The 144,179-nt window shown below is 39.2% G+C and overlaps 1 protein-coding gene across 2 annotated transcripts; it reads left to right on the top strand.

Annotated features, from left to right (window-relative positions):
- The first annotated feature begins 56,529 nt into the window (after positions 1–56,529).
- On the top strand, positions 56,530–122,326 carry ERG (ETS transcription factor ERG). 2 transcript variants are annotated; one of them, XM_032208018.1, is made up of 10 exons: positions 56,530–56,629; positions 87,330–87,547; positions 101,447–101,598; positions 105,119–105,322; positions 106,321–106,401; positions 108,461–108,532; positions 115,558–115,626; positions 115,991–116,047; positions 117,922–117,969; positions 120,806–122,326. In XM_032208018.1, exons 1-10 carry the CDS (start codon positions 56,612–56,614, stop codon positions 121,324–121,326), a joined length of 1,440 nt encoding a protein of 479 aa, XP_032063909.1. In that variant the 5' UTR covers positions 56,530–56,611; the 3' UTR covers positions 121,327–122,326. The 2 variants fall into 2 exon arrangements, with proteins under 2 accessions (XP_032063909.1, XP_032063910.1); XM_032208019.1 differs by lacking the exon at positions 106,321–106,401.
- Positions 122,327–144,179: the final 21,853 nt, after the last annotated feature.

The following is a 144,179-nucleotide window of genomic DNA, read 5'->3' as shown; positions in this document are numbered from 1 at the left end:
TCTTCTGAAAGTTTGAATAATTTCTGGACAAAACATTTGTCAATTCTTGTTGAGCACAGTAATGGGAGGGAGACTTTGAAATGAGGAATATTTTGGACATAAACACTGCAAAAAAATGTAAGCAGTTCTTAGGCATAATGGGAGCTGCAAAAATTTGCAGTGCAGGGAAAAATGAAAGGGAATTATTTGTTGCATTAAAAAATGCTAATGGGTCTCACTTAACGCTGCATCCCTGAGGAAATAAATGTGAAGAGGTAAGTAGAAAGTACATTCTAAACTTGGACTCTACAATCAGATTTGAATCATCATAATCTCACAATTTTTAATATGTCGATTTCTCATCATTGCAGATGAGATCTGTTGTTTTGGAAGGACAAAACAAAGAAAAAAATTAGATTATAAAAATACTGAAGGAACGTTTTCTTGTGAGCTAAACAGTTTATGGTTAGATCTTTTGTTACAAGAGATCCTAACATATGTCTGAACCAAAAGAAAGAGTGGATGGCCAACCTGGGATACACACAGTCTGTGTTAAATTCCTGTGATGAAAGTCCTGTGAGACTTAGTAGGTCACCTGAGTTGTGTCTACAAGCAATTTGGTGTTGTGTGTTGACTATTAGTCTTAATGAGAAGAAATGAGTTCAGGTAGCAGAAGCAGTTTGGCTACACCAATTTACTACACTTAGATGAATTTACCTCTTAATTGCTTTCACCTAGCATGGTTGAATTTCTATAGATCTCCATATTGACAAGGTAATCTGAATGCACAGCTTCCATGTCAGCTGCCAGTCCAGTGAGCCTGATCCCTGTAGGCTCAAGTATAAAAGACACCATCCTCAACAGGCTTTTCACCAATGTAGAGCAGCCCAAGTACTTAATAATGCATTGGGACTATATTATGTTAGATATATATCTCCCTACATGTATTTCCGTTTTCTCCTTCAAGGACCATGAGCTGCTGCTAGAAGCACAGGAGCCATGTGACTACTTCAGCTGTACTGAGGATACCAGTATTGTTTGGGGGATTGTGAATGGGCCAGCTCTTAAATACCTGAGCATTACCGGTCTTGAACTTACCATTTACATAGAGGGGAGATATTATTCAGGCTTCCTGAGACAATCTGAATTTCTCCTTTATAATTACAATGTGTTTCTGCCAGTTCTAGGAACAAACTACTTCTACGGCAGCATTCTCCATTCAAAGTTGGTACTTCCTTCAGGCACAAACCCCTTCAGAAGTGGGCGAAACACATGTGTATGCCCACATAGCAGTTGGAGTCTGATTCTACATGGCTGAAATCTGTGGTAATTTTGCTGTTTACTTTAACATAAATGGGATTGGGTCCTGTGCTAGTTAAGTGCTTTTGTGAACCATCTTGATGGAAGGCATGGCAATAAATGTAATAAGATAATAAACTTTGGCCGTATTTCTATAGCAATGTATAAGCCCATCTGTATGCCTTATGTCAATAAAAACAACTAATTACAGAATAACTAAATATAAAGGGCCCCTCTGCTTAAGAAAACCCTCCTGTATTCCATTCCTAAACTTCCTATTACATCTACTGAAAGTCTGGACTGTAAGCCATATTTCTTCTGTTAAGTTCTGATTTTGAATTAATCCTAAACAAGAAGATAACTGTAGCCTTATCCTTGCAAAGGCATATTCATGTCTTTATACACTGAGAGCAGTCCCATTTGCTCTGAAAGAACCGCTTCCAAAGCGCAGAGGTGGTTGGTTGCATATGTAACTCTTTGCCATGCTGGGGCCTTCCAAAGTTCTGCTGGAAAAGCACGCAGGAGTGAGCTAAACCTTCCTTAACCCTGTGATTGCTTTTCTTCTCCAGCTGTAAGTAAAACATATTGTGATTTTTAACTTGGCCAAATGCAAAACCCCATGCACTGCTTCTGCTGCACTTTTTACCTGCTATGAAATCAGACTCAGTGAGCTAAATATATTCATCTTCACTCTGTTTTAAAATAGTGTATGAGGTGGGATATAAACATTTCCTGTGCAGTGTAGAGAAATAAACATACTAGGAGTTTTCAGCTGAGCTTAATGAATGTCTTTTCCATGTGAAATATCTTTCTTCATATTTCTGAGTCAAGCTTGTATCTTTGCTTGGTACAGGTTCCACACCATGTTGTAAATTTTATGCTATAGCTTTACACTCACTATTAGGAAATACATTTATATCTTCAAAACATTATTTTTCTAAGCACTTAACTTTAGACGTTACAATTTCACAAGTGACAAGTCGATGTTTCATCTAACAAACTACTTCAAAATCCATATGCTGAAAAAATGAGACTAAAATTATACACTCAGTCAATATTAGCTATTTATAGGCATTCTTTAAATAAATTTGAAATAAAAATAAAAACAAAGCTGTGAAGGCCATAAATAAAAACATTATTAAAGATGATATACCCTTTGAAGGTACTTTCTTACTAAGGATATATAATATTTCCATTTTTATAGTGCATTAATATTTTTATTGATAAAGCAAGATTCAAATTCAAATAGGAGTGCCAGTCTTTCGGATACATGCTTTTGAAGCACTTTTTGCAAAGCAGGTCAACACTCATTGAAAGTCGCTTTCTTTCTTAAATACCTCGTGTTTATACAGCTGTTCCAATTTTTATTTTTAATTTCCAACATCTGAAATAAAAGTTCCACAAGTAAAAAGAGAAATTAAACCAATAGGAAAAAAAAAAAAGAAAAAAAGAAAAAAAGATTTCATGCCAAGGACATATAAGAAGAGTAAAAAGCATTTAGAAACATAAAGAAAACATGGTCTGGAGAATTTCAAACACTCTGCATAGTTTTGTTCTCTAGTCTAATAACCATTTCTTCTGGAAGCTGGCATAATTTACTAATATGCTAAAGAACCATCATGGCATGTATTTGCACTTTGTCTTCTTAAGCATAGTTTAAGAAAAAAATGGTGTTGCCAGTCATGTTATTTGGATTAATGTTGTTCCCAGTGAAGCCACTTTTCCATTCTCAGGGTGGGGATTCAAAACTGTAGAAATCTTGCAGGCGATTGTCAAGAGTCATCCACACTTCTCCATCACCCTCTCTGTCATGTTTTGCTTATCCCTTTGCTGAGGATTTATCCATTCCCTCTGCTGTTGTTATCCCATAAGTTGATCCCCCTGTTTTGCTTTTACTGAGGATGTCTGTACATGGCTGTAGAAGTGAAACAGGCATGAATGTCTCTGAAAATAAAGCTATGCTGGAGAAACATGCTTTAGACACCTCATCCTACTGCTTGGTCCAGTGTTGTTTCCCTTTCAGTCCATCGCTAGGTCTGAGCTTCTTCTGGAAAATTTCCACATAGAGGGCCATTTTTCATTTTCCCTGGAACACCTTAAATCCATAAAACAATAAATTGCTTGCATGTGTTCAAATCTGTGTCATTCCATGATTCTGTGATTCTATGTGAATGTTCTCCATGATGGGGATTGACAATACTTCAGTGGCCTGCTCTTGGTTTGATTTGCTTCAGAAAAGTTCTGTCAAGCTTGATTTAGTGCTTGATACAATTTTTGCTGTTCCTCAAGGCCCAGCACTCCTCTGAGGGAATCTGTCTGGGATTTATGTCTCCCACCCACAAATGGGACAAATTCAGCACAGGGAGCATTGCAGGGAGGTGCCACAGCAGAAGGAGTGGGTGTTAGATCATGACTGGGATGTACAGGTAGGGACTGGGCAGCTACAGAAATTTATTCCCACTGATGCTCTGTGAAAGCTTCAAATAAGGTGTCCAATGGTGTTGTCTAATGGGTAAATTCCCCAGCACACAGAAGTGCCTCACCTGTTTGCATAACCCTGGACCAACAAGAGCAAGTGCATACACATAGGAAAGAACAACAAAACAGTATTGCTTATTAAAAAAGCAATACTACTCATTAGAACAAGAAATATCCCCCAGAAACCTAAGGGAAGAAAAGGGAGGACAACTTTCCAGTGCAGATTACTGAAAAATTTCTTGCATCCCCAAAGTGAATACTTTCACGCAAAAGATTCAGTGCCAGTACATTCTGTTCCTGAACAGCATATACATTTCTTGAATATGACAACTGAGGAAATTTATGGAAAACAGAGAAAGCATTAACTATTTTTTATTTCTTGCTCATATATTTCCAAGCTAAGTGGCATTACACTTTATTTCTCCCATACATCTTATTTAATATTCTTCAGATTTTAGATATTGTTTTTAACTGTAGCAATTCAGGATGATTGTAGGTTTGGCAGAACCATGTGAATAATGTGCAGCAAATAATGCACACATTTAATACTCTGTAATTATTGAAAGTGCATGGTATATGTCATTTCTCATTATGCAAATTTAGCCAAATAGCTATCCTCAAAAGCTCTGTGAGGTGTTCACAAAGTTCTCTATGACTTTGAGAAATACTGTTGTTTTCTGCTTATTATGTATATGCCATCAGTTTGTACCAAATACCTAAGTATGTTTGAAAAATTAATATGTCATCTGAACGCTGTGAGCAGTGCTGAACAGATTGATTCTTACCTAGCAATTTCCATGGGCTTATTAGAAACAGATCTTCTGTGAACAAAAGAAAAATAGAGGCATAGGTATCTGACAACTAGAAGGGAGCTAGAGCATCCAGGCTAATCTCATGTACATCATCTACCCTTCAGTTTCATACAGCTACTTCTGACCTGGAAAAGCAAGGTACCAGAATTGTATGCAGAATGCCATTGTGCTCAAATCCTTCCCCCCAAAAATACCCTTGAAATGCAAGAGGCAGAAGCCAAGGAAAGCTTGAAGGAACTGATAACGTGCACCACAAGAGATTGCTCTGTAATTTGTTCTTATTGAGCTGGATCTTGTCATTTCACTTTCTGAAGCACCCTCATTTTATCTTTTCACAGAAGATATTAGTTTTACTTAGCTTGTGACTCAGCCTCAAAATAATTTCTCATTAATTCATTTGATAACAGTGTGTATATCTTTCCACAGCTGTAATTTTAAGTGGAGCGTTGGTTGAGATGTTTGAAACAGACCTGGGTCCTAACAGTGGAATGAATGTAAATTAGAAGTTACTGTTTGTCACTATATATCTCTTTTGATGTCATCTGGCTTTTGTACAGTGCTCTATTTTTCATTGCAAAGTCGTATTTCTGTAGAGCACTAAGGTCCATAATTACAACCTGCAGACAGAAATTGTGTGGTGGTTACTTTGTGGCTATGGGTCTTGTTCATGTGAAGCTGACTTGTGGACATCTTCAGCTATGCATGGAGTTGTGTTGAGATTGAGTAGTTAAACACAAAAATCTGACAGGACAGCTCTAGCACGAAACTGAAAGGCAACAAAGTGTATCGAGCAGGAATTTGATCTGGCAACTTTTCTGGTGAACTCTGTGGTTTTCCACTTGGAGAGTATAAAGTCTTGAATTCATTTTCTGCTGTCCCCTTGGTATCCTGTGCATGTGTTTAAGTATCCTGTAACAGGATAAGCATCAGGGAGAAATCATTATCAAACACCCCTGCATAGTATTACGATAGACAGTCAAAACCTTGAGCTATGGAAAGTGGTTTATGCAGTTAAATGTGTCAGACGTGACTCAAAAGTCTCCTTCCTTTCTAAAGATATTACTTCATTCATGTTAACCACATTTGTAAGTGGCCTGGACTGAAGAGATAGTGTTTGGGGAATTCCAGACTCTTTTATACGCAGTTGGGAGTTTCAGGAATAGCTACTCTGCATTCCACTTTGATATATAATCCTCATTATGGCTTTGAATAAGAACATGGTAATTCGCCAAAAAAATAAATAAAACAAGTTATTGGTCAAAGGCGTACTATATAGGGAGTGCTAATAAAAACAAATATTTTTGGCTGTAGTCTAAAGTTCCTACTGTAAATGAGCTAATTTAGGGCTGTATCCTCCCCTGAGATCATGCGTTAAACTTAAGATAAGCAGTAGCTGTACAGATATCTTTGGGTGGTAGTGTAGAAATGTGCCTTCTCCATAGGCTCCACATTCACAGCAAAGGCATGGGGGACCATTCACTGTCTTTTCCCCATAGGTGGACTGACCTCTCCAAGAAAAAGAGCACTGTTCATTCATTATGAGAAACATAACTCCTTGTACTACCAATTCATGGTTTAACTCCTTAGGAATGTGTGCAGAAGAGCTCTGTATCCCAGAACAAAATCCATCTTCAGTTTCGATGAACTCCAAGAGAGGCAGACGTAGACATAGATGACAAAGATATGCCTTCAGATAACGCATCCATTTCCACCCACAGACGTGAAGGACCTAGAGTACAGCTATTAGTGCAGAGCTAACTGTAAACCCTGGCCATCTGGGCCCTCACAAACAGGTGGTGACACGCGATTCATTCTTCAGTTACTGACTCGCTTACGGTAATATTCAGCTTGTGGTTTCATGGTCAGCTTAACTCACTCTGAGCCCACAGCTGCTGATGACAGGCACGGGTCTCCCCTCCTTGCCACTTGCAACCCCAGGGTCTCCAAGGGTGCCACAATTCACTGGACCAGGGAGCTGGCGATGCCAAAAGAAATCCTATTTGCTTTCAAGTCAACCAGTACCAAGGCCTATCTGAGGGAAATAGCATTAGTGGGTGCAATCCTGCAAAGGCAAGATGAGTACAAAAAGTTTTAGTTAAGTATAGAAATTTGTAGAAATGCAGATGGGCACATCTTTTCCTATTTTCATATTTTAGTTATCTTGTCCTTTACTGCCTTTTTTTTTTTCTTTTCCTTTTATTTTTTTTATTTTTTTTTTGGTTCATAGTATCCACCCACAGTCATGAAGTCTTATCCTAACAGAAAAGATGTACTGACTGTAGATGAATTGCCTTGACAGTAGCATTTCTTGAATGTAGCAGTATCTTTCCACAGGGTTTTATTGTTGAGGTTGTTAGAATGCAGAGAGGTCACAACAAATGAAGCAACAAAAATAAACTGAAGTGGTTATACTCAACCACAAGCTAAACACAAAAGCTTTAAGCCTATGTTATACAGCTCTGCTGTGTAATAGCATAGTGTCAATATCGTCCCTGGGTTGGAAGAGTTGTATTTCACACATTCTGCCCTGGTTTACAACTGCTGAATTATAAACATCCTGTGATTTCAGTTCTAGGCTTTTCTTCGGTAGATATGACTGGGTTTTGCTCCTCATGCCTTTTCCCTCTCCACATGCCTGTATTAATCTTCTGCTTCTGAGTTTTGCATATACAAACTGAATGGGGTAAAATTCTGGCCTGCCTTAGACAGTCACAAAAGTACAGTTTATTTCAGTGAATGAGGATTTCACCTCTTCTCTTCATACTAGTATTAAGAGTGACTTCACACTGGTTTTCAGTTTCTGGTCCTTGGAGCTCCTTGGATCTGTTCACTGTTTCTAAAGTGTAACAAGCCTAAATTTGCCTCAGATTTGCTCTACAAGAGCTCACGATATTACTGTGACAACTTTAGGTGTCCACAAAAGCTGAAAAGCACACATATGTCAGTCACCTACCTAAGTAGGGAAGCTTTAACGTAAGGCAGTAGTAACTTGCATTATTCCTAAACACCATGAGGAGATATGCAGATTTACATGCCTTTTGGATATCCCAGTCTTTCTCTCTTTTACATGCTATCTCACCAGTGCTGGTAGGATCTAGATGCCCAGAGAGAGATTTCCTGAAAAAACAATCCAGGAATGGATAGAGTTGCACATTGCAAAAATTCTCAAACAGCTGAAAAACATCAGTTCTTATAAAGTATGTGACAAGCACAGCTTGCATGACAGTGGGGGGGAGGGTATGAAAGTCCTGCTGGCACTCACTCAGGATAGTCTGCATAGCTGTTGACGGATTCACCTCCTGTGAGTAATGGTAAACATCCTAAAGTCATGCCGGTAGAAATTCTCTGCAATGCCACTCGGTACTATTCATCATGCCGGCACGTGTGTGTGTGTGTGCGTGCAAATTTCCAGTGTTGTGCGCTGTGCATAACCTTTCCCTCTGTCTTATACTCACACAAGTGTAAATTGTAAAGTGCAGGTCCTTACCACCTCAAAAGCATGGGTACAGGGATCTTGTCAGACAGACACTGTCCCCCAAGTGGCGCTTTGGCTCTGCTCTCTCTTGTGCAGCCTGTGCTGGGGTAACCATTTAGTATCATCCTTGCTTTCATGACACTGTGAATCTTGCCCAGCATTCTGGTTGTGCTGTTTGTTGTTGATGAAACAGTCCTTTGATACCCAGTGCTGTACACACTCTTTGGCTTTATTTTTGAGCATTACATCTTTCACAGAGAAGCATTTTGGGCCAGGTTAACCTAACCTGCTTTTTATTTTTATTTTTATTTTTATTTTTATTTTTATTTTTATTTTTATTTTTATTTTTATTTTTATTTTTATTATTTATTTATTTATTTATTTTTGTGAGTATTGTTAGGAAAAGGACCTGCATTCCCATCTGCAAGCAGGGAAGTACCTGTCAGGAGGTGGGGTAACCCCGGCATGGAGATCCAGGAGAGAGGGTTGTATGCTGCTCCCCAGACAGAGAGGACATTCAGCCTCTCAGTACTTTGGCAGTATATTGTACATTAAAAAGTCTAATCCTTTCGATATGACTATAAAGAGGAAAAACAGTGTAATCACATCTGGCAAACTCTAGAGCTGTACATAATTCTGCACCCCTTTGATGTATTAACATCACTCCAAAACTACAAGTTGCATGTGCAGAAAGGCAGCAGACCTGACAGCCTCGCTGTTCCCTCCTGCTTGGGGTGCAATGGGAACACCAGCACATCGATCTCTAGTTCTTTCCTACCTTACCATGGCTGATGCTGTGAGGCCTTCCTCCATTTCTGTCATGGGATGTACACCTCCAGAGGAGAGTAAATGACAACAATTTGTGATGCCAGAGTCTGCTGGAAAACATTCTCTTTGGCTATGAATATCCTTCCTAGGCTAAGCCCTAATGCAAGAAAGCTCTCAAACAAGTGCTTAGCTTTCAGTTTATGTTATGATTTCCCTGTTTTAGTCCCCTGGAAAGAGATGTCTCCCTAAAACAAGGTTTGGTGTCATTTGAACTCTTAAAATTAGAGCCATGCTAGCCGGGGGATGCAGAGCAAAATCTGCCGCCACGTGCAAGCCCTGTGACAGACTGTCAAGCACAAACATGACCAGCATGAAATTTGGGGTGGGGGTGGAGAAGGTTCTGGCAATAAATACCATCTGGTTCAGAAAGTTAGTACCAGATGTCTGGAAGTGTCCAATTCCAGCCAGTAAAGGTGGAGCTGAAGTAATTAAAATGATATTTCTGTTTGGAAAAAGGAAGGAATACTGTCACGGCTTTTTAAACAATGATTTGCAAAAGCAAGAAGGCAGAAGTCACGCCTTTTGCAAAATATGTCCCCCTATAGGGTAGGCATGAATGAAAGTCCAGGAGAGAAACAAGAATACACTGCCAAAGATTGAGCTTAAAGCAGAATTCCCCCTTTTGGGGATCACCGCTGCACAGCAGGATGGGGAAAAAAGTCAAATGGCCAGAACAGTTGCATAAGCATCTTTCCAACTCATGGTGGCTAAATTTTGCTCATCTTTGATTCCCATACCGTGTGGTGCAGAGTTGGCAACTGTTTTGCAAATGCTCTCTGTCATCTCCTCTCCTATAAAGAAGCCATCTTTCTGGGGGAAAAGTGGGATATGCATAAACCTGGCATTGTTCAAGCAACTTCTCCTAATCCCCAGGCCCCTCCAAGCAAATCTGAGCTCTGAAAGAAAAGCTTGTTTCCCTCCCCAGAGTGCCACAGGGCATTTCTAGAATGGAGCCCCCATCTCTGAGTGCAACACGTGTTCCCTAAGCGCAAAACCCTGCTCTTTTTGGGCGAACCACCCAGGCAGCCAGAGCTGGGGAGAGGCAGAACTCCCTGTGGTACCCTCAGGTGTTTCCAGCCCAAATGTGCTGGGAGCTGCAAGTGGGCTGGGTGAGTGGGGTCTAGCATGCCCTGTCCTTGCCATCATGCTAGATGGCAACCAGTGAAGCAGGGCACAAGCCCCAGGGTGGGGGGTGCAGTGCTGCTGGGAGGTGGCACGTAGCCCACCGTTCTTCAGAAACCTGGGTCAGCCGAGATATGGGGTAGGGGCAAGTGGCACAGTGCTTCCTTGTAGGCTGAACAAAGGCATGAGGGACAGAAATAGACCATGGCACAATTCCTCAGAAGGCTTTGTGTTTATTCTTTGCTGGTGGTGAGGCACCTTTATGGCAATGCTGCGGTGAAAGTACAGGAACTGTGAAAACATGATCAAGTGCTGGGTGCAAAATATTTTTCTGTTCACTTTGAATGAAATTTAGGAGTTTCCACATTCCGTGTATGATGTTTTGAAAGCTTAAAATATGAATCCCATAAATCCACTGAATAACATGACAGGCATGGATTTACTAGGGAAGGGAAAAAGGGAACTGAAAGGCATGTCACCGCTGATGTATATGACTTCAGTCTGAACAACACTGCTGATGAAAGTTAGCTTTTACCAAAACAAGTATCCATTGCTTTTGAAGACATTTAAGCTCTGTGGAAAGATATATCTTCGCTGAAAGTCGTGACATCAGTATCTCATTTGATCACACACAAATACCAGAAAAAAACTGTATGAAAGGTCAATCGAAATGGGAATTTGGCATGTGCTGGGGTTTCCCTAATAGGCTGTAGAATTAAGTACTTGATTTTCATTGATTTGAAGGAGAACAAACACAGATCCTTTAAGCAGCAAGGGTGAAATTTATTAAGATCTAAATGGAGGTATCTTTAATTGCAATGTGTAACTCCATAGCTTATACATGGTTTCCTTAAATCATGAGGACACTTTCTGGGGCAAACGGCAACTCGGTGTCAGTCTCTCTATCTACCTATCTATCAGTCACTCTATCTCTATCACTTTTTTTCCTGAAAAAAATAGATAAAGCCTATCTGCAGTTTGATCTGCAAATTAGTGTAGATCTAAGAACAGATAATGAAATAAAAAAGATGATACTGATTAAGAAGAAGATTTTTTTTTTTCTTATCGTGCCTTACCACTTTAAAAGATGAAAAAAGTTCAGGATCATGGGCAAAAAGAAACCTCTTGCACGAGAAATGGGAATTTCCAGGCTTCTAGGGAAAACAGAGAAAAAGATACTACTTTAAATGACATTCATGTTCCTATATTTTTCCATATTTTTTCTAGTTTCCTGACTTATTGATCCCAATTTATTAATACTTAACTGATGTTCTAGCTACCAAGCAGTACTTTAGATTACTCAAATTATATATTTTTATTATTTTAAATTTTTTTAGTGGTTCCTCACCCCCTGCGCAAGTAGAGAAATGCCTCACGCCTGTTGTAACCCCTCTGTGCTTTATTACTGGACATGGATAAAGGATCCCAGAAGATCCATGCTCTGAAGCACTGTTAATTGAGTGGCTGGTCCAGATTTGCAGCTATTGTAAATGGGCACAACTTCAATGAAATGATGCTTGCTTATTATATCAGCCCCAGATCTGTCCCAGTCCTGCTGTATATGTTTCTAAATTGGGAAGAAGAGATAGTGGAAATCCCTGATATCTCTGATGATTAATAGGGCTGTGCAGTGCAGAGCACATCCCAGAGCTCTTATTTCAGGAAAATCCTCCATTACAGATAAAGACCAATTTTCTATGAGAATTTCAGGGCTGACTGTTTTCTCCTATCTGAAATATATCCTAGCAGACTACACAGAAATAGAACTGTCTTAGGGCTTCAGCTTGTACTGGTTTTCAAGGAAGTCTGGGGAAGGAAAGGTGCTTATCTGTCTATAAAAAGATAAGAGATTTCTGTTGAAAATAAACTTTTAAAATATAATCATATGACTTTTGTTTCTTTGGTTATGCAGCTGCCTTGGAATCTGAGCTTCTGGTAAACACGTTGGCCTGTTAAAGGACATGATTCAGACTGTCCCAGATCCAGCAGCTCACATCAAGGTTAGTTTCCTGTTTACTGTGAGTCCTCAGATGTTATGAGAGCGATAAAATTTAAAAATATGTATACGTAATGCAGGTCTTCTTGTATATTTATAAATTGTCCTACTGTACAGCACTGGCTCTTCTATTTCTTGATATTTGTATGTTATTTGTATGAGTCAGTCATGCATTCTTTGTTGCTGACACCTGTTCTGATGTGTGTGGATATTTTGAGGGTAAATCTTTCTATGACTAAAAGCCCTTGATCATCCCCTAATATTTGTTATGCTTGACAAAAAAACACGTACTTGGAAAATACTGAATATATATATCTCCAGTTCTGCACCATGAAAACCAGTGGCAAACATTTGCTGAAGAAGAAAAATAAACATAATGCAAAAATTCAAAGCCAAACAAACATTCCTTTGAAAAGACTCAGTGCCTAGTTTTGTGTAAATCAAAGGACACTGGATTGTGCTATAGTCTTAAAAACAGCATTGTTTTGCTACATTTCAGAAGACATTGTATTTGTTTTCACTCCTTTTTTACTATTATTAGTATTACTATTGTTCTATGTTCTTTTTATCCTTCTGTCACGGAAGAATAGGAACCTGCTAGACATAGCAGTTGGTGTACTGCTATGAATAAGACATATCTGAGTATTGCCTGTAAACAGCACCTGAGCCTCAGAAACTGGCTGGTTATTGGGATGCTCCAGCTCTGCTTTAGTATTTTATTGTCTAGAGGTTTTGTTTGGAAATGGTTGGCTGACTGCTTCTAGAGTCGAACAGCAATTCTTTTCCAGAAGTAAAAAGACACTCATATAGCAGTGTCTTAGGTGGGAAAATCCAGCTGACCCTTATTTTTATACATATAAAAATGCGATGAAACTGCACATTTATCATTCACATGGCTCTGCCATGTCAAAGTACTGCTGGTGTAATGAGATTGCTGTAATCAAAGGGATAGATCAGCCATTCTAATCAAGCTGAGAGTGAAAAGGTTTCTTTTATTCTTTCTATCTGCCTTTCTGTTTCTCTGTCTGTCTTTCCTTGAAGCTACTTTTTCTGCAGCTTCTTTTATGGAGTTTCTTCTCAGTTAGCCACTATCCACCAGTCAGCAGCTTTCTATAGAAAAGCTTCATTTTTCAACTTATTTTTAACTGAATAAAAATGAAATATTATTTTAAATAGCTCACTTTTCCTGTAGAAGGGTATTGAATGAAAGAGCCTCTCTATATAACTCCCTACAGCATTTCTGGATTGTGCTCAGATACTAGGGTGACAGACAGTGGTAGGAGAGCTCATCCCTTCCCTGTCTCCAAATTTTCCAAAACCCAACATATTCACTGTCTTCTGGCACTGGACTGTTTTTATGGAAAGAGCAGGAAAAACCCCCACCACAAGCAGTCTCTCCCCTTAGCATGTCTTGTCACCTGGATTTCAGATTTTGACCAGTAAGAATTCAGAAATTTTATGGGGATTTAGTACCTCTTCATGCTTTCTAAGTTTCCACAGTGCCAGAAATAACATTAAGAAGAACTCAGTTTCTTGCTTTCTGCCAAAATCTGTATCTGAAGCATTTTTATTTTATTTTATTTTTTTCTACCATGGGAGTTAGAATCTGAGTGAACAAGGCTGGATATGTATGCTTCTTTTTATGGCAAGTAAAAGAGAGCTGCACAGAAATCTCTGTAATGATTCTGTGTTCAAGGGAACCTGCAGCAGTCTATTTTCAGCAGAATAGCACACACAAGTAGTTGCTATGCTGAGAAGGGGTGAGAGGAAGGCACTTACTTTAATATTGTGTTTGGGAGAGGACAACTAGCCAAATAAACCTTAAATCCTTCACATTTCTGTTTATGTAATTAGGGTCTGCTTTGGTCCAAACACATTCTTCAGAAAGCTGCCATGGATGCTGTTCGTTTAGACTTTAAAAGTGGGTGTAAATATGTTCTTAAAAGTAAGCCATGAGAAAGTAATGTACATGAGCCATGGGAAAGACTATTTGCTGTGATGGTCTTTTCCACCTCTAATTGCTGTAGTGTTGTAGAAGGGACACACTGAGTTCATTACAGTCATCCTTGATATGGTTTTGTTTAACTATACTCCATCAGGTAAGTCATATGGTATTCTATTTTTTTTTCTTCTTGAATAAGCAGATGCAGCCTCAGCCATGCACATTTAGAGCTGTAACTTTAAAAATCACTTTTTAGGAAATGTCAGAATTATTAAGATTTGACAGATTTTAATTTTTAATTTTTCTGCCTGAACATGTGCAGAAAATGAATGTGAAATACATGTATAAATGAATATGGCAATATGAATATTCAGAGACATCTTTTTTTTTTTTTTTTTTTTTTCCAGCAAGGATGATTTCATTTGCATTATGTGAATTCTCATGTGTGCTATTTTGAAAACAGCCTTTTGCTCTACCAGAAGGAAATGCAACCAATCTCACAGCTCTCGTGCTCCGTTTCAGAATGAGAAATTACATGAACCTGATTCCAATGCCTAGGCAGAGCCTGTCCAATTTTGGGAATGTTTTGAAAATCTTAATGTGTGTCCTCATTTTGTTTGGGCAGCTTCATTCCATGGCTACTAAAGATTAAGCTTTACATTTTTCAGCTTAAATGAACCATTCATAATTGATATGGTGAGTCCATGCTCCTGCTGCTTTCTAACATGTAGTATTGCCTGGGTCACAGGCTTGTGTTTACCCAGGCATAAGGGACAGAAACATTTAATGTGGACAGGAAAAAGAATGTATATGTTCAGACCCTTAGTTCCAGTACAGCAAAATATGGGGAATTTTGACCCTGGTCTTCAAGCACATATATCTATTGCTTCTGAGTGAGCTGAAATCAGTAATACTACTTGCATTAGTAAGATGAGGATGTATTCAATGGTTTGTGGTATCAGCACCTTAGTTTAAAAAGGTTTGCTACTCCTATTGCTAAAGTCTTAAAATAGTACCATTAGTATGGATTAATGGCAAACTGTTAAGAAAACAAGGTTTTATTTTATTTAAAACAAGACAGATTCTTTCTGGTATCTGTAATCAGAATGAACAGATTGTTTTTGGAAAGTCATTTGTTCAGGTTTTTTTTTGTGTTTGAGGGGGCTTGGCTATGAGGTGTGCAGGTTTATACCAAGGTTTGTGTATTGTATCACTCTTCCAGAACACTTTTTCTCTAATGAGTCTGGAAATCGGAGAGGAGTTTGCAGAGAGGACTGTTTGCAACTAGCTCTGTCCTCACCTCTGAAATGGTCTGTCATTTTAACTGGGAGCTATAAAATGTTTGATGTTAAGCATAATCTTAAGGAAGGTTTTTGTCTGTGCTGTCAGGGGATCAAGGTCCTTCTGTCACCAATAGAAATTTTCAAACACAGCAAAAATAGGTCTCCTATGTATGCTAAGTGTCACTTCTAGAAAAAACACAATTTTTACTATCTTTCTAAATGGGGTGCTGCATGGAAGTGCTGAATACAGTTTTCACCAGGAAGTTGAGCCTTTGCTTGTCAGTCTGAACTATGTTGCTTTGGGTTAGTAATTTGGAAGCTACATAAAGATCTAGCTGCTTACACTGGCATTAAATAGAACGTCTTAACAAGAGTTATATCTCATCAAACTCAAAAGGAAGGTTAGAGATGTTTTCAAGAAGTCAGCGGCTAGATTGTCTCTTTGAATGGGCAAGACTAATTGTCCTTTACACATGCTTTTCAATGTGATTTTTTTTTCTGCTATTCATTAAATTGTAATTCTTATAACAGTAACCATAGAAACACTGTGTGAGTGCTACATTGGATTTGCATGTTTTGTTTTTAATGATGTAAGTTTTGTGAATGCTGACTCTTCGATAAAACTTTTTTGTTTGTTTTTAAGGGTTAAATTCTGCTTTCAGCAGCCTCATTTGCAAAGACCAAATGCTTATTTGGCTTTAGTTAAATTCTGACATCACTGATAGAGATTTTATTGAACTGGTCCTCACTGGGAAAGGAAGAGTCCAAGGTACTGCTATATAGGCAAGTACTGCATTTGTCAGGAACGGAGTTGACCCTGGAGCAAATGAGTGTAATTCACTGAAGCAGTGATGATTTATGCCAACAGAAGATATGGTCTGCCTATATTCATGTGGTCCAGTTTTTCCATTTCTTGCTGATCTGGGATTTTGATATTTGGGATAAAGGCAGAGACAGGTGAATGGCAACCAGAACAGAAAATGCTAGTGGATTGTATAGACTGCATTTGCTTTGTAAAACTTGAGAAAAGGGGACTGTTTATGTCCTATGTAGCTTAATCAAGGACAACATCAAACACTTGGAGCCAAATTCATCTAGACTGTATCTGCACAATCTCTCCCCCCCCTTTTTTTTTTTTTTTTTTTTTTTTTTTTGTGTGGATGTAATTAGAAGTTGTTGCCTCTGAATCTTTTAAATTGTGCTTACCAAATCTGAAAGCTGCATGTAATACTACAATGAAAAAAAATAAAATATCTGATTTCTCAGAAGAAATAAAACAATTACTTCATAACTGTTTCTGAAAATTACTCCTGAGTTTAGCACTTATGTGCCTGGGCTACAGATTAGGTGGCACATGCATATTTCCATGTACAGCAACCCGTATTGTCATTGGAAGTATTACAAAACCTAGTCCCAGAACTCCTTTATTTGCCAAAGAGCGTGTTGGATTGTAAGTTGTGGCAGTGTAGAGATGCTGCTTGATGTGCTTAATTTGTTGTGTTATGGTTAAATCAAATTTGTTTCACAGGTATTATTAATTAAGGAACATATTCTTGGTCTGATATAATCTGTTCTATTTCCTGGAATTGTGGAGTCTTTAAATAGCATCCAAGATGTTGTTATGCTGGGAGTTTTGTATGCACAATACAATTGCTGACCAAATAGGCAATGGGGACAAGAAGGGAAGGAGGATAAAATTACCATTATCCTTATTTACTGACTCATAAAGGCCAGGCTTTTTCCTCCCACCTCTCTTTGACTAAGCTAAGAGTCTAGTCTTTGTGGATTCATTACATTACTCAAGCAATTCTTTCTTTGATTATAAAATGATATTTGGGCAACTCAACCAAGGGTGAGAGCATGGAGTCTTGAGCCAAAGATACAAAGAGATTTGCCCAAAGTTGCATGTGTAGTAAGCTAATGGCAGACACATTGCAACATAACTGAGTAGGCAATGCATGTGGAATATGTCATACTACTGTATCGTGGCATGTCACCACTGGAGTCAGTTTGATAACATACTCCCACTCTTTCCAAAATAATATGGACTGATGGCTCTTGGCTAATAAGCCAAACCTCCTATAGGTATGAATCAGTGATGATCCCATGGATGAATTGCCTGCCATGGCCTCTAGCTGTAAGAAGGTGTGTTTAGCCCTAGTGTACAGAGGTGAACAGGCTACTGTGGCTTATCTGGGCTGCAAACTTGTTGCCTGACAGATGCTTCAGGATGACTGCTGCATGCAGGCTCTCATTTTGTGGGTTACAAATGTCCCTCAGTGACAGATGTGAAAAAGCATCCCTATCAGCTGTCCATGAATCTGCCATTGCTGAGTAGCTGTAAGTCCCATCCCCTTTGCTTATCCCTCACTGTGTACTTCATTCATTATTCTCATGGAACTTTAAAAGCTCTTCCAATTATTTATTTATTTATTTATCTATCTATTTATTTAATTAATTTATTTTATTTTTTAGTGGCAGGATAACAACACTTTCAATTTCACTATGATTCTTAATAATTATGCTAGCTGGATCATAGTTGTTAAATCTTGCTTGAATGATAGCCATGGCTTAATTTGGGTTTTCATAAAATAAAGCAACTGAGTTTATCATGAATGTGGGTAAGGCTCCTCTGCACCAGCACTCATTCACTGAGCCCCCAAACTGCCAGGCTTAAAGTCTAGTATGTTGTTTCCATCCTCTGTCTGCATACATCAGTTTCATGTAAGAGTGCCAGAATCACTACTGTATTTGAACACTAAAAGCAACTTGTATGAAGAAATTGTGATTTAGTTCCCAGAAATTTTGAATTCTGGACTGTAAATGAATGATTGCCATAAAGCTTGCATTGGTAAATTCTTTTTTCTTTTTCTCTTGAACTCGACCTCCTTCTTTCTGCCTGAGCAAAAACCTCCTTGCTAAAGGAAAAGAGAGATAATGGCTTCTGTGTACTGTAATTGATGAACTTTCAGCAATTCAGAGCAAATCCAAAACTGCTGCCAACAGCCAGATGGAAAACAGTGTTAATGACATGTTCAAAGAAAAGTATGTTATTTTGATAGGGGATGGTCTAGAGACTTTAATCTCTATTGTTCTGGGGACTAATGGCATGGATAATTCCTTAAGTGAGGCCATTTTTAAACAAAATTTATCTTTTTCATAAGCAGGAAAGAGCAAACTAAAGAGTACCAAATGCATTTTCAATGCAGTGTTTTACACTAACCCTTTGGTATGTGGAATCAGATGTATTCAAATCTCACTTCTACAGTCTGCCAGCCAGTTAAAAGTTTGGACATTTCTACTGCAGATGGGTAGAAATAGTAAAATGGATGGTCATAGAAACTAGGGCTAGGATGGCAAGCTGAGAGTGGGGAGAAGATATGAGAAGTGGGGAAGGATGGACCAGACAATCTGAGATAGGGACAAATAGAGACGGGCTTGGGGGAAAACAGGAGGGAAGACTGAGGCCTTTTCTGTTCCTCCCCTCTAAAGCCTGAGGCAGGACTGAGGACTCCCAGATTGCAGGCTTGTTTTGCTGCCTGTAAATCTTTTTCAAGTCCACTGTGAAGGGAGGTGTCTCTTCCTTTCCTGGCCATCCCAGCAGATTGGGCCATCAGCTCCATTAGCTCAAGTGACTGTGCTGTGTCTCATAACTCTGTAGCTAGAGAGCTGGAGGGGAGGGATGTGAGAGGGTCAGCCTTGGGGAGCTCCACCAACATCATGCTTGGGCAGCCTGGGACTCCAAAAGGCTGCCACAACAGTCTTCTTCTTCCTTGACAAGTAGTTACAGGAACCACCTGCCCAGGGCTATCCTTGCACAAATATACAGTGCAAATGCTGCAGATGATTAGAGATTATCTCTTAGCGAGTCAGAAGTTACTATTTAATGTACATTGAATTTGTGTTTTGCCTTGACCTGGCCATAAATATCACAAGCAGTGGATCATCTTTAACTTTTCTTCAGAGATTTTCTTCAGAGGCTCATTATCACGAAGTATTTCCTCATATTTAGCCACACTGATTCTTTCTTCAAACAGCCTTTGTGTATCTGCTCTGTTCAGATCCCAACTCCTTTAATTTCACACTGCTTTGACTCCTCCTCACCTTCTTGAAGAGGGAGATTTAAAGGAATGCTCAGGGGAGGTTACCAAGCATTACACAGCCTGTCTATGTTAGTTCTGGTCACAGTCTGGTTTGGGTGACAGGGGCCAGGCAGCCTTCCCCCATCACCACTGCAGCTGCATCCAGCTCTGCTTCCAGCCCTACTTGTTGCTTGGTCATGAATCACCACGTTGTTATCCTTTTGGTAACACTTCCTAGAATTGATAGGCATCCCCCAAGGGCTGTTGCTCCAGCAGCCCATGGACAGGGGCTGCTTCTGAACTCAGGGATGTGCTTCCTCTGCACACACTGCTCAGAAATTAGCCTCTTCTCTCTTTTTTTCTCCCCCTCTTCTCTCTTTCTCTTTCTCTTTGTGTTTGTCGACATTTTGGGGGATCTTATACTGAAAAACATCCTCCTTATATCTGAAATCTCATTTCTTTATTTCCTACCCCCATTCTAATCTCAATACCCTTTTAGATTATTTCACTAGTCTCAATGCTATCCCAGAGTTGACTTTAGCGTGCAATATCTTTCACTGATGTGTTGTTCAATCTCCTTCTTAAGATTATTAATACAGACATTACCTCATAAACAGTTATGGGTATTTGATTAGATACATTCCACCAACTTGCTATTTTATCGTTTGCCTTAATTCTTTGCCCATTATTCTGTATGACATTTTCGGACTCTCAGCATTCTTTCCAAAGCCTGTTCAAAGTCTCATTGTGAAAAGTATTTCTTCTCTGGCTCAAACCAGTAGCTGGTATTTGGGTACTTCTAGGTGTGTTTCCTTAGAAAGGGAAACTGATTCTCTACCTTCAGTGTATTCTTGGGGCAATTTTGTTTATTTATCAAAAATGTGTGTGCTGCCCTTCTTGCCCTAGAGGAATAGAAAGTTAGATAGGGCCAGTGTTTTCCCCTAAAATCCCACATCCATCTTGCCAGTGAACTCTGTACCCAAGAGGAACTACAGAGTGCTTCCTTTGCTACCAGATTAAGCTCAGAAATACAGCTGTAAGCTTTGGGCTGCCTCGTAGCCTGTAAAACCCAAATGTTGTCTGTAGGTAATGTGTGTGAGTTTTACCTTATATCCCTAGGCCAGTGCTTCTGTTATTTACAGTGTTTTATTTATTATTTATTTATTTATTTGACAAAAAAGAGATCACTTTCTTCTGATGCTGAGCCTTGGAAACAGAGTTTGGCATGTGCATTGTACATTTCATATTGCCAGTGATTACCTTGGATCAAAGTTAAATTTGCTGGCAGTTATCACCTCCTTGCATAATGTTTGGTAGGACACTATAATCTGCTATTTCTAATAGAGTAAAGTAGTGCTCGGAAGGAGGTAGATAAATCAGCAGTGTGCCAAGAGCCTTCTCAGATGAGCTTACATAATTATTTGTCCATACGGCCTTGGTCACATATATAGATTTTCCAGGAACCCAGAAACCTGGCAGATGTCACAGTTGTGAATAACTTGTGAGGAATCCTGCAAACGTGAGAATTCTTGTGTCCAGCACAGCCAGCTCTTGTGTTGAGCACTGAGTACGCTTCTCTGATAGGTGTTATAAAGAGCAAATGAGGGTGCATTGGCTTAAATCAATGGTAACCTGACTGCAGTAGAAATCTGAACACTAGAAATCTGAACACATCTGTGCACTAGGCTCTGTTGCTACATCCTCCAGAGAAACAGCTGGGAATGGGAGAGGGTGTTTAGTTCCCAAACTTGTAACCCTTTTAACCCGTGTGTTTTGTGTTTACTGCTTGGTCAGAGAGCCTGGCCTTGCAAATGGTACCACTTGCTTTATGCCCTGTGGGGAGGAAAAATAGAATAAGATGGGAAAACGTTGAAATGAAAAATGAGCAGGTAGAGCCTGAGGATGGACAATATGCTAGCCTAACTTAACTGATTTTGCATGGTATTTAGTTTAAGCAGGTAACCTCTTTAGAGAACAGGGAAACACCTTTGTTAGGAAGGGGTGGATTGTCGTTGGGAAGAGCCTCTGTCTTTCCCCTGTTTACACAGAGAGTAATTACATTAAGTGCAGGAGGTCTTTTAGGTAGCTCATCATTAGAGGAACTGAATCTCACCTTACGTGGCATATCCTTAATATTTAACACAGAACGAGGGGTATACTCAAACCTTTCTTAAACAGTCTAGCTCCAAATCCCAAAGCAATATAATGACATCCAGATGATATTTTACATAAATGTAGTAGCCATTTGGAAAGCAGGGAGCAGATGATGGGCTGTGCAGGAGCAGCCACGTACCAAACATTAGTATCTTTGCATGTCAGTACAGGGCTGAGATTTGTATGGCAGGACTACAGGTGTTGCCTGAAGACACTTGGGGTGCAGTCCTTGCTGCTTTGTCAGGAGGAGACAGGTTAAGCTTCTTTCCTCCCAGCCTCCAAGCTTCCTCTCAAAGGAAGCTGTTCACCTGAGCACCCACAGAACCCTCCATGGAGAAAATCTGGGGGCAAGGGCTGCAGAGCAGCGTGCTGCACGGCTGGCACCTAGCAGGCACAAGTGCCTTGGTCTGGGACAGCAGAGATTTCCTGCCCAACATTTAGACTTAGAGGCACTCAAAATGACCTCACAATGAATAAAAAAATTGAAATAAAATTAAACTTGAAGTGAAGGCCAACCGAGAGTTCAAATTCATTCAATTACAGAAACTAAGGGAAGCCGCCTACTCCTTAGTTACAGCTTCATAAAATCTTTCCAATTCCCTCTGAATTGTCCCAGAACTGCAGCCAGTCGGCTAACAGCGTGTGAGCCATTGCAGCAGACATCATTAACTCAGACAGAGGAAAATATACTTTCAGTTATTACATGCTAATAAAACACAAACTAAACAAATTTAGGTAACAGAAGCAATTATATCATTAAACATTTAACTCCAAGAATGATTTTTAAATTGCTAATAATTCAAACCAAAGCACACACACAAAGAGGAAGGGGGAGGAAGGTAATTTGAACAATTGCATCTAATCAGTGCCTCAGTTTAAAATGCATAGCTATAAATGTCAAGATATATAAGATCTGATGCAAGAACAGAAGTGGAACCAGAAAGAATAAGCATTCCTCACTTGACCAGATTCTCCTAATTGGGAGGAAGTTAAACACATGGAGTGGGGAACTTTGTGAACAGGGTTATCTCCAGAGCTCTCTTTAGATACCAGGCTATGTTCCTGAACACCTTTTTGAAGTTGTCTGGAAGCAGTGGACCAAGGCACAAGTATCAGGCTCAGGTTCATGTTTGCATGAGCTCTTCCCCATTCTGCTGCCATTGCCTGTAAAGCAATATAATCTGGATCATTACTGATTCAATGCAGGGTTATTTCTCCATGAAAGGAATGGAGAATTTTCCCTCCTCAGCTGAAAAAGAAAAAAAAAAAAAAAAAAAAGTTTTCTCTTGCTATTTGAATTCCGCTGGAAGGAAGGGAGGGACTTTTGTGGGCTGCAGCAGAAGGTGGGTTTGATGAAGATCAGTTCTTTTGGGATGAAGCAGGGTGGTACAGTCTTTTGGCGGCAGGATTGTATTTGTTTTCATAGTTTATGTCAGGGTTGCTCCCTTTGAAAAAGTATAAATCTTAATCAAATAAAACTGATGTGCTGCCATATTTACCCATATCACTGGTTGTCCTACATCATGTTTTAGCATATAGGTTACATGACAGAGTTATCCAGGGGTTGCCAGCTGACACAGAAGCAAACCCTCATGTTAAATTGCCTGCAGATGTCCTCTTCCAACTCCTGTAAGGAACTTCTACCATGTCTCTCTCCCTCCTCTCTCTCTCTCTCTTTTTTTTTTTTTTTTTTTTTTTTTTTTTTTTTTTTTTTGTTAAATAAAAGCAGCAGAAGAGGGGGAAAAACAATCTCAGTTGAATCTCTGTGCTAGTGCCTCTGTTTGCAGGACAGGAAGCCTTAAGAAGACAACAAAATTAATAAGCAAGCATAATAAAAATCCCTTTAAGGATTTCCATGAACTTTAGTGGACCAAATGAATCGTGGTTATTTTTAAAACTGGAGCTGACTGAATAATGCCAAATCTATTGCTGCCAAGGTGGGCTTTTCAGAAGATTCAGACCTGAGGAGGTGAGAAGATCTTTATGTTCTTTTGTTTTTGATTTATATGACATTAGAATCCGTGGCATAGAGTTCTGACTAGGCATCCCTTTTGTTTTGATATTGATCTAAAGAAATCAGGATTTTATATGAGGGACTTAAGTTCTTGTTCTGTTTGGCAGAAATCTCCAAGTAGATTGTGACATTCTTGAAAACATTCACTGTTTTCATTTACATAATTAGGAATTTTTGTTTTGTTTTCATTGTATGAATTTACTGAAGTTTGTGAACTTTTTGCCTGGCTATCCCCCTTGGTTGGGGAAATCACAGAATGCTGTTTCTTTTTCCTGGCTAGAGGAGTATGGGCTATTTATGCACACAGTTTTAAAATACGGTTTCTGTGAGTGTTACATGTTCCTCTTGCAATACGATATTTCTGGATGGTCAGTCTTGCCAAAAGCAATTGCAAAAGGTTAATGGAGAGCAGAGCTCCCATTTAGACACCTACATGAAGTACCAGCCCTTAGAAAGCTGTAAGTGCCAAACAACTCCCACTTGGAACAATGGAAGATGGTGACTGCTGACAGCTTCCAAAAATCTGGCCTCCAATAGCTTTGAAAGAAATTGATTAACAGTTCCAGCATTTTTTATTTTTATTTTTATTTTCCGGTGCTTGCTTAGCTCTGTGTGGAGAATATTTTCTGCACTTGAAGTGTGCACAGCAATTCCAGGTAACTCGTTAAAAGGGAAACCCCTTCTGGAAAGGTGGAGTTCAGGTCGGTAGGTAGGTAGGTGAGTAGGTAGGTAGGCAGGCGGCTTTTTCTCAGGTTTGCTTCAGGAGAGCAGTATTAGACTTGACTGGGCAGGTAGTAGGAAAGTGCTGGAGAGCTACCTCTGTAACTCCCCCATGTGGATGTTTTTTTCAGCAAGAAGACAAAAGTAGTTTTCCCAGTTGCTTTAAACTGCTTCGGAAGTGACATAAACAAAACCAGAAAAGGCCACATGTACATTGCTGAAATAGGGATGTCCAGATGGGAAATTATAGTAGTAGTATAACTCTTGCATTCTAGCTTCACGTCCTGTGTAACTTCCATGTGTGGGCAAAGTAGATAAATTTGCTCTTTGCAGCTACATACACACTTCTTTCTTTTGATTAAACATGAAATACTTTTGCATTCCCTCTTGTGATGATGGACTGGGGTCCATGAGAAAGTAGGATTAGAAATGAATATTCTGGGAGCTGTAAGTTATCTTTGTGGCTTTTTGATTTATTTTTTATTTTTTAATAATTCTATCTATCACAATTTACCAGCCATTTTCTTTTTTCAGTCAGGCAGACTTTTTAAGTACAAGAACAATAGGATTGTCCTAAAATGAAGGAAGATTAACTCTGAAAATCAAATAATGAGCTTTGGTTGCTGCTGCTTTTTAAACACGTTAAACAGGTAGGGGACCAATATGCTTGCAAATGACCTAAGTCTTCCTTTCCAGTGGTAATCCGTATTCTTTTGAAAAGCTAATAAAAGTGGTGTATGAAAGAAATTCCTGGGGCACTGCAGAACTCACCCTCCTAGGGAGAGAGCCAGATGTGCTGGTTAATAACCTAGCAAGCATTCAAAGCCAGGGCAGTAACCACTTGGTATCACCTAAGCCAGACGTTCTGCGTAGATGCAATGGAATATCACATACTGGTCACATTCACAGCAAAGAGCTGGAAGACATGTGTAGTCTTATTAAAGGGGAAAAAAAAAAAAAAAAAAAAAAAAAAAAAAAAAAAAAAAAAGAAAAGGAGGGGACACAGAGAAGGAAAAAGAGACAATGTGTCTGTCCTGAGAGGCAGCGAAGTAGCAGACACACTCCTCCACATATGCATTAGTCTGTTAGCGTGGATTCTGTTCTCCAGATGTTGGGGTGGATCCTATGGCAGGGACCATGAGGGGAAAGCTTTTAAAAGAAATCATATTTCAGTGGTGAAATTAATGTTACCAGATTTTTAAAATGCAATCACCAATGTAATTTTTCAGAACGTTTTAGTAAAATAAGTACTTGTAGCTTTAAAGCTTTTCACAGACTTCTTTGCCAGTGCCTCTTCTGAGCACAAGCGTACGTGTCTGAAGCTCATCACTTGTAGAACCACTGTGATTCCTTACAGTAAATAGCATATTCAAACTGCTCTCAAATTAGTCTTACTGGACTGAAAATCATTTGTGGAGTGGGTCTCTGAAGCCAGATGAACCTTTTTCAAGGTCCCACCCCTCAACATCAAACACCTCAACATCAAAACTCTGAAAACTTTGAGAGCTTTGGCCAGCTCATCAAAATGATGCGTATGCGTAGTAAAAGCACATATATTCGGAGGAACAATCAGAATACATCAGCATCAAATAAGATTTTTTTCTTTTAAATCCCCAAATTTACTCTCACAGGCATGGCAGAAAAATAAATTACTTATGGCATTTATGGTATATTTGTAACTTGAAACTGAAGGCTTCATGTTACTGGGCGCAACGTGTGCAGTGTATAAACAAATGCTGCACAAAAAGACGAGTCCCAGCTTTGTCTCTCTGACACTTTGCCTCTGTGACCGGGGTCCCACAAAAAAATGCCACACGTGTGTTTATGCTGAGCTGGTGTTTATATAGAGCTCAGCTCAGCCCAGCGCTGCGGCGCTGAGCCCACTCATGGCGTGAGCAGGGAGGCCGAGGAGAGAGCAGTGTGCCAGGACAGGAGGCAGAGTGCGTGCCTGTCCAGCCATGGCCATCACACAGGGAAAAGGAGGGCATCTGTGAATAAACATTTATTCAGATGCATTAAACACTGTGGTTGTTGTTCTGGTCTGTAAATTTTTCATGAGGCCTCAGGAATGCAACATTTACGTAAAAAAGACTGTGATGTTCAAATGTGACTAAACCTCAGGCTCATGACTGATAGATAAGGAATCACTGCTCTTCCAGCTATAGCAGAAAGCAAAAGATGTGGATACGTGAAAATGTGGAGAGTGGATTTATAATTAAATTGAAAATAGAAACAAGGCAATTTTTATATCAATATTAGTACAGTACACTTGGGAAGCAGTCTGGATGTTTTCATACATAATTATGGCTTCAGTAAAATTGTAAATTTATAGAGACAGCTGGTGTATCTTTTCCCATGTTGCAATATTATCATTGGAGCAGGTCTTGTGAGAAATCTTAGTTTGTAGTTTCATCAAAATCCAGACTTTCAGGTGTAGATTTCTTAGTGGCATTTCACCATTGCGTCTGATCTCGGTTCTGTAATGAATCTCGAAAGTCAATGGGTGTCTGCAGTTTGTTCTTGGTTCTGTTGTACAGAGCACATGAGAAGGTGCAGCACCACCTAACAGAGCTGAAAAACAAAATGTACACCTTTCTGATACAGCCAGGGTGTAGCTCTGAGTGCCCAGCAGAGATAACCAAGCTAGCAAATGTTCTGTACACGGCAGAGACACACTGGTGTCACATTAATGGCTTTGTACACTGTTTGGTAGCCATTCAGTGACATTCCACAGGCAAGGAAGGTGCCCTCCTGAAGAAGAAAAAGGGACCAAGCAAACATGCAGCTTCACTGAATGACTAGAGAGTGTCTGGCCAAGTTGCTAGAGGACATTCCTCTGTGACCAACAGCAAGGCTAGCATTTTGGATAACATTTCTGTTGCAGCAGCAGACCTGCTGGGCCCAGATTTGGGTTCAACAGTCGAGGAGCTGAATGTTATCTCAGATACCCATTAACCTCGCAGTCTCCCCTTGGCGCTGTACACACACGTTGGAGGGGGTTAGGCTGAGAGCTGTCAGGATGCCGTGGGCGAAAGCTTTCAAGGCAAAGCAGCCCATCATCACACACTGCAGTTTGTCAGAGTAAGAGCCTTGGAGCCAGCCGGGTGTGATTCATCCATCCCAGCAAGGTCTCTGAGGCAATTTGACATTATTCGGGCTGATATCATTAATTAATGAGGGCTGAATGTTATTCTTAGACACTGGGTTGAGTATTGGGTAGAGGAGCCTATGAAAGGGCTCTTTGATTTTGGAAAATTCCTATGACACTGTCAAATTTGCTAACAAAATTAAATCATCTGCCAACTTTCCAACTTAAGGAGTACATCCCTTCTGGAGGCCTGACTGAGTCTCGTCAGTGCCTTCTCTGGATCAAGGGATTATTTGATTTATAATAGTGCCAAATGAAAATGATAGATGGCCTCCAAAACCCGGTCATATTAAATCTTTCAGGCAGGCTTTGGAGAAAGTGTTTCTGTTTGTTTGCTTCAGCCCAGACTTGATCCACCCCCACCTTTGTTTTGCTGTTTTAGCTTAACGCGCCCAGGGCGGAAGTGAGCCAAAAACACAGTTTCGCAGAGCCTAAGGGTGGGTGGCTGGGTTTTGCCTGGCCTCTGCCCCTCCACCAGGGTCATTTTCATGCACCCGTTGCTAGCTCAGAGCCTGGGCATGAAGCCAGCAAAAATGTAGTGAGGTTTGGGTGCTGAGAAACGTCAGCATTTGCTCCAAGGTAGGGGAGAAGAGCAGCTCCTCCTGCCCTGCTGCTGCCACCCTGAGGGCTGTGCTGCTCCCTTCCCTCCACTGCTCACCTCACAGCCCCCTCTGTGAGCTATAGTGGTAGATACATAAATATAGCTCCATCATGCTTTTACAGACCCATCCCTGGAAAGGCCAGGGGTTCAGAAAGCACAGCACACACATAGATCTTATTGCGATGCTAATAGTGCTGTGGGAGGAGCAGGGCGAGGGGGCCACCGGGAGGCTACCCCCCATCCATCCAGGATGCTCTTTGGGTAAAGCAGAAGGTGCCTGAGTGCAGCTGGGTCCTGAGGACATTTGCTCTTGTTGCCTTGGTCTTCAGGCAAGGAGGTGGTACATATGGCCAGCTGGTCAGCCTGGGCCACCAGACCTTGTTGGGTAACTGCTGCACCAAGCCCAAGGCTTTGTAGTTGAACCAGTGTGAATGGTACCTGAAGTAGGAGCTTTTGGGATGATACCTGTATGGTGATGGTAGTTGTGCAACCAAGTGCTCATCTGAGGTGCAGGGCAGGTTCATCTTCCAGCTACATCACCTTGTGCTCAGGGCAGCAGCTGCACACATGCACGTGCACAGGTAAAAGCAGACCATCACTCACCTTACCTGAATACAACACATATAGGCTTACCATAGGGGGAAAAAAAAAAAAGGTTCTATTTTGTGGTGATTACAAGGGGTTTGACGGGGTGCCATACATGGTGCCATACGTTCAACAGCAGAAAGAGCTCAATTGAATCCCCAGTTTGGTTTCATATGGCTTGTGTCCATGAGCCAGTCTGTGTCTGTAATTCTGGCTGAAGGAATGGGGATTTTTTTTTCAGGGATATGCATGTGACTTGTTTTAGTTATCTACTCCAGAGGCGCCCTTAAAGCATTTTATTTCCATTGCCAGAATCAACAGGCGAGGTGCTGGAACAAACTGATAAATTAAATAGTAACAAGTTACCCAGACCTGATGGGATTAATCCAGGAGCTGTGGAAGGCCTGAAGAATGAAGTGCCTAAGCTGCTAGCAACAAAAAATGTAGGCACTCAAGGAAAGCAGAGAACTTGGGAGTGACCATCTTTGTATGCTCTTTTTAAAACAAACACTGACGCAACTCTGGGAAGCACCTCTGAGCCTTACTGCAGGGCAAAAATAACACCTAAGCAGTTGCAAGAATAAACAATGGTGAAGTTATAAATAGACCTCCTACATCAATTACAAGAACCCAAACTGGATGTATTTTCTAAAGGAAAATTTGAAGTCTTTGTTGTACCAGAATTTTTAGAATGCACACACACACCCAATTGGATGAACAGTGGTTTGTTTTTTTGTTTGCTTTTTTTTGTTTGTTTGTTTCTTTGTTTGTTTTTGTTGTTGTTTTTTAAGCTCAAGGCTCCTTGTCATAGAAAAAAAAAAATAAATAAAATGTGACATTCAGCCACCCATTCAAAATGGATAGGAAAGAGAAAATAACAAGATAATGGTAAACATTCAGTTTTCAGTTTGGCACCCAGGATAAGCAGCAGGATGTCTCAAATTTCATCCTAAATCTGGCATTGTTTAATACATATTTTTATTAATGAGCTGGAAAACAGGAAGCGAGGCCCCCATAAGACTGAGGCTAATATACATGTTTATGTATTTTTTGGGATATTCAAGACAAGCTGAAGGAAACACAATGTTTCACCAAGACAAGTAGAAAGCATCATTCTATGACAAATGAATATGAAAATGTTTATGAAAGAATAATGTTGGTAGGAAAAAATGTGCCATTGAATAACTATCACTGGGTTTAAATATACTGAATACTTTTGAAGTATGCTGCATTAATGCTGAAAACTGGTCTCCTTATCTTATCAGTTTCTAATTTATGACATAATGTAAACCTGCATCCCATGACAACTAATCCTCTTTAATAACTTAAAGTTATTCTGCAGAAAGTATTGAGCTTCAGGTCCGCTTGTATTCCAGCTGGACCAACTAGTGATCTTCTTGGTGCAGTTGCTGACAAATGACAGTGATGGTAATTTCTACCACAACCTGCCATTGTTGCTACTGTGATGGGTCTCTGTGCTTGTGACTGTGTTTGGTGACTGAGATAGATATGTGTCTTCTCCAAGGAACCATTGTTAGTACTGCTACTCCTGTTGGTTTTAATACAGAGTTTAGTATCAGTGTATTTTTTGAGATACCTTCATAAAATATTTTTAGTTGGTTTACATTTACTATCTCTCACACTACAAAAATCATAGAAAAATCATAGAATCCTCTAATCATTTAGATTGGAGAAGACCAATATCATCAAGTCCAACCATCAGCATAATTTACTGAGTCCCATAATTAAACCATGTTGCTTGGGGCCACAAATGTTCATCTCATATAAAGAAGTGAGAGAAGTTCAGTGTTTTCAGGAGTAGGGAAACAGAGCATGAAAAAAGATTTGGTGCTCAGTGACATACAGAAATCCACTCTAAAACAGATCTAGTCAAGGAAATCTCATTTTTTTTCCAAAACTATAACACATAAGGTATCTGACCACATTGTCAAGAGGTGTGAAAAAAGATTTTAGTGAACTTTAGGGTTATCTTTAGCCCCTGCAATGTGTTTTAGTATTCTGCAAAGTTTCTACTTGGGCTTGACATCTGTATTCACATATGGATTGAGAAGGGGAAGGAATTGCAGGCCTTGAGGACTGTCAATACCTTTTGCTGAGGACAATGATACTAAACAGGAGAAAGCTGGGTGAACATCCTCCTTGATACACCAGCACCATCAGGCATGGCCTTGAAAACTCACTTGCAAGATGAGAGAATAGCTTGGTCTCTGTCCCTCTAGGAAGCCATCTCCTTCCAGAGGAGACTGCCAACATCTTCTGTGGGTGTTACCTGAGGTGTGGTCAATGTGTTTTTTTTGGGACATGAACTAAAACCATCACTAAATAACCACCTGTCTGCTGGGCACAGATTCTAGTTGTTCCCCAGCTGAGCTGGATTTAAAATAGTAATGTGGATGACCCAATTCCTATTTACAGTTTCCTCAGCTCTTCCATGCTCCCAGATATATCTTCAATTGGGAAACTACAGAAGGCAGTTGCCACACATTTCTTTCAGAGTTTCCATTAGTTTCAGTTCATGCAGATGGTGCCAAGTCCAGTTCTCACTTATGTTACTGAAATCCCTGTGCTCTTTGAATTCACTCAAAACAGGGAGCTCATGTGGCCAGCACTTACTGCCCAGCAGCATTCATTTTGTAGGAAGTGTTTTATGCCTTACCATCTCCCATGACGTCTGACTGCCTGACGTCCTGTAGATAAGGTCAGTAAAACCCTCTCCAACTTAAATGCCATTTCTTCATTACTTTATGTCACTGAGGTTTCAATTAATCTCACCCAACTTTGGTTGTCTGAGATCTAAGCCTATCTTTAGACTTTACGGAAAGAGAGGCATACCCAGAAAGTTTTTAATCCCACTTTAGAGTAGATTTCAAATGAACCTAGGAGAGAATTTTAGCCTAGATATCTAACTTCCAGGCAGCTAAATTAAGGTAAGGATAATCTCACTAAAGGATTTGCATACATTGCTGCTTCTTGATTGTGTAGTAAAAAGATGCACTCAGGGGCTTGAAAAGTTTCTTTAGAAAAGAAAAATTGCATGCCAACTTTATAACACTGGATCAGATGGAAAAACAAACAAACAAACAACAAACAAACAAACAAACAAACAAATATGTTTCAAACTGCTGTGTTGGGTATTTTTAGCAGCCAGCTAAAAGTATGAGATCCAGGGATTGTATCCCTGCAATCCACAGTAATGTGGATTTACAAATTAGCAAATTAATTTTTTATGGTTTATGGAAGTGTGGGAGGGAAAAAAGCAGTTTATAGCCTCATGGGACTGTGAGTTTTTAAAGTTCCATGACTCAGTTTTGTATGCTATTTTTCTTTCGTCAACACTTGTAGGACTACAGGTAATTTAAAAAGTATTTTTAAACCCATATGTTTGGGGATTTGTTGTAATATTTTGCTTTCATGCTTGGTCTTTTTTTGGCTTTGCCTAAAAATTAAATACACACTAATCTTTACTCTTTCTCTGCCCCAGAATGAGGTCCTTTTAAATGTGTTCAAATTTACAGGCCTATTACCTAAGTTGATGGTATCATTCCTAGCTAGGATTCATGTGCCTCTTGCAGATTTTGCTTTTTGCTGACAAAGAGGCATAACATTCTTGGCTATTTGCACCATATGGTGAATAACTTAAACTTATACTGCAGTTTTTATCGTGAAGGAATCCCTGAGTGCTTTTCAAACTATTTTTATAGGAGTCACTTCACTCGTCACTGAAATGGAGCCAGTTCTAGGGTAAATCATGGCAACCATTCAGTGGTAATTGGAGCCTGCAGCACTTCTGAAAAACTGGGACAGTTTTGAAAAATGTCAATATTTTTGATGACATTGGTCATGGGAGGCAAGGTCCTCAGTATGAATAAATTAACATTTTGGCTTTGCTGGTGTCTATAGAGTTGCTGTTTTCTCTGCCCGTAGCAAAATGTGCTCTGTCTGGGTATTTTTCACTCTCTGAAGCTTTGCTGATATGCAAACCTCTTTCATCTGATTTCCCACTTGTAAATCTTGAAGCTGCTGTCAGAGGAAGTGTCTAATGTTGTCCAGAGGGAACACCAGCACTGTCCTTCCATGTTCCTTGTCTCAGCTGCTCACTGATCTCCCCAAACCTTCTGCAAACCAATAAACCGTACTTGGTGCAGGTCCTGCACCCTTCTCTCTTCAAGATGACAGGAAGAAAAACAGTCTTGTCCTTGGCTTATCCTTATATTCAAGACTGGGCAGAGGTAATAACCCAGGTGGTCTCTGTTTATTTATCTTCAAATAGATGCAGCATCTTATGCTAGGTGCCAGGACATCGGATCCTGCCTTGGAGAGCAGGCAGCCTGCACATAGCTGTCTGCCTCATGACCAAGTGCCTGTGCCTGTGGGCATGGCATCAAGTTCCCAGCTGTGAAGTGGGGAAACAGCATCTCGCTGGCAACAAGGGGAGCAACAGTATTTTCCTACTTCATGTGAATGTGGTGAGGGTAAACTCATGAAGTAATACAGACAAAGAGCTGCAAGGTAGATGAATAAATTAAAAACAAATAAATGTTGGGTAAAAAATGAGGGGTGAAGAATCCAAGGCCATCTTGGATGCCTAAAGCTAAAAATCACAGCTTTCTGCCGTTGCTTAAGGACAGATAAAATTAAAGTTTACTCCTGTGTTTTTTAAAGGAAACTCCCTTCTCATGCAATCAAATGTCCCTCTAAAAATCTTGGAGTGTTTGCTTGAGTCAGAACCATAGGATCTGGCCCACTGTGCATCACTGTTGCAAACACAGCTCTCTTTGTCAGAGGGAAATTTCACACTGAAAAAATGGAACAGCAGCTAAAAAGTAACACTTTTTGTCTTTAAGACATGCAAATTTTCATTATCTTGTAAGTACATGTTTTAACTAGAAAATTTCTAAGACAGGTTTAATGCGAACTCTGGGACCTGCTGATGCAGAATGTCCCACAATATCAACTGGGCTTTTCTGAGAAAGTGTGCTGAAAAATACACTAAAAATGAGGACCATGACATAATGGGTGGAGTTGTGTGGAAGAGTGTGTGTGTCTGACAGCATTTTTTCCAGGAAACTGGACAGTGTGCTTGTGATTTCAGATGCTTTATTAGATATTTCTGGTGATTTTGATGAGCAAAGCAGGCTGCCTTTCTGGTGGGTGAGGTTCAGATAATGTCTAGCCCCTCTGTTACATACTTTCATGTGGTTTACATATATAATATTTATATTGTTTTGAATGAGATTGATTTTAATGAGAAGTCAATTCTGAAAGTGCTGGCTATAACAGCAGCACAGTTAATATTACTGGTTTTGGCATGGCAGACACAGGAAAAGTCTATCTAGAGCCAAAAATCTGTCAGGCTTGACTGGGGGTAGCATCTTTTCTCTGTCTCACTCTGTAAGTGACTTTTAACTTCAAACCTTTATTTCCTCTCTGACAGACAAACAATTTTGGCTCACACTGTACTTGGATATGGGAGACAAAGATCAGCTTCACACATGTGCATGTTTAAACCTATTGCGTATTGTCCTCCTCCCTCTTATAGAGAAAAGTTCTGAGAGGGTTTCCTGGAATATTTCAATGATATAAGCATGGGGAAAAAATGTGAAGAGTAGGGCTTAAAAAGAGGAAGAGAGACTGTAATTATATAACTTTCATTTATGCCAGCATCCATTTTTATTGATTTTCATTTTCAGGTAGCAAACGAGCAATCCATTTTTAAATACTCTGTTGGCTGGGGTACTCTGACTTTCAGATGCGTGAAAGGCATGATATTGCTTCTGTATGCAATCTATATATTTACATTTGAAAACAAAACTCCATAACAGGTATTTGTGGGTCGTTTTCAACTCACAATTATTAATATCCACTTGGTAATGCATCACAGGAAAAGACAGTCAAATGCAATCTGCTGATATACTTCCAGTCTGCTTTCTCATGTACTAGCTAATCTTCATGCTTTCTGGATGCAACCACAAAATAGCAAAAAGACAGAGCAGGCAGTCTACTGGAGAGGTTGTCCCTCTGCCTGTCCTAGATGAGAAGCAGCAGAGATCAGATATGTCCCAAATCATCCACGCACCAGCAAAGGAGCTCAGCACCAGTGCAGCACAGGGCCCGGTGCATGAGCAGTTTGGGGGGAAAATCCCAAGGCTGCTTCTGACCAATACTCTTAACTCATTCCTGGATGTCACATTCCTGGAGGTCACATTTCTGGATGCAAACACCTGATGTGAAGATGTGGGGTTGGGCAGGCAATGGTCCCTTTGCAGGGCAGTAGGGGAACATTAAGCAGTGCTGGGGGAACCCCACACCAGAGCATAGGCCCCATGGCCCAGGCTGGTCACAAGTAAAAATGTTTCTTCTGGGAGAAATGGCCTACCTTTAAACAATTCCTCATTTCTTGTATCATGTACGGGTGAGAAAAACATTCTCCCAGCAAATCTGGATGGCTCACCCTTCTTTAACATCAGGGCATTTAAACACATATCTGACTCTCCCCAGGAAATTGTTTAAACGACAGGGTCACAGAAAATCTTAGTATATGGTGGAAAGCAAGGAAGGGTGGAAGGAAAAACACTTTCCCTCCTTTCAAGATTGATCCACTGTCTCATACAAGGTATATGGAGCCAGAAGCCTAGATTTAATGACTCTTAGTACAGCTTTCAGAAATTATTAACATCAATAGGTACTGAGTCCCAAAGATGAAATTTTGCAGTAATTTCTACACAAACAGACCATTGCGGATGTAACTGCAACACCGGAATTTTGCAATAAAGTTTCAGCCACTAAGAAATGAGGAAAAAGTTTGTATTTCATTGTGTAAATTTTTCTTCAGTGTAATGTAAGACTTTTTTTTTTTTTTTTTTTTTTTTTTTTTTACCCTATGTGAAACTATATCTTAAGCCTATATATAGTCATATAAACGGAAATAACTATTTTCAGAGTGAAAGTTGGTTAGGTAGGCTGGTGGCCTCTGTCCTTTCTTGAAATTAGGCAGCCTGAATTTTGCATCTTAGCAGATGACTCCATAGGGAGCACAGGGAGCAGAGGGTAGCGTTGTCTTCAGGGGGAACCAGTGTGATTAGTTTAAAGTTTTCAAATGGCTAGCACAAGCAGAAATGTATTCTCTGCTTAAAGTAAGATTTAACCTTGCAGGCCAAAAATTTCAAAACTGCCAAAAGAAGTTTGCTTTCAACATTTAGGATGCTTTTCAAATCTTGCCCCCTCACACACACTTGCATTTTGGCTGCTATTTATCATTTTAAATTGTTCCCTATCAAATGTGAAAAGGGTTGTGAGTAGTTAGGAGGAAGTGCAGGCTCTGAAGAAAATGATGACAAAACTCCCCTGGCTTCAATGGACTCAGGATTTAACCCTCACTATCATTTTCTAACTATGTGTATGTTCTTTTATTGGTTATGAATTGTATCACTAGTGGCCATTTTATGTTGTCACAGTTTACTACTAGATAATAGTATATATTTTTAATTTAAGGGGCTAGTTTCATAAAAGGAAATTAAATAATCATTTTTAAGCGTAAATAGTCTGTTGAAAAAAAATGTCCTTATTAAGTTGTTAAAGACAGGAGACTGTAGAGCCATCCAGAGGGAGATATCAAGATAAACTGGTAAGCTGGGTTCTTCACAATAAGGCAAACAGCTTGAATAGCTTTTACCAGGTTATTCAAACTTTAAGTACTGTCTTTTTCATCTGTATTTGTACATGAACATAGAGTTTATATTTTCTACACATTTATATGCTCTTTGAGGTAATTCACACATTGAATCAATGCATTGAGGCAGTCTTGCTCACAAACTGTGAACTCACTATATTAAATTATACATTTATATTCAAACTGTATGACCAGTCTGCTCCCTTAATTTCCTGTAGTATATTTTCTGAATGGACAATCAAAGCTCCTTAAGCTACAGGGCCAGAAACAAATCTGGCATGCTCAATTGTCTCAGTGAAGTGATCCTTTAGTACAGAACTTCCACAAATAAAGACACCGTGGAAAAGCACTTGTATCCTTAGTTTCTAAAGCACTACAGTGCTGCTATAATTTTATGTCAGTGACTTCAAAATGGAAAACTAAAAATATGCACATTTAATAAAAAAAAGTAAAATGTGTTGATTAACAGTAATTATTTCTGAAGGGTGATGTAACACACAGCTTTTACGGGTAATTCCTTTTCTGTATTGAGTTGCAATTACAGTAACTAGTGGTGCAACTTTTTAAGGCAGTTTGTGGAAAATCCTACTGAATTTTAACTAGCAGTGGGTATTGAAAATAATGACCTACATAAGTGATTAAAAATGAGCTTGTGGAGTGTCAGAATGCTGAGCAGTTAACGTTATTTAAATTATGCAGATATTTACATCAATGCCTGCATTAGTCTAGGCAATTTGTCACATAATGAAACAGCCTTAACTTGAGGCATACATTATACAACTGCGATTATCACTGAGATTCTATAACATCTTGATGACCTTCCAAAATCCAGCTGATGTAAACTTTGTTAAGCTTGTAGTAGCAATGATGTAATTTGCCTTGTAAACAGCTTGAGAGATTTGGATGAAAAACATCAACCTTGGCACTTGAGTTTTTTAAACAAGACACCAAAAAATGTATACACAGAAAAGTCACATATCTCAGCTTTTTTTTTTTTTTTTTTTTTTTTTTTTTTTAAGATTCATCTCACCTAGCTTCAGACATCTGTAATGTCTGCATTCAAGGTACTTCTCTGAAGCTCCCTTTGTATGAGCATTCTTCTCTAATGGGAGTGAAGCAGTTATTTCAAAAAGCAAAAATAATCTGAGCTGGGAATAGTCATTGGAAATTAACCAGAAAAATGCTTCATACAGAATGCAGTACTCCTAATTCCCCCCAGAAGCTGCTCTGGAAATAGTGTCCCACTGAAAAGGAGACATCTGGAAAAGGCGCAGAGGCTTTTGGGAGACGGAGGGGAGGGAAGGTTTCTCCTCCTTCTCTGTTGCTGTAGAAGTGGAGCTGTCCAGCAGCCCAGGCACAGGAAACTGAATTGTCTTTGGGGTATGGAAGCAGCACTGCCTGGCTGAGAGTAGAAACACAGATGTTGGGAAAATCTTACCTTTTCCATCCACCAGCAAGGAAACACTGTGCTTGCATGCTTTGCAGCTGCAGCCAATATCACTTTTGAAGCCTCCTTGTTTGCAGAAGCTAAGAAAGTACTGAATGTGTCTGACATCATCCACAAATGTTAAACACAAGTGGAGCTGGGTCGACAGAAGTTCTTCTTTGAAACATGTTTTTGAAACACGGCAATCTTCAAAGCTGGCTTACACACCCTGTGCTGTGATACACAGCCTTTTGTTTTGCATAAGTGTTTGTTTTAATGAGGTAGTGCAATGCAGCTCATCAGAATCAAAAACATATGATGCACCCTAGGCAAGAGAAAGGCAATAACTACACAGATTTTTGAAGAGGGCTAGTCATACCACAGGCTACCATTATAGCAGAAAAAACAACAAGAATTTTAATATAGCTGTCTGGCCAAATATATTAATTTAAATTGAATGGCTTTTTCTGATATTATAGCTGTGAGGCACAATGTTCTACTGGCAAGCATCTTCAAAACCTCTTTTAGAAGATTTGCTTCAAATTATTTCTGTGCACCAGATCTTGATGGTATGTACATTTGGGAGTCTAACCAAAGGAAAAGCTTTTGATTAAATCAATGACCTTTCTTAGAGGTTGAATGAAATGAAGTCTATAATATGAAAAGCTACGTCCTCGAAATAGTGTTTTATTCAAAATATTTACTCTAAGCTCTCTTCCATTAAGTTTGCTGTAACTTTTTCACAAATGTTCATATCCTTGTGTCAGCACAGAAATATACTTTCTCATTAGCCAATCCACTTAAATAAATTCTAGTTGTTTCCATCATCAGTTGCCCAGATATCTTGCTAACCACCAATTTCCATTCTTTGCCAGAGAAGACTGCTGGGTGCTGTTTATTCTTGGAAACTTGGTCTTTAAAGTGCTCATACTTTGTTGTGTTTCTTCAAAACTTGGGTATGCTTGTTTCCCTCAACTAATTGCATCTCTTCCCACTTGGCAAATATGGGAAATTTTCCTGCTGATGTGGGAGAAGAATGAGTGTGATAATTTCTTACAAAATATTTTATGTACAGATTTCATTTGATAAGAAATCATGTCATCTTATCCTGGCAAATAGATTTGCATATTTTTATTATTGCCATGAAGCAGAGCTCTGGGAAGCCACCAAAGCTGAGAACAATGTGTAACATCCTCCCTAGCAGTCAATGTTAATGAAAGTCAAGTCCCACAGGGAGATCAACAGCCTCTGTAATATTAGGCTGCATATTATTAGATTAGGCCTGCTACATATCAATCAGAAATTTCACCAAAAGGCACAGGCTCAATAGCAGCTACTATGCAAAGCTAGTAGAGGAAAAAGATCACTTTTCTACTTACCTGGACTGCCTCATCTTCAGGTGAATGTGGGGCAACCTAGAGGACAGCCTTTACACAGCTTGAAGTGGTCTCTGAAATTCTTCTGGTTCTGTCTGGGGTGGACATTGTTTCCTTGCAAACCAAATTGTCTTCTAAATCAAAATAAATAAAGAAATCAAATATTCAATGATCTGTTTAGGGAGAGATTTTTTTGTGCATGTCTCATAATGACTGTGCATGTCTCATACACCATAAATGACTTGATCAGGATTTGACAGTCTGGCTCTATGACACTAACACAAAATGTATTTTACTATAGAAAACAGGACTTTGCTATGCACTTTTTAGAAATGCATTCTACTGTTTTTAATTCCCAGAAGACCACTGCTTTTCCCAATGTGCTTTCCATAATTCTGGAACCATAAAAGTTGTTCAAAACAATTCCAATAAAACAATTTAAGGAAAACAACCTGCTAAAAACATGATCAGTCCTCCTGATAAATGTGCCCTTCTCCTACAAATAACCTGTAATACCTTCTCTGAAATATCTCTGTGCTACCATTCTATGCAGCTGATAGTGTGTGAGTTACAGGGAAATAATTTAGGGCAGAGAGCTTAGTAGTTACATCTTGGTTTCCAGGTTGCACCAGTTGTCTCCCTGGGAGGGTCAGGGTGGAAATGTTGCTTGTGAAGGACCACTCCTGACAGCAGCATGTCACCACCAGGTGTGGAGGTAGGATAGGGATAGTGCTAGTGGACTGATAAGTGTGTACTGTAGATCCCAGTGTGTAGATGGACGTGGGGAACACTTGTACTGTTGCAGCCCACACCCCCTAAAATGGATGATGAAATTGTTTTTGCAGTTAAGTCCATGCTTGTTTTTGAGAGAACATAGTTTCACATTGCTTAATAATAGTGCAAATTCAGTTTGCTGGGTTTGTTTATTTTGGAGGGGAGGGGTGTGTTATTTACTTCCTTTGCCTTTAGCTTTCTCCTGGACACAGGTTGCTGTTCATATTTATTTGTTCTGCACTCAGACCAAATTTCAAGATCTGTCAAGTACAAATAGGTTTTGTAACCCGTGGGATAGACTGCAGAATTGTGGTCAGTCTCCACAAAGACATAACTGCTCATTCCAATTTAACGGACTAAAAAGTTTTAATCTAGAACTAAATTATAATGTTCAGGGCTAGTGCTGTTAGCAGCTTTTGCACATGGGTAACACGGGGCCCTAATCACTTACATTCAATCATGCTTAGCTAAAAGTGTTTCAAACAGGAGCTTTTCTTCTCAAGAAGTAGAGCTGTGCTTTAGCATGATCAATATTGTTTCTTTAGCACAACTAGCTAAACAGTGATTTCCTAAGATGAAAAGTTTATTTCTTTATGATGCCAAAGTAACTTGCTGCAGGTCTAAAGACTGCTTCCACATCCAGACACATTTTGGTGAATTTGTTCACTTATCTGAATGTTTCTCTGAGTTTATGACTCTACGCTTGGTTACCAGATCTGGTATGGTTGGAATTTGGCAAAGATGTTTTTCTGTCTTACATGTGTTTGTTTACCTGATTTGCTGTTACGTAAGTACTGGACAATGTCCAAGCCTGTGTCAGATTTTGCTGTTTTCCAGCAAAACATTCTCATTTATAAGCCACACTTTTATGAAGTAGAGATGTATTTTTATTTTTCTTTTACCAAGGCCTCCAGCTGTAACTCTCCCAGGGCCAGATCTGGAGAGGGGCTGGTGCCTCAGAGCAGCCATTCCCAACACACAGTGCTGGGACTGAGCCCACAGCACGATAGCCCTTTTATCTCTGCTCAAAGGTGAAGGAGGCAATAAACTAAGCTGATTGATGGGTGTGATCTGAAATCTCCCACAAATCACCTACTGGTAACACAGTGCATCTGTTTTGTTCAGCTGATCCTTTAATGTATACATGATGTTTATGACTTTGGATAGGAGGATAGTTTCCTTCTAGTCCCATTCCCTCAGGGTTTTGTCCTAATTTTCTAGAAACTTTCTTAATCACATTTAACATTGCACTAGCTCCCAGTTGTCTTTTCTTCTAGTTTTTGCATTTACGAGCAGCAACTTATGTTTCTACTTGCACTTGACTACTGACCTTGGATTCAGGAAATTAAGTACATGCTTAACTTTGAGGATAAGTTTAAATTTTACTAATTTTAAAGGGATTTAAGCATGTGCTTAAGGTGAGATCTAAAATTAACTGTCCTTCCTGAATAAGGATGTTCTCTTGAGTCAGACCCTGCATGCAGTGCCTTAGAATAGATCTTGGCTGTCCCTTGACTATGTTAGACATGCCGGATGCTTTCAGAAGTGGTTAATCTGATGAAAGAATTCATCTCAGAGTCATAAAGAAACCACAAGTTTCCTCCACTTTCAGCCTCTTTGGTCTGCTTCTTTGATATCCTTGGTCAGCTTCTTGTGCTGCAAGAGCATTTGCCTGGCAAGTTTTGTAGTCTTACAGTCATACAGGCAAGATGCTCACTTGTAAGAATCTGCTCTGACTTTTATTTCTTAACTCTGTGCAGATAACCCCCTTTGTGAATACAGATTCAGCTTGTGTACTAACATTTCGAAAGTGGAAGTTGTCAGATGAAGACCAAAACCTCCAAGACTCAGGAAACAGACACATGATAGTAAAACACAAATACTGAAAATATAAAGAAGGCAAGAACTGCAGGGGGCACCTAGACTCCCATGACTTTCTTCTTGCTTGGACAGGCAACACGTTGAAAACTTTGAAAAAGGAAGAAATATAGTATCAAAGCACAGCATGATAACATGTACATGTAATATAAGAGATATTATGCTTATGGCACATTGTTGTAAATGATACACAGCTCTCTGAATATTTAGAAATATTTTGGTTTTAAAATGTTGCTGTAGCATGTTTTGAAATTTCCTATTTTTCTTATTTATTTATTTATTTATTTATTGATAATCCAAAACAATTCATAGAATTCATATCAAATTTACAAATAATTCTGAGGTCTCCAAATCGTATTTTATAAGGAATGTTCTATTCACTTCTCCTCAAAATAGGGAAACAGTATTCCCATGATTGTATGTTTATAATTTTCCTCAAAACAAGTTATTTCAATGAAGTCCTACCCTCTGATGATCTGCTGTACTTAGCCTAATTCACCCAGAGCATAAGGATGTTTGTCACTTTACAGTATCCTTTGCACTTCCTTAGTGTGTGCTAAATATTTTAGGAAGGGGGCTCATTCCATGTCTTAGCCAGTGAATCATCATGTAATGAATGAGATGGAAGGCTAAAATACCGTGGTGAGCAAAATAGCATGAGAGCTTCCTGGGGCAAGTTGAGTCCTGAGTTGGAGGATAATGTCTGGGGGAACAATAAACTCTCAGCTGACTCTGAACTTTTGCAGGATTTTCTGCTTCAGCTGAATGCACTTAATTTATATGGGGTCCAAAGGAATTCATCCCAGGTGAAAGAGCTGTCTGATGTTATCGCAAGACCTCTCTACATTATTTTTCAATGGTCTTGGGAATCTGGAGAGGTCTCAGTTGACAGGAACCTGGCAAATATTGTCCCAGTTTTCAAGAAAAGGAAGAAGAAAAGACCCTGGTATTTACAGATCTGTAAGTTTCACTTCAGTGTCTGGTAAAATTATGAAAAATATTTTTCTGGGAGTTATTGAAAAGCACTGAAAAGGACAATGAAGTCATCGGTAATAACCAACACAGTTTCACAAGGTGAAAGTCCTGCTTAAGGAAATTAATTTCCCTTTACAACAAGGTTAGCCATCTAGTTGATCAAGGGAAGCCAGTAGATGTGATTTTTTTTTTTAATTTTTTGATTTTTGCAAAGCTTTCAGTGCTGTCTCTCACAATATTCTACTGGGTAAAATGTCCAGCATACAGCTAGACGACTACATAATGTGATGGGTAAACAATTGGCTGATGGGTCAGGCTTAAATGGTTATAGGAAATAGGTTTACATCAAGCTGGTGAGTAGTCACTAGTGCTCCCCAGAGCTCCATTTTAGGGCTAGCTCTCTTCAATTTTTTCACTAATGATGTGGATGCAGGATTTGAATGTACACTAAGTAAATTTGCAGATGATACTAAATTAAGAAGCGCTGTTGATACCCTCAAGGATGGAGAAGCCTTGCAGACACATCCTGATAGTTTAGATTGTTGGGCAATCACTAACCTTATGGAGTTTAACAAGAGCAAGTGCCAGATTCTGCATCTGTGGAGTATCAACCCTGGATAAATGTACGGACAAGAGGCTGGAGAGCAGTCCTGCAGTAAGGAATCTGGGGTTCTGGTTGATGGCAAGTTGAATATGCATCCACAGTGTGCCCTAAGAGCTAACAATGCCAACTGTATGTTGAGGTGCATCAGGCAGGGCATTACTAGCCAGTCAAGGGAAGTGATTTTCTCACTCTGCCCTGCACTGGTGCAGCCTCACCTTGAGTACTGTGTGCAGTTCTGTGTGCCACCCTATTAGAGAGCATCCAAAGCAAGGCTATGAAGATGGTGAAGGCTCTAGAGGGCAAGATGTATGAGGAGCAGCTGAAGTCCCTTGGTTTGCTCAGCCCAGAGCAGAGCAGGCTGAGGGGAGGCCTCATGGTGGCCTGCAGCTCCCTCACAAGGGGAGTGGAGGGGCAGCTGCTGAGCTCTGCTCTCTGGGGACAGTGACGGAACCCAAGGAAACAGCATGGAGCTGGGACAGGGGAGGGTCAGGCTGGGGGTTAGGGAAAGGTGCTACACCCAGAGGGCGGTTGGGCACTGGGACAGGCTCCCCAGGGCAGTGGTCATGGCACCGAGCTGCTGGAATTCAAGAAGCGTTTGGACAATGCCCTCAGACACATGGTCTGGTTTTAGGGTGGACCTGTGTGGAGTCAGGAGTTGAATTTGATGATCTCTGTGGGTCCCTTCCAACTTGGGATATTCTGTAAGTCTATATAATTTCCATAATGTATGTTAATATGGGAGATCTGTTTTAATCTATAGGTTTTCAGGATTGAAAATGGCAGTGCAACTTAAACTAATAAATAAATAAAACAGAATAAAATTAGCCCAAAGGAGAAAATCCTTCAAAAGAAAATTCCCCTGCAGCAGCTGAATATTTGGTTAAGAGCTGAACACAATAAAATCTTCATCCAAATTAAAGAGTCAATAGTTTTGACTTCTTTTCTACAGTCTTAAAAATTAACAACATGAATTACCGTGTATGAATCTGGCTATTCATAGTGCACAAAGTTATGCTGTTTCGTACAGGAAGACTGCAAAGGTTAATCGTTTGTTTTCCAACCTTGCTTGAATTAACATGTATAATTTTATTTGTTATCCTCTTCAATTTTATTTCAAAGGACAACTTCTAGAATGGCAGCTTAGTAACATCAGACTTGCTGTAACTTTTACATTTTTGATTTTTCTAATAGATGCTCAAGCCAGAAAAATATCCCATGCCTTGGCAGTTGATTAGAATCATTTACTATAATTTTTGACACAGCAATTGTATGGTTCTGTGTCAAGTTATGCTTTCCAAAGCATTCCAAATTCTTTCCTCATGGAGAGAACTGTGGGGCTGGCAATATCTATCTGGACTTGTTTGGATCATACTTGTGATATTGGCAGATAAATAGCTTTGGTTCTGCATATGCTTGGCTTGAACAAAGCCTACACAAACATAACTTACAGAGAAATGCATTCTTTTACAACGTTATTCTTGTGCTTTATTTGTCCTCCAATGGCAAGCAAAGCTTTCCCAACCCCCACATCTGGGGCCATGATTGTCCGGATATGCAGCAAAGATATCAGACCCTGAAGGAGCTTATGGTTGAAGGTATTAGTCCAGAAAAACATCTGATTGGATATTATATTATAGTTCGTTGCTTTTAATTCTTTCTGTCACACTTAATACAGGACACAAATAGCAAATGAGATCAATTGACTTGATGAAGCTACTGTCTGACAGGTGGCAAGTCCTGTTGGTGGTGGAGAGATGTGAACTGAAGTGCTGTGCCTGAGCACATGCTGGGCTACTGTGTAAAAAGGGGGGCCTTTTCCCTCCTTGAGAAACTTCAGGAAATCTTACTTTTTGCTTCACTTTCATGACAAGTGTCCCAAAAACAAAGTGTTGAAACCACTTAAAATATCTGCTTGAGGGAATGTTCAGTGTTTACAAAACCTGCTGTCATTTTTGTTCCAGCCAAAGTTATTTGCCAAGTTTGACCTGAACGACCACATGGCTTCAGCTGTCCCAAAACCACATTCTTTGGCAAATGACTGCATTGCCAATAAATAAACACAGCTTCACTGAACTGTAATGGGAACGTTCCATATGGTAAGACGTCTTTGCAAGACTGAAACTTCAGTTTGGCCTTGGAAGGGAACAAGTTCTGTGCCTGAGTGCTACATATTAAACCACATAGTTATCTTAAATACCTGTGGCTAATTGGTGAAGCTGATATACTGCTTAACTCCTTAGAAGTACTGGCACTAATGGTAGTGTCAGCAGCTCGATGTAGATCAATCAATCTAAACAGGACTGTTTTAAAAATGGTTTTCTTTTTTTCTTTCTTTTTTTTTTTTTTTTGGTTATCCCTTAATCAAAATCATCTCTAAAAAGAAGTATTATTAACACAGAAATGAATAGTCCACATCAATTATTTCTACTCTGATTGCATCACTTCTATGCACAAAGGAGCTAATGATTAAGTCTGTTGAAGACTCTTTTTCATCTCAGACAGGAAAGTCCAATTTTTCTGGTAATTACCTACAATTTTTCATCTGTAACTTAGATCTCCTAATATTCTGAATAGCTGTTTATCCTAGTAAATCACTAGTAAATTGGCTACCCTACATTGGTCATGTAAACTGGTGGCTTCAACCATTTGTGCCTGAACTATGTGAAGGCATGAAAGGTTTAGTTCCAGCTAGAATGAAAAGTTTCAAAGTAGAAATTAAAAAAAAAAAAAAAAAAAAAGTTTTAAGCCAGCAAAACCACATCCATTATTTTTATTTTTGTTTATTTATATATAGTATTCAATTGTAGATCAATGGGACCACCCTTTGAAGGACTCTAAGTTCATGTCTATTATTGCCAAAAAAAACCCAGACGAATAAAAAGAAACCCAACAGTTATAGTTGCTAAGGGGCAACAATTCAGGTACCAGCAGTGTCCTTTATTTAACCTAAGTACTAAAAAGCTATGAAATATTAACAAAGAAAGCATAAATCTTTGTTAGTTTACAGTCTAAGGTGAATTTGTTACTTTCCCTTTTCCTTTCCCCTCCTTTTCTCCTTCCCCTTTCCCTTTTGCCTTTTCTTTTTTTCCTTTTCCTTAATGCCAGATTATTAAGAAAGTGACACTGTCACAAATAACATTTCTTAACCCCTCTCCTAATAACACATTTTGCCAATTAGAAGCCAAACAAAATTTTCAGCTTGACTCTTGAGCCTCAGTTATTAAAATAGAACTGTATTTGGGACATTGTTTACAATCACATGGGTGAATAAAAGGTTATCTCTCCATCAAGACAACCATTCAGTGTAGGGACAGATTTGACTGGAGGAATAATCTGGGACAGGATTGCCTCAAGCAGATCATGTCCAGATTTTATAAGGAAAGAGAGCTCTCTGCCCATCTAGTGAAAGGGTAGAGAGCTCACAGATAAATGAGCTTTATATGAGACTGTGTAGCTCAGCAGAGAGGTGAGGAAGAGAATTCTGAAGTCCTGTGGCCACCAAGGAAGAGTCAGGATGATCATTTTGTGTTGCATTGGGTGGATTTTGCATTGCATCTGGTTGCAGCTGCCTGGCACATAGGTGCCTGCATGGACCCAGACTGGCTGTTGTACCCTGACTACTACACAGCATCCATGGGTGATGGAAGGGAGTAGAGTCCTTTGCAGTGGGAAAGAAGGGTAAGGGGACAAAGATGCAAAGGAAACCAAACTGCCTTAATGTCACAACTCCTTTTCGAGAGATGCAGTACAGTACTTTAAGTAGCCTTAATTTAATAAGGAACTAATTCTATAAATCAGTCATGGTATGTTTTGGGAAATACTGGCCTAATTCTAGCTTAAACTTTAATCTTTCAGTTGATACAATTTTCTGATAAGATGGAGATAAAGAAGTAGGCAACCCATGGATTTAAATGCCATAAATTGGAAAAGTTTGATGTCTTCTAGGGCTGGGCCCAAAATACAGATCCTTTTAGACTAAGTGGCCCATTCTGTTGGACTAATTCTACATAAAAATTTCATTTCTGTTTTACTGGATCCCAGATAATTGGGAATGGTTGTTGGGTAAGTCACAGGCCACCAAGGTAATGTAACACACATGTTTTTAGCAAGTTTTTCACACATGTCTGGCAAGCCTTTCAGAGCAGGAGAAGGCTTTAGAGATTCTTTTGTGGGCCTTAAATGGTGCATTAAATCCTATCAGCTATTGATTCCTTCCCCATTTTGACTTCTGCTCAGTTTGGGTTATCGGACAGTACTTTTTGTGTTTTATTATAAGACCTAATTAGAGCCCTTTGACACTCAAAATTTCTAGTTTGCAGGGAACTGTAATAATGTGTAATTTTGTTTAATCCTCAGTGGGTTGAAACCTTTGTGCCACTGAGGGTAAGGGAGTTTTGCCATACATATCAGTGGAAGCAGGACATTTTCTTTATTTTTTCTTAAAACATTGAGTAACCAACAAAGTGCTTTAGACATGGGGAGTAAGATTGTGATGATGATTACAAATCCCAGATCTGTAAAAACTCTGAGTTGGAATTATCTTGGCAATTAACAATATACATTGTTGTTTTTTCTTTTAGTGTTGTTGTTTTTTCTTTTCAAAGTGGTAAGCATTTTATGCTCACAGTTTTTATCCATTAAAGTAATTGAGAACACTTTTTCACTCTTTCTTGTCAATGTATTTAGTCCCCAAGAGAAAACACGTTGTTTTATCATTGCCAAGTCCTTCAATTTCACTGTAGTACTTTTAAGATAATCATCTATTTTTCTTGTGGTTTGCTGTAAATGTCTTTTTCTTAACGCACCGAGCTTTAGAAATGTGGTCGTACAGAAATCAGATCAGGTAGGACTTTGTCAGCATGGTATTTCTTGGCTATTAGAAATACTTGGTGTTTGTCATCAAGCTTTATAGATCCAAGGTACACTGCTACTCTGTAAAAGAGGCACATTTCCTTCTGGTAGTGAAAAGATTTTTTTTTTTTTTTATAAACTGATTGAATAATGCCAAAGGTAGAGGGTTGCCAACAGGCCATTCCTGGAATCACCCAGTTTCCAAACAGAAGTCTTTTTTCTACCACCCAAGCAATCTTGCAGGATCATCACTGCAGACACAGGGTAAAGCTCCAACACATGGGGTCTAACAGAAGAGAGGAGTGAGGGTTTTCAATGCTAGAGAAATGAGTGAGCTGTTTGTAGCATATAATCATAACGTGCTCTGAGGCCTATCTTCTGCTCCTAAGAAAACCACATGAAACTAGTTTCCACAGGCAATTTTGATTGTTATTTCCTCTCAACATATTTGCTCTGCTCTTCAAAAAGGTGATAAATATTTTTATTATAATTGTACAGTTGAGATTCAAAATAGAGAGTGACTTTTTTTTTTTTTTTTTCTCATGAGGCATATGGTATTACTGAGAGACAGAAAGAGGCAAAAATATCAGACAGTTATAGAAATGTGTGTATTTTATCTTTTTTTGGACCACACATCCTAGACTTGGGAGTATTCCTGGAAGATGTGCTATCAGATTTCCTGAGTGCTTTATTTCTATTTATTTTTTTAATCAAATTGCAAGATAATTTTTGCAGCATACATCTAGTATTTAGAAACAGTAACAGGAATGATATATCCTGCTACTTCAATTTTGAATTTGTTCTTCATGATCTTAACAAAAGAAGAGTGCTCTTGGAGAACTGTAATTAGTGCATTCCTTCATCAGCTCCAACCCCATTGTTCTTCAACCTGTGGAACCAGGCTAGGGATTCTTTCTTCAGACAGAGTAGTTATTTCTGTCTTAGCATGAGATATTAGTGTGAGATGCCTGGTATGGGCACGATTAGCATGAAGATATATAAAAGGCCTGAGGTTTCTATTTGTGTCTGTCTGTCTGTCTGTTGGGGATGGTGAATATTTCTGGGTGCATGTATGTATCTCAAGGTGGTCAAAGGGTGGCAGTTTTCAGTTATTAAGAATGATCTGGGTTAGCCCCAGTCTTTCTGGGTCACTAAGTTTCAAATGCAGATATTTCACATCTGTTTCTTGTTCACAGCCACTAACAAAGAAGTACAATACCAAAAGAGTCCCAGTTTCAGAAGCGTGTCTGGTCCTTAAAGGAATTTGACTGGTTACTTAGGAAAAAAATTAAAAAATAAAATAAAAGCACAACTATACCTCCTATTCAAATTTGCAGATTAGGCAAAAACCAAAAACCCAGAGGTGAAAGGTCAAATAAAACAGTTGAAAGCATTTTCTATAGACTTCCTGGTTGAGGAGGGAAAAAAGAGCACACAGTCCTCCAAAGCACGCTATAAACACCAGAACAGTGTGAGAGACACTTTAATAGGTTCCATTCTTGATGAAAATCTCAAAACAGCCTCACTAATACGGTGTAGAAATCCAATATGCCAGACATATTTGCTGCATGCAATACCCATCAATCTGGGGATAGTAAGACCTTGAAGGACAGTGTTGTGTAATAACCAGCTCAAACTATTGTGTAGTTTGGTTAAAATTATCTAAAACAGTTGGAAAAAAGTGACGAAAAATGTTACCCTTTGCCCTAACATTTATTTCTTTTTTTCTTAGCAGAGACTTTTTCTTTTTAATTTATTTGAAGTGCTTTCTTTGTCCTGTGGTAACATTGCCACTTAACCAGCTTTAAATTAGCATCCAATATAAAACAAATAAACTTCATATTGGTGGAAGCTTTCAGACAAAAGTTTCAGCACACTTTAATTGTTAATCCATACAGCACACCTTTGGCATTCAGCGGTAAAATTCGTAACATTTCAGAGATTGGAAAATCAAGGGAGAATCAAAGGAAAGCTGGGATGTACAATTTGTAACATTTCAGAGATTGGAAAATGAAGGGAGAATCAAAGGAAAGCTGGGATGAGATTCATCTCATGTAAGCAGAATTTTCCAAAAGCTGGGTGCCTTATGCAGGTTCCCATTGTAAGCAATGGGTTCTTTAGGGGTGTGATTCATCTAACTTCGTTTAAGTAGCTGTTGTAGGTGAGACTGAATGACATGAATAAAATTGTATCGGGTGCTGCAGAAGATGTCTTGGAGAACTAGTCTGGACACCTACATTTAAGACGGCTAAAGCCTGCTGAAAGGAATCCCACTGCAGCAGACAGTGGTTCAATTCTCTGCCTGCAAATGAGTATGTCAGCACTTCACTCTCCCACTAGGCTGTTATGAACTACATATGTTGAATATTACAGATAACTCCAGTGTTTTAATAATAGTGACTGTGCCAATGTAATTCAGGCAAACAGAGCTCCCATTTCTTTCATCTCCCACTCCTGTGGTATTTGTTATGTAGAGAGTAGAGCTGGTCTCCAAAGATAATCAGAATGGACAAGGTGGTCACAAAGTGGTGAAGTTATCAAAAATATTTCGGGTACTGCAAAATTAAATATCTTGAGTCAGAGTTGCAGACTCAGAATTGGTAAGTGTACTACTTTGACTTGAAAACTTCCAGGATTTGATTTCTGTAAATATGTGTCAACTGGAAGACTTTGCTACTATTGTTCCATGAAGTAAAGTTAAAAAAAAAATAAAAATAAAGACTTTCCAAATCAGGCTTTCTCCCAACTTTTCATCTCAGACAGCAAATGAGGGCAATTCATTGCTCTGACAGTGGCGGAGGTGTAGCAAAGAGGGTGAGGAGGGCGGTAAGATGTGAAGAGACTACTTGGCTGAATGGGTTGGAGCAGCTGGGGATAGCTGAAAGGAAGGACTGAAAGGAAGCAAAGACGGGAGACTGCAAAGAAAAAGTAGAAACCAGTCCTGAGGGCAAACCCGGTGATGGGTGCCACGGCAGCAGGAAGGGACCTGTTTTACCTGCCGCCGTTAAAACATTCCTGCTGTGACAAGAAGTCAGTTCAGAGCCTGACAAGAGCTGTGCGTGCATCGTGTCGCTTTGGAGGAGCCTCTGCTCTCCTTTGCGGGGCACGGAGCACCCTCTAGTGACCGCAGCGGCAGGAGCTGGCCCGGGCTGGGATGCCCGGGGCTCCCTGCCCAAGGGGACGCTTGGGTGCTAAAACTGGCGAGGGGATGTCCCTCGCCAGTGGTGCTGAGGCTGATCGGAAGGCAAACAAGAGGCATGAAAGCTTGGAAATGATGCTGAAGGAAAGGGTGCTTTTTTTGTGGAACTCGTGCCTCATGACCCCAATGGACAGGCAGTGATATTTAGTATTAATAATGCAGCTTCATGTGGGCTTCTTGCTTTGATATAGTGACTGGAGCTTGGCAGAAGTGCTCAGATTAGCACCGTCCTCCTGGAGTTACCCTCACAGCTGTGGGTCACTGGTCAGGGATTCACCCTGGAACCATACCCCTTCTTTTTCCAGGATGGAGCTTGTCCTGCACCCTCAGTCCTGGCTGCTGCATCAAACCCCCTCGGGTATGGAAGGAAGGAGTTCCCACAGCATCCCTGGAGCTCCAGCAGCCCTGAGGATGGGGGATGACAGTTGGTCACCCCCCCCCAGAGCATTGACCAGGCTGCTGGTTCTCAGCACCTGGGGGCACGTTGTGAAACTCTGTTCTTCTCCTGGGCACCTCTGTGTGTTCCCCTGCTGGAAGACCGTTTGTGAGAGCTTTTTTTGTGGGGAGGGGAGAATTTCCCCCCTGTGAACAGATTTGCTGACATTTTCTTCAGAACCAGCTGAAAGCCATGAATTAAAGGGAGGAAGTCCCGTTGAAGCATGTGGTGAAAACTTGATAAGAGCTTATTTGGCCCTCACACAACAAGCAGAGCATGGCCAAGCTGAACAAAATATTCAGAGCTACATTTAAGCAAAATGCGATGTCTTTTTTAGAGGATTAAGACCTTTACAGATGTATTTTCACATGCCATGAAGTAGCACTAATTTCCCTAAGTTTCTTAAAATCTACTTAAAAAAAAAAAAAAAAGGCAATGCAAAGTCCTTTGTTGAAGTCAAGTTTTCCAGGTTCTGCCTAAAGTGGATTATCTTTTTTACCTGGAATATTGATAAGAGGAATGAAATTTGCTCCTTGCCTTGCCTTGCCTTTTCTTGCCTTTTCTTCCCTTGCCTTCTCTTGCCTTTTCTTGCCTTTTCTTGCCTTGCCTTTTCTTGCTTTGCATTTCTTTGCCTTGCCTAGACTTGCCTTCCCTTTTTGCCTTGCCTTTGCCTTGCCTTGCCTTGCCTTGCCTTCCCTTCTTGCCTTGCCTAGCCTACCCACAAATGCTGTATATACACACACTTAGTGTAACAGATAAGACAAATGTGTCCCCAGATCACCCTGCTGAATTTAAAGAGAATTATTTATAATATAAAGAAGTACATACAGTTAAAGGGACAAAGGCTATGTTATTAGCAGTGCTATAGCAGTTGAGAGAGTAAAAAGGAAAGAAGCTATCTGGGCAGACTGCTGAACTAGAGATGTGAAAGTAAAAGACCTAGTGGCTCCAGTGAGGATATTAGAGGTTGCTTCTAACCTTTTGGTCAGCCAGGGCTGGGAGCAACATTCTTGGTTTACCTCCCAGACAGCAAGATGGATTGCAGGGCTGTTTACATAGGGAATACTGTAATATATTTCCCACATCCTAATACTCCAGCACATATGATATAAAAAATATGAGGAATTGATTGTTTTGTAAAGTTAGTGGGATCAGTTCTAATAGCATGAAAAATGGTTGCTTGAGAAATATTTTACTAGTCGTTAGGTGAGTACAGACATACTAAACATACCTCTGCTACATCCCATAAAGGCTTCAACAAGCACAATTTTTTCTTTGGAAATTCATCTTCTTATTTTAGGACCCAATTTAATCACTTCTTTTGCATGGTCAAACTAAATTTGTCTTTGGTCTCCAGTGCATAAAACTCCTCTTTAAAGAGAGAACTCTTTAGTCCTAAAGACGGAAGGCACTCAAAGCAGTGTTTTACCCTGTCTGTATCCAGGAAAGAACTAGTGCACAGCTGTAACTTTAAAGCATGTGTAAAAATCTTGTTTTGATCAAGAAACTTAAGGACATATGTAGTGTTAAGCAGATAAGGCAGTGTTTTGTTGCTGTGGTTTCTAGGTGCAGGCTTGAATGTAAAAAAAAAAAAAAAATCAACAAAAAGTAGCCCAGACAAATTGAGATGACAAGCTTGAGGGAGAAATTATGGAGAAAAGCAGTGTTGGGTTGCTTTCTAATACTTTTTAATACTTTTTTTATGTTTTCATTCTGTTTGTTGACAGACACATTTTTTCAAACTCATACACCATTATTACAGACAATAGTGCATAGTTGCCTAACATAACAAAAGCATATTTTCTTTCTATTTAATCTTAACAAAATGCATAAAAGAGAATAATAGTAGAAGTGTTTGTACTATTTTTCTTTTGCAACTGGATGATGGTGATTTGATAACCCAATATTTTCCTTTCTTTACTATGCCAAAGCTCTGCCTCACAATTGGATCAACATAAGCGTAAGCACTCAGAAATCTGCCTGCGGGTATTAGCTTGAAAGTCAAATAAACTTCGTTGAATTCTTTGGCACAGAATGTGTGCCAGTTTAAAATGGCAAAAGCCTTACCAGGCTGTGAGCTCTGTAAAATTCAAGTAATAATAATAAAAGAGCTCATCAGAGTCTGATATTGCTTGATTTATGCTTCTGAAAGCCCTACAGAAATCAACAAGAGGTTTGTATATATGGAGACAGGCAGGAGAAGAGTCATTACTAAATCCTGCTTGTGAATGAATTTGTTAGATCCCACCCACTGGAGAGCTGGATACTTCAAGTGTCTCAATATATTTAAGAAAAAGTATATATATAAATATTATGGGCTTAGTTAGAGTGGAAGTCACCCAACTGAAACATTATACAACACTTTGAAATTTCAAGAAAAAGGTTCTAATCTTTTAGCTGACTTACTCATTGTTTGGAGATGAAAAGGGAGGAAATCAACATCCCCATGAAATACAATTATCGTAAATTGCTTTCTTTTCTTACTGTTCATAATGAAAATAGGAAAGTTACCAGAAGTTACCTACTCTGCAGAAACACAGTAAGTTGATGAATGTAGTCCTCAAGAAGACATTCAGCAGTGTAACACTGGATTTATATATGAAGAAACAAATCTATATGAATAAACTCATAGAGGACATAAATTATTGCACAGCAGTGCTGGCTTCAGATTGCTCTGAAGAGAACAGAAATCGTCTTTGCAATGGAAGAAACCAGAGCTCCTTAAAGTGAACTATAAAATCGAGCTAAACTTGTACAGGGGGATAGATCCTGTGACACCTCAGAGCCCAGATCAGGAAGTAAAAGCAGGGCACCTGCTGCCTGCAGTCTCTCTGTTAGCATCTGGAGGTTGCTGAGGTTCCCAGAGCCCCATGGGCTAGCTGAGGAGGCCCCAAAGCTTCAAAGCAGCTGGAGATGAGCAAGGAGAGAGGCCCACCTGGGTGACACACTATAACTCTGCCAGCTCCCTATTTTGCACTGGTCCTGTGCTTTTTGTGCAAGCACAAAAGCTGTGTCCTTAGATTTCCCAATACGTGGTCCTCAGAGAACCATTTCCATCAGCGGGGGTGGATGGAGCTTTTTTTTTTGCCCTGCCTCATGTGAGGTGGACCGTCGCCTGAAGGACAAATACTTTTGTGCCAGGTAGGTAGTGCTTCATGTCCTCCAGATGCTGCTCTGGAGGAGTGCATGGCTACCTCTCACCTTCTTTTGGTCAGGATAGGAGGAAAAGAGTGAACTGGGACTTAACGATACTGCCACCTCTGTCAGTGTGTACTGTTTGGAAAAATTGCATACCAATTGCTGGCAGTCAAAAGCAGGTACAGAAAAACACTCTGGTTTCCTTTTCTTTTCATAAAAAGCAAGAGAGGAAGGCACTGGGAAAAGATGAGGTCATTTACCTCTACTACAAGCCATCACTATTTCTTACTTGTTTATTTATTTATTTATTTATTTATTTATTTTTACCCCATCAGAGTTCCTGGTCAGAGGGCAGGACCCTGCTACAGTGGGAATTGTTTACCTAGTGTTGCAGTGCTTTCAAATAAAATGTCCAATGTTTTGATGTTGTTAGAGCAGGTACTGAAAAATTAGAAGCCAGTTACAGTCAGAGCAGCTTTTAAAAATTACAAGACTATTTAAGAAGTAATACATTCTGACATTTTTTTTCTTTACATTTTTGAGAGTCCTCTACTCAAGCTTTATCCCTCAGCTGAAAGCTTGCAATCTTTACATTCTCATGTCTTTGACAAAAACAGAAGATCCTGCAAGACTTAAAAGAGCAAGTGGATTGTGCCAGCACTGGATCTCTGAGTGTGTGTTTTTATACTCCCTGACACTGTGGAAACACTTTGCCTTTCTCATTCCCAATCTCTTTCTTCTTCTCCTTTTTTTTTTTTTTTAAGATTCTTTTTTTTTTTTTTTTTTTTTTTTTTTTGGAGTTCAGCATTCCTAAGCAAGGGCCTAGGGCAGGGACAGTATTTTATTTGCACAGCTTGGAGTTTTGGGGTGCCCTGTAATGGCCAACTGTTACAAAAGACAAATAAATATATAATAGTATAAAAAATGGCTATCATGTTCAAACCAGGAAGGGAATCACCAGTGAAACCATCTGATTTTCATGCATGGATAGAGCAGGAAAAGCTGTGAACTAACTAATCTAAGAGCATGGACAATGTAAGACTGTTTAAGGTGTTCAGACATTTGTTTAAGAAATGCATGTCTTTCTGTGGCTTCCTTTCCTCAGTGAAAAAGAGGTATTGAGAAGAAATTACTGTAACCAATCTACTCACGTCTAGTCTAAGAACAAACGTGCTAGATCTGGTAGGCTAGAAAGGGTCAATAGCCCAAGATCCAGTTATGACTGTAATGGACAAATATAGATGGGGTGTAAGCCGGCTAGACTGCATTAACATATTTGGAGATACCCCCACTTATACCCAGTCTGGCTGTGGCCCTGAATCAGCAATTCCCCAGTGAGCACACTGCTTGAAACCCGCGCCGAATGTGGCCCATTTCAGCTGACATCTGCATCCTGCCTCAGAGTGGCATGTAACACTTACTGCACATCATATCACACCTGCCTAGGCAGTCACAGGCAGTAGACTTTTTTTGCTAGGGAAAAAAAAAAAAAGATTTTAGTCACATATCATCAAGAAAAACAACATTGTTTTAGGACTCTTATCTCTTCACTCCCAAATATCCTGTTTCTTCGAGCTGCAGTGGCCAGGACCAATAGAAACCTCTTCCTGCCATTGGCTGACTTCATTTCCCAGAGTTAGCACAATCTCATCCGCTCTAAACAACCTCATCAAAACTTCTTTCTGGTCAGAGCGAAGCAATAATTATTATTAGCAATTATTAGGGATCAATAATCTTGATCACATTATGGCAAGCACTATTAAGGTAAGAAAGGGGTACCTTTTTGTTGGATTTTTTTTCAGTAGCGTGGTCTTTGGTTTCCTTTATCAACCTAGATAAGTTAGAATTGGGCAACACCCCCACTGCCACAATAGAGGACAACAAGATTTCCTTTGTACTGCCTAGTAAATTTCCTTTTTCCTACTCCAACCATCCGCAAGGCTTAAAAACTTGAAACTCGGAAAAAAAATTGGGTTTTTTAAATTCACTGTTCAGTGCTGTGGATTGCATATGCGAAGCCCTTTTATGAGAGCTTCTGAAATTTCTTATAGGTATCATTCTGACAACTTGGATGTGTTTGCGGACTGCCAGAAGGGGAGAGGGTGTGCACCGAAAGGAAAAAAAAAGGGTTCCTAAGAGTACTAGCCTTTTGGATACTTTTAAATGTTTCTCGTGTTGATGGGGACACAAATACTAGCAAGCGGGAATGAGGCACCAGCTCTTCTTTCCATGTCCTGCAGATGTTAATGATGTGCTTTTCTAGAAACTCTAGACTGATACTCAAGACTTTTTGTAAGGTTATTTTAATAGTGGCGGCAAGATCTTATAGGTGTGTTCTTTTTCTTTTAATTTTTTGGACAATAAAATTATCATGTCGGCTTATGAATTTATCTCAGTGCATGTTTAGTGTGTGGCTTTTTTTTGTTGTTATTGTTTGTTTGTTTTTTGTTTTAAGAAATGTTTTGCTGAGTTTTTCAGGTTGTGTCACTTAGAAACTGGAGAAAATCTAAATGTCTATCTATTGGAGCTTTTGCTTCTTTCTGTTTTGCAACAGATAGCAGTTATAGATATAACAATAGCTGTGATTAATTGCAGAAGTGTAACTTCAACTAAATGTTTTGCGATAGTGAAACTAATTTCGCGTAAAGAGCAAAACAGCATGTGAGGTACAGTGAGGACTCAGCAGCACTTTATTATCAGATTTGGGATCAAGGTATTTGTTCTCTTCATGGTATTGTGTATTTTTATACTTTTCTGATTATGCCAGAGATTTAGTAAGAGATATGGAATGGCAGCGGTGCTGGCCATTAGCTAAGTGGAGCTGAAGTTTGATTTCTCAGTAACTTCTGCATAGTTGTTAAAATTTTAAAGATCATAGGATGCTATTTGTTATAGTTTTCAAATTCTGAAAGTCTTGCCTGAAGACAATGTGGTTAAGAAGAATAATGAACCTTCTATTTTTGTAATCGCTGATGCTTTTGAGAGGCTATCTATAGAAACAAAGATCTGAATCTACTCTGCATTGCTGTCTAGTATCTGTTTTGCTAAATAGCTCCTGAAACAGTTGAATTCCCTTTGGTTTTACTGTGCATTTCAGAGCACACAGGACAGGACAGGATCAGGCTCTCTATGAGAATCTCAAGGTTCAGGGAGGCAAGAATTGCATTGATGAAAGAAAGAGCTATGTGCTGAGAGCTTTTTGGTGTCTATTAAACAGAATGCACTCTCAGTGCTGATGGGATTTTTTTCTTCAAAAATAATGTCACAATGAGATTAGATACTACGTACGCTTTGAGGAGCATATATGTATATATATTTGACATTTTCTATTTGTTTAATTGTAATAGGTGATTATAAACAATATCTCATCATTGCTATTTCACCTTCACCTAACAGCATGATGAGAAGATATTGTGTGCAGTTGTGTATTGTGCAACCTGTTAATGCAATGCAGGCAGCAAAGCCTCCTGAGTGGAAAAATGTACACTTTGGTCTCCTCATCTGGGAGTGTGAATTCTGCAGACTAAAATCTGCACCCCAAATTGTTGTGGATTTCGGCACCCAAAGGGTTGGGAAGGCCTTGTATTCTGAAGCAAGGATTTTATTTATGCAAGTGTAAATTGTAAAATGACTGTAAAGAAATGACAGGTGCTTTGCACTCTAGGTGCAGGAAATGTACTTTGACATGAGGCTAAGCCAGTTCAAAGAGATTCAATTCCTCTTCTATACTGAGTACATAAAGAAGTAATGTAACTGAGAGGTTTCTGAAATAAAGAATTTCCATCTGAAGGCCAAGAGAGTGCTTGTGCTTTTGCTAAACTGTTATGTAATATGATTTCGCTGATGTTTCTGCAATTTCAAAATAATGGCCTGTGCTGCTTGCCAGCAAGGGGCAGCCCAGCCACCAGGCTATGACCAGGGGAGGTGGGAAACCTCCTGTGGGATCTCTGCACCAGGAACCCACTCTTGTCTTTAGAGAAGCCATGGAGTCAGTACTTCTGAAAATTGGGTTGTGGTTGTTCATAACCAGGTAGAAATTGCACCAGATTTACACACATGCAAAGGTAGCCTCCCCTAATGCTGCTTAGTTCTTTCTTCTCCTGTCACAAACCTGCATTCAGGACCAATGGGAAACTGGACTGGCTTAACTGGGACAGGTTGCTGAAGCCAAACATTAGTGTAAGCTTTGGGGCCCCTTCTGCTCCTCCATGATGTGTACTGGCAGGTGAGCAGATCACCTCCCAGACTGCTTGCCACAAGTCGAGGGGCCACCTCACTCAGCCAGGGACCCCACTGTGTCACTGGAGCACAGTCAGATCCCTGGGGAATGGCTTAAGAAATTGCAGAGAGGAAAGGTGGTTGTGCCTCTGCAAGCGGTGTCTGAGTTTCTGCACACAGTTAGGAGGCTTGTATTTCTAATGTATTCACTGCTATCTACCTGCTGTAGTAGAGTTAATCTCACTGTGACATTTTTCTGGCATTCAAAGGCTTGAAAAAGGGCTTTTTTCAAGAGGGGGAAGTCTAGCGGTCAGGATTTCAGTGCTAAGGTGACATGTTTTCTTCTGGCACAAGCAGCACCTGGCAGATGTGTGCAGTAACACGAAGGTGCAGAGCCCTGAAGCTGAAGACTGTTGAATCAATACAGCAATGCTAATTATAAGCGTCCCTATAGTTATAGTAAACACAATTTTAGAAAACATCGTGGCTTCTGAATAAGGCATCTGTCTTTGTTTCTCTGTTGTTTTTTTTTGTTTGGTTGTTGTTGTTGTTGTTTTATAATGAAGCAAAAATTACTTACACTTTACCTTGGTATAAAGTAAAAATACTTGTCCTGAAAGTCATTTTGGCTTTTGCCATTATCTGATAGTGAAGGAAAGAACATGAAATAGAAAAATACAACTGGAATTATATTTCCTTGCCATGTAGCATACCTTGTTATATTTTTTTTCCCTGCTTGCCAGTACAATTACACTTATTTTTAGAAAAGCTATTTAGTACATTATCTTGACTTTGCAAAAACTAATTGATTACACTTGGAAATATTTATTTTACTCTAATTTACTATTAAATATGTTCCCCCTTCATTATTGATTTCTAATGTAAAGTTTGTGTGGAAGCTGTGCTCTCTGGGAGAAAGTCTGTGTCCGTGATAAAGGGCAGGAGAATCATTGTGGTTTCTAAAGCTTGAAAGTGTATGGAAATACTGATTAAAGGAACATATAAGCATAGTGGTGAGATTTTTTTATGAGAAATCTTAATCTGTGCTTCTCTCTATAGTATTACTTTTCTCTCACTTTCTTTTTAAAGTTTAAGTACTCATTCAAATATTTCCAAATCAAGGGAAGCTGAAAGCACTTAAAAAACCCTGTTCTTGGCATATGGAAATGTTCAAGTCTGTTTAAAGAACTGCATCTGCACTGAGGTTAATAGAACTAATGCAGCAATTTGTACTTTTGTTCCTTGCATTAAAAATAATAATAATAAAAAAATGAAGATTTTTCTGATTTGTTCTCATCTCAGTTATGAAGTGATTCAATGGTGTACTTAACTTTAAGACTGTAAATACTTCAATTGGCTTTGGTGTTATAGCACTACGTTCTTAAAACCAAGCGCACATCTAAGAGCTCTGATAAATCAAAAACAAAGAGTAGAAAGAGTGCTTTAAACCACTTAGCCTGATCTTCTTAATTCAAAGTTTCCACCAATTTCAAGAAGATTTTGTCTCAATAAAGGTGGTAGAGTCAGACCTGTAGTTATTTCCAGGTAAAACATTATTTCTGACTTAAACATAAAAGTAAAATTTTGAGTAAAAAAATAGTCATACAAGAACAGAAGATATTTGGGGGATTTTTGTTTTATTTTCTTTTGCTTTTAATCATCAGTCATTTAACTTAAGCTGGTTTGTGGCTACATAAGCCAAAACTGACTCCAATATAAGGATCTTGCTTTCCAGAAGTAAGTCCCCAGGCAAGGAACAACAGCTGGAAGATGTGTATGTTTGACTGTCTGGGTTGGTTGGCTTATTTGTTTGTTTCTTAACAAGAACTATATTATCTCTTAACAAAATGTTTTTCAGTATGGTCCATGAGTTAAAAAAGGTCTTTCAGAAATAACATTTAAAGAATCTAGTGCTCTTGGAGAATGAGTTGCTGAAAGATAAATACTAAAGTATTTCTAACAAATGTTGTTGCCGAAAGAAGATATTTATTTTCCATGTGACAGTTCATAATCCAGTAAAAATATATAATGCTCTTCACTCACAAGAAAATAGGCTTCTTAATGTAAGTTTCTACATCAAGCCAGCAGAATTATTTTGAAAATCAGTAAAGTGAAGAAAAGAAATAGAAGAATGTGGTTTGTATTACTTGTATTACCAATTTAAGCAAAGTAAAAGTGATATAGTAGGGAGTATCACATGTAGCTCCAAACCTTGTCAAATTAAAAAATAAATAAATAAAATCCATTGACTGGAACATGACTTCTATCAGATTCATTATTAACTAGTTAAAAATTAATTTCCTTTGTTAAATAATTCTATGGTAGAGAAATGCCAGCCTTTTTTCATGTTGCCAGTAATAAAAAGCCCAGGGTCTGACAAAATGTGCATGTGTTCTGCTTGTCATCCTGCTGTCCTGTTTGTGTATTATAGAAGAAATTTTCCTGTGTTCAAAACAGACAACAATACAAAAACTCCAAAGCACTTATTGGAAAAGGAATCAATTATTTCCTTAAAGGATGTATCTGTCTTTATGGTTGCAGGGTTTATTTAAAATGTTGCTAAGAAGCCTGACTGAGGTTGGATAGTGCCGTGTCCCTCAGTTTATTCCCTGACTCCTCTAATCCCCCTCACCCCATCCTTAAAAGAGGGACTGTAAAAACAGCTCACCTCAGTGAACAGAGGGATAAGCTGTTTCAGGAACCATCTGAAACCAGGTGAAACCAGGAACTGAAAATTCAGTTCAAATCCCAGTCTGAATCAGGAGATTCAGGTTGCAATCCTGTATCACAAGGAAGTTATTTCTTTCCTTCCAGTGCATGCTTAGCTACCAGGATGATGATTTTTACTGTGCAGATAGTAGCATTATTAAAACCATGAGACATTGGTTAATTGTTGATAATAACCAGGAAATATTAGTAATTTAAAAAACAAAAACAAAAACAAGCAAGTAAACAACAGCAACAACAAAATACTACTGTGTTCAAATAAGTGATTGACAGCTCTGGTAATTATCATGTCATAAATCTAATTTGTTTCAAAATGAAATTAATAAAATGACAATCAAAACATTAAAAAGAAAAAAAAATAGCAATGAGGTATAGCAATTTTTCTAAAGCTAGTCTGAAGGACACACCAAGTGATTGTCCCTGTACAATGGACCAGACAAATGGTCTTTCAAATAGGTTTTGGAAATTAATAAATGTAAGGGAGGCATATGATTCAATATGATTCAACATACCCTTCACTTGCATGGTATGTTTATTTGGAGTGTGTATTGCAACTGTTGGTGTCACTAGGCTGATGTTAACCCTTTCGCACTAGGAAAAGATTCAACTTGCTGAGTGAAATGCATGTTTTGTCTGATTAAGCAGTGCCTGAAAGATGGGAAGGAAATAGAGTAACAAATTACAAGGACTGGTTATATGCAAATACCTGAAGGAAGGAGTGGTGAGTAGCTGTTTACAGGAAGTGGAAGAACTACCTGACTTAATAGAGATCAGATAGCAAGATACAAAGAAACAGTGTTATAACTGGGGAAAAAAGCTACAAGAGTGTGGACTTGCACTCCTCTTCCTTAGGTTATAGGAGCTGTAATGACACTTGGAAAGGGAAACGTTTCATGCGACAAATGCCTAATTACAGCTGTGTGGAGAGAAACAAGTGGCAGTATATAAATTCTACATGGAAGATTTTGCATAAAGACAATGCTAGCCCATAAGATTTTTTTTTAAACTTCATTCCTTAAAGTTGAAAAACATCTTTTTTTAGACTATATGTTTATTACCTTGATAAACAGTAAAATGCTGCCACAGCAATTACCTTGATGATAAAGAGTCTGTAGACAGATACTTCCTGCATTCATTTCCTACTAAGATAAGTTGCCAAAATCAGGGACTACCAATACAGGAAATGCTTTCAATAGGAACTTCCTATCTGTTAATGTCTAATTCACTGAAAAGATCTAAGCCCTTCTTGCTTAATATAAAGTTAATGTTCTACCTGTTACTATTTAAACATGTAAGCCACAGGCCACAGTACAAAAAATCTGTTTGTGTAAAAGTTTAGAACCAATACATTGGACTATGAAATATATTCTTCTCTCTTTTTTTTTTTTTTTTTTTTTTCTGCAATGGTATTAAAGGTGGCCCTGCATTTTATGATACTACAAATTAAGATGGTTCAACAGACAAAGTTATTTTGTCAGATTAAGAGTAAGCAACCTTCCCCCATCTTCGTGCTTATTGCCTTCATCCTTTCCTTATTTGTATGCATAATCAAATAAAATATATGTTTCACTAGCACTTGAGGTGTACTCCAACAAATACCATATTCTGGATATTAAAGAGTCATGGCCATCTCTTGCAATTCGCACTGACATATATATTCAAACAAAATAACTGAAATGGAAATTTTGCTTCACTGCACACAGAAATAAAACCATGACTAAGCTGTACATTTAAACTTCTGGTAAGAACAAGAGAAACCTAGAACAAAAGAAAAGTAAACAAAGACAGAAAACCTCCACTGTTAATTGTAACTTCAGAGTAATTGCTTTCAGGCATGTGAATAGAATGAATGAGGATTTAGGAAACCTGAAGTGAAATTGGCCAAAATGAAGTCAAAAATATTTGGCCAATGGCTTGACTAGGGACAGGCTTTCACCCAAGTTATTCATGAGCTCAGCCCAAATATTGTTCGTTGTTCTGCCAATGACTCCCATGGAATCACTCCAGGTTTCTGCCGCTGTGACTGAGATCAGTATCTCAGCCTTTCCCTGTAGAGTTGAGTAGTACTTTGCTATTGTGGCTTTTCATAGATCATTCCTTTTCATCTTTGAAGAACAGACCCACGTTCAGTTATTTCCTTAGGCTACTGAAGGGGGGGGGGGGGCGGAAGCAGATATTTAACTGTGTTTTGGTCTATCAGGCTGGAATCAGGGTAGATTTAATGACTCTTCAAAGAACGAAGTGAACACATTGCTTGGAACACTGGCTGTCAGACAGGAGATCTGGTCCTGTGGGGACCTGACCCAAAAGCCCAGTTCCTTAAGATGGGTTCTTCCAGTTGAATCTAGTTGTGATAAGTAACTTCCACAAGGCCATGGGTGAAGAAGCTCTAGGAAGTTGCCCCTTGGCTTTGTGTTCACAGCAGTGTTGGGGAAGTACATACTCCATCCTGAAAGGAATGTCCCTGGGACGTGATTAGCCAGCTCTTATCTACTTTCATACATTTTTATTATTGTTAGTCTTTGGCGTATTCACATCAGCTTTCCTCATGCGTAAGGTATTCCCTTGGAAATGCTCAATTTTTACTAATCAGAGCAACTCACTAAAGTGGTGGCCAGACACTTTTTTTTTTTTTTTTCATGATTTCCATGCAGCCATTACCTTTTACAAAATTTTCCTGTGATTTGTCATCAAGACACAGTTGCATGTACCATTTTCATGGAATTCATGATCTGATTGTTTAGTCTACATAAAGAGGGAAAAAGCGGGGGATCCTGTGCCTTTAATGTTGTTTATAACGGTTGGACAGAGCTTGTCAGGTGAAGGTTAATTGCTCTCCAGTTAAAGCAGTTCTCTGCACAGATGGGTTATCAGGGCTGAACACTCGTTACAAGATTAATCTCATTTCCGACAAGACTTCCCTTTCCTTCAACTGATTTTTGCTCAGCCATTGGACCTGTCACCAGCCGTTAAAAGAAGGGTGGGTTACCTCTGGGATATTAATGCTTGTGTGCAATGAAACAATGCAAAGTGTGTGTCATATCGGTAGGGAACATCTTTAGGAGACAGCACATTTCAGCGCTGTTCTGAAGGTCGAGATTCATAAACAACAGAAACAATCAGGAACATTTGTATTAACCCTCCTAATGGACACAAGCTCCAGCTGAATCATCTGTAGGCTCATTTTTTCATGTCTACTCTACTCAAAATGTGATGCATTTTAATTTCCAGAAGTGTATTTTTATTGAAACTTTTAGTCAACAGAAACTTTTAGCCACAAAAACTTTTAGCCACTTCTGAGTGTGGAACACAGGACTATGCTTCTGTCTGGTTGATTAACTAATGGATGTTGGCACCTCAGTTAATGCTTGTTTCAGTGATAGGAAATATAACACGGTGCCCACTCAAAGAAATTCAAACTTCAGGGGGTTTCTGTTGGACTCTATATAAAGTCTGTTGAGTTTTCCTCTTTTCCTAAGTTGGAGTAAATCAGAACTGTATCAACTATATCCAACAGGCTATAGAGGTAGAAGACGGATGTAAACTGAGAGGAGAACTGGACACATCATGTTCTAAACAAAAATTTTGCCTTACTAAACAGGACTGCAGCAGGTCTGACACTCCAGGTTGATCCTGAGCAGTTGGGTAGAGTGAGTTCAAGGAGGCTATGACATGAACACAGAAGTCTCACTGGAGTTTTAGGTTTATTTCAGGAGTTCTGATACTACCAAAATAACACAACTTGGCAAATATCTCTGGCCGCCAAGTTTCTTCCATGCAGCTTTAGTCAGTAAATTCCAAAACACTAAACAAATACTCCAGGCAACAAACAGGGTAGCTCTTATGTTTCCTCAGAGTTTCCTGTCCTGGCTTTGGATCAGCACAGTTCCGTCTGTTTAAGGTGCTGAGTCTCTCCACTGACTTCACTGCACTTTGGATCAGGCTGGGTTGCCCCAGCCAAAAAAGCAAGCTCTGTGAAGGGTCACAGACAGCACAGTATCCATCTAATGGTCATGATAGATGTGATCCAGTAGACCACACAAATCCATGCCAGACTGAAAGTGTTGGAGCTGTTCCACTGATGTTTTATATTAAGAACATGCCTACCCTCTTCATCATCCTGGGCTCTGCAATGGTGAGGTGACAGCCCCCACTTTCATTTTATCAAATTTATAAAATGAATTCAGCATATTTTATACACCTGTAAGGACAGAGGTACCTGCAGCAAGTAAGGCATTAGAGAGCTTAAATAGAGAGAAGCCTTATGTCTAGGTAGACATCAAAAAATCATGTTATTTCTACTAAATTGGAGGGAAAATATAGAAAAAGTTTAGAGACAGAACCCATCCTTGTCTGATAGATACACAGCAAAAATCATTCATATTTGCATGCAGAAGGGGCTGCTACATAGTGAGAAGAATGAAAGTATGTATTAGTAGTATTAGCCAAGTTATTCTCTTGAAAATGTTTCAATGAAAGTCTTTGTTTTTAGTTTATTTTATAAACATTTAGCAGAACTAAAAAATTACACAAAAATAGTTTTTTTTTTTTTTTTTTTTTTTAAAGGCACATTTTATCTACAAACCCAATATTTTCTTAATTTTCTTTTAATCATCAAAGTAGTCTAATAACTTTACTGTTGAATTCCTAGTGTGTGGCTTTTGTTTTTTTTTTAAATATCGGTGAGATTAAAAATATTTTTTCCGTGATTTAGAATCCACAAGTTTTAAGGAAATATACTTGCTACAGCTATAATGCTGAAATGAAAGGTAGACAGGAATTTAACCTCTGGATGTCAACTTCATAAACTATTCAACAGTATGTATTCAGAGCCAAAGAAATTCAAGTAAGTGGATTCCATTACTGGTTCTAATAAGATAGGAAAAGTGCATAGTAAATCTTTACAATCCCAACTAAATCACTGGTGCTTTCTGCCAGAGGAGTCTTTAAATGGGCCAGGTTGAAATTTTCCAAAAAAAAAAGGGTTCATCAGGTTAGATTGTTAAATCTCTGCTTAGAGCCTTGAATAAGGCTCTTGATTTTCTAAAGTGCTGAACCACTATAGAGTTCCCACTGCTTCTGCCCAGTGAGGCTTTGGATGGATTTTTGAAGATGAATTTACTCAAAATTGAAAAGAAACATTATGCCAGTTATCTGCTTTCAGTGCTGTGGGAAAAAATAATAAATAAATAAATAACAAATAGTCAATAGTACCTTTCCAGAAAAAGTAAAAATAAATAAATAAATAATAAATAAATAAATTTTAAACAGTTTCTTAGAAAAAGACTTTGGTCACTAAAATAATATAATTGTGAGTTGAAGAAAAACAGTCACTCAAGAGATTAATTTGGATAAAAAAGCTTTGCTGTACTCTTCTTTCTTGTATCATTCTCCCAATGTGTAGACTTAATTAGCCCAAATGCTTGAAAGCTGCCATTTTCCAATTCCTCTCTGATATTTTCCCTCCTTCCTTTACTATACTGAAACAGAGACTGTTTTTGTTTTCCAGATTAATAACTCTTCTCCCTTTTAAAGTCTTCAGACCTTTTGTTTGATGGTTTTACATTAGATTTTTTTTCACGTGGGTATCAATGACATACTTCAGATAAAATATTGCCGCTAACATACTGCAAGTCTGTTGCAGATTTGATGATGATGACTTTTTTTAATGCATTCGAATAGACATTTATAATATTTTGAAGTATAGCACAATCTTTAAAATTATGTGCAAATCACTGGCCATCATTCTGCATTATTTTTTCTCCATAACAGTGCCAGGTCCTTTAAAATTAACAGGAATGTTACAGCCCAGTGGTCCCCAGATTCACTTTTTTTTTCACACCTGCATCACATACTTAATCTAAGGTTTTAGAATCTAGACCACAGCAAATTCAGTCCCAAGTATGTTTCTCTTCTGAGCCTTCACAGGGCTGTTTTCCTCTTTCCTAGAGGTTTTGTTTGGCCTCAATCTCTGTAAGTCTCAGCTGCCTCGCAGAGGATGCAAGTCTTGCCAACTCTCACAATTTTTATCAGGAGTCTTGTGATACTTAGGGTTTTTTTAAATACCAGTTTCTTAAATTTTATGAATGCCTGAAGACCTCAGTTTCCATTTACAAAGACTCTCTGGTACTATAGATTCTACACCAAAGGCTTAAAAGCCAGGAGGCAGATCCAAAGTACATTGCTATTAAATACTCTCTGTTTCTAATGCCTGACTTAAAAACTTCAAATGCTTTTGTGTGACAGGGCTGAACTCATTACAGGGCAGAGGCCCTGCAGAAGAACTACATACACCACTTGGATATGGCTTACCCCCTTCTTAAGGGGGCTATACATGGTGTTACTACTACATAGGTCTTGACGTGTCAGGTGTGGAGGTAGATCTCATGCAAAGTGAGAACCTTGTCTAAAGGTTGAATGCAGATGAACCCTCACTAAGCTGGAAATTTATAGCATACTTTTTAATTAATACAAATAATGAACCAAACATTTTTGATCATGTTTCTAGTTTGTAAATTGGTATTCAGATGGATTCTTGCCATCAGATGTCTTATATTAAGGCTTTCTCCTGAAGCTGTAATTACTTAAAGCTGTTCATCTAACCTATTGCATAAACATAATTTCTGTGTTATAATTCACATAACCTTCATCTTATTGTTGTTGTTGTTGTTGTTTTTATATCAGAAAATATTTGATGTTTGTAATCATCACAAATATCTCACAAGTAAATACAATGGAGCTCTATATACTAGTGGCAATTTTCCCTCCCAATATTGCAATTTATGGAGCTTGAATGTTTTAATGACACTGTAGATTGATTGAAAGGTCTGGTAGACCTTTCAAGAATGGTTAGTATTAAGTGCGGTGTCTATTAACTCCAAGGCACTGTTTTCCTATTTTTTTTTCTGGCTGCTCTGCTCTTCCCTTCCCTAATGAAAAGAGAAGGATTCCAAGAAATTCAGAAGGTCCAGTAAGAAGATCAGGAAAATGTTACAGAAAGGTTCTACAGGGCAGTTTCAAAGCACAGGTTGTGAGTAGTGGGACACAATATTCAAATTAAGGTGACAGGAAAGAATTTTATTATTTTTGTCAGTAAAAGATATTTAGAATTCAGAATGCAAGAGGTGATGACATCAGCTTAAAAATAATGAAATTTCAGGAAATAACATGTTGTATTTTTCACTTTCTTATCTACTTTTTAAACATAGAATTTCACATTTTAAAGACTTTTTCTTGTTCTCATTACATTGGGCTATGATTTTATTTTATTTTATTTTATTTTATTTTATTTTATTTTATTTTATTTTATTTTATTTTATTTTATTTTATTTTATTTTATTTTATTTTATTTTATTTATTTTATTTTATGAATTGGAAGCTAACAACTCTTAGGTTTTCATTTGAGTCTAGAAGTTAGGTGCAAAGGAACCTAAGGTTCAGTAAGGACATGAAATTTGTCCACTACTGCTGTTAAAAAGCAAGTTTGATAACTCTGAATTTTCATGACAATGAACATAAACTCAAAACCTCAGTACTTTGATGTACTTTTTATCAATGTGCACGTTCATCCAAAATAATTTACAATCTACTGCATAAGCAAGTGAGGTGATAATAGTGAGTAGAGGTCAATGTTGATAAAAACAATAATGAAAAGAGGGAAAAGAAAATCTGCAAAGGAAATACTTTCAGTCATGAAGTATCCCAAGGATGACTAACTGAGGTTTTTTGAAACTGTCAATAAGCTTAGCATACAGGGGACACTGGGAGGAAAGAAAAACAAAAACATTATACTCTGAATTTTCATGACAATGGATATAAACTCAAAACCTCAGTACTTTGGAGACCAATTACAATCACCATACTTGTGTAAATAAGTAAGAATGTGGCCAAGCAAGGGAGGACAGAAGACAAAACTTCCAAAAAGGTATAGCTTTGCCAGCAAAGAGGTCCTAGGCAAAACAGCAACAATGACCCCTGATTATTCCAGTGATTTAGAGAAATGCAGGGAGCACCAAAGCTCAAAGTAAGAGCAAAAATTTTCATTTGCTTTACAGAACAGTGGGCAATTGTCAAAATCCTTTTTGTGTGCAAAGACCAAGAGCATCTTTTATTAATTGTGATTGGGCCTAAGCCATGAACATTATTGTACTCTTCAGCTGCAGCCTGGCAAAGATTCTGAGAAAAGGGCACTGCAATACTTGGGAGCTCACTACCACCAAATAAGTGGATTTGCTGCCCTCTGCAAAGAGAAAATGCTATTCTTTTCAGAAAAGTTGTGTCTAGGTAAAGATAAGAACTTTCCTACTTGTTCTAGAGTGTAATATGCCTAGCAAATGGCAGAACAAGTCACCTCTCTGTTCTAAAGGATGCAATGTCTCTTCTGGTCTTAGCACAGCTGTGGAAGTAATACACAAGAAGGAGTCCTTGGTTTAAACATGCAAATGCATTGTCCTTATTACACGTCATTTAGAAAAAGGCTTAGAAAAAGGCATGTCAGGAATTCACACAAGACTACTTGCAAATTCAACTGACCCAACATGCTGATTCTATCCTCTTTTGGGTGATGGAAGAAATTCAGTGCAGAAGCTTGCAACTGAAGCATCCATTCCTCTGAGACTGTGTCCTTTTCTTTTTTTTTTTCTTTTTTTTTTTTTTTTTAATTTTGCTCTTTTCGTATTCGTTTCTAATTCACATTCTAAGCTTTCTACAGCCTGTCAATTCACTTACCCATTGTCAAAATGTATCTCAAAGTGAAAATTAATAATGTTTTAGAGTTATATTTTGTTCAGAAAAAAACTTGACCATTATTTCTCTCCATACTCTGAGATTTACCAAGGTTAACCAATGGCCTCTCATATAAATTGAAGTCACTGTGGATATCTCTTTCACACCAAAGTCCTCATGAACGTTACCTAGCTTTCAGTTTCTCTGGTTGACTTTCTTGCAGTCCATAACTTCCCAGTGCTCTGGGTACCAACAGAATTCTCCAGTCTCACAGACTTCAGCCTTGGTCATCCGCCTTGTTTCCTTCTCTGAATTTCTTTATCTCCTTTAGGACTCCTTCCTTCCTTCCTTCCTTCCTTCCTTCCTTCCTTCCTTCCTTCCTTCCTTCCTCCCTCCCTACCTCCCTCCCTCCCTCCCTCCCTCCCTCCCTTCCTTTTTCTTTCTTTTTCTTCCTTTCTTTCTTCCTTTCTTTTTCTTTCTTTCTTTCTTTCTTTCTTTCTTTCTTTCTTTCTTTCTTTCTTTCTTTCTTTCTTTCTTTCTTCCTTTCTTTTTCTTTCTTTCTTTCTTTCTTTCTTTCTTTCTTTCTTTCTTTCTTTCTTTCTTTTTCTTTCTTTCTTTCTTTCTTTCTTTCTTTCTTTCTTTCTTTCTTTCTTTCTTTCTTTCCTTCTTTCCTTCTTTCCTTCTTTCCTTCTTTCCTTCTTTCTTTCTCTTTCTTTCTTTCTTTCTTTCTTTCTTTCTTTCTTTCTTTCTTTCTTTCTTTCTTTCTTTCTTTCTTTCTTTCTTTCCTTCCTTCCTTCCTTCCTTCCTTCCTTCCTTCCTTCCTTCCTTCCTTCCTTCCTTCCTTCCTTCCTTCCTTCCTTCCTTCCTTCCTTCCTTCTTTCTTTCCTTCTTTCTTTCCTTCTTTCTTTCCTTCTTTCTTTCTTTCCTTCTTTCCTTCTTTCCTTCTTTCCTTCTTTCCTTCTTTCTTTCTTCCAATGACATTGTCTTTTCTCTTCTTTGTATAACCCTGAGTTGCCTTCAACTTCTATGCATGTGTCCAAAGGATAGAACTAGTTTCAGTCTGTCTCCTAGAACCATCCTGCACCCCTTTCTACCAGAAATACAGTTTGTCTCAGTTGATGAAATACTGTTGAGTGACCTGTTTATATGGAAATTAAAATAAAATAAAAAATAAAATAAAGTAATAAAATAATCAATCAGAATGATGAGAATATAGCAGACCAAACAAAAAAACCAAACCAAAAAAACTCGTAGTCCAAAACATTTCTGTTTGTGTGATCAGTAGCATGCTAATCGCCCTGGCAGTTGCTGGCTAGATACCATGTTTTTTTTTTTTTTTTTTTTTTTTTTTTTTTTTTTTTTCCTGTTTTAATTACCATATTGTAAGGCCAATGGCAACAGAGAGTTATGTAGCAGGGATGAATCAGAGCAAGTTCATGGTCTGGCGGCTAATGATTAGGGCAGAAGACAAGAAGTCAGTCTTTTTCAGTTATATCCACACATCTTTGAGAAGATGTGTGACATCTTTGTGTGACTTGAAAAAATCACTGCGTATATAGGAAAAAAAAAAAAAAAAAAAAAAAAAGCAAGCTGATCGTTAAGGTCCCTTCCAACACAAGCCATTCTATGATTCTATGGTTCTATGGTTCTATGATTCTATGAAAACAGCTGCTTTTTATTTCCAGGTTCCTATCCTGAGACACTTTCATTGTGATTTTCAGAGTTTCTCTATTTCCCACTGAACTGGTGTCATTACTAGCCTCTCAGCACTTCTAATCCAGCATGAAATGAGACATTGTAATATTCAGCTGCCAAATTTGCTAGGCTGTTACATGGCTCAGTTAATACTGAAGTTGTTCTGGTGCTTTCAAAAATATCTATAAATTAAGGGCTGCTATCTCTTATTTACAAATACTTCCATTTATATCAATAAGAATGCTGATATAAAAAAATCAGTGTGGAATGCATAATTTAACTATTAAGTTTTGAAGTGAGTAACATAGTTTGCTTTGCAAGAATTGATGACCTCACTAACACCTAATAAGTATCATGAAAGTTAGGAAAATATCCCCAAGGATTGTACTAGAAATACAGAATCAGGAACTCTGAACTTTGAAAATGGCATATATAAAAACTGAATTTTCAAATAACTGTTTTTAAAGATTATTTGTGAGTGTGTCACAAATGTAATAACTAGTATACCAAAAATACAAATCCTGATTATACTGAAAGTAGAATACAAGATGTGGCAGGAATTTAACATGTTTCTAGTAAACACTTTCCCCCCAGTTGTGATTGCATATTGAAGCTTCGGAGGGTAATGAACAGCCTTAAAACATGCCTGGTCAGTGATGAAATACTCAACATGAGGAAGCAAAAATCTTCCTGAAGCCTTAGATCTGTTTTCCATATTCTCACAAAAGAGTTGGTTTTTAGAGATCTGTTTTAGATTTCAGTCTTACTAGGAGTATCTCATAAGAAAACAGTTTGGAAAACTTTCATATATTTAAAAAATATTCAGAAGAGATACTGTTTTCTTAGTAAAATCAATTGCATGTTTCTATTAACTCTGATGAAGCAAAATTAGTTTCCATTGAGTGATTTTAAATCAATTTTTATTTGGTAAAGGTAATGTTGGAAATCCTCAGCAATCAGTTTATATTCAGCTAGCTGCAGAATTATGGTCTGGAGGAATTCATGCTTTGGACAGATGTGTAGTTCAAGCCTGGATAACTAAGGCTAGGTACCTACATGTATGTGAGCATCATAATTTCACTTGCAAATGTACCAAACACCTACAACTACAAAAGCCTCATTAGCTGGATATGTTCAAGTGAGTTGAATGGTATATTAAAAAACACTAAGAATTTTCCTTGGTCAAAATCCAGTCTTCAGTCTGTCAGGATCTCATAAGGAAAACAAAGCATAAAAAGCCCACCTTCCTGCTCTCATGCCAAGTGTTCTTATCAATTTACTGCAGTTTCAGCTTACCTCAGCTGCTGGCATCTGCTGATATTATCAAAAACCAAGCCCCAACATTGCAGAAGAGCAGGAAGGTTCTGTATATGATGAGTGAGAGCTCTCCTTCCATCAGTGGAATATGTTGCATTAGGGAATTTTCCAAGCAGGATCATGGAGGGACATTGCATGGACATCTATAGCTGGAAGGGTTTGGGCTGAAAGGGGAATACAGGGGATTGCCGTTGGTACTGCACATTGCATTCACTCTGTCATGTTCTCCCCACCATGAGGTTCAGGGATTGTCCTAGGCAGCTCAAGGGCATCAAAATGTGTAGGGATCAGTCCTGTTTCCCCCTTGCCACCTTGAAGCTGACAAAGAGAGGGAGACAAGCAGAGCGAGTGAAAGCAACTGCAGAAGGAGACAGGGCAGAAATGAGTCACATTTATGGTTTCAGCTGGGTTTGCTCCAGTTTGTGCTGAAGTGGTCTTTGCTCTGCCTTCCCGCTTTCTCAGTCTTTTCTCCTCACTGCCACTCGATTTTTTGCTAGTCTTGCATAGTATTTATTTATTTATTTTTTATCTTCTGCATAGTTCATTCAAATTGAAGAATAATCCTTGGCACAGCCATGACAATCACATTGGTCACACTATGCACTTAACTTGTGCTTTGTATCCATTTCCCTCAGCTTGTGTCACTCCTGCATTAGTTGCAAGCATTTTGTGATGAGGTCTGCTTTGCCCTAGTGCAGTACCCAAGATAGCAGAGTCTGGGGTTGCATCTAGCACTGCATAACATTCACAGTTAGCAAATACTATTGAGGCAGTTGAAATACCCTTTTTGCTGCAGTGCCATGGAGTCCACAATAGGAAATCAGCACATCATGGCATATATTTTGGCCTGTATCTCCTCTGTGGCATACTTCTTCCATGGTAATGACAGGTCTTGGTGACATGAGGTAGAGTTTTGGACTGTAGGTGATTGGAAGCTCTATGTTTTTGCATCTTTTATCAACAGAAGGAACAAGGAAACCACGTTTTTTCCCTGCAAAAACAGTGTATCCCTACCCAAAGATTTGAAAGCCAGTCAGATTCATGATTTGGGAAAATGTGATCCAGTTGTTCTGTTGTTTCTACAAATGTTTCTTTCTTGCATAATCATCATGGACAGCAAGGACTAAACAGTTTGTTTCCTTACTTATTTTTATTCTTTTCTTTCTGCTTTTATATCCTTGACAACCCAAATACGGAAACAAGATTTAAAAATGGCACAGTGACATTTATCACTGACTTTTATCATATGTGTCTCAACAAGTGATATGTATTGTACCTGTGGGAGTTTAGTGTATGGGCTTTCTTGGTTTACTGAATACCAGGAACTTTGAAGATTGCTCAGGTCAGCCAGGAAATAAATCAACAAGATCCTCTGGTTTTCCCTTCTATAGAACAACATGTATCATTTTGCTTTATTTAGTCCATACTTTCTTTTTTTATTAGATTGCAGCGAAACATAAATGGTGTCTGTTTACATTCCTTACTGATTCAGCTTGAAATGTGACCAAGTATGGCTTGAGTAGTCTATAAAAAGATATGTAGTTTCTGGCTGTCAGACATACAAAGGTGTTCCTGGAAGCTCAAAACCCAGAGTGCAAATCAGTTAGCCTTCTGGATGATTTTGAAACCTCAAATCCTTTGAAATAGTTGGCAACCTGCCTGTTGCATATTTACAGTTACACAACTCTTCCTCTCTGAGACTTTTAAAAGTTCCTCCTTCCTTTTTTCTTTAAGTCCCTTGGCAGCATCAAAACAGCTTCTCTCTCTCTCTATCCCCCCTCTCTCCAGCCCTTCCCCCTTCAGCTCTCACTCTCCTTGGTATGGCACATTGTTCTGTGGAAATGGGTTGTTTTGAGTTCACACTTTGTTTTCCTGATGTTTTTCTGGGAAGCTGGACATGGCACAAAAGATATGGAAGCAGCTTGTAGGAAATGGGTTTGTTTGGGGAAACAATAAAAGAGAAACAGCCTGCATACCTCTCCTGTATGTACATTTGAAGGCATAGCATACAGTATATAAAGATATTCTGGGGGCCATTTTTCAGTACAGTCCAAAGAAAAGTAAATCCAAATCTTTTATTTTAACATATCTTAAGCCTTCATCCAATCAGCTTAATTTCTTATAGTATAACCTGTCAGTCACCTGATCTTATTAGCAAGATATGGGGAAAAGCGTCTTGATTTTTTTTTTCTGGTGTAGTAAATGCAAATTTCAGTGTTCTGGTCTTGAGATTGTCTTCACTTCAGTTGACTTCCTTAGTTCTGTTCTTATCACTGGCAGCAGGAAGATTTTTTGGTTCTCCTGGAGCTGATGTTGGTGTCACAGAAAACTGAGATGTGAGTCAATATTAGAATCACAGGGAATGTCTTTAGCAAGAATGATGATGATGGTAATCACTAGCTTAGAAAAGCTACTGCTACAAGGAATTTTTTTTGTTGCCAACTCAAAAATATTGCTACACACAGTTTCCTTTTCATCTTCACATGTACAATTAAACATAACTGGATTCAGCAAAAAACATGGTCACAGAGCCATGACTGATGCAGTGAAGGTAGAGGTTGACTGTATGTGGTAAATCTCCTAAAAAAATGTAAATGAATAAAAAAAATGTTTAAAATTTATAATTTTGAATTGGTGTTATTTTTTAGAATGACATTGCTTAACATCTGTAATGAGTTCAATTAAAAAGTAAAACCAAAGGTGCCATTGGGATTAATTTTAATTAATTAATTTCTTTATTTAGTGACACAGCATTTTTTTTTCCTGGTGTGTATGGGAGGATTTCTTATTTTTGCTTGTTTGATTGTCTGTTTGTTTGTTTAGTCTGGCAACAAGCAAAGAATATTCATCTCAACTTTGTCATCAATGACAAACAACATTTTTCTTCTGATCCATTCCAACTAGAGTATATCAAAAAACATGCCAGTCTATTTGATTGATCTCATAGTTAATTCTCAAGCTAAAATGATGATTTCCTTACTTTACACTGGTCCAAGAGAGCAGGTTGAACAGGCTTAAAGCCAAGCACATGCTTAACTTTGTTATTATTTAACTAAGTACTTTTCTGTCTTAATCTTTACAAATGTAGAAATGTCTTAATGCTATGACGTCCAAACCTATATTAATTTCATTAGTCATGTTATGTAGCAAATGACTAAAATAGCATGTGCTGAATTATGAATCAAGATATTCATGATAAACAATTATAGGAAAGTATGTTAGGCTATACACTATAAAGGTTATCGTGACAGGAAGTCATATTTTATATACATAGTCAGCATACTTGGAAAGTTAATTCTGAATTGAGAAAGATTACTCATCTAAGCAATATTCCATATGCTTGTAAAATGGGGAATACCATGGTATACATGTATATATTCATTGCATGCATGAATCCAGAATAAAAGGTGGCTGTGGAAAAGGAAGGGAAACTAATGTAAACAGAGGACTTCTCTGTTACAATGTTGTGCAAAAATGGAGACAGCTCTCGATGTAGTGATTTTTATTTATTTTATGTTATTTTTTTAAAGCAATAGCAATTTGCATTTTAATTCCAATTATCTAATGGAGAAAATTCAGTCAAAAATATGAAGATAAATACATTTGGAAGTAAATAAAAACATTCTTATAAATAAAGATTGCTTAAGCAGTGTTTGCTTGCAAAAGTTATAAAGCAGGGAGATTAATAAATGTTGAATGTGATAAATGTTGTTTAAATAGGAATGTGGGAACTTAAAATATGTATGAAGGGGAACACATGTGAGCATCAAAAACCTTTGCATCCTGATGTAGCAGGTTCCCTGAGGGGGAAGCTGAGCTGCAGGAAGGCGGCCCTACAGATACTGATGAATGGTTCCTCTTTCCCCTCTCCAGGCTGATCCCACTTTATTTCTCCCCTTTTTTTTTTTTTTTTTAACCTTACTGTTTAATTCTTTCATCAATACCTTGGTTGTAAAGGTTTCTTCATTCCTTCATATAAATCTCTCATCAATTTGCTGTTGAGTTAGTCTAAGACTTATAGTACACATTGGAGAAAACTATTTTAAAGACTGAATTATTTTTACTTTAAAATTTTTGTTCTGAGATTAATGATGGGATTGTTAAAAAATTTCCTTACATATACTTGTGTGTACATATATAATGGACATATGTAATTATATACACAAATATATATATGATGCATCAACCCACCACAGTTAACAAATATGAAACTTAGTATAAAGGCAATATATAATCTTGTAATTTAGGTTAAGCAATAGGAAAAATAGCTGAAAATGTTACCATCATGTGGAAATCTTTTGAATAACGCAGAAAAGATTGTGTGGCATTATTATGCTAAGAATTTTTTCAGTAAAGTTGTCAAAAACAAAGTACTGGGCCAATTATGTATTCAAGCAAAACCTTTAGTTCTATACAGATGACTGAATCTGATAAACACAGTAGTTCTTAAAGACTTTGCATTCAAACTGCAGGGGCTACCTGTGAAGCCAAAGATGCTAATGGGAAACACAGAAAGGATAGGACAGGACAGCATGTCTGGAATGGGATCTTATTTTGGGCAGCTGTTCTGGCCCCAGGACTCTTCCTCTATATCATTCCGGTCAATTAGCAAAAGTTCATAGCAGGTGTGGCATGAAACCTCAGTTCACTTCCAATTGGGCTGTGGGCCATTTTACAAATCTGCCACCTGTTTTGCCAAACAAATAATTGCTGAAAGAAAACCAAAACAGATGTTTATGATTATTTTTTTTATAACAAAGTAGAAGGTTGCCTGCTCATTCAGATTGAGAAGGTCTCAAACCAGAAAAGCAGGGTAGAAGCAACAGGCTAGCCCTGTACCAAGGCAGAAATTGAGTTTTATATCCAAGTTTTCCAAAATTTATTGCCATTTTGGAACCCTAGAAGTTAACAAACAAGATTAAAAGAGGAAAAAACCTCAGGTTTTCAGAATTCATAATTGACAATACTATCAAGATGAAAAGAAAGAAAAGTCTATTGTATTGACTGAAAAAATAGTCATTCAAACTTCAGTGTAACAGCTCTGTGCCTGGCTGGAAGTGCTAAAATAAGCATACAAAGCTACAGTTTCTTTAAAAATGTGTATACAATATACAATCTGCAGGATACAATTGTATTGTTTTTAGCACTGATGAATTAAGGTTGACATAATCATTGAGGAATACATATTCTGAGCCCAGCTGATCATTGTGCTGCTTGAGCGCTGCTGTGCTTTAAGGTCTGTGGGCTGTGCTGGAGCAGGTTCTTCAGTAGACCCGACCTCTCCAAGTAACCATGATGGTGCCTAGAGAGTGTACAGGCCACTGGTGAAAGAACACTTGTCTTTTTCTCTGAAATATGTCAAATCTGAAGTGTCAACCCATTTGGGCTGAAAGTTACATTTGGACTCTGACCACTATTCAGCACTTGCATGGACAATGTGTTTGTCCTCATTGCATCAGAGCCATAGATGTCCAACCGCCTAAGAGATCTCACAATGTTAACATGAGCCCAAACACATGCAGGCTGCAGCCCCAGGTGCCTGAATAGCAAAGCTACCAGTGTAGTAAATAAGTAGTAAGTAGTTTAAGTAGTTTAACGGATCCTATTCAGGCAGAAAGAAAAAAGCAATGGGGCTCATAGCTGTATGGCATCAGATTGCTTTATTACCTAGGCTTTTTATACAGTTTTTTGAATTTTGAGGTCAGCTTTCCTTCTAAATGAAAGTGCCTGGTGCGGTTCTTTGTTGTTAGCACTGCTGTTGCATGGGCTTCAAGACATGCCGCTTCAGGACTTACCCTTCAGAGGCATTGTTTTGAAGTCACTCGGGCATTGCATGTGTACTGAACCAGTTGCAGGATGAAGGCTTTCATCGTAGCATTTGAATAAGCCAACTGCACTGTTTTGATGGTATCTAGGGCATGTGACATATGTGAAATAGTTCCCTATTTCCATTTATTTACTATTTTAGAGGGGTTAAACTATGCATTTGCTCTTTACTATGAGATGAAGATGGCAGGTGGAATAATTGATTGTGAAATGGCAATCCTTTCAATCTGACATATACTTTCTGATCACTGAAGGTTAATGGTTCATCAACTCTACTTGGTGTGATAATCCTTCTGTGTGGGGTGCAGGGTAGTCCCAAATATGGCACTGAACTTGGCACAAAGGAGATATGTTTTCTAAAGACCCCTTTTTGTCATTTTTACCGAAATTTCCCCATCTGCAACAGTGGAGCAGTAATTTTTCCTTATTTTATGAAGAACTTGAGGACCTGGAGGTGAATGCTTGGTGCTACAAATATTGCCCTATGATGAAAGGAAGTGACAAAAATAGCCTGGGTAAAAATAGGGTTGACTGACCTCTCAGAAATGACAGGCTATATATTAAATATGATGATAAAGCACTGCACTCTGCATTTGAATTTATAATGTCTCAGAATTTGTTCATTACGAGACAGAAAGGTAAATCTTTGGGCTTAGCCATGAGGGCTCCATTCACATTATTAGTTCTAGTGAAGTCAGGAGAGTGATTTACACAAAGAGGGCTTCAGGGTTGCTCCTTACACATCTGTGATTGTTTCCCAGAAATAAATCTAGTCTGTAGTTTCATAACATCATTTTGATAGATGCTTGATTATTCTTTTTTTTTCAAGTGGGACCACAGCAGTGGTTTTCCTTTGCTTCCAAACATCCTTTGTATTTGTCTCAGCAAGAGGTGAAGATACCAGATTAGTGGTAGCACCCTGTCTGTGTTTGGATTACCCCAGACTATCCAAGTGTTCATTGCAAATAGGTGGAGGATGTTAGCTGAGCTAGCAATAAGATTCTCATGGGTGGAGGTGAGGACAACATCTGTCTTTCCTATCTTGTACTTGCCAAGGCTTTTTGTTGTTCCTGAACTCTCTCATGAATATAATATGTGGATTTTTGTGTGATCTAATGAATCCAAGACTTAGAGATTTAGAAGGAAAACATTTTCCAGATGTGTGCTGCAATTCCTGACTCAGGTGACTGCATTTTAAGTAGTAACCTTTTCCAGTATGTTCCACACACCATATTGAATGTCTCTGAAAACCTCTTCTTTTGCAAATGTTCAGAATAGAGATGTAAGAGCATCATGATTAATAAGCTATAGCAAGGCTAAAACATCAACCACAACTACTTGTCTTTTGTTTCACGGATTATTGCTTGGTGCAGTGAATCCAAGGCTCAAAGACTTGGCCTTAAAGCAGAGCTGCAAATTTAGGCTAGGAGCCCTTTAGTGGTTCAGCCACATTGCTTTATTGTGCAGCAATGCCTGCTTCAGTCGTGAGCAGAGTGGAGTTTCAGGCTGGAAGACTGCCCATTGCTCTGTGAGGTTCTTGTGTCCGGCCTCTCATGTGCTGTCTTTTCCAGCATGGAAATGACATTCCTGGCCTGTTTGAAATTAGCCTTTCACTCCAGATAAACTGCATCAAAAGAGCATCTGAAAGTGTAGTTTGGGGAAGAGTAGAAAAGTAGCAAACGAGAGTGAGTCTGGAGTGGATATACCAAGGTGTATACTGCGTACTTTCTTGGACACTTCCATCTGTTCCTTCTTTCAGTTGCAATTGTTTTACAGTTAAATTGTATGCAATTTCAATAACAAATGCTATCAAGTTGCAAGGGATACAGTGTACAACCAAGCATGGAAACACTTAATAGAGCTAACTGCATGGTCTTAATCAGAACAGTCTTACCTCAGAAAAGACAGTTCCTCTCCAAATGTAATGTTTATCAGGAACTTGATGGAAAATTTCTGGGAAAGTGGTGAAACTAATAATTTCAATAACACTGATAAATTCTTTCTGATAAATAATTTTATAAACTTCCATTCCAATAAGTTCATTCAAGTGTACAATTATTATATGAATATAATCCATCAAAAGTGTTTAAAATAGAATGTTTTAACACCTGCAAAACACACATCCCCGCTTTAGAATCCACCCTTCTAATAAATGTTTAGTGAAAGTTTTCACATATTAGCTTTTTTTATCTAATTTAAAATGAAAATAAGTCCCAGCATGTCAAAATTCCTCATTGAATGGAGAATTGATTTTTCTGGCCAACTGTAGACATCCAAGAAGCACTAGGAAACAGCCTGTGTCTGAATGAATTGTAGCTGTGTTTACACATGCATTATTATGAAATCAGATTAAGAAAGAAATGAAAGTTGTTTACATTAATTAGGAGAAATATCATAAAATCGGTATAAAAAAAAAAAAAGAGAGAGATTATATACATGCACAGCCATATGCCAAAGCTAATTAAAAGTTTTTATGGCAGTGTCTGCATGTGTCTCACAGTTAGGGGTAACAGTTTCATTTTGAAACATGGGAGTGATGACTGTACAAGCAAGAAATGCTTTTTGCTGTCTGAAGCATCTCTCAATGTACAAAATGGGTTGTTGCTATATTTGTGACTCCTTATGCATCCTTCTCTTCACATGTACTTCTGGCCCATGGTCCTACTGTTCTACTGTTTTGTAGCCAATGTTCTTGATCGTACTGGTGTGTTATTGTCTGCTATAATTTTAACATTGCTGAGTAGTAAATTCTTGATTTTCCACATTCTTGAGGCATTTTTTGACCACCAAGACACTTCATACATTTTTCGATAGAGAATGAGGGTAAAAAAAAAAAAATCTACTAAACCTTTTCTGTTACAGGGAATAAGCAATAAGCAATGGAAACATTCAAAGATATTAAAAAAAAAAAAAAAAAAGAGTTGAATATTCTTAGATGTACATACATACACAAGTGTGTATAGATATACACATACTATACACACACATACAGTGAGTGTACTACCTGAACTTGTGATTGAAATTTATTGCCATAGAAATAAATTAAAATGCTAATATCTAAAGTAGAGGTTGGCTTGATGACATGCAGGGAGAGCACACAAATGTATTTCATGTACAAGCAAGCACGTTTCCTAATTAGAATTAACTTAAGAAAAAGCATCACCATGTTAGGCCTAAACATTCTTTTTAAAATCCTACTGAAGTATTTTTTCCACAACAACCCTCATAACAAACAAATTATGCTAGACAACTGCACACCTCATTATCTCCTTTAATCATTCCTTAATGTTGATCAAACTCAAGAAAAAAAAAGTCTTTGTCCTTAGTTCCTGACATTGCATATAAAGGACAATCAAGCTTGCATATACTTCTCATGATGGGAACTACTTCAATCACATTTCCTGTAACTTCATGTTTCTGGGCCAAGTAATCTTGTATTTGATTAAGTAAACACCTTTGTCCTAATGACTTCATGCCTACTTTAAAGGCGTTGCTCTACCTATTGTTCTACAAATTTGTCAGTCTGTTAGTCTATTTTTTTAAACTTATCAGTGAAGTATAAGTCAAAACTAAATAGAGAAAGACATTTTGTTCTTTTATCATTTGTACAGAAAGTTCAGCTGAGAAGGTTTTTCATGATACAGGGGATAAAAAATAGAAAAATCTTAATGAAGAAACTTATTTTCATGTTTTGCTTGTGACACTGTGAAAACAAGTTTGTGGAGAAAGAAGGAAAATCTGCGTCCAGTATTGACCTCATATAATATTAGTGGTTCTACTTCACAGACTTGCATGAAAACCCTTCCCACCTGTCACTGTAAGCATTCCGTGTGGGTTTCTTCATATTACAATACCCCAGCTGCTGATTACTAGAAATTAAAGACTTATTTCTGAGGTGTCATGAGAATATGCTATTGTCATGAGAAATCCAGAATGATGACCCATTCAATACTAACATTATTCCCCCAAAGGTGTAGAACTTTGCAAGATGTGCAAGATGGTTGCCTTGTTATGCAACTATTTTGTAATATTTATTAATGTTTACTTTGCTTTATCCCACTTATTGCTTGATGTTGCCAAACTGCTTCAGTAATAGCATTAATATGGATGAGAAAAAAAAGATTAACATGTAAATGAGTAATGAAGAGCATTTACTAGAAATAGAACTGGCATCCATATGTAAAAATCCCTTGCCAAATATTGTCAGTATTAATGTCTTTGTCTATGTTTATAAGTGGCCAGACCATGCAGCTATTTTTCATGATGGTTAATGCACAAATTGATACTACATTTGGTCCAAGAGATAACATTTAGAATTACAGCAGAAAGTACATTTTTAAGTTCCTCTATTTAAGAAAGAAAGACCCATTCTGCCTTCTGTCAGCTATTTGGTACAGCTGTTAGAGCTTTCCTTCTACAGCTTATGTAGGGTTAAGACTTGAAGGCTTTAATCAGTAATGAGAAATCAAGGATGGACAAGATGAAACGATGCATACAAGAAGCAGCTGGAGGACATTTGCTGTTTTTCTGGAATACAAAATTATGTCAGTTATCAGGCATTCTTGTGTAGCTGAGAAATGTTTCAAATTTCTTGATGCTATTTGTATGCTTTCCCACAGTACATGTTTCACAAGAGGTTATATCAGGTTGCACTAGCCTCTCATTGTTCAGCATCACTGTGTCTTGCAAGATCGGTGGATTTAGAAATACCCAGGACAGAAATCCTCAATTTTTAAGATCACTAGGACAAAAATTCAACAGTTATCATTTCTCGACACACAGCTCCATCCCATGTGTTGCAGACTTTTCCTTGTGCGTAATGATATGCTAGGATCACATATATCATCACCTTGTAGTGCTTCCTGGTAAATTGAATTCAATGGGCCTGGCTGCATTTGCAAGAGAGGACATTAGGTATGACTTTCTGTACCCCAGCTGACAGGAGGAGCAGTAAAACAGATGCTAAACATAGTTTCCACGTTTCCCACATGCAACCTCAACCTCACTTAATGTATGAGATGAGAGAAAAGATAGTTAAGGAGGAAGTAAGGCTAATTCTAGTTTAGACTATGTTCTCTAGTTATGCTGACTCCTCAAAATTATGCAAAAGCTTACTTAGCTGATCAGTTCAGCTTGTGTAATGTGCACAAAGGAGGGATGACACATGTCCGAGTGTCCTTCAAGACAGGCCAGCAAAGATCAGTGAGGACTTGGAGTAAATCATCAGAGACCCTCACTATCATAAAGTACACAATAATAAGACTTCCGGACAAGGACAAGCCCAATGGTACCAAAAGTTGGCAGAAACCCAGTTATTCCTACAGAGACTTTACAGAGCTGTCAGCATGCACTAACTGATGGCTAACAGGATGGATTTCAGATTATTAAATCAGAACAAAACTCTAGCTAGCAAATTGCAATTTTATTGTCCGAGAATAACAAGACATTTTTTTCCTGAAATACAAGGTCTAAATCCTTCTCCTGGGTTCATTTATGTCTGCCTTGTTTTTGCTGTAGCCTTTTAGATATTTGCATAACCCTTATTAATTGGGTTCATATTTCTGGTGTTCACTGTCTAGCCTCAGGAAGTTAAAACACGTACTTTCCCTCTTTGTGCAACATAATGTGCATCCATAGTACAGAAAATATTTCTTGTCATTAGTGATACCAACAAAGAGAAACACCATATTTTTTGGTTTGCATTCATGATCATATTAAATATTCTTATATTACTTTATATTAGATTGAGTCAAGTTTAATAGAAACAAGAATAAATTTGTTTTGCTTCTCTTGTGTGTGGGAGGATAAGAAATACATTTATTATGTAGCATTTAATGCCTCTTTTGAAAACATTTTTACAGAGTGAAAGATTTTTGCAGAGTGAAATAATATTCTTCCTGTTGTATTTGCAATCTTGTTCCTGCTTTCCCCTGTATATTTCACACTTACATGTATTTACTGTGGCTAACTTTTCCAAAATTAGCAATTCATTACATATTTTTTGGTTCATTTATTAGCTTTTCATTGGGACAGAAAAGAGGGAACTATGCAGTAATTAGTCTTAGGTGGAGGTAATGTTGTGATCACTTGGCCAGACTATATGTGTGTGTATATACAATATGATATGAGAGTATATATATATCTTTGTGAAAAAACTCACACAGACTGTTGAGAAAGATTTTTTTTCCTTCCAACATAACATTTTCTCTAGCTTGTGTGATGCAATCCCTGCCACTTTAACATTCAAGTGCATTAAGTCCTCCTGCTATTGCTCATCACAGCGTAGCCAGGTGAGCAAACTTTGGGGTGCAAGGGACCAGCAGCCATCTCACCTCCCACCTCTTTGAAATGCAGGAGCTTTCTGCAGGCTTTCCCAGGAATGTCTCATTAGAAATCTTCAGACCACCAGCAGTAGCAGTTTTTAGCTTTACTGGGCAAGTCAAAGGCATCCCCATCAGGGATGCAGGACAAAAAGATGAGGTGTTATTGTGGCACTTATTCTGCCTTACAGATGCCCTTTCACACTATCACCAGAGGCAACAGTCTGGGAGCTGGGCACAGGCTATGGAAGGAATGTGCGGGGCAGGTGTAATAACCAGGGAGTTAAAACTAAAGGTGACAGGTTGGTGGTAACCTCTGTGCTCAAACTACATCTGAATAATAGCAATGAAATTGTGCAGATCTCTCTCTTATCTCTGCCTGTTGGCCTGTGGGAGGAAGACGGAGCTGTTTAGTGCTAGTGATTGAATCACCAGTCTTGTGGCACTTGAAGGGATGCTTGAGATCCTGCTCCTAAAATCAAGAGATCATAGGATAATCTCAGTCTCCACGAGAAATAATAAAAAGAAAGTGATGTTCCAGCCCTTGCAGCTGCAGATAAAACTGAATATTAACAGAGTGCGCTCTGAGGACTCACAAACCAGGCAAATAAAAGGAATAATAAATGTACGCCTCCCTTAAAACAAATAAATGTTACTGCTGATTTTTAGGACACCACGTGGCTGCTGCCACTCATGCAAAGTCCTCTTGCAGCATCTGGGGAGGACCTGAGCATGTCAGTAGAAGGACCCCCATTGCTCTGCCTCTTCTCTCTGTCCTCTCCTCTTTGTCCCCCTCTGCTGATGGATCTGTGCTGTTTTATTGCTCTCATCCCAGCTGAAGTGTGGGCCTGCAGGTGCAGTGCCCTGGTGAGGGTATGGTCATGCACCTGGTTCCTGCAAGCCTCTTCACCCTTAGCCATGGCCAGCTGGTCCCTTCTACCATGACTGGGGGCTGGAGGCCATATGCTGGGGTCTTCAAGTTCTGCAAGCTACAAGGAAGTGTTCCTGTGAGAGGTGGAGAGGCTGTCAGTGGGCATGGCATCCTACAGGAGCTTGGGGCCTGTTGGTTAGTGGCAAAGCCTGGGACAATCTGCCTTTTGCTGCTGCTGAAGGAAAGAGCAGGACCCCTGGTTCGGGGGTGACAATCGGCTGTGTCTTGGCACCCTGTCCAGGAACAAATTGGCCCTGGTCCCAGAGGAAGGAAGAGAAGTTCCCTGTGAGTCAGCAAGGTCTAGATCCCGGTCATCTCCTGGCAGCTGGCACCTGTGACAGAGCTGTCCCTTATGTCCACACCTGGGACACGAGGGGCCTGAGATCCCTTCCCTCCCTGCCTTCTCTCTCCTGCTACCCCAGCATGCTTCCTCAGTGTTTGGCCAAGCATGTGTGCACCTCTGTTCCACTGTTAGCAGGAGATGTCTCACTGGGCATGGTTTGTATTGTCCCTCCCTGATGTGCAACTGGCACTGTGAGTCCTCACCTCTGCCAGCAGCAGAGGCATGCCCAAAAAGCAGTAGACATTTACGCAAGCAACCAGCTATTTTTTTCTTTTCATAAGATGGATGACCACATCTTTTCTTGGGGAATATTACGTCTGCTCTGAAATGCTGTCACATTGACTTCTCTTCTCTTGTTTGCAGGAAGCGTTATCAGTGGTGAGTGAAGACCAGTCCTTGTTCGAGTGTGCCTACGGATCACCCCACCTTGGAAAGACAGAGATGACGGCCTCCTCCTCCAGTGAATATGGGCAGACATCAAAGATGAGTCCGCGTGTTCCCCAGCAAGACTGGTTATCACAGCCCCCAGCCAGAGTCACCATCAAGATGGAGTGTAATCCAAACCAGGTTAATGGGTCAAGGTAATAAGGCCAGCGTTACCACAACTTTTCTTATGATGGGCACAGTTCACTTGACTATACTTACAAAGTGAGCACCATTTTAAGTGCCTCAAGACACCAAGCCACCAGCTGCTGTCCCAGAACCCTACAGGTCTCCTGTGCATTGCGATTCACAACTGCCAAACCCCTTAAGATGGTGGTGCTACAGGCACAGCCTTCTTGAGACCTTGTGCAATACCTTTCTTTGTTTCCTCTGACTGTGGATAATTTGCAGTATAAACTTGCATTGCAACATGGGTGAAAGAGCATATATTAAAGTTAGGAAAATATGTCTGTGGTGTGATTTTGAGCAGTTATATTGACCCATCTAGTGCTGTGGAGTATGTGATTAATACTTAACTGAAGCTCTCAAATACAGTAATCAGGTCTGATGCTTTTGCTTTAAATATAACCAAATAGAGAAACATAGGAAGTAAATTCTTGTAATGTCAAAGGGAGCAAACTATTGATTTTTACTTTTAAATTTGCTATAAGCATTCTGCTGAAGAATATAACAATGGAGTTGGATTTTAGAAGAGCTTACGATAAAGAAACACCACTTGTATGGAGGCAAGCAGGAGAGCAGAAAGGAACAAGGAAATAAATTACTCAGCTCAACAAGCAATAACCATAGCCACAGTATGTCAGTGTTTTCTCAGGACTTTCTTTGTGGATGTATCTGTGAAGGACTATTGCGTAGATTAGGCTGAAAGAGTAATGTTTGTGATGTTTTTTGTGGATATTGACTGGTAGCTCTCCAAAGCACAGGAGCCCTCTGTATGATTTTTCCCATCTGAAATAGCACAATGGTGCCTTTTTTTTTTTTTTTTTTTTTTTTTTTTTAATTCAAGGAAACTATCCAAGCAAATGCTTTCCTGTTTAAAATGCCTGACTGTCAGAACAGTTTTCCTTTGGTGTTGCTGAAGGGCACAAGGTTCAGAAGGAGTCAGTTATTCACAATAGTTGGCAATGTACCAGTGAAGACCATGCTTCATATCGCTCTGTCCCAAACACCTGCCTACTAGTCTCATCACCCAGCATCAGATGTTTAGAGAAACCTCAGCCATGGGCACTGTGGTTACTGTTCACACTTTCTGTGCTAATGTAATGAGCACCACAAGCAGGACAAAGTGGTTTGACAGCTTATCACACATACATTTTTCATAAGAATGAAAATCAGATTTTCGTAAGGATGGAAAATGAGTTTTAATAAGGATTGGAATTGTTCTGAAGTCAAATCAGACTTTCCAGTGAATAGGTAAAGATTTGAGGTATATAGAAATAAATGGTGAGCTGAAGTTACAAAGAATTAGGGAAAGTCTTGTAAGCCTGCTTATCCAGAACCACATTTAGTTATTTTGTTTGTTTATTCCTCTTTGTGATAATCAATCATAAATGGTGTATTGATCCAAAACTAATTTCAACTGTTTCTCAAACTACCTCTAAATATTTGTTCTGGCATTTCTGCAGTACTAATGGTCACAATTTTTCTTAGTGTAAATTCCACAAAGTGCATTAGGGTAGATAATTAGCATTAATCATTAGTGGTAATAATTCGTAATATTATACAGAACTAAAGCCAGTTAGACTCAAACTCATAGATCTTAAGGAAGGGTCTAGATCATACAGATTCCCTTGAAATTTTTGGTCAATCACATTTAAAAAATAATCAGCAACAAATTCTGCATTGATTGTGCTGGAATCCTGAAATATGTAACTAGCCTGAATATTGGAGGAACTAGGCTGAATCACAAGTGTGTTGCTGTTGTGGTAGTTTAAGTAGAAAATTGTAGGCAACAGTGCTGTCTTTTATCAGCCTGGGGAGGTTCCCGAGCCCTGTATAGTGATCCAGAGATGACCAAAAGTGTCGTTGTGTATGGATGTGTGGTTGAGCATGCAGATGGAAGAGGTTTTCTGTTCAGAGCCTCTGCCTCCCTCCCAGGGGCCATGCCATCGCTGGGTAAAAATAGAAGTAACCAAGGCAGGGAGGAACCACAGTGCAGCCACCAGAGCAGAGCACCCCAGCTGCAGGGCTGGAGCCAGGCTCCTCATCCCTCATCTGAACATTCAGCTCATGTGCTGCTGCCTGCCTGGTGGCATGGCTTTAGCAGGGGAAACAGTAGCTGCATGAAATATTTGTGCATGTGCTCTGCACCATTACTAGCAAAAGCAATGTCTACCTTTGCAAGGCTGAATGTTGAGGGAATTGTCTTTAAATCATTCTTTTTATACCTGCTACCAGGACCCATATGTTCTGGAATAATCATGAAGCATGATTTTGATTCATACTTTTCCAGCAAAATTGCTATTTGTGCTAGTTATGGAGGCACCCAGAAATTGTCATGGCATCTGAAACCCAGTGAAACACTTTTTCACAGTACCAGCGGCCTTTGCAGCCTGTAATAAATGAAAAGAAGCGATTTTTTGTACTCTCTCTCTCTCAAAACTAAAAAGTATCAGGGCTACCTACTTCATCATTAGGACTTGCAGCTTAGTGCAAATAAGCTGATCAATGCATGAAGACCAAGTTCCTTGTTTTTGTCCAGACAGCATCACTCAGAGCTACCAAATGTGGCCATCATTAGAAAGTGAACTACTCAGTGGTGACGACTGTTTCCCAACATGAACCAGCGTGTGAGCTGGCATAATGGTTTTATTGCCATAAGAGTACATGCAAGCTACTGCTCTGAACTGCAGAATGTTCTTGATCAGAACACTGGTTTTCTAAAGGGCACATTCCAGCTGAACATATAATGGCAAGAAATTTAATAATTTCTGTATTGAATTAAAAATAACCTGCAGCATCTGAAGCATATTTTCATTCATTAATCTTGGATTTGACAGCCTTACTTTTAACAGAGCAATGCAGAGTTGGTAACTGGAGAAATCCAGGAAAACTCATGTTTCACAAGACATTATGCTAAAAAAAGGCATTTATAGACTATCAAATATAAGAATAGATTAACAGAAGAAAAAATAATCATGTGCATATTACATGATTAACACACAAATAAAAATTAAATTACTCCATTTCATCAGAAATATATTATTTCATAAGGCCTAATACGTGGATGAAAAAAAGTTAATATTATATTTTTAATGGAGAAATAATTTCACCAAATAAAAGTTATAAATATATTTTGACATTTTAAAAATTCATATACATATGTGTATTCATATGTATATACCGTGCATAATGCTATTATGTTTTGGGAATCATAATGTTTCTTGGTATATGATATTCCTGCCAGTTGTAGGAAAAAAAAAAAAAGTGTATCACTCAAGCCTTGCATAAGATGAAAACACTTACCAGCAATATATTATTCCTAAATAATTATATCAAATATGTAATATAATATCATAGAATCATAGAATCATAGAATATACTGAGTTGGAAGGGACCCATAAGGATCATCAAGTCTAACTCCTGGCACCGCACACTTCTTCCCAAAAGTTTAGACCATGTGACTAAGTGCACAGTCCAATCACTTTTTAAATTCAGACAGGCTTGGTGCATTGACTATGTCCCTGGGGAGCCTGTTCCAGTGTGCAACCACCCTCTCGGTGAAGAACCTCTTCCTGATGTCCAGCCTAAACTTCCCCTGCCTCAGCTTAGCACCATTCCCACGGGTCCTTTTGCTTAGTATATTGCTTAGAACTACCAATGTTGAAAATGCTCACTGTTCAATGCAATATATAAATATTACAAATGCAAATATTACAAAATATATAAATATTACAAATCTGAAAACCATTTGTTCCTTCCTCAAGTCCCTCTGGGCCTTTGCCATGTGTATGTTGGTCTTTCATTGGTTTCCTGGCAGATTATCTGCTGTTCATCGCATACATGATATTGGACACGGTTTATATGTGCAGATTAGCAGTGCCTTGCCACTTGCATTTACTTTTCTGAATAAGCCTTCCCCACCCTGCCTATTTTCAGTCCCTTTAATGTTTCCATAAATGAAATTCTAAGTTCTTAAAAAATGTTTTATAAAAGTATTAAAAATGAACACAGATGTTGGGCCAGAGATCTTCTCACTTTTGATAAAAATGTAGCTGCTCACTTTACACTCATTTTTAAAATCTGAGTTTTTCAAAAGGTGTTTAAAATATGGCCATATTGCAGAGCCCCAGAGGTGCTACCTCTAGGATCTGCAGAATATCCTCCCTAATTCTCTTCCTATTTAGGAGCTTGTCTGAACAATACCATGCAAAGAAGGTGCAAACCAGGTATCAGACCCCACAAAGTGGCAACAAGAGAATAGTTAGCTTCATTAATATTATTTTTGCTACCCATCTCTTACTCCTCTCTGTGTTAGGCTGTTTCCTGGCCATATATTCTGTCATCTGGAACAGGGTATAAAATTTTAGGAGCGTGTTGGATCTCTTACACACCAACAATTTACACTTAACAATTTCATACTAAAATGAGAAATGTACTCACTCTGACAGGACTCTCCCCAGATATACATTGTCTGCAATTGCCCTGCGTTAAATCTCAGATCATAATGGTCTAAAAACTGGTGTCCCTATGAATTCTGAAGAAATATCTTCAGAAAGAAATTAAAGGGTTATTTTAGTGTGCTGCAGAGAGTTTAACTACACAGTTTTCTTTAACAGTAACAGTATTTTTCAAACTAAACCCTGCTGCACAGCACCAGAAAATATAGCCTAAGGGCCTACCTTAAATTAAATAAAGCAAGAAAAGTTGAAATTAAAGCTGTCATTACCTTGCATATACAATGTAGATTGTCACACATAGTATTAAATTCAGTTCCTTTGAATCTGTTATGTGGGCTCAGCCATTATATTTCTTCCAGGTACATAAATCTTTGTGCCAAAAAATTATTTTGGCACATAAAATTTTGTGCCACCATGGAGTCAATCTTTCACCTGAATGTAATATTATTGTTTCCTGCTACTTAGTGTTCTTTAGTCAGACCAAAAGATTCACCCTGATATAGTAAGGCACTATAATATAAATCTGGAAATTGCCTATATCATGCTGTTACTTACTTTTCTGTTTATTTTTCTTTATATATTTTATCAAATTAAATATAAGCAATTCTATTACTATGACTGAATGCAACATATATAATGCATTTAGCATGAAATTCACCTCTGTGGAAATGCTCTCATTAAGCCTAGGGTACGGCATTTAAGTCTGTGAATTATTCAGTGTGCTCTGATCACCCTTACCCATATATTCTTACTCATGGACATGGACATAGGTGAGAATATACAAAGGTAGCATGGAAGGTCTGCATTTACTGGTAGGTAAGCCTTCTTTTTAAGGGAGGCTGAGGTGGAACATAGGGTATTATTCAGGCCTCAGATAAATTTTACTTGCCAGGAGCAGTGTGATGATTTCACTGAAAATGCATTATGAATGTTAGCTGCAGTGAAAGCGCAGAAAAAGTTCTCTAACATCAACTTGGCCAATATAGAATTTTTAAAGAAATGCCAGAAATAATCAGTTGTCATTAAGATTTAATCATGTGCAAAATGCTGTTTTAAGTGCTACCAACTCTACCTTAAAAACCATTTGAAAATGAAATTATCACTTATATCTTTTATGCTGGCTTTTTTGGGAAATACCATTTTTTTCTTTGCATGTTTCTGTTCTGTATTTTCATCAAAGAGCCTCTGTGCTGTCTGGATTGAATGCACATGATATGCAGGAAGACTTTCAGAGTCCAGAGTGGCCTCTTGTTTTCTCATTCCCCTCCTGCCCCCCTTGATGTAAGCTCTACTCAATGTAGTTATTTCATGCTTTAAAAATAAGCAAATTAGAATGGTTTGCTCTTGAGAAACCTTGTGTAGTCTACCATGTGCCAGCTAATTTGTGTGGCCATGAAAGAGGTTGCATTCATTCACATGGAGCTCTGTACTACCACCACAACAGGACCATCCTGCTCCCAGGATGCAGGCCAGTGTGTTTTAAGCTAGGTCAGTCACCTCTGTATTATGCTCCAGTCTGTGGGATGATACTGATGATCCTAGTTAGAGCATTTCCACACCTTATGCACATCCAACACATCAAGAAACAGGGCTGATCTGCAGCAATTACTCTGACATCACTTGTTTTTCAAGGGCATGGCTTTTTCCATCACTGGAGCACAACCCCGCAGCTGAGGCTCAGTATCATCCCTCTTACATCTGGTGGCATACCACCAGCATTCAGCCCCGGTATTCTTGGTAAACCTCAGCTCAGACTAAACAACAAGCATAGTCCAAGACTCATTGCAGTCAATGGGATTCTCTCCTCTGGCTCCAACAGAGCTTGAGTCAGCCCCTATGTCAGTCCACAGCAAAGCTGGGAGATCTGTCTTAAGAGGATGATTTTCCTTGTGCACTTATTGGAGCTGCCTATATAAAGTAGCATTAATCTTGGATAACAAACTTTTTTCCCACTGATTGCGTAGTCGGTGGAGTGTCTGCCTACCAGACTGGAAAAACTACGAATTTAGGATCTTCTTCATGCAGCGCTTTATGTGTGATTACTTCTAAGGAGTACCTCTCTACTCTGAAAATCCACCAGTTAAACATTAACGTGTGTGTGTGTTTGTATGTGCAGGCTTTGGCTCTGTTTCTGGAGGCAAACATGATGCCAAAGAGAAAAATAAACCATCTCTCCAGCTTACCACTACTATAGCTACTTTTTAGTGGCTTTTTGGGGGGACTGGCAGGTGCTGGTTAAGAAGCTTTCCACCCTGGGTTGATGTGCTCATTCTTAATTGGCATGGTTACATTTTGGATTAACCACTGATGCTTAAATTGTGTGCTCAAAATTAGGAGTTTAAGACAGAGATGAGGACAGCCAAAATTTCAAAAGTGCTAAGCAACCAAATGCTCTCATATGGGTAGTGAAATATAAAATTAGTCTTCAAACATTGACATCAGACCCCACAAGAGTTAAAAATCACCATCATTATTTCTGACTGTTCCTATCATTACTGCTTTATTTCCAGTACAGTATTTGCTGTGTTTAGAGCATTTAGAAATGGTGGTTGTGGTACTCCCCCATGCTGGCATAGCACAGGCACTGACAGTAAGTAGGATGTCTCTAAACCAGCGCGTTTGGAAATAAGTCTCCTCCTTGACCCCTTAGTTAATAGGTGTTTGATTTTTATCAGGGTAGTTTTGGTGAGGATGCTCAGTATTTGAAGCTTCGGAATAGCATTTTAAAAACAAAACAGAATCTGAGTAACAAACAGAAAAGAGGATAGTCTTCTTTGACGTTACATTTCACACCCATCAGCCTCACAGCCCAATAATACTAATCACGAAAATCAGCAGACATTCCACAGACATGGGGGATTATGGTTTCTGTGCAAGATGTCACTTCTGTTTATGCCTGGCATGCTTTGCTTCACTAACTTTCTATATGATCCCTGCCCACAAAAGAAGGCACATGCGGTTTGGGAAGGGCCTTGCCTCCCAGTATTACATATTTTATGAAACCACAAATACAACAGTCTTACAAACTCTTGAAATGAAATACAATTTGAGAAATGTAATCCATTACCATTATAATAGAATTTCTATAAAAATAATAAAAGAAAAACAAGTGAAAATAGGTCCTGAAAGTTATAGGCCAACTGGGAAGTCATTGTGGCTTTGGCCGAGCTATCACCATATCAGACTTCAGCATTCTCCCAGGCAGCAATCTAATTGTAAATTATGTATATACAGAACATCATTTCTTAGCTTTGGCTTTTAGTGACCCCATTCCCTTCTTTCTCTTTCTTCACTCCAACCTCACACATAAGAAATATTGAAGTGTTTGCACTAATGGAGAAATGACAACGTGCAGTCAAACTTAAACCAGCTGTTTCCCCACACTGTGAACACAAAGAGCCAGGCTGGTAATATTTATAGCTTGACTGGCCTCTAGTGAGCCAGACGCTGACTGCCTTAATTTGCCATGATGGCCTAAAGGCTTGAAGCAGCTGTGGATTGCAAGATAGCCGGGAAAGTTAAGCAAAAAAATAAATAAATAAATAGAAAAGATTGCTTCAATTACCAAAAGTTATATTTGATTGAAAATGAAACTGCTGTTGCATATACAGCTCAATAAACAAGCATTTTTTATTTGCTTACAGAAAGTCAACGAAATGCATGTGTTGGCATGTGGCGTTTTACTTTCTCCTTTTGTTGAAGGAAGTAACGAGCCACTCTATGTGTCACACTGCGACATCCTTTAGCGACCCCTGGCCTTGACCCATGCAAAGCAAAGCACCTACAGAGACTGGGCAGTCCCCCTGCCCCCCCCCCCCCAATACTATCAACCCTCGTTTGGATGCTGCAGTGGGGTGTTTGTGTGGGACTGCCCCAAGCCCAGCTTTGTTGGGGCTATTGAAGACCAGTTTGGCTGCCGCTGCATAGCCCCACATGGAGCAGTTCACCTCTATGTTTGTGTTGCCCCATGAGGACTTCAGTTTTAATTTATTTCTTTTGTCTTCTCAGGCTTGCTTTGGACGCTCACCTTCTAGCAAAGTTGAGCAGACTGTCACTGTGGCTTCAGCTTCAGCTTTAGCCAACTTTAGGCAGCAGCACTGATCCTGAGGGGCTTGCTTCCCTTCCACCCTGGCCTTTCCTGTGGGTGAGCATCGCCTATCACACAGCCACCCCAGGTGGGTGGGGGAGTGACTCAGGACATAGCTAGGCACTGAGTTACTTATCCACCCACCCTCCTACCCACCCATTATTACTTATTTATGTATTTGCTGGGGAAGCAGCTCCCCAGCCAGGTTTGCTAAACAGTTGCATGAGGGCTTGTGTGTGCACCCCAGGGATGCTTTGGCCTACGTGCATTTTTTGGCATTTTAATGTCTCTGTTATGCCATAGTACTCTGTAGGGAATTTTGGGCTGCTTTCACACAAAGACTTGGCAGAGAAAATAAAAGACTGTGCTTTCCTTTCAGCAGGGTGGCAGTGGTGGTGCACACATAGCAAGTTTAAGGGCAGGTGCCTGCAGAATGCCTACTATGCTTGCAGGGTTTGGCAGTGTGTACATGGCCAGGCAGCTGCATTAAGATGCAGCAGTTGATTGAGCATGGTGGAATCCAAAAGCAAGCACTGGGGCCTCTGATATTACCGCTGACAGCACTTTTCAGTCTCACTTTGCATCCATGGGGTTGGTGCCAGAGAAGCAGCCCCTGAGGCTCTGCAAAGCTGCTGGTGCAGCCACCCTCCTGCTGCAACAGCTGAGAAGTGCAGGGTTCTCCTCACTCTTGGATTGTCCCTGGTGATTGCTGCCAAAGGAGAATCCAAAGAGGAATCCAAACAGGGATTGTTTGGATTTTGTATGTTGCTGTGATGGCAGGTCTCAGCAGATGTGAATTCTCGTGATACACAAAGGGGAAGTGGGTGAATAGAAGAGCAGGGAGGAGAGTCTAGGGTTGCAGATGTGTAACCCTTTGATTTGATAGTGTGGACTAAAGTGTGACAGGTGGCCTTAAGAAACAATGATTTACTTCAAAATTAAAAGTCTCATGGAAGTTTTGTTTTTCTTTTTGTGGGCCATTTTTTCAGTGATAACCCACTTTTGGGGAAAACACCAACAAATTTTACTACAACTTGAGCAGTTGCAGTGAGTGGAAGTGAGCCTGAGTTGTTTTTTTTTGCAATATGTTTAATATGAGCTGACATTCGCGTAATACCATTTTGGCTGAGTGTAAATTTACATATGTAGGCCTTAATTCTGTGAGGGAGCTGGCTCTGTAAATCTCTCCCTGTTGTACGTAAGGATGGGGTGGGGACACCACAGCCCTGCTGGGGCCGTTCCCCTCTTTCTCAGGTTGTTGGCATTACAAAATGGGAGAGGAGAGACAAGAAGAGGGATCTGTATCCTGCAGGACAGTGTCAGGGTTTGTCTGCCAGAGCCTCGCAGAAGAAAAGTTCGTGGTAGCTCAGCATCATCTCCCCTGTCCTGACCAGCCACAGGCTGGTAGGAGGACCACATATGGAAATCTCTTTGAAGGTATTCTGTTACATCTCTACTGTCCTGAGACCACTTTTCTGTAAGTAACTCTGTAAGGAAGTTATCCAAACTGTGATTACTAAATTAACTTAGAAAGACACTGTACAGATATTTAGAGAACACAAATATTCTCTTCTATTTTCCTCTGAAATTCAGAACTACTAAACCACAGGGAATTTTTATTATAGGAATGTCAGCATGATCATGTAAAATTTTGCTGGTTCCTAATCTCTGTTTTTCTTACACCTTGCATTTTAACACAACACAGGTGTTCTATATCACATGGGGAAAATAGTAGCAAAGTGAAGAGGAAAAAAAGTGTTTCATACACTTATTTATGAACTCACATCTGCTTTCATCAGGGTCAATGGCTGGCAAAACTCCAGTCAGCTTCAGTGGGAGTGGGTGCTAAATTTAAACATCTTGATTCTAAGTAACACTGAATAAAGACAAGGCTTCCAGGTCCAAGGACCCGTGGAGAAATACTTTCTTCAACACACTTTTATCATCAATCAGAGCTGTATCAGCTCAGGACTGAACAAAATGCTTTTGGGTAACATGATTGTAGTCTTTCCACTTTTAATTTATTTATTTATTTGGGTAATTTCCAGGTGTAACTCAGTATATTTACAAAGGGTAAAAATAACATGCAGCTGAGAAGAAAAATATCTCAGGTTTCATTTCAGACGTGGAGATGAGGCTGAATCACTGTGGAGCTGCACCCTTTGCACAGGGCACATGTTCTGAAAGCTGCTTTTCCACTGCCCCTGCTCCCCTGGTGGTTCAGAAATAAGGCAGGTTCACAGAATGTCTTAAAAAAAAAAAAACTACTTTTGAATACAATCATTCTCTTGTTGTTCTGGGCACTAAAAATACCATTTTCTGGTGTTTGCTTGCATTTTCAGTTTTGCTTTTTATGTCATAGAAGTCAATTCCAGCCATCTGAGTTAAGCTTTGGCTCAGTGGTACACATAAGCACATGCTCAATTTGATGAGCATGTGCTTATGTGTACCAAAAATGCCCAAGTAGTCCTGTTAGCTCCTATAGAGCTTCTTACATGCTTGAATTAAACATGATCTTAGAAGATTTGCTGAACTGAGGATTTGTTTGTCCACCCAGCACACTAACACGACAAAACTCTTGACTGTCTCCTTCTGGATTTTAATGAAAAGTTATGACCTATTTATGATCTTCTTCCCCACCCTCTCTCTGTTTATATTCAAATCAGAAAATCAGCTCAGCAGCCTTGTCAGGTTGCCAAAAGCTGTGTGCTACCAGTGGATCTTTCACATCATTTACTGTTCCATGTTTACATTAGTTTTTTATTTATTTATTTATTTATTTATTTATTTTAATGTATGATTGCCTGTGGAAGTAGTTTAGGCCAATATTGATGTTGTATTTCATGTCAGCGTTAATATTTTGATATTGCTGTATCCTGAGTTACTTTTCCCGGGGAAAAAAAATTAAAAAAATAAAAAATAAAGTAACTGGCAGTTAGGCCGAAGGATGCTGCTAGCTCTCTGTTTCCTCAAAATGTACCAAAAACAAAACAAAACAAAACAAAACAACAACAACAACGACAACAACAAAAACAGTCAATGCATGAGTCAAATTGCCCTTTCTTTTGTCTTGGTAACATAACATGACCTTGGCAGTTAGGGTGGGCATCTGCACAGGTACAAATGAGGGCCATGGATCCAAATATACATGTTTACTATGTAGACTCGTTTACACATAGATGCCATTTCTATTTGTTAAAGGTAAACAGAAAAAGCCAACATTTTATTCACAAGCAATCATCTCAAAAGCTCACTTTCAACATGCTTATGTCTGAAAATAAAAGTTATTTTGTTTGCTTAGCTCCATTTAGGCAGAAATAAGCTGCCTCCCAGAATTATATTTATAGGTATGTAGTGGGATAGAAAAATTAAACCTGAGAGAATAATGCCCAAGTATTCTGATTCTGTTGGAAAGGCTAAATTCACCACCACTCAATGACAGGCAAGACCACATGCTGGCTGTATCTTCCCTTGTGGGTATTATTCAGTTTTGTTGCTGACATGTACTTATAGGACCCTTACACAAGCCAGATTTCAGATGTACTGTGTTAAGCAGCACCCAAGATATTTTATACCTGAAAAAGGTATGTGCAGCCAACGTTTCCCAGGCAACATTCAGGATGCTGTTCCTCCTGCTAAAGAAGATGACAGTAGCTCTGGAATGATTTCTGTGATATATTTTCTTTTTAAACTGAACACCATCGGCAGTTTTTTGTTTGTTTGTTTAGTATATATGTTAACATAATATGATAAATACACAGTATCAAGGCACAGAGAAAACTGATATGTTTAAAATGTATTTATAGTACGTAAGATATATACTAAATCTTTTCAGCTTTCAAAAAGCTAACTATTTTTTAAAACACACGTGAAACAATAGCTACATTAGTTCCTGACACATGTGCTGAGCAGACAACACAACTGAGTCACTTAGGCATTGGATAAAATATCTGCCACATCCTTTTGCTATATGTTGAGCAGACAGTTGGCTAAATGGTATATTATTTTTCCTCTTTTGTCTTCAAACATTAGTTTAACACTTCTGGGAGAGTGCCTGACCGTTGGTGACCTTACAGTGACACTGCTGCCTAATGTTTGCAATGGTTGCATCAAGAGCTGGGGTTTCCAAGCTGGGGAGAGCAAGAGGCTCTTGGTGAAACCCTTTTGGAACCGGGGGATGATGGCAGATCTTGAAATACCCTTCCCAGAGTCTAGGTCCTCAGAGGGTCTCTCAGTCCTCTGGACTGCAAATTAGTTAGTTTGCAAGGAACCGAAATGAAGCATAACACCCTGACTTATTGCTGGTGTAGTAAGACCATACTGCAATTTCAGCAGTTAAATGGCAGAACTGAAATAAAGGTTGTTAGCAATGTAGTATCACTGAAGAAACCCAAACCCAAGTAACACCCTCCTTCTCTTGCCAAACAGCCTCTTTGCATTTAAAGGTATTCCCTATGGCTCTGTTCTTTCTTTTGATTTTTTTGTAACAATTTTTCTCTCTCTGATGAAACACATTGTAGACATTAAATTAAGGGACAAATATGTCTGTGTCTGCCAGGAAGAAAACTGTGATGCAATTAAAATACCATTAGGGAACCCACTGTGGGATGTTAAACCTAAAGACTCTATTCAGAAAGTAAAGCCAAAATTAAAGAGGTGTCTGGTTGCAGATCCTCTGCAGATTTCCATTTCTTGACTATAGTACCATGGAGACTGCACTAGTCAGGAGCTGAAAGGTTTTTCCAGTCATGAGTGTGGTATTTTGAATCACGGATTTGGCAAATGTTACTTTTCTGTAGGCCATATGCAGAAATATGTCTACATTGCATAACATAAAGTGCAACTGAGTGTGGCTCACATGAAACAATGACAGTAGTGGAGGTGGAAAGCTGTCCATGCCTGAAGAGAACTGTTGTATTTTTTTCCTCTAATATCTTAAGTGCATCACTATGTTTTGCTGAATTGTCTGTGAGATGCTTGGAGAGAGAAGCACAGCTCCGTGCAGCCATCAGGCTCAGCAAGCTCATGAAAAAGCCTCCATTCTAGCCCAGTTTCCAGAAATAAGACATTAGCATTTACAGGTTTGGAGACAAGGAGACCAATACCCCCAAAAAGAAATATGTTGCTCATAGAGGCTGGTAATTTTTTCTGAAGCAACTGAAGGATTCGGCAGAGTCATTGGGTAGTAGTCATTGGGTAGAGTTTACCAACGACAGCCACTCCTGATGCTCCAGTCTCATTTTTTTCCATCTCGTTCAGCATGATTCTTTGCTGAGGATATTAGTAGGAACTGAAATAATAATCAAAGCACACCTCTCTTCTTTGTCTAGGAATTCACCTGATGACTGCAGCGTGGCAAAAGGAGGGAAAATGGTTAGCGGCTCAGACAATGTTGGGATGAACTATGGAAGCTACATGGAAGAGAAGCACATTCCACCCCCAAATATGACTACCAATGAACGAAGAGTTATTGTGCCAGCAGGTTAGACCCTCTACACAAAAATTTCATGCAAACAAACGCATTTTCCCTCAAAAAATCTATGAACTTCATTTAAGTAGATTTGAAGACAAGTGGCAGTGTGATCAGGAAGAGCAGTAATTTCCCAGAGCTATTAAGAGAATGAGATGAAAAATATCACAATGAAACCACCTCCTCAACCTGTTCTTCCTGTTTCAGAGGCAGAACTGGCTAGTGACAGGCACTCAGATCCTATCTGACTTACCTCACTCCTTTTTGGAGTATTTCACCCTCACCTGAAGTGAGCAAAATAAACGGCAACTTCCATTTCCTAACCCCATGGACTGGCTGGTGTGGAATGTCTGGGAAGAAGTTGGGCTGGAGCACCTCTCCTGTGAAGACAGATTGAGAGAGTTGGGATTGTTCATCTTGGAGAAGAGAAGGCTCCAGGAAGACCTTATAGTGGCCTTCCAGCACCTGAAGGGGGCCTACAGGAAAGTTGGGGCAGGACTCTGTCAGGGGTGTAGTGATAGGACAAGGGGTAATGGCTTTAAACTAAAAAAGAGTAGATTCAAATTAGATATAAGGAAGAAATTCTTCACTGTGAGGGTGATGAGGCACTGGAAGAGGTTGTCCAGAGAAGATGTGCATGCCCATCCCTGGAAGTGTTCAAGGCCAGGCTAGATGGGGCTTTGGGTAACCTGGTCTGGTGGGAGGAATAGGATGCCTGGAGAGTTTGTGGATGCCATATCCCTGGATGTGTCTAATGCCAGGTTGGATGGGGCTCTGAGCAACCTGGTCTAGTGGGAGGTGTCCCTGCCCATGGAAGGGGGTTAGCATTAGATGACCTTTAAGGTCCCTTCCAACCCAAATCATTCTATGATTCTGTGAAGGAAAATGGATCACTGTACCACATAATTTCCCTGAAAATGTCAAATGCAGTGTGGTCCTCAGCATGCTAAAAGCAGAATAGCATCTGTGAAATCAGGCAGTGCATGAAAAACTTTTATCTAGGTTACTCCCTCAGTTTGGACAGTGTAATACATTTTAATGAGCAAACTGACAACTCTACTGCAATGTAAGAGCATAATTGAGAAATTCTTGTTTCTGGTGGGAGCTTGGCTATGGGATTCAGCAGTTAGCTGAACTCTGGTGTACCTCATCTTCCACACAAAACTCTGCTGGAAGGTTTGTTGCCTAGGTTTGCAAAATACCGTGACTATTTCTGAGGTCCAAGCATTAGACCATCTTGAAATATATACGTATTCATAAACCACTGGATACACAAATGACAAATACCTGTAATTTGCAAACAGAAGGGAATGTTTTGCTACTAGTTCCTCTCCAACATAGATGTGCCTCTCAGAAACATTTCTGCTACTACTATGTTGCTTAATATTCTTACAGTTTTTCAGTTGCTAATATATGCAAGAGTCCTAACTGTGGCCAATTTTGCAAGCTGTGATTATTTCAGTTATTTGTCAAGATATGTGTGGACAAATATGTTGCAGTACCCTCTGCAATGGTGTTGACAGTTCTTTTCTGAAGCACAGCAGAGTGATGCACCGAATAATGAGGTGTCCTGCCTAGCTGGAAGCAGACCACACTGAAACTCATGGCATATGAATTTTGTTCTAAAACAAACATTAGTCTTCTTGCTGGCTGTCACTTCTTCCAGTCTTTTAGTAAACCTCAGCATGGTTAGCTCAGCAAGATCTTTTTTTTTTTTCTCAGTGTATTTCTGGAGCTGTGTTTTGAGGTGAATTACAACAACATTCAAGGTACAAGATAGTCAAAGTCACAGCCTTGTTATTTTGAGAAAGATATAGGTAAAAATCAGTAGTGTTTTTTTTTTTTTTTGGCTACCACATAGGCAGTGTGCTACTCATGTGACAATGTTTAGCAATAAAAAAGCAAAATTCACATTTCCAACTGTGGTAACTCATTAGTTATGATAAATAAGAAACATTTAAAAATAGGCATAATGAAAATATTTTGGTAATCATCCTGATGTTTGGTTGTTTACTTCAACCCATATTAAATGTAGTTGCTGGAATTCTCTGCTGTAGGTGTGGGCGATCTCAACCAGACCCCAGGGGATCAGACTTTAATCCCTGTGGTTTGCTACATATTTCACACCAGATGGAGGGGTTATTTTAAGTGATTTCTGGTGTGCTTGTGAGAATGGAGAAACACCCTGAAGCTCCAGAGGATCAAGTACTCTGACTTTCACTTCTGACTTAAAATTCCAAGAGAAACATCAGAAAAGGGGAAGTACTGATGAGTAAGGAATTGGGAATGAGCAGCATGACAGACACTGAATAGTGTCTAGTCAATGGAAAGAGGTCCCCACCTCCTTCAGATCAACCTGAATAATGGTCAGAAGAGATAATATGGCAGAGAAGTCAATACATAGAAAATATATTTAGGCTGTCTTTCAAGTCCCAGCTCTTTTGCAGACTTTTGTGCAATGGATTACAGCCATTTGACCTCTGTGTGCTGAAAGGCAGAAACTCTTAAGGAATATGTGTCTCCTTGGCTCTTACTTTTCTCTGCAAAAAGTATAAAGTCTTCATGCCAGGAGCTCTGTCTTCCATTATGAAGATGTGCATTGCAGGTCTTTAGGGACCTTCAGGCTGGTGTGGGCTTGCTCGCTTGCTCTAACTCACAGGAATAGCAAAAAGTAGAACGGAAGAGGCAGAAATGAGTAGTTTAGAGGAAAAAAAAAAAAACAAACAAAAAAAAACAACAAAACAAAACAAACAAACAAACAAAAAAACAGAACACAAAACAAAACAAAACAAAACTTTAAGTTAGAACTGGAGATTCAAATATGGCTCTTGAAGATTCAAGGTATTTGGGCTTGTTCTTGTTTTGTTCCCCCGGTGGCTTTGCCAATACTTCAGGTAGTAAGTAAAAAGCCATGCAAGTGTGGGAACATATAGCAAAGCAACACAAAAGTCTAGGAAAGGAAGTGCAGACTATTTTAATATGACCCACTCTAGTTTATAAAATAACACTCTAGCATATGAAATAAATAGTCGAATCTGAGTGCTTGCTTAGCCTATTCTAGGAAATAGTAATATTGATTTGAGTGGAAATTTCTCTTGAATAAGGGTACAGATTCAACTGAGAGCTTTGATTTTTTTTTTTTTTTCAGATGCGGGTTGTAGTGTTGTTAATAGACTGTCTTAAATGATTTTCTGAATAGTGTTCTTTACATGAGGAAAGAAGTCTGTGTTAATTTGTGGATAGAAATTCAGAAAAATGGCAAGATGAAAATATTAAATGGAAGAAGGAGCCCAACAGTTAATAATCAGGGCTTCCTGCTAATAATCAGGGTTTACAGCTCTTCACTAGTTTTTTTCAATGGACAGTTATTCTCCTCTCCACCAAGTAAAACAAAGTAATTCCTCATGTACCTCCACCAGTCAGCATGCAGGGGATTAAAGTCTCTCCAATTTGGTTTACATTCTTTTTGCACTGATCTAGCACATCAACACTCTCTCCTCCCAACTAATTTTATGCTTTGTAATAACACTAGATCCTACGTTATGGAGTACAGACCACGTACGCCAGTGGCTGGAGTGGGCAGTGAAGGAGTATGGTCTCCCAGATGTGGACATCTTGTTGTTCCAGAACATTGATGGGAAGGAGTTGTGTAAAATGACCAAAGATGACTTCCAGAGACTCACCCCAAGCTATAATGCAGATATCCTCCTGTCACATCTACACTACCTCAGAGAGAGTAAGCCTGTTTTCTGTCTTTGTGCTAGTGCTTATGACCAATCTGTAGTTGATATCAGACTTTATTTTTATTGATTTGAATGGTATGAATACATCCTGATGAGTTTTCAGATGTCTCTGTTGCTAATGTTGCTAATCCTAGGAACATAACAAGAAGCCCGATCCAAAGACTCTTGATTTTGAAGAAAAAATCCCATTATTTTCTGTTGGCTTTTGCTCATGTTTGTTGAAGATAAGAGTTAGGCAATATTTATGCATATCCATCTCAGACAAAATTCAGTTGAACCCCAGCATATTTATCAGTACACTATAGGAAGAAAATCAGATGGGACTCAGTGCTAATGTTTTTTCTGGTCACATACTTTTTTATTTCCATTTTAACAATGAGAACACTAAATAATAGTGCAAACATTGATTTATAAAGCAAATTCCAGGCATGATTTTAAGAACTAGTAGCAGTTTGCTCTACTCTGAATAGGATAAGAAAGATTTCACTGAACTGAATAAAAGTTCTGTAGATTTGTGGGAAAAAAAAAAAAAAAGATAAAAATAAAAATAAAAAACAGTCCCTGAAGTCCAAATGCAAATTACTTCTAGTGTAGAAGCATTTCAAAGGAAAAGAAGGGACTAGTGAATTCCTGACTTGAGCACTTTTATCTAAGCTTGAGGAAATTTCGCAGGTGTGCCTCAGTTTAAAGAAGTTAAAATGAACATGGTTTTAAAAGAAAAAAAACAACAAGCATTGCAACACCAGTGCGGTGCAGTCTTCTCCACACGCACACTATCAATAATCAGCCAGAAATATTCTGCATTCATAATTTTAAACAAATGAATGCTCTTGTTTAAGCTATAACACACATACCTCCCTGCAAACTGCAGACTGAAACTCACTGTTGGTAGATTCACATTCAAACAATCCTCTATGGGAAAATATGGTTTTAAAAGATAATTCTCATTTTTTTTTTTCATTTTGGTGTTGCTTTTTGTTTTGTTTTGTAGCTCCTCTTCCACATTTGACTTCAGATGATGTTGATAAGGCCTTACAAAACTCTCCACGGTTAATGCATGCTAGAAACACAGGTAATGCTGGCACTGCTCCCGTTGCTATAGGTCATCTTCTAAAAGCACAGGATTCCTGTTTATGGGTTGCTTGCTCAAAGTGGAAATAGTAAACAAGGAGAGAGATGAGCGTATCCTCTCCTTGTTGTGTGTGTGTTTCTTGCACATACACACAGAAAAAAAGGTGGGGTCACTTAGGGCCAGATGGTGCAAAATGGTTTCCCCACTGATAATTTCTTGTGTTCTACAAGCTAATGGGGTCCCTAACACATGATAAACTGCAGGCTTGGGGCCTTTGTCTCTGAAAACTTTTTCCTCATTCTGTCTTATTTTACTGTCAGATCTATACCATGAATCCCAAAAACGTTGCTGGAGCTCAGAAGTGCAAGCATTTAGGCAGTGCTTGCCTAAATGCTGTGATATATGGGGACCATTTCCCCTCCCATGCAGCATATATTGCAGACTTAATAAAATTGTTATTTAGGCAGCTACCTCATCTCATTTATCAGCTATAATATGTGTCTTGTGTTGGGATCTCCACTAAATTCGATGTTAGAATCTCCACTGTCTGTTCTGAATGTAAAATGATTTTTGTTAGTACTCACACTTCTCTTAAGTTAGCACAGGAAGTATAGAATGTAGGTAGGAGAACAACACAACAAAAGCCTCAAAAATGTGTATTTCAAACTTTAACTTAAAATATTTATGAAAATACATGTAATTCAGAACAAATTTTATCTTTCTCTAGCAGTTGTGCAACAGAGGATGGCATGGAATTGTACATATAATATAGTATGCATATCGATTAAAGTTGTTTGGAATATTGCATGATCATGCCTGAGTGTATTAGTTGCCTACAGTGACCAGAAATAACAATTATTTATGAGAAATGAAAAAGATAATACAAAGGATAAATCAAAAAAAAAAAAAAAAAAAAAAAAACAGAAAAAAAAAGTAAAATGAAAAATAAAATTAAAAAAAAAGGCAATATATCATATTTCACTTAGTTTTTCACTGTGGTAAATAGCAGTGAGTTTCATAGAGAAATGAACTAGATCAGAAGATTTCTCACTGAGATTAGATGTTTGCCATTTGACATAAAGTCCTACTGTGAGCTGTAGGCATTCAGGAAATCCTACCAAAAGCAACAGATTTTTTTTTTCCATTGACTTTGATGGGGTTTGGAATAAGCCTTAAGCCCTTTTTAAAAATAGATGGCCTTTACAGTCTTTTCCATCTTTGGCTGCCCAAATCCTAATTTGCCAAACAGCATCCACATACTGTTATCCAAGTGTCGTTCAACAGTTCCATGTGTTATCTTTTTCTATGTGTGCACTGACAACGCTGTTTTAAAATACAGTTCACCAAAATGAGATTGTCTGCATTTATGCCATTGATCATTGCCACAGGAAAAATTGAATTATTCCATTGGCATAAGAGCTTTGGAGTGGGGTTTTCAAAAGGCCACAAAAGGATTAGGAACAAGTTCCTCATGAAGTCGGGAGTAACTACACAGATAATTCCTTATGACCCTTTTCACATTCCTAGAAATAGCAATTAGAGGTCTGTTGATGTAGAGCAATTTCAGTTCCTGAGATGTGAGATACCATTTTCTATTATCAAGAAATATTTTTAGTGGGGTTTCTGAGGGTCTGACACAGACCCCACCAAGGTCTGTGAGAAGATGCCACTGACATGAATAGGCTTTTTCTGCGGTCTCTGTGGGAAATATGAACTTGTTTGGGAAGTGCATGTTCTTCCAAGCATGAAGAGAAGGCAAAGAAGTCTTATTTCAGAAGATATGAAACAACCTGCCCATGTGGGTGGGGATGTGTGGGGAGGGCAGTAAGGATTTCCTGAACTTGATTCTCTTCCCCCTTAACATTGATTTTACATGGACATGTAACCAGTCATGAGAGGACTTACACAGGTGAAAAGGCTAGCAGTATTCATATAACATTCCTAAGGTACAAAATATTCAGAGTCTTCATTTAGACACACTAGAAGAGGGAAAGTATCAATGGAATTAGGGACTGTGAAAATGAATCTTTAGGTGTTATGTCTTCTTCTTTCTCTTTAGGAGGTGCCACTTTTATTTTTCCAAATACATCAGTTTATCCAGAAGCAACACAAAGAATTACAACCAGGCCAGGTATGAACAATGACAACCTTTTGTACTATTCATTTGATCTCTTGAAGTATCTCTGTCTTTTACTCCTTCTATTTTCTCTTGATAAATGATAGGTTATATTATGTATGTACACACATACTATGTACACCTTTATATATATGTCTGCATATATAACATTGTGTAGAGTAAGATGATTAAATAGAAAAGTTAACATCTGTGTCATCCATTTATCTCTGCCTTTAAAGCAATGAAGTCTAGTGTTCTAGACACCAGAGCTGTGAAGAAGCTCTGAAGAAGCTCTAGAAGACTAGAGCTGTGTTCACTGGTTCTGTTGTGTGATTCCAGTGCAGTCACTTTTCAATGTGCTTTAGCTCCCTGTCTGTGAAATGAGTCAGGAATATCCTCCTTTGTAAGTTGAAATATATTGGGAAAAACTACTCTAAAATATTTCTCTTGCTCTCTATTTTTTTTTTTTTTATTTTATACATCTGATCATGAATTTAAGAGACTGAATAAGTAAAAACAAACCACAAGGAAGTTCTTGTTGTTGAGAAGTGTGAGGTCCATGGAAGTATTGTGGGTGTGCTGTTTTGTGAAAGGCTAAAGGGAATAATTACAAAGATGAGGACATTGCTATGAAATAAAAAACTTTCTTTGCATCACCCTTCACAACTAATGATGTTGGAAAACTGCCTTATCTGGACATTTGCTTTTTCAGTAATAAGCATAAAGTATAGTAATACATTGAGGGGAGTTGGAACAAAATACTGAATTTAAAGGAAACCCGTAACTGAGCCAGAGGCATACATCCAAGTGGTCTGAAGGGACATACGCTTGAATTGACTGAGCTCTTTTGAAAAGATACTTTCTCTCATTAAAAACTTTGCCTTTCTTTTTAATAATAAATATTTTATTTATGTCTTATCAATGCTGTAGGGCATAATCCAGGAGAGTATATGCAACTAACTATTCTGTGTACATTTATATACAGGTATATATGCCTGTCTGTAGATCTGTTAATGCATAAACAAAAAAAAGATAGATAGGGAAACATTTACCAGACCAACACATGAATAAATCCACCCTGCCCAATTTATAGGTTCTTCTGAAATTCTTCTGCTAGAATTATTCATCTGTAGCAATGCTGTAGTGAATAAAAAGGAAACCACAGATCCAATTTGTATATTTGGCATTTGAATTTCACAAGGAATTTACCAAGATTCCCCACAACTATTTACAATAAAACTTCATTAGCACATTGTAAGAAACAAAATATTTTAACAAATCAAGAACTGGCCAACTAACCTGCTACCAAGTCTAAAAAGTAAACAGCTTAAATCGTGGGTGCTTTAACATTGCCCGCATTATAAATAGTTAATAGTAATGGGAAAAAAGACACAATAAAATTTGGTATAGACCTTGGAGATAGCATGAGATTTTGACATTACTCAGAACCAAAAATTCCTCCAAAGGATCCATGTGAAGTAGCCCAGAAGTCTTAGTCGAGATAAATGAACTGTCAATATGCTAACAGCTGAAAATACAAGTTGATAAATGCAGTATAAAGCACAAGTTATTTGTATATCTTACTGATCTGAAATTAACCTTCTTCAGTCATAAAAGAAGAGCTAAACATAGGCAACTTTATTTATGGCACAATGAAAGCCACTGCTCTAGTTGTTGGCTGAAGTGAAAAAAAGTAAACAAATATAGCATATATTTGTTTATATTTGTTTATATTTGAGCATAGTGGAGGGTTGCATGGGAAATCTGATTGTACCATTAAATAAACCAACACTGTGGCCTTGTATAGAAAACCATATGAATCACCAAAAAGGTTATTTGCAGAAATGGTGTTTAGAGCAAGCCATGGGAATATGGAAAATCTTTTGAACCTATTGAAAGATATAAAAGTTTGAGATTGTTCAACTCAGGGTCTAGGAATGAAGAATCATGATATAATTATCAAATAGAGTGTCACAGAGTACCTGCTCTGTCTGTTTCCCAGTATTAGAAAAAAAGAATTTTCAGAAGAAGTTAAAAGGAAAGATATTTTCACGAAACATTAAAGCAGATTGTGTCTCTCGTGATCACAAGTTGTTGTAGTACCCAAGAACTTTGAATGGCCTAGAGGAATCTGGACATGAATATGAATGAGAAGACACATCATAGATGTAGAATCAAATACTAACTATGCAATGTTATACTAGATGCCCAAAGCTGTCAGTAGTTTCCAATGAAAAGGAGCATGCAACATAAGAACAGAGGTACCTGGGTGTCCTATAGCAAATAACCATGACAACTGAGAGGATTTCAGGTGAAGGCTAGAATGTGTCTGTTGTGAAATAATACAATTTTATCGATATATTTCCAGTGGTGTTCAACAAAAATTGGCTTTTCTATCCCAGGAGAAATTCTATGTTTTTAATATATATATATATACATTTTTATCCTAATTTCTGATGGAAAAATAAAATACTAGTTTTCTCTGAAGTAAAAGATATTTTTTTTTAAATCTTTTTAAAATTTGATATTGTGAAACCCTTCCTTTCAGCATTTTTATCAAAATAAAATATCCTGACATCTACAAAACAAAACACTTTATATTAACATTAAACTCATCTTTCTGTATTGATACAATTCCTTGTGAGAATTGTACTTTGGATATAACACGCTTCTATTCTTCTGTGAGAGCTGCTGTATCCTAACTAAGCATTTCCTGCAACAAAATATCAAGTGATTTTTGAAAGAATTATTTTAATTTATCTTTTACAATAGAGATCTGGCAAACATCTTCAAGGTCAGAATGTTCATTTAGAAAGAAAGATTTTTTTTTCAGAAATTCAGTTTTATGTCAAGAAACTATTTTACTGAATTATTCCTTGGCTTTCCTTTCTGTTAAACACTACATGTCAACTAGACTGCAAAGAAGCTTTTCCATAACAAATCACATTTCATCGAAGAGCAATAGCAGACTCTCGGGACAATCATTTGATGACATGAAAAAGGTCAAAAACGAGGGTGGGTGGAGGAATAAACAAGGTTAAATTGAATTTGCCAAATCCTGGGATGCAATTTTGGAGAAGGTAATTAAGCATTACCATTGTTAAGGTACTACAATAGCGAATAGGAAATGAGCAATGTTTATAATGAATTACAATAACAAAAGCATATTACTTCAGTCACCTTTACAACAGAATACGAGGTTTCAGCAAGCTGAAAGTAACACAGTGAAGCTATCAGGAGCTCAGGAAGACCTAATATGGGTTTGTCTACGTCTCATCAAACAGAAGCATTCCCATCAAAGATTTGCCCAAGATAAGAACATGTTGTACTAATTTTTCACGAACAAGAACAGATCTGCTTATCTAGGATAGCAACATGTTTATCAAGGTGCAATTCTGAACTAAGAACAAAGTTGGAATTTTGTGCTGTTTCAAGCAAGGCTGATAAGTGGATTTTTCTATTAATGGAGAGGGTGTGGTCAAAAAAAACATTTTATGATATATTAAAAGGCAAAAGTTTTCTCACAGTACTAAATTTGTACCACATGTATTTCAGGTCAGTAAATGCCACTGAGTACAAGCAGACAGCATCACACAGCCCTCTCAGTGTACAGATATATAAATATTTTAAGGGCGGGAGGAGAGGAGAGGAGAGGAGAGGAGAGGAGAGGAGAGGAGAGGAGAGGAGAGGAGAGGAGAGGAGAGGAGAGGAGAGGAGAGGAGAGGAGAGGAGAGGAGAGGAGAGGAGAGGAGAGGAGAGGAGAGGAGAGGAGAGGAGAGGAGAGGAGAGGAGAGGAGAGGAGAGGAGAGGAGAGGAGAGGAGGAGGAGAGGAGAGGAGAGGAGAGGAGAGGAGAATACCCACAAGTATGGAAGTATTAGAATGAGTCCAGAGGAGGGCCAAAAATATGATCAAGGAGTTGGAGCTCTTCTCCTCTGAAGCCAGGCTGAGGCAGCTGGGGTTGTTCAGCCTGGAGAAGGGAAGGCTCCAGGAAGATCTTATAGTGGCTTTCCAGTATCTAAAAGGGGCCTACAGGAAAGCTGGGGATGGACTCTTTGTCAGGGGTGTAGTGATAGGACAAGGAGTAATGGCTTTAAATTAGATATAAGGAAGAAATTCTTCACTGTGGGGGTGATGAGGCACTGGAACAGATTTCCCTGGAGAAGCTGAGGATGCCCCATCCTTGGAAGTGTTCAAGGTCTTGTAGGATGGGGCTTTGATCAGCCTGGTCTGGTGGGAGTGTACCTGCCCGTTGCAGGGAGGATGGAATTAAATGATCTTTAAGGTCCCTTCCAACCCAAACCATTCCATGATTCTATTATTCTGTAAGTACCTAGTCTTGTTTAGAAGATCCTGGACTTGTTTGAACCTCCAAACACTGTCCTTCAACTGGCACCATGGCTGAGTTATTCCCTTCTGTAGAAGAAGAATTTGGAAAACCCTGGAAAAGTGACTAGAATGCTTCTGAATTTCTGTGAGTTTTCAGGCGATAAGGTTTCTCCAACTGCATCAATTGATAGCAGGTGTTGATCTCAACCTGTCCAGGACATCAATGTGATTCAGTTCCACACCCATTTTCTGCTAAGAGATGAATGCTTGTACAATCTTTTTTCTCCAAGTATCTGAAAAATGAGACTCTGGAATAGTTCTCAAGAAACCAGGGATAAAAAGGCACTAGTTATTTAAATGCGATACAACGATAAAATGCATATGTCAGCAAAAGCAAAGTTTTTGAAGTGTAAGATTCCAGGAGACAACATGGCTGGGTAGTGCCAGTCTGTTCCTCAGGCCAAACAGACTAAATAAATTACAAGCAATTTGGTTCTGAATTTCATATTACACTTTATTTGCATTTGATATTCCTGCTTATAGTGCTTGGAAATGGACAGAGAGATACATCTGGTGTGCACAGAGCCAGTCTGTGACTGTTTCTTTACTTCCCAATTGCTTTCATTTCCAATAATTTCTAAAATAAAGCACAAGCATTGTTAACAATCATTATTTGCACCACTTTAGTTCTATGATGAGGGTACTGATACCTTACTGAAATCATGGGCAGGCTACATAACTCTATGATCTTGGCAACAATTTCAGCTAATGTGTGTAAGCCAGCCATAGAAAAGCACAAGCAACTGCAAAAGATTTCAAAGGGTAAAAAGAACGACTGAATTTCGTGCATATACTTTATCAAGAAAGCTTTTAAGTTCTAGTTCTTTATGAATAAAGCTTTTATGGTTTAGTTTCTTCATTTTATATACTAAGCCATTTAACTGAAATAAAAGTAATGCATATGTGAAAAAAAAAAAAAAAAAAAAAAAGGAAAAAGGTAAATGAGAATTTAGTTTAGACACATAAAATTAAGCAGCTTGTCCCAAGAAGCGGAAAGGTATATTTAAATAGATGAAGCAGGAAAAACAAAACAAAACAAAATAAAAACAAACAAACAAAAAAAATCAATCAAACAAAAAAACATCGCTTTTTGGAAGAAATAGAGAATATGTGGAATATGTGTATATAGCTGTTCTTAACATTTAAGCATGTTCACTATTTTCACATTCTAAGGTTTTAGAGATCTGTGAGGATACTGTGATGTGGGAGGAACTGTGAAAGAAAATTAATTATTAAATTTGAAATGACTGGTAAAAGAGAAATGAGTGAAAATAGTAAAGTGCAACAATTAGTTACTCTAAAAATGCTAGATGATGAGAATTAGACCAGAGGGTGCATCTGGGGAAAAGAGGACTTGCAAGCTTGAGGAATAATATCAAGGAGAGAGCATGATAAAGTACATGACACCACTGAGAGCCACTAAGAACAAAAAGAATATATAATAGTAGTTTAGGAGAATCTCCAAAAGACAAAAACAAGACTTGGTTGTTTCCCATGTCCCTGCAGAAAAAGAAACTCTCAAATTCAACCTATAAACTTTGATTAATCTCAAGGGATAACAGGAACAGACTAGTAAAGAATTGCAAAGTAAATCAACTGAAGTCTATCTTCTTAAAATAAAATACTGTTACATACACAGTCTGGAAGGGAATGTCACACAGTTTATTCTTAATCTGAGCTCTGACCTCTTGGGAGACTTTTCCCACAAGGCTCTAGTATAAATTGTCCACACTGCACACTGTGTGTCATTCCTTGGTACCTTTGGCTGAGGAAGGTGTTGCAGGAGCTATCCAATACACAGTTTTAGCAGCAGTTTAGTTTGTTATACTAAGTAGATTGATATAGTTAATTGATTATGATGACAAGAGTCACAATGACTAATCTACTGCATATTTAAGTCGCTAAATCTTAACATAAATCAGGTATCCTTAAAGACTAATATTTCACTCACCAACAAATGTAGTTTGTAGGGATCTCCTGACCTCAAGGAGTAACCTTGAGAGGTGTCCCAGTCCAAAGGGAGATCACTGCTGTGCAGCCTGCTGTTTCAGCAAGGAGTGCTCAGATTAGGCTTTCTCTGACTGCTTGATATCTGTATAAGATAAAGTGATTGGCTTGCAGTCAGACTTAGAATCTTACCATGTTGCTTTCAACCTCTTGATGTAATTTGCCATTTCTCCATGAGGAATTTCAGTGAGTCACCTGTTCAAGGGCTCTTTGTTCATGGTCACGGCCATGATCACCCACCTGGTGTTCTATTATTAATGAGCTGTCCAGTTCAGGGAACAGTCATATTGAGCCCTACTGTGGTTCATAAGCCTGACCAATGCTTATGTCAAGTGCAGGAGTTGAACATATCAGTCAGACAAGATGACCAAAGGGAGTACTCTGAGCATTTGGAAATGTTGGACTCTAGAGCATTTGTGCCAGATATTTCAGGCATCTAACAATAGGCACCTCCAAAGAGCACTACAGAAGACAATATGATACTCTTATTTTTAGAAATCATACAGACAATAAAGGGTTTAACAAGGAGTATTCTTCTTATTTCAGTGATTTTTCTAGTCCAACAAATCACCCAGAAATGTGCCTCTTATGGACAGGTAACACTTTATACCATATCTGCATGAAGGACTGTATTTTTTCTTTGCAGATTTGCCTTATGAGCAAGCCAGGAGATCAGCATGGACGAGTCACACCCACCCCACTCCTCAGTCAAAAGGTAAAAAAGATCTGCATATGTCCAGCTTGTGGTCCCAATGCACATCTGTTGCAATCCAGGTATACCCTGAGGTGAACTGATAGCAGCTATCTCAGCTCTCAGCTCAGAAGGACTTATACCTGTGCCTTGTTTGGAAAGACTGTTAGCTGTGTATAGGCAATGCTGGGTGGAGTTATGGGGCAGTCTCATGTTCCTTGAATGCAGGCTTCATCAAGTCTGTGACCGTATAGTCTCACAAACCTAAATCCTACTGTGACCATCATTCAGTAGTGAACAGCAGGAGTCCTGGGCATGTGGTCTGTCACAGGATTGGAGAACAACTTCCAGACTGGAAAAATAACTACATGGATTTCTCCATTTTCAGCCACTCAGCCATCATCCTCAACAGTGCCCAAAACAGAAGACCAGCGTCCTCAGTTAGGTGAGTGTCATTTTGTTTGAATTATGCTTGGGTGTGACAGGGTTTGTTGAACATGATCAGAAGGCCATCTCTCTCCTACCAACCAGAAGCCAATTGTAAGATCTAATTCAGTGCACGAATGAGATTTCCAGCTGGTGACGAGTAATTCCCTAGACCTGTGTATGAGCTGACTCTGCAGCTGGATCTTAGACGGAGTCTCCCATGGCTATTAAAACTTGCTTTTAGTAATGTTTAGTGGCAATGACAATCTTTCAGGGTGAGAAAGCTGTTAAACAAAGTACCTATGTTCAGTTTAGACACACAGCTGGAAGATAAAGATGTCAAAAGAAGATATATTCCACAGTAATTGAAATGCTAGCAGTTGGAAAATATGCATAAACAAAGAGATGAAAGTGGATTATAACACATAGAAACCTATTTGAATTTTACATCCTAAAATCCTGAAATTAAACAGGAAAAAGAGAAGGATTTCCAACCTATCAAGAAACTGTGAGGAGAAAATAGGGGTTTATTGAATTGTAGACTAGTGTTTCTGCAAGATGGGTGCATTTTGTGGTTTCAAAGCAGCTAATCCTTGGGGTAGGACTTAAGCCCTTACTGTGAAACTAAACTGTAGAACTGTCTTAGATAGGTAGTTAGAAAGCAGTGCAGTCTGAGTCAGTGATGGATTTTGCTAACAACAAAAGGGTAGAAGTAGGAAATACAGGAGATTTGGAGGATATTCTTAGCTCAGAAGACTCTGAGCCTGTTTTTATCACATGGATTTCAAATCATTATTCTGGTTTTTGTTATAGCTGGATAAGACTGTGCACATGACTATGTCTCGTTAACTTACATGCATGCTGCCTGGGAAGTATTAAACTGTTTTTTGCCCAGATAGCATTTTATCTAATCTGGCCTCCCAACCATGAGAATCTTTCCAGAAATATATTGATGATTTATGTAAGTCCTTGGGACCATTAAATGGCTGTGTGTGAGCTGCCCAGATTATTTAAATGTGTAAGAAATGTAACCTGATTTTATTCTTGGCTGTAAAACTGATGGCCATTTGAGAACAGCTGTTCAGAGACGAGACAGCCCAGCAACATGATTGTTATACAGGGACCTACACACTGTACTTGCTGACCATTGCTTTGTCTTTCCTACTTCTGTCACAGTCTTTCCTTTTTCCTGTTGTATTTCAGTTCAGGTCAAAATCAGCTTTCATTTCCACAGGGGATCCTCATTTCCACATGAGGAAGTCATTGAGATGTTATGGGATTTGGAAAACCCCAATTGCAAAGTTGATTCAGGAGATCCCTCACTGGACTGTGATGTTAAAGAAACAACCCAGTCACATTGCCTGGGTTCAGCCATGCCCTCTCTGCCCTCTTTTGGAGTCTGTTTTGGCACAGAAAGAAGTAGCAGTGACAAGGGGAAAGCAAATGTAGCCCCTCAAGATGAGAGATCATTGTCCTTTCCTCACCCCATCCGTGCCATGGTTAGCAACGGGACTCTGGCCTGTGGGCTCTTGCACATTGCAAGGGTAGATAGTTCCAAAGGGTATCTGTGTATTTGTGTACTTTGTTTAAATGGGAAGCAGAATACCTCTAGACCAAACTTACAGTGTGTCTGAACATTTGTTTTTTCACAGTAATACAGGAAAAAAAAAAAAAAAAAAAGCAAATGCGTATCCTTGCAACTGTTCACTTGCACACCAAATTTTAAGGGAAAATACGCAAATATTGTGATGCAGGGAAAGGAACAACTTTTGCCAGTGTTGGTCCTGCTGTGTCATCAGGTGGCACTCGCTAATCCTCTACAGGGTTAAAAATAGTACTTAAAATACATGACATTATTACGTGATTTAAAATCTTTCTTTCACAATTTTTTAGATCCTTATCAGATTCTTGGACCGACCAGCAGCCGTCTTGCAAATCCAGGTGAGAAGGGGCTTTGCTGATTTAGGAGCTTTTTTCTTCTCTGATAGTGCCCCCACTCCTATTTTTAGGCCTGAGTTGGAAGGTGATGTGACAGACTTTGCCATTCTTAGGTATGGCTCAGTGGGAGCTGATGATAGCCAACATGTCACAGGATTGTGTTTCTGAATTACTTAAGAGTGGGATTGAGCTCACAGATGTCAGTCCCACCCTTAAGACACAAACTCAGGTGTCTTAGTGTAGGTGTCTAGATATGAGTTAGGTGTCTTACTTACCATGATAATCATTGGAGATGTAGTTAATATAGATGTTTATCTCATCCTAGAATAGGTGGTTATATTCAGTCAAATGTCTCAGTAGATTCCAGTAACTATATCAATAGGGGTTCACTTCTGTTGCCTAGACATTGGGAGTTTTCTTAGGTGCTGTAAGATATCTCTTCTGGCCTCCAGGTACTCCTCCAGAAGGGCATGTGTCTCTTACTGATGTGTGTCATATATGCTGTAGATTCTGTTAATCCACAATTCAATGACATAATGACCTTGCAAATAAAATATTTTTTGGATGAATAACCCAAACCAACAAATATATATGTGCAAAATGGGAAAGCAGAATCTATTTGCAAAGAATAACTGGATTAGACATGTCAGAAATGTTAGCCCACTCTAAGAGGAAGGTAACTAGGTGCATAATAGACAGGGCCTTGTAGCGTATTTTAGCTGAAGATGAAGATCCTTCCTAGTGAGTTAACTGTGAATTGTGAACTGTGCAGATTTCGCTGTTGCTGCTCTGAGTCCACAGGACACACTGTGGCCATATACCACTGTAATCAAGCACATAATCTGCCACAATAGATTGACATTATTTGTGCCACTTCCTACTTCCCTTTCTTTAACAGCTGAAGGGCGCAGTGCGCTTTTTTCCACATTGTGGGTCTCCTCAACCCCCAGTAATGTTTCACCTTACAACAACAATCTTACAGCCTCTCCAAGAACAAATTTGCCAAAATACTGCTCCATTTCCTTTTGCTTTATCCCAAGTGACATCAAGCACTTCTGTATTAGATAACTTTTTAGACAGTTTTTGCATTGCATAGGAAAGTAGTTAAGTATTAAGAATGGGGCTTTCCCAATGACCTCAAGTGCTAGGTTTCCAGGTAACACAGATCTTAATTGGAGGAGGGGGCGGGGGGGGGGGGGGGGGGGGGGGAGGCTACCTCCCTTTAATCTGTTTGTAAGTCTCAGGCTTTTACAATTTTGTCAAGTGTGCATTTGGTAGCCTTCACTACTGTGGAAGACACTAAAGTAATCTGGATTGGGATACTTTTTTAACATGTGGGTATGGAATTTCTACACACCATCATTCCTGTGCTTTAACATGTTTTGTGTGTTTATAAATTGGTGGAATTAATCTCTCATTAAAAGGAAATTGACAGCAACCATTTATTTTCATAGGACCATATATTACATTTGGAAGGCAAGTGTTTATGTTAGAACATATGTTGGATTGCTTATTCAAAAATTTGTGTTTTGTCCAGTGCTGAACTGTTTATTGATTTTCAAAGGCTAATCCCCTTGTTATGTTTCGTGTATTAAAACTTGCATGCCTTGCTCATACCATGGATTCTTTTGTTTGTTTGTTTATTTAATGCATGTTAATGGAACAGAAGAAATTCATTAAGGACAGTTTGGATAAATATCATTTAAATGAATATGGGTTTCAGTTGCACTGAAGTATAAACTGCTAATGGATTTCAGATGCTATTCTAGCTTGATATTATAATTTACCGCTATAAGCTTTCTAAAGAAAAGCTTGTTTATTATACCCACATATCTGGTTTGGGAAAAAAAAAGAAACTCAACCAAATCCTGGTCAGAGATGTACTTAGAAGTTAGCATATGCAAGCTGGTTGGCAAATTCTGCTGACATTGTGCTTGTGAAACAGATTGCCTTGCAAGCTGCTTCAGCTGTATTTTGCATCATTTAAGTGCTGCTTTATTAAGAAATGCTAAGCTTTTAACATGAATATCAGTGGCAAGGCCCTTCATGATCTACTTTCAATTGCCTAAAATGGTCAAATTTTATTCCTATAACTGGGCAACACACTTCTGCAAAGTTGACAGCAGACTAATTATTTTCCTTTTAAAATGAAATTGGCAGAGGAGGGAGGAAAAAAAAAAAAAAAAAAAAAAAAAGCCAGTTTTATGTCTTAACTTCAGTAATCGTTTAAACTCTTGTTTGACACAGAACAATGATGAGAATGAATTTTATGGACCTTTTCACTGTTTTTGCAAATGTTTTGCCCTATGGTTGTATGCAGTGCAACAGCAAGCTAATAAGTTTCCGTTCTGCATTTCCCCAAATGCTGCAAATGGGTGATATGGTTTGGCATGAGTCCAGCTTTCTCTAAACTTCTTCATTTTGTGTAGGCTTATTCCATAGCAGAGAACATTTAGTTGCAACATAATGCTGTGAGAACAAGCAAAATGTTACGCAAGTAAAAGCTGTTTGTCCTGAACTTTAGAGATTAGTTTCCTAAATGAGCACTGTATGATTTCCCCATCAATTGTCTACACTGAATGACATTAGGTAACTATTAAATCTCCATGTAATGGCATTCTGCCACCCAGATGAGGGAAAACATGACACATTACCATTATCTCTGCTCTTTAAGATTTCATGAGACAGGGCTAGGAGAAAGGGGACTAGTTAGGGTAAGAAGTAGGAACTGACATTGCAACATTTCCTAATAGGGTCCTATGTGAGAGCCTGAAAGAACTGGTGTCTTAACTTTATTATTCACTAGTCCTGACAATTCCATTCTTTTTTTCCCTAATAGGGAGTGGGCAGATACAGCTATGGCAGTTCCTGCTGGAGCTTCTCTCAGATAGCTCCAACTCCAACTGTATCACCTGGGAGGGCACCAACGGGGAGTTCAAGATGACCGACCCTGATGAAGTGGCTCGGCGCTGGGGGGAGAGGAAAAGCAAGCCTAACATGAACTATGACAAACTCAGCCGTGCACTCCGCTACTACTATGATAAAAATATTATGACTAAGGTTCATGGTAAGCGCTATGCCTACAAATTTGATTTCCATGGAATCGCTCAGGCCCTCCAGCCTCACCCCCCGGAGTCATCCATGTACAAATACCCGTCAGACCTCCCCTACATGAGCTCCTACCATGCACACCCCCAGAAGATGAACTTTGTAGCTCCCCACCCCCCTGCTTTGCCTGTAACCTCATCCAGCTTTTTTGCTGCCCCTAATCCATACTGGAATTCACCAACTGGAGGTATCTACCCCAACACCAGGCTGCCAGCAGCTCATATGCCTTCTCATCTTGGCACCTACTACTAAGTGGGGAAAAAAAAGAAACACCAGAAAAAGGAAACAAAGACACTGCTCACTGGGACACAGTCCCTGATGAGCTGCAATGAACTCTAATGGAGTACATGAATTAAAAGTGCCTAGAGACAAATGATGGTTTGGCTGGGAAAAACACATTTAAAAATAGATGTCAAAAAAGACTTTTTGTAGTAGGGATTTAAAGGAGATACTCATGAAGTATTAAGATACTAAAATGTAATGTATATGGGCATCGACTCTGTGGACCAAACAATAGACTATTGTAGGTAAAAGCATGAAATGATAAGGAAAACCTACAAAAGCTAGTGGTCTTAAAAAGTTGATAAGCTTATGTGTAAAGTTTGATATCTTGCTAATGCAAAACTGGGACTATACTACAGCAATATAAGGATAAGTCTATAGTGACCTAACACAATATATGAATCATTACAAAAGAGGGGGGCGGTAGGGGAAAAAAAGAAAAGAAAGAAAAAAGAAAACTACCTGTATTTAAAAAATAGAAACATATCAACAAAAGGGACTGGTTTAGTGTGGAAGGTGATTTGGAATATAAAGGCATTGTTTTGGTTAAAATCACATGCGTTCCATTCATCAGCGTGTTATCAGCTACTCAAACTGTGAAGACAACCCAAACTTTAGGATTCCTTGACAGTATTACAAGAACCCTGAGCCAAACATTGGAAATGAGAACGTGCTGAAGGGCAAGTGTATGATAGTAGGTCAGAGGCCTACACCTGACAGAGGAAGAGGAAAGGAGAAAGAGGAGGACAAAGGCGGTGAGAATGGGAGAAAAGAAACTTCTTCACCAGTAGAGACTGAAGAGACTGAAAACTTAGTAGTGTTGGGACTATGAAGAAATACTTGTTTGGACTTGCGAAACATTTTGCTCAGTATCATACCATTCCCAGTATTACAGGAGGAGCAGACTTGTTTTTAGAGTAATAAAAAAGTGAAAAAGGGAAAAGCAGAAGAATTCAGAAATCAGAATATGCATCTCTTTTTAAAAAAAAAGTAAAACTGGAATTGTGTTTTATATTTAAAAGTTACCAGTTAGAACCTCATCATTATTAAGGGGGTTTCTTTTCTATTGGTTAAAGCAAGAGACAACCCTTGACTGCCAAAATCAGAAATCATCTAAGTATTTTTGTTAGGCGGGCGCCAGTTTTTCTTTATTGAGTCGCGAACGCTGTGCGTTTGTCAGAATGAAGTATACAAGTCAATGTTATTTTTTCCTTTTTATATAATTATTATATAACTTATGCATTTATACACTACGAGTTGATCTCGGCCAACCAAAGACACAAAAAGGGACAATCAAAATATTGTGGCCTTGAATTTTAACTCTGTATGCTTAATGTTTACATTATGAACATATTAGTACTTAGAATGCAGAATGTATGTAATAAAATAAGCTTGGCCTAGCATGGCAATTCAGATTGACACGGTAGTTTGTATTTGCATTTGCATTTTCAGTGCCTGACACACCTATCAGAACTTCTTCTCACCAAATTAAATTATGTTAGGCATTTTGTTTTAAAAAATTTTTGTGAAATCTGGCAATCATGAAAATGTAGGAAAAAGTAGCAATGCTTAGCATAAACTAAATGTGGACAGGTGCTATGTATATTCTTTTCCAGACAATTCTGCCAAAATGTTTGCAAACCTTTGTAACAGCATCTTGCCAGTTGTGTCCTAAACTTCTTTTGCCCAGAGACTGCATGCCCAGTTCTTTGACAACTTCATGGCCAAGATTGAAAATGAAGTCTAAAGGAGTCCTTTAAGGAAGAATCCTGTTACCCAGAAATTATCTTTCATTGGCATCAGATTATGCAGCATAATCTCAGCCTGAGATGTACCTTCATACTGACACATACGTTGAATTACTATGCCCCCTTCCTATTAATACATACTGTATCATTATTAGTAAATAAAGTGAATAATGAATAATTTCCATTATTCCTCACTTTAGAATGGAGTGTATAGTAGCTTGTTAATTTGTCATTGCAATCCATCTTGGCTGTTTACAAAGGGCAGGATATTTTCTTTCTGTTCTAGATTTAGAGGCTTCCCACACCGTACCCTGGGCCCCAAAACTACATCTGGTGCCTAATGGCATGATTCCTTTTTTTTGTTTGTTTTGTTTTGTTTTGATTTGTTTTGTTTTGTTTTTACCCAACACCAGCTGAAGAACTGGTCTGGAAAATTAACACTGACATTTATGAGTGGTTTTCCACATCAGGCAGTGTTTACTGCAGACACCCCAGTCAGCTTAAACCTCCAACTATATCCCTTTCTTTTGCTGTTGTTTTGTCTTTTTTTAAGACAAAATGGGTGTGGTTTCAGGTTTTATAGTAAGTGTTCTGCAAATCCATTTCACGGAGCATTAATTGGTGCTCTGCAGTGGGAGCCTACTTGCCAGACTCCTGTGTTATGAGTGTCTTGGTGGCAGTTTACAAGAACAGGATTATATTACTAATATTTGAGACCTGAACAGTGGCATTGTAAGCCTTGTGGTTGTTTGGGAAACAAGCATTGTAAGTCTGTATCTCTTAAAAAATAAAAACTTACTAAAAGGTTAGAAAAACTAAACTCTTGGAAGAGGTTAGTCACTCACTATTTTAGAAAGTTATGACAGGCACACCTCTATGCTGGCTATAAGAATAATAGTTTGCCTTTCAATGGAAATACATCTACAGATGCTTGCTATCTACTTCATGTGTACTTCGAACTCAAAAAATGGTAAGTGCATTGTTGAACCACCTCTAAATTAAACACTTAAAAATCCAGATAAAACAACCATTTTTGTTTAGATTGGACAGAATACGCCTGGAGGCCTTCAAAATATCCCCAGAGCTCACAGAGCTGCCCACAGGATTTCCAGATGGTATTGCTCAACTGCTGTCATATACAATGGCAGTAACATCCTGACATGGAGAGGTAGGGTCCAAGTCTTCACTGGGACAGGGATGGAGGTGGGTGTGATGAAGACCCCTCACAACTGAAGAGCAAGATCCTACAGCAGGCCCCAGGTAACTCACTGGCAAATTAGTCCAGGATGAGGATCTTAGTGCTATACTTACAGCTTGCAGCTTTCTAGGGGCTTTGGAATACCTGGATTTTACAGCTCTCAGGGAGAAGATGGAGAGCCCCTACTGCTGCTAGGGAACTTGGTTAGGGTAGGTTGCCCATCTGCTGGTGGGGTCTCCCTACAGTCCTACAGCAGCTGCCTCACAGGGTCTGTTTGCTGTGGGGCAAGCACCAGCCCAGTGTCCAAGGGTATTGGCTGAGGCAAAACAGGCAGTGGATCCATGGCAGTGTCTCTGCTCTCTGCTGTTCACTGCCTGCTACCTGATTTGGCCTTGCTAGATGATGATCCTCTTTCATGCCCCCCCCCCCCCAAAAAAAAAAAAAAAAGAATAAAATAGAACAGCACAGCCAAAAACAGCCAAAGGTAGACTCTAAAACCTCAGTTGAAAGAGCTGTATCTTTGCCCTTTAAGCACCTGGATGCATGAACAAAATGACCCTGATCAGTCCCCATTTGTAAAAGTTGGTTTTGCTAATGCCTTTGTTTAAATTAGGACTCCTTTAAAAGTTAGTTATCAGTCAAGTCTCATTCCTTATTACTGCACTCTGTGGACTGCTCTGAAAGCAGCAACTTTATTTTTCCTTAACTTTAGTGATTAATATGTGCTTATCTTTCACCAAGAAATATCCTTCTGTCCAAGAAGCTACACTGTTACATGGAAAGTGATAGTGAAACAAGATTTAAAAGTAAAATCAAGAAGTTCTTATATCACTGTTCTTGACCAAGATGTTTTCCCTGATATTAAATTAGATTTAGTGAATACACCAAAAATACATTTGAAGGACATATTTTACATGTATAACACTTGTACTGGGACTCTGATCAACATTGATTTTCTCAAAGTTTACAACAGCACAGCACCAGCCATATTGAGCACCTTAATTCCCCTCACTTTCCACATTCAGAAGAGTCCATGCGGGGTATCTCAAATGCTACATGCTTTTTAAACTGCCCACAGAAAAACAGAGATCGTCAGTGATTTAGACTTTCTTCTGCAAACTCCTGTTTCTTAGACTAGCTAAGAACTTTTTTTTTTTTTAACTGTATGTGCTTTGATGAAAAAAAAATAAAAAAGCAATACAGCTTGTATTTGTTATATTTAATATATATTATATTATATTATATTATATTTGTAGTGATCCCACTATCTTTTTCCATGGCATCTTCTCAGGTTTGGTCACATGAGGGAAATGATTACTGGTAAATTGGAATGACACCATGTCTGTCCAAAGGACTTGGTTAATTCATGCCTGAATTTTAACTGTCTCTTGAAGCAATCCTGATGCAACACAAGCACTTAGCTCCCTATCTGGTCTGTGGACGGAGCCTTAGCATATTTTTACAGCTGATCCTGCCTATAGTTGGGACTTATGTTAAGAAGACTAAACACCACCATGGAGGCTCAAAGTGGACTGCAACTATTTTTGGGTTTGTCTGGGACCTTGCCTAACATCAGCAAGAGGAGTCCTTTCATGAGCAACAGGTAAACCAGTTATTTGGCAGCAACACCTTGGGGTGTGTGTGTGTGTGCGTGTGTGAAGGGGAGCACAAACTAACAGAGTTGCCCTTTCTCTCCTTTGTTTTTTTTCATAGAGGGTATTTCTTCCTTTTTCACCTCACTGGAATTGTCACCAGGTTGGGTTGTTTGGAGAACCTCTCTCACTTGAACTCAGCTGAGAACTCACAGCCCACAAGGCTATGAGGTAGCCATCCTTCAGCACTTGCCATTGCAGTGAGAGAAGGAAGGGCTAAGGAGGCCATGAAACCTTCTTCTTGTTTAATCAACGTTATGCCCCTCCCTCCTTAATGAGCACTGCCTATACACACACCTGGTCAGGTTGTGCTGCTTCCAGCTATACACTTCATCATGCTTCTCATCTTCTGGTCATGTATTGACTTCTGTGCAGACCATATCAGTGAGGTCACACCTCGGTATCAGCAAGAGAAAAAAGGAAAATGATGTCAGAGTAAGTCACATCATCTTCAGGAAACGTGAGGTTGCTCAAAACACTATACTGTCTCCCTGCTTTTTTTTTCCAGTCTCCAGTTACAAACTCCAAAGCTGCTTGGTTCCACTGTTGCCCATTGCCTGTTCCTTCAAGGCACTAGCAACTGAGACTACATCAGATACATGACCCAGTGACAGCCTTGCTTGAAGAACAGAACCACTTCACCAAGGTGGTGTCTCTTCAGGCTGCTGGCCTCTAAGAACTATATACCTTTACTCTTCTGCATCTCTGCTGACAACGGAACACAGATAAAGGGGTGTCCATGGGATGAGTGTGGGCCCACCAAATGAAGAGCTAGTTGATGAGGATATTAGGCCAAGTGTAATGTGGAAATTGTGTCAAAACGTAGTGCCATCCATTGTTTAAAAGGGCACATATTTTCAGAAAACTAAGTATAGCATCCAGGTTGGTTTTATGAGATGTACTCTTAAATCACTGGAATGAGGATTTCTCAAAACCAGACTCAGAAAATTTCTTGGCTTGTGCACTGGAATCTTGGGCTGTATATATTTTATAAAAGAATAATGGGCAGAATAGTTTTCAATGAACAATCTTAGAAGAAATAATGAGAAAGTTTACTCAGGTAACCCTATCTGTGTCCTTCACTATTACAGAACTATTTTCTATTGTACATTTATTGATGTTTCCTTAACCCTCTGCTCATTTGAAAAGGTCTCAGCTCTAGGGTATTTCCACCCATTCCCTTAACACAAGGGCATTGTCAAAGAGTTTTTATGTTTTCCTGCTATTTTTTCCTTTTGCAGTTTCTTGTGGTTATGCTCCCCATGCATCACACTCCAGAGATCCTAGCCTGCCTCAATGTTTACAGCTTTGCAAATGTTTGTAGTTTTTTATCACACTCCCTTTGACTGGATGCTAGCCAAGCTTAGACATATTTCGCTTCACAAACCTATCCCTCTTCTTCTCTGATAATTGCTAATGGGCCATTTTTATTTTTTTTTTCTTTTTCTTCTTTTTTTTTTTTCTTTTTTTTTTTCTTTTTCTTTTCCCTGACTATATCCATGAGCAAGCCTGACATGTTCTGTCTAAGTGATTTCCATCTATGATTTCTCTGACTGCCACCTCTCTCCTACTGGATTTTTGCCCCAGTTATGCAGCTAATGTGCTGAAAGATCTTCCTTGAACAGCTAAAGACCATTCAGCTCTGAATGGACTTACATACTTTTCCCTGTTTGGAGCCATTTTTTTCTCATAAACCAAAACCTTCTCTTCTTCAGATATCCACCAACACATCACTAGGAAGGTTTTTCCAAACTATTATTGTGAACTGGCTGCAGTTATTCCACCACCTCATTTTGCCCATCTGTGCAGTGTTTATTTTGGCCCTATTCTTTTTGTGTCCTGGCGAGGCTGTAAGCTGTTTCAGGCAGAAAATGCACATCCACAGAACACCCAGCAGCGTGTTGCTGTTTAAGACTACATGATCATGTGTAAGGTTTCCAAAACAAGTTCCTATACATTTGCAATTTTCCTCATAATAAAGGTGTCATTCTACTCTGTTGGAAACTTCAAAGCTGCTCTGTAAACAATGAATGTGGGGTTTTTAAAGCAGGCACAAACACTTAGGCTAAAAGATTGCCAAGGTCCTTTTAAACTTCAAAGAAGTCCTAGCAGAATATGAAAGATAGGTTTAAACTTTCAGACAAGTCTTTCACTCAATTCTTCTGTATAGTTTTGTACAATTAATTACCAATTTGTACCAGCAAACTGGCTGTGTAGACTTCTTGGCTAACTGAGACATCAGCACAGGACTGCCAGGAATGATGTAGGACTTCAGAGAGACCTGCACCTTTCTGGAGAAGAGCTGTTAATAACTTGTGAAGCTCTCCAATATATCTGCAACAGCACTGGCTGCTGAAATGTTCACTTTTTGAAATAATGTCCCCTTGTGGGAGGGAGAGAGATATGTTTGAATGCATTACAGTAACCACAATACAAGGAGAAGAAAAAATAGGGGAAAGTGAAATTATTCATTAATTTTATGGATGACTCCTCCCCCTCTACCCTCCCCCCTCCTCCTCCCCCCGGCTGTATAGTTCTCAGAAATACAAGTGTGATACATCAATATATTGTGGTTTTCTAAGATAGGAATGGCATTCAGATGACCCAGCCATGAGTCGATTCCTATTGTGCTGGAAATGGTAAATATATATTGTGACTAATAGATGCTGCTTTGAAATGCTCTTTGCTTTAAATACACGAAGCTAATAAATGCTGAGAGGCTGCATTTTTTTACTAAGACTAGCAGAACAATTTCCATTTCAGTTCTTCCTTGAAGGAGGGAGCGATTGGCTTTTTCTTCTAAAGTACTCTAAGGATAAAGCAAAGTGCCATGGCACTATGGTCTCTATTAGCAATTTATGAAGTGGGTATACGTAGACCTTTTAAACGTTCTCTCAAGGATTATTTGGTGCTAAGTGTTAGACCCAATTTGATGATGGTGGAATAAGGTAAGAACTGAGCTGTCAGTAAATGAGTAGCCAACCAGGTAATCAAAATTTGGGCTTACAGCATGAAGGCTGTCCAGGAGGCTCTACCATGTACAGCCTGGGAGAAGATGGAATTGTATATGGTCAGGGGATGTGAGGAAGCTTCAATGCCTGGGGAAGACCAAGCAAATTATTTTCCTGCATAGAAGTGGGAATTGAAGGATAGATGTGAGGAATATAGAGAAAGAAACAGAGATTGGATATCAAGAGGTTAACAGAAAGGGAGATCAAAATGAAAGGAGACCACAGATCCCGGTGATTTTAGTGGCTCAAGAGAACATAAAAAAAAACTCTTAAAAAGAAGATAAGGTCAGACTTAATTCCAAGTGCTGAGCCCAAAGAAGATGCTGGAGAGGCACTGCAATGTCTGATGAGGTAGGAGGAGGCAGGTAAGCACATCTGCAGTAAAGTAACAGCTGAAGCCAACTGAGCTGAAGAGTCAATGGAATTTGTAACAGTTCATTTCTCTTACCACTTTAGTATATTTTCAGCTAACATTTCATTATAATTTTCACAAACATTTCACATCACAAATTCATTACAATGTGGACTGCACACTGAACAGCTGTAAAACAGTCTTGCCAATGCTGGTAATTTACACTGGGAATGTAATATCCAGTTCCAATCACTGACGAGTGCTATGCAAAATGAGCTAACCAGCATTTTTCATTTCTTTAATAACTTACCTCAACAATTAAATGTATTGCAATGCTAAATTTATGGTATATAATAAATCATTCCAGACTGTATAAAAGCATCAGACAATACATCTCTGTTGTTTTGTCATAAGCTGTACAAAATGCTAGCTTAGCACTCTGTAAATTGCTTTGTTCACTCTTGTTATTTTAATTGTATACCAAAAAACAGTAGAGTTTTATGCATTCAGTGTTGTGTCTCTCACTGTGTGCCAGATCCAATATGCTCTCCTTTCCTACTAGATGCAGATCACAGTGAAAGCTTTTAGCATAGTAGCTTATGAAGTGTGTAGCTAGTGAATACTTTAACATTATGCCCTTCTATTATAACTGTTGGAATAGCTTTATACAGAGTTTAGCTGTGGTAGGTGGTCCTAGCTAGCATTGCATTTCTATATCCATATGATTCCTTTCCCTACCTTGGCTAAAAGCTGAGATGTTTGGTTTGTGGTTCAGTCCTCTATTTCTGGAAAATATCTGGTGGGCCTAACAGTAATAGTAATTAAGGTATAGAGAGTCATTGGGCTCTAACACTCCTTTTGTCTTCAGTTTTGGCACGATACAACATAAAAGTAGAGAAATGATAAGAGGAAGGACAGCTTTATTTAGTCAGAATACCTGGCAGAAAGTAGTTAGTTAGGTGACTGATGATGGGGTTTTCCGAAATACCCGAAGTGGCTTAGGGTCTCAAATCTAATAGATTTATGATGTTATTGTGTCCCTCCTTCTCTCAGGTGTTGCAGAAGTCCTTTACTGGTTCATTGTTTAACATATCAATGTTCATCCTGGCAGACCTGGATCTGAGTGTATAGCCCTGGGGATGCCCATAATTTCTGTTACAAAGGTACCCTCCAGATAAAGCAACCACCAGAGGGTAAAATGCCACCATACAAAATGATCACTGATAAGAAAAAATTGTTCACCAGAACACCTTTCAAAGCTGTTGTTGATAATTTTTTGTTCCCATGGTAGGGTCTTGGAGTGGTGCTGAAAAGAAAACAAGCTGGGCAGTGATGTAGATTTGGGACTGTTTGAATGCCCTTGATTATGAAGCCTACCATATTGGTCTGACACCTGTCTGTCAATGTGCAAATGTAAACTTCTCTCCCCAGTACATACACCTACACAGACAGGTCTTATGGCTCTTGGAATTTCAACAAAAAGTGCCGTGCTTCTTCTAATGCATTCTGTGAGGCTGCTGGGCCCTCCTACGGTCTTCAAGGTAGTAGCAGCCAACAGGCACCTGGGCAGTCCCTTATTTCCAGGCAACAACACTCTTGCAGACTGTGAAGGTGCTAATGAGTTTCCTGAACAATAATGTAATGACAGACTAAGAAAGGCTTGGTTGCTTGCTGCATTGTCTTACTGCCAAGTGATGTGGGCAGGGATGTGATTCCTGGTGGTCCACACGGAGAACAGACAGTCCTCCAGGGAAGGAGCAATACTCCCACACACCTGCCTGGCCTTGCTTGGTTTGTGCAATCAGACATATAATGAGGCTCCTGGAGACTCACAGGCTTAGTGTCCTGCACCTCCTAGAGAAAGAGGTGACATGAACTTTTTCTAGGAGTGATACTCTGTATTGAAATATGTGTTGAAATATGTACAGGTGTGCATGCTGGGTTTAGCTTGTAACTACATGCCTCCACTTTGACCCTCTCCCATGATACAAAGTGATTGAATCAGCTCCTGCAACTCCTACTGTTCCTTATCTCATGCTTTGAGATCCAGAAACCATGGCTCCAGTGGCAGCTGGACAACCCTGACTGATCAATCCCTACAGGTAAAGTGGGAGTACAAAGAACCACACATTTTTCTCTTCAGCAAAGGCAAGTTTTTAAGACATTATTGATGACTTTCTCTGTATCTTATGTCAGTTAGTAGTATTCAAGGGCAAGGAAAGCTTCATAGGCTGCCAGTGGTCAACTTGTCACATCTGTCTCAGCCTCTCACCTAAACCTATAGTAACACCTGGATTGCTCTGCATCTTTTTCTTCTCTGAGTTTGGTTGCTGTTTATCTTGCCCCTTTTGTCTGGAGAGGACGGGGCTGTGGGTTGTTCCCAAAATCACAACAGGTTTGGATCTTCAGCAGCAGCTGCTCCTCGTGCTGACCAGAGGCCAGCTCAGGTGTCTGTGCAGGGAAGAGGAGCCCTTGACAGCCTGGCTCCCAGCTCACACAGTGCCTGTACATGCAGCACTGGGGAAAGGCCACTCTTCTGGGCTTTGGTCCCTTCTTGGTGTCTGACTGTAGTGCAGTCAAGAAAGCATCCTAAGAAATGAAGCAAAGACAGAGAGAGGGAGAAGATGCCTCACTCTCTGGTTCACCCTGCTCCTGGCAAGGTTAGCTTGGGACTGGCAGGGCACAGTAGGTGGGGCACCAAGTCAAAAACTCCTGTTTTCTATCCTGTGAACCAAAACTTAAGTGATTTCATTCTCTTAGTCACCAGACACCATCAGTACCTTGTTCCTGGTATCCCCACAGTGGCTGTCATGGGTGGGACAGGCCTGGCACCCTGACATGGTCCGTGTTGCCTGCTGACATCCAGCAGATATTGTGCTCCTCCTGTGGTGGGCCTCATCCCCTCCTCTTCTTCATCAGAAGACGTTTCATAGAATCATAGAATCATTTCCCACAACAAGCTATTTCTTTGTGTGAAGTTTCCATGCCCCTCTGGTAAAACTGCTCAAAAGCTCTCACCACAACCTTGTATTTCCCACGGTAGTGCTCTCCTGTACTGCACTGTAATACTGAAAGATCTGAAGGGTTTTGCCAAGTGGTTTGTAACCGGCTTCTTGAGGGCTGGCTTTTGTAGTACAGGTCACATTCAGCCCCTTTGCACTCTCCCCTCACCACCTTCCTCCTGGGCTACACCTGGGTTGCAGAGGAGAGCTGAAGAGACAGGACCTCTTTTAGAAGTCCTCTGTACTTCAGGTGCTCCCTAAAGTTTCTGTGTAAAGATCGGGTCTGTGGTCCTCACCCCATGCTGGGGTGAGCTTCAGTGTTGTGTCTGGTCCCCACAGGCAGCCAAAGGACAAACAGATCTGTGTGAGAGAGGAGATGAAGGCAGTGTGGGCTGGGAAGGCACCATTTTGCCAATTGCCCAAGCGTGACTTCATGCTGCTGCCCTATTGCAATATGGGTGCTATCCTGCTGCTCTTACTGGGAAGAACCTGCAGCTTTCCTGTCCCTTTGCAGGTTCTTGGAGCAAACGTGACCATGTGCTTGCCCTGCAAAGGTCAGGTGGCTCCTGGCCCAGCATTTACCTCCTGCTGCAGCATTTTGTCCCCAGGGCCCTGCATAGTGGGTAGTGAAGGCCACACTGTCCCATGTGGCCTGGGACATCTTCCTGCTCATGAAAGCCAGCCCTGGTTTGTCTCCTCAAGCTGCTGCAATAGCAAGGCACCCAGGAAACACTGTGCTTCTGTCTCTGTTCTACATGTGCATCAGCCCCAGGGGCAACCTTTTCTTCTGGGGATGAGACCCTGCTAGCAAAGTAACAACTCTGCTCAAGTGTGTCAAGGCATTTTCTGTCAAGGCATATTCCTCTTTCCCCCAAAAGATGGCACTAGGATTCACCAAAAGTGAGCAACTCAGCACCGTAAATACTTTTATCTCTGAGAAAAATGCCACTGAGGCCCTCCACTGTGGTGCCCATCTCTCTCCCGCATAACTGAGGGACACCTCCAGAGTGTGCTACCACTACATTCCCTGGGCACACCCAAAGGGCCTATGGTTATTGGCAACAACAACAGGGTGAAAAACGAGTTGCCACCTGCTGAGAGTACCTTGCAGGAGGGAATGTCTTCTGGTAGGAAAAAAACACCATCACTTCTACCCTGTAGTTTATTTCTAAGGCAATGAAGAAACATACAATATTGGAATTAATGTTCTTGTATTTTGCATTTGTTCTTGTATCTTGTATACATTAGCTGCTGTAGTAAAATTAACATCTTTTGGATTTTTACTGAGAAGTTAATTATTTTTTCATTCTGGTAACACAGCCCATAAATAGAGAGCCTGTCTGGTAATTTAGGCACAGTTTTAAGTTTTTTGTTTGCTTTTTTTTTTTTTTTTTTTTTTTTTTTTAATGCAAATGTTTGTACATAATGATAATTAAAGAAATATTTTCATGATTAAAATAATAAAACTAATGAAGAGAGATTATTTTTCCTTGCAATTCTTATCATATATTAAAAAAAGGTTTTCATCTGTCAGTGAAGCAATAGTTTTTTGCCTCAAAAACAATCTCCATTCCAAGATAATGGACTTTTTATATTCATTAACATCTCTAATAGAGCTATCAGCTTAATAGCTGGGATTTTTCTATTCATTAAAGAAAATGATAAGATCATAGCTGTATAAATGAAAACAAGTTAAAGTGGGCAGATAAAGGGTTTCGGAAGAATGCAGAACTCCAAGGCTGAAAATGCTGTCTCAGTATGTCTAAATATGAAGAGAGTGCCTCACCAAGGCTTACCTCCTTGGGCAGCTCAGCAGCCTCCAAGAACTACTGGGTCTCACAGTTTCCTAAACAAATATTTTTCATCAGCAGTAGGAAGTTCAGCAGTGACACTTCCTGCAAGGATGTTGTCTGGTTTTTGCTTTCTTTTGCAAATGTTGGTGTCTCATGAAAGCCAGACACCTGATTCCCCCGTGCCTCCATTTTTTTGGACCAGAGGCTAGCATGCACTTATTCCTAATGCTAGCAGAGAGAAAGTTACCTTTGTTTCCTGCATGATACTGCCACTAAAGCATGATTAAAAAGCCAAGTGTGAAAGACAGTTACACTGCTGAACACCCCATGTGACCAACCTGGGAAAGGTGAGATCCTCGCAATGCAGTTATTATTCTAAATATGTAAGCTTGGAGGTGTCCATTGAGCATGCTACCAACCCTGAGCATTAGCCTATAATCTGTATGTCCTGCTCATTGCATCACCTGCTCTTTTCGTTATGTGTAGCAATATGCTTTTGCTACTCATATCTTTGCATAGGAAACTGGCCTGTTCACGGGTCTACAAACTGCCAGGCACTGTTGTAGCACAGCTGCTTATGAAACAGTGAAGTGGGAACACAGTCTCAGAGAGGACTGCTCTGGGTTTGGCTCCCACTGTTCCCACTGTCCTTCTGAAGGACAGCAGCTTGCTGCCTTTAGTACACTCTGGAGACCCCAAGACAAAATATAACATAGCAACATAGTATATAACATAGCATAGCACTGCATAGCATAACACAACGCAGCATAATGTAACATAACGTAACGTAACGTAACGTAACGTAACGTAACGTAACGTAACGTAACGTAACGTAACATAACATAGCATAACATAACATAACATAACAAACATAACAAACATAACATAACATTGCAAGTAGAGCCTGAGTGTGAAAAAGAGCTGTGTAAAGAGAAAGTATTTAGGATGTTTTGGAACAAAATGTGTGGGTGTGGGGGATTTAAGTGTTTTTAAATGTCCTGACACTAGATGGTGCGGTGGTTTAGAATAATCTCCTCTCTGCAGGAGACCCTGTTTTGAGTGCGTTTCAGGCCTGTCCTGGGGTTTGGCAGGACTGAACGTGTTTGTCAACCCCCGCTCAAGAGGCGCCACGGTCTGAAGGAGCTGTGTGGTTTTGGGGTCAGGATGGAGGTGCTGTGCAGAGGCACGCTCAGCTGTGTGCAGCTCTGACTGCAGCTTCACTTCTCCTTCTCTTGCTTTCATTAACAGCAGCATCGCCTGGTGATTACGGGAAAGAAAGGAAAAGAAAGGAAAGGAAAAGAAAAGAAAAGAAAAGAAAAGAAAAGAAAAGAAAAGAAAAGAAAAGAAAAGAAAAGAAAAGAAAAGAAAAGAAAAGAAAAGAAAAGAAAAGAAAAGAAAAGAAAAGAAAAGAAAAGAAAAGAAAAGAAAAGAAAAGAAAAGAAAAGAAAAGAAAAGAAAAGAAAAAGCTAATTATTTAAATTAATCATCCTAAAGAGAGCAGAAGCTAACCTATAGTGCCAAAATAGGCACTGACATGAGTTGAGCTCTGCTGCAGGGACTTTATCCCTGTAGACTGTATGCATGTGTCCAGGTCCTACTGACCAATGGGGCTGGTCATGGGTGCAGAAGTCAGTACATGTGCACATGCATCACCATACTGCGGCACTGACGCTTCCTCTGGCAAGTACTGAGATGTCACTGTGGGTGCCTGCCGTGCTTGCTGATGTCAATGGCAGCAAATGGGATTCAAGGCTGTGCGGGACAGCTTGGCACCTTGCAGGCAAAGGGCTTTAATGTGGTTTCTTGGGTGTAACTGAAAGCAGCTTTTGGCCCAGGGGAATGAATATTTTTAGCCTTCGTAAATGCCCTGATTTTTGCAATTGTGCCATTAAAAGTGTCTTCTGGAGAGCAGTAATTAACAGAGTATACGTTTTATGTTTTAGTTACTTCTTCTGAAGCCATTTACTGTGATTATTCAAGGCGTGATTTTTCCCTCTTCTGAAAAGATGTGTTTTTCATTTATTTATTTATTTATATATATATATATATATATTTTTTTTTTTTTTTTACATCAACACATGTGCCGGCACCAATTTGGGGGTCAGAACAAAGAATTTTGGGAGGATTTCCTACATGGCACCATGGACTGGGCACACCAAGTCCTACCAACTTGCACTGAACTCCCTGCTATTGAGACACTTCAGCAGTTTTGATCACTCTCCCACTACTCCAATAAATATTTTGAGTGCAATTTAAACCTGTCCTGGTGTTTGATACTTACCTGCTTATTAGGCACTTCTTCAGCTATGTGCATTTGTGGTCAAAACTGGGAAATTAGGAGAAAGCAAAATGTGCCTGCAGGGGCTCCAGCTGAAGTGTTGCCTATAACTCATGAAGAAATTAAAAGAAAGAAAATGGGAAGCATTATAATATCTGAACAAGTCCTTCAGCACAATTCTACCATAACTCTTTTTCCTTAAATATGTCCCTTGCAGTGTAAACCTTAGATTCCCAGAAAAGTAGTTTCTTTTAGCACAAGAAGTAGGTTTTAAAAGCTAGAGCTTCAAAAGCTTGTGAATATATAGATATTGAAATGACGTATGGAAAAAAAAAAAAAAAAAAAAAAAAAAAAAAAAAAAAAGACTTGGGGAGGGAAAGAGGTATAAGATAATGATCTCAGTAACATGGTTATGAGCATGATTTCATCTTCAGGAATGCTGCAGAAGGAATTTGACATTTTTTTTGTCATCCACGAAGAGGTACACAACCTAAAAAATTGACTCAGAAATATTTTTATGAACAAACAAAATAAGTTTGTTTTGCTGTGACTCCTGGATTCACAGTTTTGAGACCAGTAGGGATGAGTTGCTCATCTTGTTTGGCCTCCTGCATTAGCAGAAGCCCCATCCAGCTACTTCTATAAAGAACTTGACACCAGGAGGGACAGGTTCTTCATTTTTCATGAATATGCAGACCAAACCAGAAGAATACTCTCACTATCATCAACTTTAGTACAAATGCGAGGTTCTGATGGACTGTCTGCCACTATTGTGTTTGTTTTTCTTTAGTTCCTTGATTTGTTTCTTGCCTGTAGCAAATATTATCTTTTCCCCTTTATAAGTGTCCATCTTTCAGTCAGGGAATAGGAAACAGTCCCATCACTGCGGTGACTCATGCACCTTGTGGATACTGAATCACCATTAGGATGAGGTGAACATGTGGCGTGTAAAGCAAAGGCTGGAACATTTTCAGACAAAACATTCAGAAAATACTGGTACACATTAAGGAAATCATGGGAGGGGAAGAGAAGCAGCTCATGAGTGATTATTTACAAATTAAAGGATTAAACTAGCAATTCCAAAATGCTTGTGGTCAGCACCCTCATTACAGGCCACTCATTTTTTGTGACCCCCAAACCAGTTAGAAATACAGAAAATTCAGCTGATCTTTGTCTAGCTTTAGTCCACAACCACTTCTCAGCAGAACACACTCCACGTTTGGGCACCAATGGGCTGACCTTTTACTTGCTGTAGCATTAAAAGTGCCAGTAACAGTGGTACACTGCTACACACTGCCCAAAATTCACTTTGTGCCCTGAAGGTGAAGCTCTGCTGCCCTTTCTGTCCCCAGCAGTGGGCTGGTGTCAGTAGCACTGTCTCTCCAGGATAAGATGCTGCCAAGCTGTAATGGGGGTTCCTGCTTCACTGCCCACCCATAAGAAGGCTGAGAAGGAACAAGGCAGATCCTCAGTAGCTCTCAGGCAGACTCATCCTCTGACTGGACACAGGGCAGTGAGATGCCTTGTGTGCATTAGTGTGGTGGCAAACAAATCCGACTACTCGCCAGGACCTGAGCATGTGAGCTTGGAGGCAGCATCATGTTGTGTCTACTGCTGGGCACCAAGCAGTGCTGAGTACAAGCAAATCTCAATTTTGAAGGTAGGACAAAAATCAGATACCTCACAGAGGATTTTGAAACTCCATTCTTGTGCAACCTGGCAAAAGCCATGTGGGAAGCACTCTGAAATCACAGGAGCTGTATCACAGATCCCAGAACAAGCATTCATGTTGGATGTTTTATAGGTTAGAGGTAAATCCTCTTCAAGCAACTTTTTTTTTTTCCCCTCAGGTGAAGGTAATTTGGGATGGTTGTTTTGTTCAGAGTTGGATGCGTGATGTTATTTTGTTGTTGCTTGAGCTAAGAAGTTTATGTGTTAAACACTGTTCCAGAGCTGTACCCAATTGTGTCCAGGTTAATAGACTAGCCTTTGTCAAGGACATTGTGCAAACACATTTCCACAAGACATTATTGTCTGGACACATGAGCAAATATTTGCCTAAAAAGTGTAATTGACTATTGTTCAAGAACTGCCACCTGCCCCCTGGTTTTCTGGCACTCTTGTAGAAGGAATTATGCTTTGCAGCACTGACTTCAGCCAACATTTTCATTGGAGCCAACTCTTGACCAACAATTAAGTAAACATTCAGATTACTTTTAAAAAAAAAAAAATAAAAATCTTTTCCCCAAGGCTGCAGGATAAAAGAAGTGTTATGAAGAAAAAGAGAAAAGGCAACCAGCCTTGCCTTAGCAATAGCACTATGGAGAAATCATATATGATATGAACTATAGCCTAATATGATGGACATGCTGGCATAGTCATGGACAAGACCAGGCAGCAACACAAAGGATAAGTTCATCTGTGTTGTAAAATTCATTGTGTCAGCTGAAGCTAAGAGAAGTGATGACAGTCACGATGCCAGGGAATGGTCAGACAAAAGAAGACTGTGCAGCTGTCCTGTTATATGAGGCGCACAACATGCCAGGTGGCTTGAGCAGAAGTTTTGCATCTCCTGCAAAGCTGTCCCAAAATGTACAAATAAATGACTTCAAAGACAAATACTTAGCCACCCACCCACCTTAATCTTAAAAATATGTTTATCCAGAGATATATTTTGGAAAGCTACACTATGTTTCAAAGTGGAAAATTAAATATTTCTGTCTGCAAATCCTGAAGCTGAATATTTTGATGGCTAACCATTGTCATCTCAGCCCTTTTTTGTTGAAGTTCAATGAATGTAATAGGAATTCACCAAAATATTTGGTCTTTTTAAATTGATATTTTTCTGGCTTAAACACTTCTGTCAAAATGGTTTCCTCCAGTTCCAGTTGTGGAAACTGTCTAATTATCCAAGCTGACTTTTTTTTTCTTTTCATATTTATATCATTTTTATTTCAATTTTCTTCTCTAAAAAGAAGCGACATCACTGCCAGTTCTAGTTGTACCACTAGTGTTTTGGAGGTAGTCTCTAGCTAGGAATATGTAATTGCAGTAGATGTATTCTTTTTTGTTTTGCTCAGTGTAAAAACAAAAAGGCTTTTCTGTCAGTAATCAGAAATTAGGATTTCTTGTTACATCTCTCAGATTTCTCAGCTGACTGGCCCCTGTGATCCCGGCTATTGCAATTCAGCTGACCTCAGAGCTCAGCAGACAAGTTTCTTGGATACCCTTCGGTTGTTTCTTCCTCTCAGACCTCCACTACCTGCTGAATTTCTCCTGTCTTTTCAAAACTTTACAAAAATAATCCTAATCATGACCCCTTTGCTTTTTTCTCTTTATCTCATTTCAGAAAATAGACCCCATGTAATCTCTGCTTTGTGAAAGCCTGACTGTACCACCAAAATAGTTTTTCTTCACCCCTGTTTTTTCTTCTGTGTTATGTCATAACAATCAGCTATCACAGCTCTACAGATACTTAACCTGTACATGATATTATATACATGAGTTTTTGAGGCATCTCTGTGGCCATCCTTTCCATCTCCATCTTTGCTAAGAAAACATGATTACAATGTGAGGAACAGCTGGCTGTATCTGAGGATGACAAGGGGATGACAAGGGGATGACAGGAGAGAAGATACCTGTGCTTGCACTGCAGGACGCAGATTCTGACTGGAGACCCTTAACTTCCTTCATCTTTTTCCTTTGATCTATCTCTGTATTTATGTTGTGGTAACCATCAATGCTGTTGACAAGAAGAGTAAAATAATGTTACCAAACCTTCCCCAAAATAGCCTCCTCTCCACCACTCGAGAAGCCCTGTTTCAACACCAGCTGTCAACTGCCCGCAGCAGGAAATGCTTCCTCCGATGTGTTTTCCTCCTGAGGGACTGTTAACGCTGAAACATGCCATTGTGCAGAGCATGGATTCAATACACAAAAGGCTAAAAACTGCACAGCATCCTGTCCTTGCTATTCATAAAGTGAAGTCCTTCTCCCACTCTGTGTCATGGTGAGGGGCCAAATAGAAAAACGCTGGTGCCTAACCAGTAGTACCATAGTTGTAGCAGCCTAACATCCCCAAAGGCTGAGTCCGTTCAAGCATACCCAGAGGTGGGTATGCTTGAAAACAGAGCAATGGTTAGAGAGCTGACGGGACAGTCCCTGCCTAGGAAGAGGAGGAAATGACATGAGAGGTTATTTCCTTGCAGGAGGACTGCTAGGTCTCCAAAGCTGAAGGAAAGAGAGGTGCTGAAGAGTTACAGTGACTTCTGCTAGCAAATTGTTTGTGCCACAAACATATTTCCTATCTTTTGAAAAAATGTCATGGTTGTCCTTTGGCTTTACTGATGTTGGTAATGTCTCTGCTGTCCTACCCTTCTGGAGAAGGGAGCAGAGGTGAGTGAAGGTGGGCCACAAAGCTTTTGAGCTGCCAAGGGTGTGAATGGGGTAAGCACCAAGAAATGTCCTCCTGCTGCTTTTAAACAGAAGTTTACCCTTAGTCATCAATGAGGCACAGGTGCACAGCTTCCCAGCAGTCTGTGCCCTCTTTCGAGCCAAGGTAAATCCAAGAGAGTTTTTTCTGCCAGCTCGGGAGCCAGGGGATGTTTGAGCAAAGGTCTAACTGATGAAAGAGGAAATCATTTCTTGATGCATGCCAAGGTTATAATTGGGGGGATATGCGCAACTGGGAAAAACCTAGACTTTTCTTCATCTCTCATGAGGAAATTGAGAAGCTCAGTAGCCAAATATCTGTTGGGAGAATCAAGAGGAAGCTGAGGTGTTTATTCGCTGAAGGAAATGGGAGGAGCTCGGCTGTCGCAGCGGTGTCATTATCTGAGTGCAGGACAAGCACGGGACCGATAGGCCTGCAGTGACTCTCATCCTGTTGCCCTTAAGGAGCAGGAAGTTATCATACAGCCCATGCTTGGCCCGCAGACATGGTCCAACCCTCGGTCCTGCCAGTGCCCATGCTGTGCTTAGAGGGTCACAGTCCCTGTGGGATTTTTTTATTTTATTTTTTTTTCTGAGCCACCGTTACGGCATCAAAGATCATGCGTTTCTCATTGTGTGTGTGTGAGAATTGCTTCTCCATCCATGCCCTCTGCAGCTGTCTTATTTAGCTTTTCCTGTTGACTGGAGGTTTGATTCCATTCTAGAGAAAAAATAAAAACACCAGAAATGCCTCTGTGTGAATCTCACCTATCCTCTTCTTCAGGTTAATGGAAATAGTTCTGTGGATTTAGCAAACAGTGCTGTCCAGGCTGTTCTACTAGCCAGATTTTTATTTTTTTTTTATACGGCTTTTGTCCTCTCAGAAGTTGCACATTATTCCAGGAGTATTTTAAATCATATGATTATTATATGGTGCATGTGGTTTGTTCTTTCTTTCCCAGAAGAAAAAAAATTACTTCTGTAATTTTGTGCCTTGATTTAGTGCTTTCAGCATTTTTAGGATGAACTTTTTCTGGGTATCCTTATTCCCACATGCTTATATTAGAGGTCTCAGTGATTGAGGTAGTCCACCGTTACTTTGAGCAGATCATTTCATGGTCTATGACCAGCTTCCAAAGTGACCTTTTCTTCCATACAGAAGAGCATTATATTTCTAGGGGGACATTACTGGCAGCAGAGAAGCCGTCCTCCACCTCAAAGCTGGAGACAGTCTTTCAGAAATGCTGGGCTCAGGCCTGTGACATGTCTAAGGCAGCTGGCATGGCCAAGCAGAGTACAAATGACCATGTCACAAAAGAATGGAAACTCCTAGACAACTGGAGTGGAACAAAAATTCTATTTATTGGAACCATCTCACAGTGTGTTACACGCGCAGAGGACCCAGGAGCTTCCTAAAGTTATGAGTTAAATGAGTCTGCTGCAGTTCAGCTTTAGTGCCGAGCAGCTGGCAAATAATTGCAAACTCTTCTACATTCTGCCCTTGGCCAACCAGCCAACTTTGCCCTTCAGTTTGGCATTGGGCCAGATATTGTGCTCTTCCCTGGTTATACCTGCCTGCCTGGTCTGAAGAACAACAATGCTTATCCATCTTTGGGACACCTCAAAGATTTGTTAAGTCAAATGTAAATGTTAAAGAAAAGACAGAGAGCTATCTGGCACCTTTTGTGTTGGGTTAATGTTCCTCTGAGAAATAACAGTGCTCTTGTGAGGACAGAAAGGAAAAGGGTGAGCATATGTGGTGTGTTTGCCCTCCTTTGAATATGGAGTTGGAATGACAAAGCATCTGTGATACTGGGGGGCACATCACTGAATTGCTGCACTCATTTTTCTGTCCTTTTTTTTTTTTTTTTTTTTTTTTTTTCCAGAACAGCTCAGCCTTCAAAACCCATGAGACAATGCAGAGATGGTGCCCACAGAGCTGAGCCCAGTGTTGTGTGTCCTCTTCATCAGGTCTTCCAGGAGACATTCCTGCCAGGCCTGCCAGCTGAGCAATGCCACCTTCAGCACAGGAAAACAAAGAAAAGCAGACTGTGTTTTTACAGCCCTGTATGTAGCTGTACCACTGCCCAGTGCAGTAAGCATGTGGCTTACCAATGAGCTGTGTGCATTTCGGACAAGGATCAATGCCCAAGGTCACAGACTTTATTCTTCATGCATGCATGAAAGATGTGTCGCCCTCCATCAGCTGGCATATGCCCAGTGGTACAGAACCTTTCTAGGACAATCAAAACATGCTTTTAAAGGATCTGCCTATTTACGCAGTAAAACCAGATCACATTATTATAGCTCCTATCAAACTCCAGGGAATATGTCCATAGAGCAGCCTGGCTTGGCCTTTAAACAGGAGACATCTTACAAAATCAAACAATGCCACGAAGGCAGAGCCACTTGTAAATAATTTTTTTTACTTTGGTAACAATGGGAAAGGAGAGAGCAGAGCAGGAAAGGAAAGGGTACCTGTGTCTGCAGCCAGCAGCTTAGCAGCCATCAAGATTGGTATCAGCCCTGGAAAAATACCTGAGTAGGGATCAGAGAAAAAGTTGACAGCAACTGTACTTTGTGTGCAATCTGACATAACAAAAGGGGGTGTAAATGCCTTCCAAAGCAAACAGCAAACCTTCTCTTTTTAGAGACACAGAGCCATGAGATGGGTGATGGCAGCAGCTCTCATAATCACAGCTGGGGTGGGTGGTGAGGAGCACAGGGCAGTGGGGAAAGCTGTACTCCTGCTGAGGACCAGCTGCAGCCAACATCTTCACCCACACTCGCCAAATCTCTTTCACCTGCCCTGACCCCCCAGCTCTTCCTGTGCCAGGGAAGGGGGACACCTGGTCCTTCTGGATGCAGTTTTCTGTATAGCCCATGTTGCTCTGGTCAGCCACCCTGATTTCAGTTCCACTGGGGCAATGAGGTGCTCTTCAACAACAGGTACAGCTGATGCAAAGCCAATGACTTGTATTTAAATTAATTCCAATGCAAAGAAAAGAAGAAACAAAAAACTTGAATCTAGACCCTTCTTAATGCTTAAGCATTAAGCATTAAGAAGTTCCTGGAAGGGTATGTGTCCCATCGTGGTTCCTTTAAAAAAACAAACCTGCTGCTTACATGTTTTTACCCAACCTCTTATGTCCCACCAGAAAGGCTTTGGGGCTCTGTAATCTCCTTTAGATCCTAAAATCAGCTGAAATATTATTTTCAATGCACTGGAGACAAGACCTCTGAACCTAGTTCCTGATTATCTTTTTGTGCAACCTAAAATTGTCTCATCCAGAAAACTAGTGGGTTGCTTCCCTGTTTTCCACAGATCCCTTTAAATTAAAATATATCATATCAGTTC

Source organism: Aythya fuligula, chromosome 1, assembly GCF_009819795.1.
Source record: "Aythya fuligula isolate bAytFul2 chromosome 1, bAytFul2.pri, whole genome shotgun sequence".
Taxonomy (NCBI): domain Eukaryota; kingdom Metazoa; phylum Chordata; class Aves; order Anseriformes; family Anatidae; genus Aythya; species Aythya fuligula.
The sequence above is the reverse complement of the archived record's forward strand: the minus strand, read 5'-3'. Positions and strand labels throughout refer to the sequence as shown.

Coding starts and splice junctions, on each gene's coding strand:
- ERG (XM_032208018.1), top strand. Junction 105,323..106,320: donor TCTACACTACCTCAGAGAGA/GTAAGCCTGTTT, acceptor TTTGTTTTGTAG/CTCCTCTTCCACATTTGACT. Junction 106,402..108,460: donor AATGCATGCTAGAAACACAG/GTAATGCTGGCA, acceptor CTTTCTCTTTAG/GAGGTGCCACTTTTATTTTT.